A 141,218-nucleotide genomic window follows, 5' to 3' on the forward strand; every position below is an offset into this window, starting at 1 on the left:
CACTTTGGTTAATGTCTGCAGTGTTTAAATGTGCTATAGAAATAAAGTGACTGGACCAAATTTGATCTATTTGGGCTTTTTGAAGTTTTTAGGGGAGAATAACTGACCGATGCTTCTGAAAATGAAAGTGTACAGTTGAGTTGAACAGCTACAGCTCAACAATAAGATGAATGGTCATTTTTCTATTTTAAAGTCCAACATTCATAACTATGAAACTCCAAGAACTAAATAAAAATATCATTTAGGTTTAAGTTTACAGATCACACTTTCATCTGAGTAGCAAAATGAGATGGTTTTGACACGTGCAGAGGAGGGAGAGCGGACATGCTGGATAAGAGATGCTGAACATGGAGCTGCCAAGCAGGAGGAAAAGAGGAAGATCACAGAGAAGATACACAGATGTAGTGAAGGAGGACACGCAGAGGGTTGGTGTGCCTGAGGAGGATGCTAGGGATAGGGTGAGCTGGAGGCAGTGACGCGACCCTTAAAGGAAGCAGCCAGAAGAAGAAGCAGAAGACATTCAGCGGACTGTAATGAAATTACATGCTTGTAATTTATATGGTCAGAAATGAAGGATTCACACATTAATGCTGTTTAAAACCCTCTTATAAAATGTTTCACAGGTTTAAAAAAACATGTAGATACTTGTTGTTATATAATAACATCTTCTTAGTCTTAAGATAACAAAGGTCATTTTTGTGAACTCAGATGTGGCTACCCACTCTCATAAGTCATACTTATACAACACTCCCCTACTTCCTCTTAACTCTTATCTCTCTAATCTTTACCATCTTTTTTCTTTTTCTAACCCTACATTTACATTCAGTCTTGCTTCTGTCTATCTCCGTCTCCCCTGCAGGCTGCGGTCTGTGTTGGAAACCCTCCTTTGTGTGCTTCACTTGTAACCCTCGATGCTGTCGTGGGCTCGGCTGTAGCAGTGCAAAGCTCAAGGTGGCTCACTGACATTTAGCTCAATCTCCCCCAGGGATCAGATTACTGCGCCTCGATCTAAACACTGTGCTCTAATACTAATAAAACACAGCAGTGATAATGCTGCACCGCCTGCGGAGAGGCACACACACGCTCTTGTGTGATCTTGAACAATGAGAATGGGATTTCTAGAAGACACTTTTAAGATCATTACGTGGAAAGAATGATTAGGCGTGTATCATGCGTGTAAAATCATTTGAGCCGGCTGTGTTTGTGATGAGATTTTAATTAGAAAGAACACTTTTACTGCAGAGACAGATTACGCAATTTGTCGAGCTATTTTTGGATAACGACTCAACTTGATTACACAAGCGCAGCTCAGTGGTGTAAATGTAAAATACAAGCTTTTCTTCCTATTATTCTTTTTAAATATAAATAATCTGCATTTTCTTTCCAGCGCTGAACAATAAGATTTACTTTGGTTGACTTCACACTTTCAAGGTGCAAGCACTCACGGGGTTGAGTGTCACGACTGTTGACTTAAGGAAATTTAAGTCCCGCAGCATCACGGACAAACAGGAGGGGCACAGTTCTTCTAAAACAGGATGTCCTTCACTGTCGACCCCTCGGTGCTCCATAGTCTTTTAAAAATCTCACCCCGAGACCTCTGCTGTTATCACATTTAGCTAAAACAACATTTTAAATATGAAGGTAGTCAAAATGTAAGAGTATAATGATAAAATGCACATTATATTAATTTAGTAAAAGTCTGCAAATCATGTTACGAGTATCTGTGATAAAGAAATATAATCAAATCCTCATGTTTGATGCGTTAGACGCAGCATATTTGATTTGAGTGCTGTACACCCTGGTGCTAAAGTCATTGTTCAGTGATTTGCAGTTCATACAATATCACGAATATACTGCATTAACACACACTTTGATGCAGAAAACTTCAGAGTGGCTCAAATACCAATTGGTGGGTTGATGGTTCACTCCCCATCTCCTCTGGTCAGTATGTTAAAGTATCCTTGGGCAATATACAATTTCCCCTGATTGTGTGTGTGTGTGAATGTTAGATAAGATGTATGAAAGTGTGTGTGATTGAGTTTTTGAGAGCTGTGATAAAAAGTGCTTTGAATTCTTTTAAAAAAATTTCATTTTCTCATTTTTCTCTCTTAAACGTCTGTTTTATTAGCTTGTTTGTTTGTCCTTTCACCTGAAACAGTTACGTGCTTAATGATTTGTAGCTGGGACAGGGTACAGTTTAAGTCGTGATGTAACAAGTGTGTGTGAGAGCTCGTTGGCAGGCGGCTCGGTGTGGGAGATGGGCACGTCAGGGCTGCCTGCCTGCATGTGGCTGCTCATCACCATGATAGATCCAGGAAGCACCAGGAAGGGAGGATGATGAGGGCCAAAAGTAGCAGCAGCAGCAGAGTGTTGTGCGTTTGTGTGTGTAGGTACTGCATCATATTATTAGCTGAGGAAGGGCAGCTGTGGTTTGAAGTGCCTCACTGTAACTGTACCTATAGCAGCAGTTGTGCTGGTCGGGTATAAATAGTGCAGTGGGCATGTGGGCAGGCGGCTGTGACACAATGGCAGAAATTCGGTGTTCTTTCGGGGAGATTTGAGAATGTGACACCCTGCAAGCAAAGATCCCCCGCTCTAGATGCTACACTGGAGCTTGAAGGTTGAATCAAGGTGAAGATGAGCATGAAGCACTTTTTCATGCATTATGTTATTAAATTATTCTGGTAATATTCACTCTTACACCTGTGTAGAAATGGAGATGATGAAAGAAACGAAGCAAAACAAACATAGCAGTGCTGCCTAAAGAACACAAAACGTAACACCTTTTATAGCACAGTAATTGGGGATTTTAATAGTTTTTCTTTATGTGTTACACACATAACAAGTCGTTCTCACACAGCTATGGAAGCTTTTTTCCACCACTGAAAAAAACATCACATCCAATTTTGGGTTATTACCTCAAAATTTGAAATTGCAAACAAAAACCTCCAACAAAGAACCCAAATCTGAAACAATAACTTGAAATTGTGAGACACTGAGGAGAAATTTTAATTTTGATGTATGAACAAAAGGCCTGAAAGTGACAGACATCTTAAAAAACATCAGATATCTTGAAAAGTGTTTGATGTATGAAGCTATAATAACCGAAACCAGCCCACTGAAGGAACAATGGGCTGTGAGGTCAGTTCCTTGATCATTAATATGCAAATTCTCATGACCATTGAGCATGCATCAAGACACATGAAGCTAAAATTCCACAGCATTCATGATATATGTCTAAACTTTATCATTTTGGACCAAATTCTTATGTAAATTGGAAATGTTTGAGCAGGTACTTCATGCTGATTCGATTTTTTCTCCAGTGGCAGAAACAAGCATCCATACACAGGATTTTAGGACTTTAACCCCACTTTCCCAGGTGAATCCCTCTGTAATTCATTGCACTACTCCAAGTCTCAATTTTTGTATCTTCACCAGTGTTGGTCAAGTTACTTGAAAAAAGTAATCAGTAACTAATTACTGATTACTTCCCCAAAAAGTAATCCCGTTACTTTTCTAATTACTTATTTTCAAAAGTAATTAATTACTTAGTTACTTAGTTACTTTTTAAAAACACGATTTACAACCTGAATAGGTAATAAAGCGATAGATCTTTCAGCCCAATTCTACTTTTTCTGCATAATCCATCATACAAAATGTGATCAAATGGAAAAGTCTCTTTTTAAAACTTGTTTTATTAGTTTTAATCTTTTAACTTCATGCATCAAGCAAAAATTTAATTATATGCAACATTCTCTGACTGGAAGAAATTTGTTTAACATTTAAACCTATTTCCTGCACATTCCAGCACAGCAGAAAATAAATAAAATCAAAGACTCAGCGGTCCTGTTGCTCTATTTTCACCTGTATAGCAGGCGGATGTTTGCCCTGGTGCAGGTGTGCCGCAGCGGTCAGTGGAAGAATCCGCGAGTTTGTGAATTTCCCATTTCCCATTCCGTGGAAGCGCACTCGGTGCTTGCTTGGAAGTTAAGGGGGGTTTTTTCGCAGTGAACAGCGGACGCTAATGTTTTTGTCACTTTTTACGGAATCAAACTCAAAGTAAGGTCAGTACTTCCACGCTTTAAACGCTCTCCGCACTCGATATATTATCCATTGTTGATGTGCACACAGCTGTTGCCACGAACGTCGCACTCGCTTACGTCATTGTCATGAGACACTTGCAAAAAAATCACGGTTTTAGTTACGCAGTAACGCAGCGTGCTTACGGGAAAGTAACAGTAATCTAATTACCCTTTTTGCAGTAGTAATCCCTTACCCTACTCGTTACTTGAAAAAAGTAATCGGATTACAGTAACGCGTTACTGCCCATTCCTGATCTTCACTCATTTTACTTTTTTCTGCATGTGGAGTGAGGTGACCTGTTAGTTCGGGAGCCCTGTTTGCTGTATGATAAGAGTTACACTTCACGATCTTTGGACTGAGGCACAAAACTAGAGACATATTAATGCTATTGGTACTTTGGTAAAATTAAAATAAAGACAACAACAGACACAATGTTGATCTATTTTTTTAAGCTACTTCAGCTAAATAAACCAATAACTTGCCCCTCCAAGGCATCGCTAATTTGGCCTAAAATGATACTTCTTTAATTTTTCTTTTGGGCCAAACAGTAATCCCGGAGCAGCTGGTCAACGCTTTGTCCAAATTCAAACCAAACATGGATATTATTTATAAGACCGACTGCTGTATCCCAGTTCATGAGTGTGAATTTGCTTCGAACTCCTGCCATCTCAATAATCTCTCGCCTGAAACCTCTGTGTTCTCTGTTTCACCAGTCTGTGATTCCTCCCCTCTCCTGCATCCACTGCCTAACTCCTCTGCCACGTGCCCCGAAACCTGTCCCTGGAAGTAAATCAGCATCAGGCGCTCTCTTAACTGAGTGTGTCGCCGAGAACATAAAGTGTGGACGCCCTCCAGGCTCTCGTGTTGCTCTCTTATGTCACCAGATCTCTGAGTGAGCCCCTCGTCCTCCCTCCTCTTTGGTCCAAGGAGAGAAAGAGCCACTTCCTCCTCAGAAGATCTGTTTGGACTTTGCAGTGAAGCCACATAAACACACTCACACACAACCAAGATCTGGTTGTGATTTGTTTACAGAGGCGACTCCACTCTTGCATTAGATTTATGGCATCAATTAATAGCTCAGTAGCAGCTACTGCTCTGCTTGTATTACACTTTCAAATCTCCATGACTTATGATTTGATGCATCTTCTTAGGGAGCGTGTCAGCTTGTTTACAACAAATGTAAATTTGATTAAGTCAGAACGGGCAGTGATGCTCTCAGATAACTACAGGATAGTCCATCAGCTCCTCAATCACACAGGGGGACGCCTTCACTTCGAAGAGAAGCGCTGTTCACACTTACAGTCTTATTTTAAAATGTAATCAAGATGCCTGGGATTTTCAGCATAACGGGGCTGTAACACTGAGGTGGCATTTTTATTAAGCAGTTTTCCCTGTGAAAGTAAGAAAGTGCACTTTCCCTCATGAAGATGACCTCCTCTGTGATTTTAGTGGCGATTTTTGACGACTTTTAGCTGATTTAACCACCATTTGAATAGTTTCTGGGTTTTCCTAAGGGTGGCTGCATAGGCAGAGGACACCCTCACTAACTGATGGAAACCCAGTCATCCTGTTCAATAAGCAGGCCTGAAATAAGACAAAAAACAATAAGAAAAGAGCTTAAAGGGTTATCCCAGACTGATCAATAGTTTCTGAACAGTGCATAATCAATTAATTACATCATGATTTTGCCTTCATGTTAAAAAAACAAAGGAAGATATTATAATGAAAAAGTGTAGTGAAGCAAAAAAGTGGGGAAAAATAAATAAATAAATAAATAACCTATAGAACTGCTTTCTAATTCCCAGTTAATAACAAAGAAATGTTTATCAAATTACTGCTGTTATCATTTTCTTTAATGAGTATGAAGACTTTAAATATTATATCTTAATTTGTGTTTTTTCTACCAGAAGAAGAGAAGAATTTTCTGAATGGACCTCGGAGCTGTGACTTCAGCTCACGCTGCAACAAACAGAAAATGCTTATGCTAATGAGACAATGAGCACATGTGCCCATTGTGTGCCCCCGTGCTCAGCGGTGCATCACCCCGTTGGAGCAGTTTGACATTCTTGGAGCTTGGGAGTATATTTAACCCTGTGGCTCCCCTGCCAGGATGGCCCCTCCATATACGGCCCTGAGCGCGGGCAGGCCGAGAATGTCTGTGTGCAAAGGGTTGGAGGAACGGCGGCGATGACAGGGTGATGGATGAGATTTGAGCAAAGATGGAGGGAGCCTGCTGTGAAGGAGCCGAGAAGGAGAGTGAGGACAACAGAGCACGGCGATGTACAGAGTTTAACACTCTCTGCTCATTTTTTATTGAATACCTGTGGCAGACTCATTGTTTCTGCAGAAACAGAGAGAAAGCCAATACACTGAAGAGTCCTGCTATATTTTTATTTAATAAAAAATAATAGAATGCACAGACCGCACATTACATGCACTCCCTTAACTATTAAACAAAGACAATCCTGAAAAATGTGTGAAAGAAGCTGTTTGAAGGATGGATGCACACTGTGATACACAAAATACCCCCCAAATGTAACAACAGCCGTGTGAGAGAAGGTATAAATGTGACCTTGCAGACACAAGTGTCAACTTTTCTGAGCATGTCACAGTATGTTCAAGTGTGAGTGTGAGGCAGGCAGACAGACAGACGGACAGACAGAGTGTATGGTATGCACTGGACAAGTGTGCGCACCAAGATGCAATTGCGAGTGCACAAACAAGCGTGTGTGTATTTGTGTGTGTGTGACAGGTGTTTAGCTGGAATGGTGCTAAGCTTTAAGTACTCTCCCAACCCAAGCCCTATTCCTGGTGTACACAGACACACAGCCACAAAGACACAGACACAGGCACACACACTCTATTAAACTATTCATCAGTTGCACATTATTTTAACTATCCCTGGAAAACAGTCCAGTATGTATAGTATTTTTGCTGAGCTTTGTCTTGTAATATTTAACGATAATAAGCTGTTTATAATCCAACTAATAAGATGAAGCTTCTCTCTCTCAATCATCCAAGTCAGCTAATACAAATGGGACAATTTAAGTTTACAATTACTCTCTGATTTTTTATTACCGCACACTGGCGACCATTTTTATGGACCAATATTTCTTGAATGTCTCACAGAAATTCTTCAAATTTGGCATAAAGGATGAACTTCTTAAGTCACCATCGCCTTATCAATCAGGTTTCGGAGACAACTCAATAATTCATACAGTAGTTATGAAAAAAGATCAGAGATGTGAAAAACTAAGCGCACCCTTACTGTTTCCATGGGAATTAAGAGGGTCAGGGACAGCCAGGTGCTGCTAATCAAATGCACCTGATTAACTGATCATCAGGAAAAGCAGCAGTTTTGGAGAATTCAGGTGTGTTTTAACAAAATTTCAAGGAGGAAAAACATCAGCAATGATCTTGAGAACAGCAGATTTGGCTGCACATTAATCTGGGATGGATTATAAAGCCACTTGTAAATAAACTGAACAACAGTACAATTAGAAAAACACTGAACAAGTATGGCTTGTTAGGAAGCGTTGACAGAAGAAAGCCTCTTCTCTCTAAAGAGAACATAGGGGCTCAGTTTAGGTTAGGATTTGGGTTTGTTATTTAGCTACAGGATCTTGCAGTCATTGAGTCAACCGTGAACTTCTCTGTATCCCAAAGTATTCTAGAATCAAATGTGAGGATATCTGTCCGACAGCTAAACTTACTTGTTTATGCCTCACACCCCTCTTGGGATATAAGCAGTCGACAGAAGTCCTCCAAAGTGCTCGGTCTTGAGCCATGACCTTAATCTGAGGCCAAGTGTATCCCAATTTCTCGGTATCCTTTTGGTGGTCTCTCCACTGTGTATGCTTTGGCCTGCCTCCATGGCCCGTTTCCATGTCAGGGTTTGTCTGGTAATGTTGTTGCCTGGTTCCTCAGCTTATGTCCTATCCTTTGCCATCTACTTCTGTTTATCTCTTCCACCACAGGTTGTTTTGGTTTTCCCAGAGGTTGTGATTGCAAATCTTGTACATTTTTCTTAGGCAGATATCAATGATCTTAGAGATTCTGCACCACAGAGCAACACTGAGTTCACATTGGAGCTGAAGATTTTCCTCTTGGTGTGTTGCCGACAGCTAAAGCTTGACTAAAATTGTGCTGTGCATCAGGCTAATGACCCAAAGCACAGCAGCAAATTTATGGCAGAATGGCTGAAAAATAAAAGAATCAGGCTGTTGCAACTGCCCGTCAACCTGACTGAAATGCTGTGGTACGACAATTAGAACCATTGCCTGCAAACCTCACTGATATGAAGTAATGCTGGGAAGCAGAGTGGACCAACATTCCTCCACAATGATGTGAGAATTTATGCATGGGTTGGTACTTTTCCACTTTTCTTTACTCTATTTGAGCTCTCAAAGCACTTCCTTGCTACAAGCTTCATTCACCCACACATTTATACAAGAGCCTTTTTCTATGCCTAAGCACTTTTAACATAAAATTCACATACTCCACTCTGTGCTTTGGTAACTCGGGGTTCTGTATCTTGTCCAAGGAGAGGAGCCAGACACGAGTGAACTTAGGATTGGTAGACGACCTGCTCTACCTCCTGAGCTACATCCACATAGAAATGATTACCTTGAGGCAGTGCTTTTCTGTGCAGTTTCAGGAGGATACAGCGTCAAACATTAAAAGAGATCTGGACAAGTCTATCTGCATGTCACTTGTCTACTACTTTCATACAGCTCAAAGAAATTAAAAGACAGCCAACAAATTAAATCAGAACTTTCTCACACGTGGTTTGTTGTCAGCGGTGAACTGCAGCTTATTTACTGTACATGCAGTCAGCATCGGGGAATAGCTGACTGCGGGATCACTGTATGTCGATGCCGAGGCCTCTAAATCACCTGCAGTATGCGTGGAGCTCAATTACTGCACTGGTGATCGAACCAAAAGAGCCCGGTGATGAAAGATGAGCCAAGTAAATAATATGAGCTCTGGAACAGCTTACTGAGGGAGCTCATGATGAACAAAATAATAATAATAATAATAACACACATGCCATATTTAAGCATTTTGCAAAATAACTTTTGTTTTTAAAAAGTGAAACAGGTTATAGGGTCGTTAATAATCTGCATTATTAACGATGTAATTGACAGTGCAAGGGGTCACCACTACAAAGGACTGCAAAAATAGTTAGCTGAACAGCAGATCCCATTTCTCCAGAGCCAGTTGACAACACTTCCTATTAATAGTGAGGATTGTCCTTGGGTATTTTTATAAAAGGAGTGTGAGTGTGCGTGCATGAGGAAAGTAAGGCAGAAGGGGATGAGGCTTTCTCGGAGAAGACAGATAGGAAAAAGCTCGTATTACAGCAGCCTTACGCACTGCTCTGCTAATGCGTCAGACTTCGCTCATCCCAAAACGTCCTCCTCCTCCTCCATCTTCCTCCACACAGCTAATGTCACTTATTCCATGTAGCTTAGATTTTATCTGTAATTTTCTCCACTGTACTCTCTCTTAAACACACACTAAATCCTAGTCTATTTTTAGTGCGCTGTGGGGTTTGAAGGTAGGGTTGTGTTGACCCCTTGTCTCACCCCAGCTCCAGGCCTTACAAGGACCCTCTGGAGGACACGGTTGTCTAGCAACCAGCCTGTGTTTGCACCTAAGCTGTGAAGGTCCACCGCTCAACCCACACCTGCCCTTCATCATCTTAATTATCGCTACCCCCCATTCGTCTTCATATCATCGTCGTTATCTTTATCGCAGTGTGCTAATACAGGAAGAGCGGCGTAAAAGATGTGCTATTATTTCTCCGGTTGTTGTGCGGAAATCGGAGAGTTTACAGTTGGCAGCTGGTTTGTAATGATCGCCCGAGGCGCTTAAACATTTTACGCGCCTGCTGTAAAGATGCATGTAGTGCTCTCTGGTGAAATTAAAATGTGCATCTGGCTGTGAAAAAGGCAGCATCACGAGAAGAGGGTAAATTCTCCCGAACACACTGCCCAGCTCAAAGTACTGCACAAGTACTGCACAATAAACCTCCATGCTCACATCACACGTAAGATGCTGCAAATTTTCGTATTAACAAATATTGTCGATACCAACCGATACTTTTAACCTGTGCTAATGTAAAGTAGAGCAGTGTGTCATGATTTATGAGATGAATCATCGTCACTTTGCAAATTCTGAACACATTTAATTAACCACTAAGTCACTGTGCTTTTTATTTTCCGTAATAATTTATTAACACAATAAAACACACCTCTCAGCTTTTTTTGGAGGGATTTGTGAACTTTGGGTCTGCTTCTGTTGTTTAAATGTCCTGTACACTATAAATAAAATAGACCTGACAGTCAACACAAAAAGCTTCAGACATTTTCTAGTGCATGTCTGAAGTATATTTTTTTCCATTTCCACAAAAAAACCCCATAATTAACACAATTGTGCGATTGTAGCTCAAGAGTTGGGAATTTGCCTTGTAATTGGGAGGTTGCCGGTTCGAGCCCCGGCTTGGACAGTCTCGGTTGTTGTGTCCTTGGGCAAGACACTTCACCCGTTGCCTACTGGTGGTGGTCAGAGGGCCCGGTGACGCCAGTGTCCAGCAGCCTCGCCTCTGTCAGTGCGCCCCAGGGTGGCTGTGGCTACAATGTAGCTTACCATCACCAGTGTGTGAATGTGTGGATGACTGAATGTGTAAAGCGCTTTGGGGTCCTTAGGGACTAGTAAAGCGCTATACAAATACAGGCCATTTACGACTCACTGGGAAACACACTGAACTATGGGGACAGAAAAAAGTATCAATCCTGTTGCACAAGTACTGATCTGATACCAGACTTGATATCAATGCTATTGATATTTGGATCTATCCTCCCACCTTTAATGCATGCACTAACCTCAAGACAACATGAGCACCAACAGTTTACGCAGCCTCCAGGTGCTGGATGGTAAAATATAAAACATGGATTATAGGAGTGCGGCACACTCAGTTCTTCTTTCCTAGTCCTTGGACTCAATCAGAAGTAACAAAAGACAAGTTATTTATCCGACTCTGTGCTATTTAGGAACTGAGTGTCTGTGTTTCAGTGCTTCTGCTGCATCTTTGGACAGAGGTGGCAAAAGTACACACGGGTGTCAATTAGGTACAAGTACAGATACTCTAGAAAGGCTGTCTGTACATGGATTCAGTACTCTATCAAATAAAGGTGAAATTCCTTTAAACAATTACCGCAGCAAAAGTTGAAGTAGAGATTTGACTTTCTTACTCAAGTAAAAATGAAAAAGTAAAACCTCTGAAATGTACTCAAAGTAAAAAAGTAGCCCTTTGGAGGAGATTCTTACCAACTATTTTGTACAAAGCTCACTAAAACTCACTGTTAATGTAAATATAAAACGAGACTAAAAGAATAGAAACTATTTCAACTTCCATTCTGATTCTAATGAATACACTCAGCTTCCAACATGGTTATATAGAATACCAGCAGAGGAAAACAAAGGCAGCTAAAAAACAACAACACAAAATAAAAACAGCTCAATTTGCTGTTGCATAAGTTATAGATGGGTGAATTAAAGAGGGTTTTTTTCAGGTGGGGGTCCCACAGCAGCATTAACAGTCCTGAATGTTCATTTTGACTACAGCAGAAAGCTTCTGGTGCCAAAAATCAGTTTTATAACTATTATAAACTTAGTACAGTTTAGCATTAGTAAGAAAAATCCACTGTTTTTGTTGAGAGTGCTATAAAAGATTTGTTTTAACATAAACGTTAAGACTAGAAACTGCTTACACGTGTAACTGCTTACCATTTAATATATTATCCTTTGTTTGTTTAATTGACACATACACCAGTCTATGTGCTAATGCTAAGTTAAGCACCTGCTGGCTGCAGTTTCATACAGCGCTATAACTGTCCTCCACTCTCAACACTCACAAATAAAGCGCTCTCTTATTACGATTAGTGTAAACTTTAGCATCAGAGTGGATATCAGATGTCCTTAAATTTAAATTCCTAGTTTTTGTTTTGCACAATAAAGCTATTTAGTTGCCCCCAAAGGTTAAAGAGTTCTTTAATAAAAAGTTTCACAGACATTATGTGGTTACTCAAAGTATTTCTAGTTTATACGAGCAGAATTCATACTGTTGCTGTAACAATCACCCTGCTGTTTAATCTTAATAGGCAATTATAACAAACATCATTATTATTATTATGTATCCTTACCGAGTCATCATTTTACCTAATTTCACCCTCCATCAGTGTCATGAAGTCCAATTAGGTTAATTGAACCCTAGAGACAGAAAGTGTACAGCTCGGGGTGTGACAGTGAGATGTGATAATGATGGTGGGGTTATAAAGGAAGAGCAGAAAGGTCGAGGCCATTAGTAAGAGACAGCTGCTGGAGACACGGTGACATGATGGAGGATAGACGAGTGGCTCGGACACCACTCTGCTGTCCTGACTTGTAGGCTATAATACTTAAATTGACAGTTGGAGAGCAAAAGGTAGTAACCGATGAGCAAAACATGGCATCAAAAATCTCAGAAAACTTTATCTGAGGAAATGAGGACACTGAAAGCATCACGCTTATATTTAAAATTGTGTTTTATTTTATTTATGTATTTTTAAAATATGAGTCTTTCTGATTAAACGCCAAGGTTTGTTTATTCACATTGTACACATGCAATTTTATCTCTACCAGAGTGTACATTTTTATGCAGATGACACTATTTTATATGCTGCTAAACTCTTCCATTGATCTGGCTGCTGGGGTTTAAGTATTATATAAACTGTTTACAAGTTATAGATATTTTACACACAATTTTACAAACACTCTGGTTCCTAGAGTATTTAAAAGTAGAATGGGAGGGAGAGCCTTCAGTTTTCAGGCCCCTCTTCTGTGGAACCAGCTTCCAGTTTGGATTCAGGAGACAGACACTATCTCTACTTTCAAGATTAGGCTTAAAACTTTCCTTTTTGCTAAAGCATATAGTTAGGGCTGGACCAGGTGACCCTGAACCCTACCTTAGTAATGCTGCAATAGGTGCAGGCTGTTGGGGGATTCCCATGATGCATTGAGTTTTTTCTTCTTCAGTCACCTTTCTCACTCACTATGTGTTAATAGACCTCTCTGCACTGAATCATACTTGTTATTAAACTCTGGCTCTCTTCCACAGCATGTCTGTTGTCCTGTTTTCCTTCTCTCACCCCAACTGGTTGCGGCAGATGGCCCCGCCCCTCCCTGAGCCTGGTTCTGCTGGAAGTTTCTTCCTGTTAAAAGGGAGTTTTTCCTTCTCACCATCGCCAAAGTGCTTGCTCATAGAGGGTCATATGATTATAGGGTCTACCTTACAATATAAAGTGCCTTGAGGCGAGTGTTGTTGTTCAACGCTCCTACTTTTTAATAAGAGCTCATCATTAGACTGAAAAAAAAAAACCCAAAATAAAATGAACACTTAAATTGAGAAGGGAGAAAATTCTTTCAGCAAATGAAAACGAAACCAAGACGATCTTTTACCAGATGATGTGGAGGGGAAAGTAGAAGAGAAACGGCTGATTTAAAGTATATGAACATGGTGGAGGCAACGTTGTGGCTGACACACACACACACACACACACACACACACACACACACACACACACACACACAGTGTATAGTACTTTTATTTATTCTCAAAGACCAGGATAACGCTGCGATGATCGACGCATTACAGAATAGAAATCTCTTACTGCTTACACAAACTACAAAAACTCTTCATATAATTCAGTCATTAAAATGATAGCCTTTATCAATACTGGACAAATGCATATAGTCTAAAAGACACGCAGCCACTCCCTCTTATGAACATCATCCAAACCCTACACAATTATAGCTCTTAACACAGAAATAAGTAAAAAAAAAAAAAAAAAAAAAAAAACAACTCACAATTTCTAATTTCCAATAAAAATATTCAGTATGCTAAAAATGTGAACTGTGTGAGCAGTCATTCACAGTAACAATAATGGTTATAAGGGTGGTATAAGTTACACTAATAATATGCTGGAGTTCACATTTTATAAAAGAGAACGCAGGTATGGTCGAGTGGCAGGACGACACTGTTGCAACAAAGGGTTAAAGTTGAGACCACGTTCGTTACAGTGCGGGATTTAAGTCATATGCGTAAAAAATATACATGATATATGATATATGTACATATATTATAATAGAACACACTTTAAAATACAGCAATTTCCAGTTTTAAAAGGCATCAGTAAGCATTTCCCAAAATGTAAGAAATAATTAGAGAAGACAGAGCTCTATGGTGATATCCGATAAAAGAAAAGAAATCCAGTGAAATTAAGGACATGAAAAGCAGTTTAACTCGGTCTACTGCCAGAGGTTTGCTCCCAAAAACAGAGAGAAATGTATTGATTGTCGCGCTGTTTTATCAGAAGACACTTCAGTGTTTTAAACATTAGTATAAACTTTTAAAAGGCCGATAAGGAATCTTAGCCCCCCTCCTTGGATCCACACAAGCTCAAATAACCCACACCCGCATACACACATGGCCATGGTCGCACACATGCAGTTCTCTCTCATTGGCATATGCACTTTTCTTTTTAGTAGGACATTTTATAGCATAATATCTGGGTTATAATAGCATGAAGAGCATAATAAAAGGAATAATTTACCCAAAGGCTGGAACTTTTCTTTAAGATAATAATAATTATTAAAAAAAATCTGTCTGATTGCTTTGTGTGTGTGTGTGTGTGTGTGTCTCAGGTGAGGTGATGTGCCCTATAGGTTGCTGAAGAGTTCGTTTTTCTTGGTCCAGTCCATGGGCGGGGCTCTCTTGTTGGAGCGTTTCCGGTGGGCGAGCTCTTTGACCTGCTGCAGCGTCAGGTTGAGAGCCGGGATGGCGTCTGTGATTGTTCCCTGTTGAAAGAAAAGCAAGCGAGTAAGAAAACCAGGGAAACTCTAACAAGAGTGAGTGCTGCACTCTGTGCTGTCCTGTGTGGCATTACCTCAGGCGGGGTGTTTGCGGGCGGGGTTGTGAGCGAGGCGTTAGACGAGGCGTTGGACGGGGAGGGGCTGACGGACACCTTCGAGTCCCTCGTCGCTTCTTTTGCCACGCTGCCGTTCACCTGCAAACACAAACGCCAGTGAGCATCACTGATGAAGATTTGTAAAATTCCAACTTTTACCCAACATTCCTGTCAATACCAAACCTCACCACTAGGAGGCAGCATTGGATTAGAGTTATTTCTTCCCTTATTAAGAAAAAAGGTACTTTCCGCCTATGAATGACAAACAGGTTGCAGCTTTTTCAAGAAGATTTTCACACATTAAAAATACATTTAGTAAAAACAACTAAATACACTTCACAGCTCTGAGGTCAATTCTTACTGTTAAATGTGTTCGATTTAGTGACACATGAGATGCTTTTAATACTTCTGGAAATATCTGAGGGCAAAAAATGTTATCTAATCAGTAAAATCTCAAAGTGAATCTTTGTTTTGATAAGAGTGGTGACAGGTGAAACCTGAGAAATTCTTCCTGGTTAAAACTTTCAACATTCCCTCATTTTTCCAGCAGCGTGCATGAGTTTTAAACCCTAACCCTTGCTGCAGCATAACAGGAAGAATCAGCACTAAGCCTGTAAATCCTGACTGCATTTTTGCTCTACAGGCCACTAAAAATACCCTTCACCTCCGTGACGATTTCTCTCTGACCTCTTGCTCCCACCACCCCCCTCCCTCTCAGCTCTTCGACCTTTTGTTACGCAACAATACGTGGAACATGCAACTTCACCGCAGCACATGTAGATCCTGACTGGAAGTCCAGGGTCGGGCTTCACTTTGAACGTTTTTGGAAAAAGGCCCAAAGTGAAAGGCTGCTGCTTTTAAACACAGTAGCTTCTTTCAGTTTGTGCTCTTCATCCGAGCCCGGCTATTATCTCAAGTCATCGCCTGATTTACATAAAAGTCTAAGGTATTCACACGGGAACGAAAGACTCGGTTACTTGAGAGGCCCTCAGAAAGCATTCCTGTGACGCAGCTACACACACGCGCACACACACATGCACACACACACACACACACACACACACACACACACACACACACACACACAGTGGAATTTCAAAGGAATAGTTTGATATTTTCCTAAATTTACTGGAATACTGAAACCACTCATTACACAGCGCCAAATGGCAGCAGCAGTCACCTCAAGGTGCTTTTCTCTGTATTATTGTAGGATCTTTACCTTACAATGAAAAGCCCAACAATCAGACAACCGTTTTGAGCAAACACCTGGCAACAGTAGGAAGGAAGAACTCCCTTTTTAAAAAGGAGGAAGCCAGAACCAGGCTCAGTGAGGGGCAGCCATCTTCACGACCAGTTGGGGCAGATGGGATGTTGACAGGACAAAAGAAATGATGTGAAAAGGAGCCAGAGATAGTAGTTCAGTAAAGCAAGTCACTGATTAGCTTAGCTTAGCATAAAGACTGAAATCGGGGAAAAAACAGCTATCCCGATCTACAGCTGGCAGATCTGGTTTCCTTTAGCGAGAGTTGGGTTAAATGTCTCAACCTAGCAGCAAATAAAGCTAATGCCAGAGGTGAAGCTGGTGGCACCACCCGCTGCAGCGTTTACCCAGAGAGGTTGTCTATGAAGTGAGTGTAGTTGGTCTGTTGAGCTTAAAACCAGTTTTCAGTGGCTGTAGCAGAAAGACTGGCTCCAAAGAGAATGTTGATAACCCGGCATCTCCAGCAGGGTTTTTTAAGATTTTGTCGAGCTGGCTTGCAAAACCAGGCTTCATAGCGCACGCTCACTCAGATGACACAATGCCCAGTTATCTATGTTTAATAATGTCTTTAATTTCTGACCTTTTAAATATATATAAATATCTGTATAAAATATATAATATAACATATATACGTATATGTACACACACACACACACACACACACACTATAAAATGGTATTTAAGGTGTGTTGATTGCTCCTCATAACATGAAATACCACAATCCACCTTAAAAACAGTTGGTACCTGCTAGCTACGTTCAATGGCACCGTGACTTCAAATTTCCTTTATTACTCCTCATCTTAACCAGTAAAGATAAAAGCAGTCACAAGAGGATTTGAAATTTTTAAACAATAAAAGTTAAAAGACTAAGAACAATGTTCGTGTTTCCTACTTCCCATTTCTTATTCCTTGTGGTGGCGCTTAATTACTTTTGATCCGAGGCCACTCTGTTAAAGATACCATTTATAAAAGACTCAACATTTCCTGTTTCCACTTCAAACTAAAAGCTCTCCAGTATTTCAGTTAACAGAAACTGTGCGCCTGTGTGGAGTTTCAAAGTTCTTCCTCCGCCTGTGTCATGTGTGGGTGGTGTAGATGTTAGAGAGACGTAAGCAGGTACAACAAAGCTGTGTGAGTAAGCAAACGTGGCTTTCGGTGTAAAGCACAGCGTTTTTTCTGCAGTAACAAAGGGAATAACGGATTTCTTGTCTAACTGGGAGTGTGTTGACTGTTGCCTCTCAGCGGCATTACACCCAATCCTCCGGCGGGATTTACAGGAAGCTTAAACATTCTCCACGCCTCAACCCAAAGCGCGTGGGGAAAAAAAATCCTATTGGAGGATTTTTATTTTGTACATTACTCTGTCAAACTTTTGCAAGTAATTTGAAGTTAATGGTGGCTGACTGGGTGGAGTTTTCTACAGGAATTACACACACAATTACAGGAAAGTGCGATTAATAACTCATTTCACCAGCCTATCGGTTCTCGTGTGGCGCAGCACTCCGAAACAAAAGCTGAATGCTGCTTTCCTCGCCTGGCCTTGGCCCGCTGGGTTAAGCAGCACATGAAGAGCAACAGAGCATTTAAAGCAGGAGCACTTCTTGTTCTTGAATCTAAAAAAAGACCTTTCCCTGCTAAAGCAAACCTCTAAGTGTTTCTGGTGGGTCTTACCTTCTCCTCCATCCCTCCGTTAACGATGGGCTCCGGCAGCGGACCTGTCAAAAACAAAATAAAGCAACTATTAATCATCAGCATCAGCTCTCAGGCTCCCTGCCTGCTGGCCTGCCACTGTCATGATACCTTCTGTCCTCCACTTTCCTAGATCAAGAGTTCCTCTTAAGCTCAACTTTCATCTCGCCAGCACCTGCTCTAGATCATCTATAATTCACCAGTGGGCCATCTCTTCTATGTGATGGTCCTCCTCTGATCAGCTATCTTTCAAAAAGCTGAAGTCAAACATTTTCCCCATGTTTATTCATTTTCCCCACAAACAAGATTCAAACCACATTCCCATCTCTCACCCTTACCTTCGATCCCTCTGTTTCTCTGCACAGCCAAGAATTGCCTTTTTGTTATTGTAGCTTCTATCAGCTGCTCCTTCAGAGCTAATCTGAGATTTGAGCCCTCAGGTCTTTGCTGTGTGTGAGCGTGTTTGCACCCCTGACTCTGAAAGGAGCCTCTCCAAGTCCTAATACAGATCCAGCCCCAGGCTGAGAGGCCACTTGGAGCCGGCACCTTGGAAACCAAACAAAAGGTGCTGGCCAGCGGGGCTACATTGTGTGTGTGTGTGTGTGTGTGTGTGTGTGTGTGTGTGTGTGTGTGTGTGTGTGTGTGTGTGTGTTTGAGTGAGTGTGTGAGTGTGAGAGAGTGTGTGTGCGCTGACACGAAGAGTCTGTGTAGGCAGGTGCCCTCTGAGTGGGCAGCATGTGAAGTGAAGTGCAGGCAGTTACCTGGGAAACACCTCAGTGGAATCTTTCTCCTGTAGAGCGCTATTATTTTAATCCTGCACTAGGTCTGACCACAAAGGTGGAATAAACCAACTATGATTATTTAAGCACTGTGGTTAAATTTCACCTATCTTCCATTTTAATGCCACTTTATGCTTTTACTCAAGTTCATTTTACAAAGAAACTCAAATAATCATGAGACGTTTAATACAAACATCAGGTGCAAAAGAGATTTAAGTAATGAAATAATAATTTAAGTCATTTGTAACATAAATATCAAAGAGTTGATGGTTTCTCCCTCTTAAATTAAAGTTTTCCTTTTTTGCTGTGATGCTCTAAAGTAATCTGAGTATCTTTTGGGTTTTGGACTTTTAGTCAGACTAAACACAATCTGAATTGTACTAAACTAGGCGATGCATATTAATCTCTAGCAGGTTTGTCATATATACCAGCAACAAGATTTGGCAACTCAGGACCTTGGCCCTGACAGCTGACCCCCTCCCCACTGAGCGTGCCCAGGCTTTTGCCATGCCAACAGCCAGTGGCATCATGTTAATATGTGGGATCTCCTGTGGCAGAGTGGCACTCAGACAGACAGCCACAGCCAGCCACAGCCAGCCACAGGACCAGCTGTTGCACCGGGGAGGGACCCCGGGTCACAGGCTATGCTAGGGCTCCCCCTGGGGGCTTGGGTGGGTACACCCAGTCCTGAGGAAAGAAAGTCTTCGAGCAATGCCTTAAGGAATTAGAGGCATCTCTCATGCCTGTAATTACATTTAAATATTATTGCTATTACTCCTCTGATGAAGGAAAAAATGTGCTGACTTTTTTTTTTGGGTGGGGAGGGTCAAACGATCCACTTGTGGTTTATTTAAGTTGCCGTGTAATAGTAAACTTTAGAAGAGAGACTTTAGCATTAAAGCCTTCAGTCTTGTTAGCTTAGGCTGATGTTTTTAGATCGAAAACATGGGAGGAGATATCAGGAAGTGGCTCAGCATCTCTGTCTCTCTGTGATCCTTGGCAAAAGAATAAAGACAAAAAAACGAGCGAAGAGGGAGGAAAAAAAAAAGCGGGGTTTTAATGTGCTGCTGGTTTGGGAAGACAGAACATGTCTGATAAAGCAGCTATTGCACTCATTTGCTCCGCCCCTTCTGTACTGTAAAGCCTCACAATGAGGATGAAATCGTCTTCTCACCAGTCAGGTGCTCAGAGGTGGGGGTGACCCGGCACCTCTTGAAGAAGGCGTCCGTTTCGGGGTCCACCACCAGCAGCTGGGCCTCGTGCCCGCCGGCTTTAATGGCAGCGACGACATCTGAATGCGTCTTACCCTCCACCGACATACTGTTCACCTGAAGAAGACAAAAAGACAAAAATAAAAGAGAGATGAATGAGATATTTAAACTTTGCAGCTCGACTGCAAACCCTTCAAAACACGACAAAAAAAAAAGTCCCCATTGTTGCTTTTCATGGTTGTCCATCTTTATTCCCACACAGAAGTGAACAAACTTCATCACTGTCAGGAATTTTTTTTTTTTCTGAATATTATCGCTTTGTTTCCAAAAGGCTCCAGAACAGGAAATCCTGTGTGTCCACACACAATTGCACACGCACAAACTTTCAGCAGCTTACAAAAGAATCTTCAAACTTTCCATTATCTCTCATATATATGTCCGTATATATTTATAAATCCTATTTACTACGTCACTGTGACAGTTGCCCTTTAAGTCTGGTATAAGTGTCACGTGTCTCCCAGAAGACCAGCTGAGTCCTCTGGTGTAAAATCTCTATGGGAAAGCATGTGAACTATGAAGGGTGTGTGTGTGTGTGTGTGTGTGCGTTTAGGTCACAGGGTGGACCTGCACGTCAAAGCCAGTCCTACAGAGGAAGCCGGACAATAGCTGCTCGGCCAATAACAGCAGTAACAATGGCTGTCGGCTCCTCACAAAGCCCCGGACCTCAGTGGGTGGTGTGGCTGTCTGGGGCACCTCTCAGGGACTGCAAGCCCCTCTAAAGACTCCCATGCAGACCCTGTAGTCCTTTTAATCCTTCTCTACTTTACTGTGTTATAAATTCTATTCACTTTCAAAGGGAGAGAGAGGAGGCGTGCGTCCTTCACATCAGAAGACGATACTTTGCTCTGATAGTGTTTTTAAGTACTGCCCAGAAAGAGTCCGTTCACTCGGACCTTATGTTTTTTCTTGCTTCTCATCAAACTGTATATATATTTTTTTTGCATTTATACTATGCAGATCATACAAAGAGGCCCGTGTCTTCACTAATGAGGCAGACCGACATCAGGCCTCGTTAAAAGCCGATTATTTCAGTGTGAGGCCGTTACAGTCGAGCCCTCTGAAGGACCAAAGACCTCACACGGCGGCTGTTAGTTCACATCATATTCCCCTAAACACACAGTAAACATTTGGAAACGATAACACCGCTTCAGTTTTGAGTGCAGTGTTCACAACACCTCATTTATAGGAATACCGTGCGGTGAGAATGTGGGTACCTCGTGCATAATTCCCAAGCGACATTGTGAATAATTTAGTGTGCACTTATTTTGTCAGGCTATTATTATTTTTGCCTAGGCAGTGCATAAAGGTCTGCTTTTGCCGATCTGATCATTTCTTTTATGCCTTTGCCTGGCTCCTTTACTCCGATTGTTTACAGCTGATAAGATTTTTACATTTCATAAAAATGAATGCAAACAGAATTTCATATGCAGATGATAAATAAGGGTGTGACATCATTCTAATGAGTGGGAAACAGGCTCATGCATGGGTATGCAAATAAAGGTGAGAAAAAAATGATCTGCATGCACTTTTTTGGATTCGTTTTCTGCAGGGTATGGTAGGTTTGGTCAGGGAGAAACCTTAAAAAAATGATGCATGTTAGTATCACGCAAAGTCTGCATGACACTAAAATACACTGATGTGAAAATAATACAGGTAACAGTGCAGTGAATTCACAGCGAGTGAATGCTCTGTGTCCTGCCACCTTCATGATCTGTTCAGGCTCCCTGTCCTAAAAACAAACCAAGTTTTTCCAGCAGTGAGAAAGAAATGACCTCATGCAATCCTGCACACAGGAGAAAGACTGCTTCAGGCCGTGTTTGATGGCCGTGTTCTCCTGACATTTTTGGGATTTTGGGAGTTCACGTGTGAAGGCAGCTTTAGTTTTTTTTTTAGTTAACCAGTCTGTTTATGTAATTGGTTATTTTCCATTCTTGAAACATAGATTCATTTTTGCATACGCTGTAGGCAGTTCGTTTGTGAAATTTCTTCCCTCCTAGATATTTCACGACAAGCTTTAAGTGGTATTACTGCATAGTGGATGTGTTTAGAAACCACAGCAGCTCAGCCTCAAAGTGGCAGACCATGCACAGTTACACTGATAGTGTGTAAAAGGTCAGACATTAACATCAGCACAAAAAACTGTACTGGGAGCTTCACGGCAAGGGTTTCCACGGCTGAGCAGGCAAAGAGGAAAATGATACTTACAAAGATTGCAACACATATGACAAACATTTAAAATACAAATGAGGTAAAAAACTTGAATTATTGAACGTGAACAAAGGACTCCATCTCCAACCAGGCTTTAGGTGAGGCCTGATTACACGCTGCACAATTATTCTCTATTTTTATCCAACTACAAAGAAAAACAGTGGAGGCTGTATGGAGCGGAAGTATGGCAGACTAATCAGGATACAATGCAGGGATATTTTTAGGGAGCTTGAAAGGCTCATAATAAGCTGTTTCTCATGAATAACAAAACACTTTGTAACTATTTGGCACCTCTTTATAAAAATTTTCAGACTTTTTTCAGACTAAAAAAACTAGTCGGATAATATTTTTTGTTCCTAGCAGATAAAAATGTTTCATGTTACTGAGATACAGCCCGCACGCTCTCACTTTACCTCTACTATCCTGTCTTTGGGCAGCAGGCCTGCCCTTTCTGCTGGAGAGTCTTCATCCACAGCTCTGATGTACTGTCCCGGTCGCGCCCGCTCACTGTGCAGGTTGAAGCCATATCCGCTGGTGCCTCGCTGGATCACGCAGAGACGTGGCCGCAGTTCAGCGCGCACCTCTTGCTCCTGGAGGGAGAGACATCGGATGTAAACAACATGCATGTGACATGCACAGGGTATACCAACATGTTTATGAAAATACCTCCACCATGGGTGTCTGTTCAGCAAGAACAAGAGGCACAAAGATCACAGAGAGCTCCAGTGAGTCATTAACCATGAATATAGAGCCCAGGTTGAACATGCAGCTGCCTGCTGCATGCTGGTTTGTTGTCCGCTGTGATTTTGATAATCGAGAGTAAACTACAGCCGCTGTTTGAGCCCACGTGACTCTGTTTGCTCAACAGGAAGGAAAGGGGTCTCGGAGGCATGTGATTGGAGGTCTGCTGGGAAGGTTTTTCGAGAAAAACCGAGAGAGGCAGGGGGGTGGCTCTAAGGAAGGGACCGGTTCCGGTCCACAACCTAACTCATTTCGGGGTCTGCAGGACAATGGAAGCTGGGTGTTGACCTCTGACCGCCTCCCCTCTCTCCCATGTCCTGTCCTGTTTCTGGGATGGCAGGAAGAGTTAGAGCCATATTGTCATTCAGAAAAAAAAAACAAAACTGGAGCTCGGTCCCAGAACCTCCCTTCCGCTGCATGGATGAAGCAGTTTCTTTATTTAGCAAAAGGAGAACTTTAAAGGCTTTGTCATCAAAGAGGTCAAACCAGCGACATACAGGAGCACTGGTCAGGGTAATCTTTGTCACCGTGACCAAATCTGACCCGACACTCCCTCCACATCACAGCGGCTGTGCTGTGCTCCCCCGCCCTAGATCAACTGTACGCTGGAAGACAATGAGCCAGCTCTATAAATAAAAATCAGGTATGAATGACTCGCTTTTCTGCAGGAAGTTCTTGCAGAAGCCTTATTGATTAAAATCCCTTTTAAACATCGCTGAACAGTGGACATGATAATAACCGAGGCAGTCTGACTCAACAGTTCCTCTCATAATAAAACTCCACAGCAGCACCGAATGACTTCACTGCATTATGTAAACCAATTATTCTGAGCCAGCATGCATCCCACCTCCGCCACCCCTACATAAAGCACCTGAAAAAAGATAACATCGATTTTCCAGGTGGGAAACATGTTTCATGTCAAGAGACACATATTTCCTATTAAAACCTAAAGGACAAAAAAAACAGGAACTGAATTCATGTAAATTATATACAAAATAGAGGAATTAAAAAGGAAACTATGAACACTGGTGGCTCCAAAACAAGGAACTTCCACGTCCTAGAAATCATGTGATCTGACAACAGTGCACCGCACAGTGTTCATCAGCACAGGAACTTTGCCCACTTCAGGGAAACAGGCGACGACTCCAACAAAGAGTTAATGCATCCTGTGACAAATGAGTTTTCATTTCAGCACACAAACAGCTGCCTCCTGCGAGCTGTTTGTGTGCTGAAGCAGAAAAAGGTTCATTTCTGCAGAATTATACCATTTATATTACAACATCGCGTCTGCTTTGAAAGCACAGTTTAAACTATTAGGGGAAAATGTTCCCTTTTTATTTCCATCATAACATTAGATGAGAAGATTAAGAGAATCGTGTATGCCTGTGAGCTGTAAGAGTTTATGATCATAAATAGAAACAATTGTAGCTCAAACTCAATATTTACCACCGTCATTCCACGTTAAACTAATAGTGTAAAATCTGTCGACTGGCAGTCAGCCCCAAACACACATATTTATCATTTCCTTTCCACTCCATTAGTAATCGTTTTGTATACACGTTAAAGGATAATGTTCACTTGAATAATGCAAGAAACTGTCCTCCACAGGATGTGTCTACACTAAGCAACCAAGATACAAGATAGCGCAACAAAACAGGATACGTCACACCACACAGAGTAGCAGATACAGAACGACGTCTGAAATGTGAAGGCACTTCTGTAAACTGCACTGCCTGTTCTCATCAGTGATGCAGACTGGCCATCTTTGTCTCTTTCGAGAGCCCCATCGTGCAGCAGAACGTGCACGCTACCGATCAAATGTGCTCCCGATAAGAGCAACAGTTTCATCACGCTGCGAACCACTTACACAAAAAAAATTTCGCGCATTGCGTAACCTTTATCTTCTAGAGTTACACCCAAGCTAAAAGGAAGAGTGAGCCCTCCCTTACAAGTCCTATAAATCTAACAGAGGCATTTAAAAGTAGCGACTAAAGGGAAAATTGGAGACCGTGTCTGAATTGGTGGCTCGGCGTTTCTTATTACTGACCTTCCCTCATTCTGAAATCCTGAATAAGAGAGCTCCATGCACTGTGCTTCTGTGCGGTGGCACAGAGAGGCTTTATCTGTATAAAAAGGCTGACTCTCACCACAAATGTGATTACAAGTTATCATCTACTGGATGTAAGAGCTCTGAGTCTGTGTGATCCACAGTCACTCAGTTCACCATGTGCCATTTAAAAGAAAAAAACCCAAAAGTGGGTGAAAATATCGAGTGTCATTCAGACACATCGAAGCGTCAGATGGGCCTGAATCTCATCATCTGGTGCTCTGGCTGACATTAGCAGTTCCTGCTTAGGGAAGAGAGGGCGAGAGAGTCTCTGGCAGGAACAACAAGGGAGGATTTGTATCAGAGAGGAGTGGAGGGCCGAGGAATCTCCACGCGGGTCTGAAATCTGTGGAATCTGCTGAACACACACAAGCCAGGAGGACAACTGAAGATGCCAAATGTGCATGTGTGCGTGTGTGTGTGTGATTATGCTGCTGCTACGCTTCACTCATATTACTTGTTATCAGTTCCACTACTGATAACACCTGATGATCGGTTACAAAATGAGGTTCAGATACGCTGGACCCACAGGACTTAACATTCATGGCATGTTGTGTAAACTCCCTCACTCTCTCATACCGCTGCTCTTCCCAGTATAACCAGCTGACCCCCGTGGTTAAATCAGAGCGATATGCTGAACTGTGAAGCTGTGTCTTCCCTTTCAGGCAGACTCGCTCTTGGCCTGAGCTCAGCTTAGATTAGGAACATCTGTGTAAAACTTTACTTGGATTAGGGCACTTCCCAGTCCAAGCACATAATATGTGGTAGGAAAAATAAATTAATCCAAGCAAAGGTGTCAAACATTAAGTCTGCTGGCCAGAATTGGCCCTGTAAAGACTCCAATCTGGCCCACGGCTTTAGAAAAATGTGAAAGCTGGGATTAATTGAGGACTTTTAACTGCATTTTCATAACTTTAACAGCTTTGCCTACTGATACAGACCTCCACCATGACCATTCATACTAAACCAAAGTAAATAAGTAATCGATAAATAATTAAATGACAGAGAAATTACTGTTTTCTTTTTCACCATCTACTAGAAAAAGCTTCCAGTAGATGGTGGCATTTCTGTGAATTAACAAACAATTTCTGTGTTATAATTACAGGACAGTCTAGCTTTCAAATCTTTCTCTTCAATTTTAAATTTGTTTCTTATAACTGAGCCCAAAGTGCTGTAAATGATAGTAGTAAGAGATTACTTTCAGTATCTCTTTATGATGAAGTAGTTTCAAAGGTACTGAGATGTACTGTTGAAATTGCACTTCTTCCTTATATCAAGATAAATCAGGTTCAAGTTCTTTACACTAAAGGAATGGGGAGTTTCACTATTACAGCCCATTTAAGCAACCTCCAGGACAGGAAAATAATGCCTAAGTAAAACAATCGCTCTAAAATCAAGACAATCCCAATATACTGGAATGTTAAAACACACAGTTTCACAGAAAAATCCTCATTTTCAGCTCAATTGAATAAAAAAACAAAAGTACTCAGGCTCCTAGTTTTCACAGCTGATGTCCCTGTCATGACATTTAAACCTGTTTACACTGAAGTATTAATGGGGGCGTGACAGCTTTGAGTGACAGGTTCATGTCCAGAGTGGACCTTGCCTCTCTCATCCTGTGAGGGCAGGTTGCCGTCACATCAGGGTTAAGAAAAAGAAAAAAGGATTAGAGGGCATGATGGCAGCCGTCTATCATATACAGTCTTTGATTACATCTTCTTCACGTGTTGCTTCCTCAGATTTTGCCTGGTTACAGTAAAGCCAAAGAATTTTCTAACCTTTCCTAATGTGAAACACATGACATCATCACACCCCTGAAAAAGGTCCTTTTCTCTAACTACCAATATTTTCATTTATGACTTTGTCATGTTGTTTTGCCATCATGAAGATGACTGTCACTGTCACTTTACAGTCAACGACACGCAAGTTTTTCTGTTGTGTAAACAACTTCTCTTTGGATCAAAAAAAAAAAAAAAAAAAAAGTGTGTCTCAAGATGAACACACACTCTCCAAGTGACACACACTTTCCCTTTAAGGAGAGAAGTGCCGAACAGGAAATGGTGACACATCTTTCCTCAGTATGCTTCCCCCTGTGCTGCCTTTACTTCTCAGCATGAAACAGAAATGCCACCAGGATGTGCCGCCGTATGTTAATAAATGAAACCACTTTCATTAAAATGCCAAGAAGAGCCAATCTGACCTCCTGCTATCTGTGCAGAAGCAACCGGCTGCAGATTCGAACTCCTTTCAGTCTGCAGTCACGTGTTCCTATGTTCATGTATGTTGGCTATGTGGCAATGCAGGCAACTGTGCTTATCCACTGCATCAGTTTGTCACTTGTAGTGTGCACACAGCATAGAAATCAGGAATGATGGAATAGCTGCACACATATAGGAAGGCTGTGGAAACCATTTCCATAAAAGCCTAATTTTTCTTGCTTGTTTGTTTTTTTCTTTTATACTTTTATACTTTACCTGTGCTGAAAAAAAGAAGGAAGAAAGGAGGGCAAATAGGAAAACCTGACAAACATGCTAAGTTTATACAACACAGGGGTGGGACTGATACATCCCATGATACCAGGGTTATTCACAGCGGGTATGACGTCATATTGTGATTTCCAGCAATAAAACACTGACATAATTTCTGATAAGCGATCGAACTGACCATGAGCTGACTTTTAAACGTGATAAAATAACAAGTTACTTCACATAATCTAGTAGTTATTAAACCACTTGTAGCCGCTGATACTGAAACAGCACCAATACTCAGTTAAGTAACAGTGGGCAGTCCACACAAAGCCAAACCATTTTTTGTCAGTAGGAAGGTAGTTGCGTAATATTTGTTTGCATCTAGAGAAATCTCTATTGAAAAAAAAGAAAGAAAAAAAAAAACTGCTTCCCAGCTGCTGCCGGCTGGTTTTCACTCTCACACACCTTCTTCCAGGCGACTCGTGTGTGAGAGTGTGCGAGAGAGCAGCTTCTATCTTGCTTTGAATACCAATAACTCCGAGACAATACGAGGTCCCATTTTAATATTCCAAATCCACACTTCTGAGTCACACGGCTGCTTCACAACACAGCAGCTTTTAGAGGTTTCTTATGGAGCTTTTTTAACAGATCCCCCCACCCAGATTTGCGTGGCCCTCTTTAAGACTTGTTTCTGGCTTTCCTCAGGAAGCTGTGATAACCAGGAGATAAGACATGATGGCAAAGTTCAACTCACAGGCCTCTGAGTGAACAAAAGGCAGCACTTAAAAATCACACGGGGAGGAGATGATGCTGAAAATGAAGCTCTCTTATCTATAAGTTTTATTTAGATATGAAAGAAACTTAAACAGGCACACGAGACAAGGGACGAAACTGCAAACTACCGCAGTAAACTTATGGTTTTGTGCTCATACTTCTGTAGAAGCAAACGTTAAATTAGATGTTAGCTGATGTTAAGTAGGCAATAGTTACTCAAGCAACTTAAAAACAAAACGGCACAAACTGCAGTTCCTTTAATGGCCACTTGAGTCCGGATCTAAAAAGAGTCAATTCCCATACATTTACATGTTAAAACCCCAAAGAAATAAAAAAGTTTATAGCCACTGTTTTGCTATCTGAAAGTAATTTTTCACTGTAATAAAAAAAACTATATGAAAAGCGCACTTCACTTACATAGAATTAACTCTTTAAAGGTCACTCGCTGGAGCAGTGTGTTATTGGAGGACATTATAAGACTTTTTTGTTGGTTTTGTACAAACTCATTGTTATGATTCAAATCAAGCCCTATAATGGGTTTAGGTAAGGGTGATCTACTCACAGGATGACATGTACAGTATCACTCTTTGCTGTAATTCTTGTCAGTGTGACAGTAGTGCCTTTAGAGCCCTTTCAATGCTATTATCTTACAAACATTATTGCTTGTTGTGATGTTAATAGTACTAACAGTTCACACGAGAAGTGTGTGTGTTTTTATGAAGGAGGTTTTCGTGTTATATTATGCCCCCCAGGCCAGCTAGTTACCGCCTGGTAACCTTCAATCACTAGGGAAAAAGTTAGTATTCCCTGTCTGGTGTTTGCTAGAGTTTGGGTGAAACTGGATGGAAAGAGGGTGCTGCAACAAAAGATGATGATTGTTTATGGTCACCTGTAGCTTGAATGTAAGTTGCTGACACTCGTCAGCTAACCACTGAGCGGTAATCAAACTTGAAAAAGTGTAATGGAAACAGAACTTTTTCAAGCTAAGTCAGTATCTTCCATGGAAACTACGGGTGACCGCAGCATCCTGCTACTGATCAAGCCAATCATGCTTACCAAGAGGCACTTTATACCTCTTCGCAACCAATTTCATGCCATGACTGCCAGCAACTTTCAGCAGCCACTCAACTGGTCAGGAAATAAATATTACTCCTTAGCCACCATTCGTTGCCAAGTAGTTGCCAATCAGTTTCTAGGACTGTCTAAGCAATGCACTCCTACAGTTTGTGGATCTTCCTTGCTAACCAAGCTTCTTAGCATTAGCTGACACCATAGCATTCCACCTTCCAGTCCAAATATGGTCAACCTCTTGCTTCAAAACAACAAACAAAACAAACAAATAAAAGAAGCCTGTGAAGCTATAAATCTGTGGTTTCACAGGGGCTATGTCCATTTTTTAAGTACAGTCTATGTAAGCCTCTGCTACGGTCACCATATTGTAAAGATGAGTGCGATGGGAACGGCATTAGTTTTACAGTGTGTAGCCATAAAAACAAAGTACTGGACAAACAGGAATGTTTACCTGATGATGACATTGGAATAAAAGTCAGGGGATCATCAGAGTCATTACGATTCAACTTGGAGGGGAGGGGGTGGGGGGGATGGGTGGGGTGTATGGAAATCTATCCAATAGTGGCCAAGATATTTCTGTCTGGCAAAAAGCAGCAGGCACACACTGGCATCTACAGAGCCCTGGAGTTTCTATAATAACTAAAATTGATTAAATATCAGGAGGCACTCAGTCTTCATTTTTACCTTAGAGGTAACAACAGCTGAGTGACAAGCCAGACTGAGTGATTTGGATCTTTTGAGAGACCTCGGTGACACCCATACATCATGTTTATCGCCTTCTTACTCGGCCCAGAGAGTTCAGATGCTGTTTGACAGAGGAGAGCTGCTGGAAAGAGCGATCAGTCTCTATGTGTGTGTTTGTGTGAGAATAAGAAAGCTTTGCCACTCAGTTACTTCATATTTTCCCTGCACTTAGCCAGTGTTTGATGTCTAACTACAGGCCTCAATAAAGAAGCACACATGCCGGACCATCTATTACTGTAGGCTTGTGTCATTCCTGCGCAACTCAACTACTCTTTTTTTTTGTTTCGCATACTCAGAAAAAAAGGCTGCATGTTGAAATTTCCTATTACATAAACTGTTCTCCAACCCAAGCAGCTGCTGTCGACTGCTGATGACATCCAATAAAACTCAAGTCCTGCAAATCATCAACTGCAACCTGTCACACTCAGCTGGGCTCTGAATGCAGATGTCATCTAAAGCAGTCACTCTTTCATCTTTTTGCTGATTACTTCATACCCCCTGTCGTTTTACTAAGAGTGGGGCAGCTCTTCCAGTTTGGCCTCTTTGATCAGCATAACTAATAAGCACTAAAACGACACGCTGCCAGGCATCGTGGTTACACAGTGACGCGACAAACTGCTGACCTCCCGGTTCCTTGTGATTGTCATGTGTAGTTTCTGACGGAGATCAACAGCCTCAAGGGCAGACTTAATTAATGTTTGATGCAAACCTGGTTCCTTTTTAACCACGGCACAAGTTTTGTCCTCTTGAGTGTATGGAGCGCACCACTCTCTCAGGCAGGATAGGGGCGTTTGGTTTCAAGCTGGATCATTAAACCAGCTGGGAGGCAAGCGGAGAGCTGAACAAAGCACCCTACTGTCCCCCACACTTCCATCTGAGGATGGGACAAACTAGCTGTACAAAAGATAGCAAAGAAAGGTTTTACAGAGGGTTCCCGTTACAATGAACTCTTTAGGGGGAAGTCCTGAAAACAGAACGGTAATGTCAGTCAACACAGCAGGGGTACACGCACTGATAAGATACCAGAGGGGCCTAGACTTCACTTCAGCATCTTTGAAAATGTTAAAGTGAAGGTTCTGGCTTTGCTCGAGAGGTTTTTGTTGTTCATCCACCCATCAGTCCTCAGTTTTAAACTCACAGTTGCATCAGATCAGCCAGATGGTTTGTTCCATCGCAAATCAACACGGTTTTTATCTCCTCAGCCAGTCTTCCTGTCCTTGACCCTCCACCCCTGCGGACCTGAGCGCCGCACGAGCCCAACAAACCAAGTCTGACCTCTCACGTACAAATATGCATCCATACACAGCAGTTGATGTGGTTATAAGAAAATGCACCAAGAGGAAGGGAGGAGTAAATATAGAACATAAAAAAGGTGTCAGAAGGCTTTACTTTTAAATTTGGCTCTAACAAAGCAGAACATGCAGATTTGAGTGGAAGCCACATGACGATGACATCACCTTATATAGTACATATTGAGGACAGGCTGCTAGGGACAATATTTTGAACTACATTGTCTCATCTCATGTATTCAGTGTGTTGTATTTTTCCACATGAGACTGTATAGTACTGTGCAAAAGTCTCAAGCCACCACTAATCTTTTTATTTTGCTGTAGGAAAATGGGAAATAGGTCCAGTGATTTATTGAAACATGCGCAAACACAACGAGTTTGAAGGTCAACATTTGGTATCACCACCTCTGTTCTTCAACACAAACTCTCTCGTGCAGCTTTGTCATTTTTTTTTAACAGTCGTCAGAAATATTTCTCCAGGCTTTTTGAAGAACAGGACATTTTTCCTTTTTCTTAAGGACATGACTTTTAGATGCTGTTCTAGGCCTGCCAGTTCTTTCTTCTGTTTTGTTTTGTCCCTCTCCAGTGTGTCCACTTTCCTCAAATTTTTCAAGCACACATTGCACACCCTGCTGAGATATGCCAGGTTTGCAGCTAGGAGCTCTTTTGGAATCAGCTCATTGGTGCTAAAATGCTATTTTAAGCCTATGAAAGTGTGTTATCTTTGATATACATATCAATCGTAGACTGAGCTAAAGAAATGGAAACAAATGATGTGTTTTTCTTGGTAGTAACAAAGTGGCCAGAATGTCACTTAGGTTGGTGTTAAGTGGCTTAATGAATAAATAAATAAATAAAACAACAACAAAAATATATATACACATTAGTCTGAACATGGTCAGGTACAAGGACTGGACTGAAAATGAGTGAAAGAGCATCCAATGTTTTTTAAAAAAAACAAAACCTTTGAAAGACCTTCAGAAAGCCTGGAGGCTACTGCTCAAGGCCTCATAAAAAAAGAAATTCCAGCTCATTGTTATCACTCAAAACATGCCAAGGGGCTACGTCACATTATTAAAGCCACACTTAGTTAAGAAAAGCAATCTTCTAAATTCATTTCTCTCCCCTCCTCCTCGTGTCACAAGTTAATGTAAGCAAACTTTAAAATTAGCCCAGGAAGGGCTGTCTCTCGTCAGCGCTGCACAGGAAAGGTCTATTGTATGTTTGTCATGTGTGCTAGCCACAGAAACGGGGTCAAAGGAGCTTGCAAAGAAAAGCGTCTGGACTTCTTTAAGTTGCTTGAAGACGTTTCACCTCTCATCCGAGAAGCTTCTTCAGTTCTTCTTCTTCAGAAGAAGCTTCTCAGATGAGAGGTGAAACGTCTTCAAGCAACTTAAAGAAGTCCAGACGCTTTTCTTTGCAAGCTCCTTTGACTACGATGACCTGGATGACTTAGAACCTTCACAGACATAGCCACAGAAACACTATCACCATCATCATCATCACGAGTAACCAAAATTGTGGATAGAGGTCTCAGTGCATTAGAAACTGCTGATTTTAACCACCTGATGTTTCAATATTACTTAAATGGACTTTCAAGTTTGACTTTGAGCCTAAAATGTGAAAAACGGTTCTGAAAATTGGAGCCAACCTCTTAAGATAACCTCGCCAACACGATATATTTAGGATTTTATTTATAAAAAAACAGCGTGAGATTGTTTAAATGGATATTTGTGCTACTTAAGTGTATTAACTCTCTCTGGGGGTGGCGGGGGTGGAGAGGACCTTGTGCTTGGGAAGGGGGGTTATTTCAGGGTGCACAACGAGTCATTTCCCCCTCCGCCCCCGGCAGGGCGCGGCGCCTCAGCTCATTGTCCGGCCGGGGTGGTGAACCTTCAGCAGAATGGAGAGCGAAATGGAATGTGACATTGTAGAGTCTCCATCCAATATCCCACGGGACCCAATTGCCAGGCAGCGACCACACCACCCACACACCCACGCAGTAAGGGTTCAGGTTCCACCCCTGACCTGGGCCACAGTGGCCTTGGCTGTCGGGGACAGTGGCGTCGTTGTTTGGCTGTTGTCACAAAGGTTTCAGTGAAACAGAGCGCCGTTAATTGCATGATACACTGACGCCATTGATTATTTATTACCTCCACGATCAATACAACAGTGTGCTGCTGATCCAGCTTTACTGCAGACGCTTACACCGGAGTGCTCCCTGACAGTTTTTTCTTTTCCCAGTTCATGATTGTCTGACATTTAAACAACGGGGTATATGAACATGTGCTGGCATTAAGAAACTAAAGCTCATTTACTCTGATGGCCTGCGGGTTAAAAAACGAAACCGTGGCAATTTCCCGGGTTGAAGAGTACTGACGGGGCCTTTGTTGCACGCCTCTCATCGCTGCTCTACCTTCATTTCCTTTCCTCGGGCTCCTGTTTGCTTTCCTCGATATTGCAACAAACTGCAATGTGACTGCCTTGCAAAACATTCCTGATACTCTCGTCATCTTGGGCAGCATTATGTGATAAAATACTTTCGAGTTTCATGCAATTCCCACCCTTAAGTTACACAAAAACAGCGTCTCAAATGAAAGCTGGCTGATAATAGATGAGTGAGTAAAGTGTGCTCAGTGGTAGCGCCCAGCAGCGGTTACTAAAACACTAAATGGATCCATATTGCCATTTTTGGTTATTCACTTTAACATTTTTACTTGACATTATAGAGGCAATTAACCAAGATATTAATACTAGGGTGCAGAAAACCGCAGTTCCTTGAATGGCCACTTGAGCTCCGCTCCAAAATAAGAGTCAGAAAACATAGAAAATATGTTTTTTGCTGTCCGTCTTAAATAAAAAGCTTAAAACGATCAGTTACTCAACTCCCTTAGTTATGCTGCAATACGCTTAAACTGCTGTGGGCTTTCTTCTTAACTCACTGTGTGTTTATACAGAACTCTGCATTTAATCATTAGTTATTTCTATTAATTATTTATTATTATTGGCCACAGTGTGGCTTTTTTCCTTTCTTCCTCCCATCACCCCAGATGGCCTCAACTCCCTGAGCCTGGTTCTGCTGGAGGGTTCTTCCTGTTAAAAGGGAGTTTTTCCTTCCCACGGTCGCCAAAGTGCTTGCTCACATGAGTTTATTGTTGGTGTTTTCTCTGTATTATTCCAAGGTCTTTACCTTACAATATAAAGCAATGTGGGGGGACTGTTGTTATGATTTGGAGCTATATAAATAAAACTGAAGTGAACTGGATTGACTAGATCTGACTCAATGGCTCCTTGGCAACTGCCTGATACAATTCTGTGGCGTGCGGGTCATTTATCTTTACGTAGCTGCTACAGAAGACCATAACAGGTCATGAATGTTTCTGCTGCTGTGTCCACATTATTAATGATTTGTTGATATTGCACTTCTAGTTTCGCATAAACAAACACGCAGCGGGAAAGTCGTTAAGCTCACAAATACAGATCTCCGAGATGAAACATGATGAAGCACATGACATCCTCCGCCCCACATATCTAACAAACAAAAGGGCAGAGAAGGGTGACTCCTGAACTTTCTCACACAGGGGCGTAAAAAACCAGCTTGCGCACACACATGAAAGCGCCCACACAGAACAAATAGAAACGCAAAGACATGCCCGAGCGCATGAGCAAACGTCAGTCGGTCAGAATGAATCATGGAGAATATCTGATCCTGTCAGACAAACACAATGACGCGCAATTCATTGGCCAAACACAGCCTTGAACAATACCTGGCTTTGTCACAATGATAACCAGACTGACTAACATACAACTTATCAGCTGGACGTACTGTTTACTTAGAACCATAACTCAGAGTCCACCCCTGGGAGATCCCTATTCATCTGGCCAGCATTAGCACTCGTAATGTATGTGTGTGCCCTTTTCACTGCCAAGCAATGGTGAGATTGCTTCCCCAGCGTTTAGACCACAGTTGACTCTGCACTAAACTGCTGAGAGTCTTCTTGCTGCCCACGAGGAGGGGGGGGTTTGGGTGGACGGAGGATCACGATGACGAGGTGGTAGAATCTTTCACCAACAACAATGACAGGAAACCAGCACAAACTTCCCAGGAACTGAGCACAGGCCAAGACTCCCCTAGACGCCCGCAAGCAGCCAGAATCACAGCCCTAACTATGCTGGCTCAAAGAGTCAGTGTAGGTGTGGCCGCTTCAGCCTCAACTGCATGACAAACGTTCACAGCGAGATGACTACTGGTCTATTAAGAGAAAGTTAAATTTACCCAGCATCTGCCTCTGAAGGCGTTACATCAGATGTCAGGGAATGAAAGACAAATCACGTCTTTCAAATTAGTAGATACAAATCACAAAACCTTTAGTGGAAGTTCTGCTGCTGGGGGCGGAAGCGAGAGTTTAGTGTCTTTGCTGAAAAAACAATTAAAAAGAGCTATGTAAATCCAGCACTGCAGGCCACACAGTGGAGAACATACAAATATAGATTAAGTCCACCCACACAACAGTTTGAGTACAGTTTGTTTAGGGAAAACATGTAATCCTGAGAATTGTGCTTTCTATGTACGGACTGTATTAAAAAAAAAAAAAAAAGGCACGTATGTTCAGGAGAGGTCTTTAATAAGCAGGTTTTATATGAAAGTCCAGATTAGAGGAGAGAGGAGTGACAAACAGCCAGCACATCAATAGACGAGTCCCTTTCTCGGCTCAATTTAGGCTTCTGCAGTCTGTGTGGTTTCTGTCGGCTGTACTTACACACACACACACACACACACACACACACACACTTTCCTCTGTATACAATCTCAACTAGATTCAGTCAATTACATCCGACACTAGCGGTCCTGCCTCTCCCTCTAATTAGTGTTTAAAGTCGGGCTTAAGCAAGCAGCAAGAAGTCAAGTCCTCAAAATTTCCCACTCTCACGCTCTCTCTGAAGTCCACGTTAGAGAAACCTCTTAAAACACATTAAAAAAGAAAATCTCATTTTCCCACAGCTCAAGGTTGTATTCCAGTTAGCAGGAAAATGACTAAGAACATCAAATTGTCAAAAATACAGCAGGTGCTAATAAATCTTTGTGTTGACTGAGCAAATAACTGGCTGATTGTTTCAGCTCCAGCATTGATGGGATGTTATACAACCACCTCAATCGCTCAAACGCCGCCAGAAAAAAATAGACTCTCATCGCCACAAGTCTTGCAGCAAGAGCTCAGAGAAGAGCGTATTGGGCACACTTCACTGACCTCCACAATAGCAGGGTAAAAATTTTACTGCCTGGTAAACAAAACGACGACCTTTGGAACGGCTGATGCGTTTTGCTTTTTTTTTTTTTTTTTGCTTTTTTTTCCTGTGTGTTTTGTTCGCCGCTGACGACAGCGGCCGAGCTGATCACTTCGACCTTCGTCTCTGCTCATCCAGTTTTTCACACCTCGCTTTCTCACTCTCGCCTACCTCCATCCTCGCACATATATATACACGCACCAACTTCACACAAACTGCACACAAGCGCCATCAGTGTAACCATGGAAACCGGGGCTCCTCAGCTTCCGGGGAGGGCGTTGTTCTTCGAACCCTCTTTTGTGTCGCTTCAAAGATGAAGCCAGACAGGCGGAGTGTCCGTGTGGCCGCTAAACCAACACTGTGTTTTTCAAGGCTGTGTGTGTGTGTGTTATTGGCTTGGCAACGGGACTCGGGACAGGAATGCCGGACAGGATGTAGGAAGAAAATTCCAGAAACAGTAAAGTCAATGCCAAAAACACCCTGAGGGTGCCTGTGAATGCAACGTAGAAGCAAGCAGACTTTAAACAGCATCCCTTGAGTCCAATTTACACTCTTATACACTCTACTGTGTCCCCAAGTTACTTCCTCAGCCTGTGGTTTGTGCCTTTACACAAAAACAGAAATTCCCAGCTAGGCTCCCTACTCACTCCAGATCCTCCGTATGTTAAACTCTGGGAGACAGCTGGAATAAAAGATCCGAGTGGTGAGAATGAATTTGTTAGGAGTGCTGTCGTTTGTTTCCCGCTGGTTTGCGTGCCAGCGTGCACCACACTGCCACAGCTCCATTAGGCCATCTGTGGAGACTATCGAGAGTAAACACAGGAACAATCGCTGTATATTCCTAGGACAAACAACATAACTGAGCAGTGCTCAAGTGCTGTGCACAAGCGTAGGCTGTTGCTATTTTCATGTGAGGGGAAAAAAAGAATCTTAAATAAATACCAGAAACATGTTTCCAGAAAAGTCCTGCATGCTCTGGGCATGTGAATGCTGTCATTATACTGCAAGTGAGGGAAAATATATAAACATATATATACACACACATGCAATATGACACTGTGTCAGTTGAGCATGAGTGTCAGATTTTTGAGAACAGATGAATAATTTCATTTATTTCATCTAGACAACCGATCGCTTTATGCTCCACTTGGTTTTGTTGCTGCATCTCTTCGGGTTTACTAAGCAGCGTAACTGGACTGCTCTTCTGGTGAAGGCATTTTTACTCATTTACAGCAAAACATTAGCCATCTATAATCAAAATAACATGGTTAACAGATCTGGTTGCATATTTTTCCTCTGGTTTTGGAGTGCTGTTAATCAGTAAAACAGGTTATTTTTTTAGCATGTAAAAGAATAAATCTGGCCTTGACGCATTAGATTGCAAAAACTACAAGATTCAAAGTTATCTTTTATAGCAAAACCTTTCCCGAAGACTATTTATTACTGCTAACAGTGCTCCGTTCTCGTAGCGCTTGAATTAAGTGCGGCATTTGATATAGCAGGCCATAAAGTTTTGTTTGTGAGGCTGCAGCACTGGGATGCAGTGATTTAGCTCATAACTGAATTGTTTTTTTGTTTACATTGGTGACTCTGGAGTCCTTATGGGTCTATTATGGGGCCCATCCTTCTTTCATCCCTTCATTACGTCGACGACAAACCGCTCTATCAACCAATCAAGTCCACAGACTCAACAAACCTCTCTGAACTTAACAACTGCCTAATCAACACCAAGAAATGGAAGTGAATGCAAATATTATTGACTTTAAACTCAGATAACAGAAATTCTTACTGTTGGTCCAGACAAGCTGTATCCAAGCATCAACTCCTCTCTTGGTCTTTTATCCTTTCATGTGAAATCAGCTGTCGGAAACTCGGGTGTGGTATTTTATTCTAATCTAATTTTTGAAAAAGCATAAACAAGGTCACCAAGTTCTGCTTTTGTTTGACAATCAGGCGATCACTCATGTTTTATTTCTTCTCTTCTGGATTATTGTAAACATTTAAACAGTTATCAGAAATCAATAAATACTTCAGATTGTTCAAGACTTCTAACAACATACGACACCAGGTTTAATGGCTCCACTTTAATTTTTGCATTTTAAGTTTATTTCAATTTATTCTTTACTCGAGTTTCTTTATGAAATCTATTGTTTGTTCATTATGTGTTTTTCAGAAGCCCTGTTAATCACTGGTTCTGATACAAATAAAGTTTATTATCATCATAATCTACCAACAAAAGACGGGTGGAGTTAGCTAAACATGCAGTCCACATGGAGTTGGCATCTTCTCACACTGTCACAGCTTCGTCCCTCTCTGCATGGCAATATGGTTGGCAAGTGAAGTTTGTTAGCAAGAAACTAGTTCCTACATGAAACTGCTGACAGCAGGGTCTGGGTTTTTTGTTTTTGAGTAACCAGGTCATGATTCCTGAAAACAAGCATTTCTGGTTAGTTTCTGAATTTATTTTTGGTTCCATTAGATGGAAAAAGAGGCAGACATCGGTACAGCTGTGGCCAACTCACAGCAAAATAACCTCATTTCAATTTGCAGCGTCATCGCCTGTTTGTTTTATCTTTTAACACCTGTGAAGGAAAAAGAAAGAAGTTGGCTCGCAATTAAGTGTTAATGGAAACATCTTCCAATTAATCAGCACTTAACGCTTCACTTCACCTGCAGAAGATGATTATTATATTAAAGAAAACGTTAAAGCTTAGCCGGTCCCTCTCTGTCTCTTTGCGATGGCTGCTGGCTGTGTATATTATGACCCTTCTTTCCACCCACAGTTAAGTACGGAGGATGAGCACCGCACACAGACACAAACAGCCTCGGGGATAAACATCCGAGACGCTGCAGCGAGGGACACAGATGTTCCAGACTGCAGGGACCCTCGTCCTCTTGAGTGCTTACACTCGGGAAACAACAAGTGGCTGACGCAGATTGAGAATGTGTCCCTAATTTTTAAAGAGAAAAAGATCAAAGGGTGAAAAAAAAGGCACTTAGTGGGCTTCATTTTGTTTCAGATATATTTTTTTAAAAGGGGAGGGGGGGGGACCAAACTATTTCCTGGTGATTGTTGTGGATGGCTCACAAATGTAAGTCATTTGTTTTTTGTTGTTTTCTACACTGAGGGTACATTTTTTCTCTTTTTCTTTTTCTTTTTTTTTTTTTAAACTGCTCAACTTCAATGTGTCACTGTCCTCACATTTTCAAGTAAGTTCTCTTTAATGCCAGAAAACTAAAGATGAGCAGATTGGTACGAATATCGATCGCTGGTATCATAGCATAGCTGAAAGGTTCGTTTTTTTGTGTTAGATAACACAACAAAATGAATTGTAGAAAGTAAACATCACAGTGATTTAGTGGTCATGAAATGTGTTCAGACTGATGATGATTCATCTCATGACACACTGCTCTCCCCTACATAAGCTGCCTTTATAGCTTAAAAATATTGGCATTGGCAATATAAGCCCTGTATCTCACAGCACTGTGAAAAACATTAGGAAATCAGTTATTTGGGAGAAGAAAGGCACAGTCTGAGGCCCTGTTTTTGTGATCCCAAGCCTTTCACCCACAGCAAATGCCCTGCCAGCAAACCCTGCCCACAACCTGGCAACATGTGGATGCAGCTGACACAGAGCACCTATTATCTGCAAGAAACAGTACCTGGGTAAGAGCAGGGAGGTTTGATGCAGTTATCAGCACTTATATCTAAGTGCCATCATTGGCATAGATTCTGGGTGGGGATGATTGGAATAAAACCACAGAAAGAGGGGGCTTTTATTTTGAAAAGTTATGGGGGGAAAGTTTTGATCTGTGGGAAACCTGGTGCCTGATTTTATAGTGAAACATTTTCACAACGCAGAAACTGCAAAACTTGGTGCACGAAAATTCTCGTGAAATGCGGGAATTTACCACTTTCATGTGTCTCACCTTCTCAGAGCTGATGCTCAGCTTCTTCTCCACGTGTCCGTGGATTTGCCCGTTAGTCGCTGGGATCGGCGTGGACTCTCTGGGCGTCTCTTCAGGTGTCTCCTCTGGTGTCGTCTCCTCGGGTGTCTCCTCAGGTGTCGTCTCCTCAGGTGTCTCCTCTGGTGTCGTCTCCTCTGGTGTCTCCTCCTGCTTCACCTCCTCCACCACCTCTTCTTCTCGCGGCTCATCTCCGTTTTCTGTCCCGTTCACTTCTCCATCCTCCTGCTTCTCCTCCACCACTACCTCGCCCTCCTCCTTCTTCTTCTCCTCCTCCTCCTCTTTTTCCACCACTACCACCTCCTCCTCTTCTTCCTCCTCGAAGGGTAGGGGGACCCCGTCGGTGACAAAAGCTTTCAGGCACTTCAAGTTGTGCTTCTTCAGCAGCTGCTCCGTGTCCGGATCCACCACTATGAGCTCCAGCCGACCCACGGTGGCTCGTATCCGGGACACGACCTGCTGGTGGCTCTCGTTCTCCACGTCCTCCCCGTTCACGTACACCAGCCGGTCGCCGGCACGGAGCCCGGAGGTCTCTGCCGGGCTGTCGGGCTCCACTAACCGGATGAACTGGCCCGTCTTGCCTTTCTCCCCGTGGAGGTGAAAGCCGTAGCCGTTGTCCCCCTTCTCCAGCGTGCACAGCCGGGGGCGCAGATACTGGCTTTTGCTCGGCATGTTCGGCTTCACTCGCATTCACGCTGCTGCTGCTGCTGCTCAACCTGTTGCTGGTTCACTGTGGAAATGACTAGAAAGCCTCCTCAGGATGCTGCTGAGGAAGATTATGTGTGAATGAGAGGAACCCTCTTTAAAAACAAAACAAAAAAAAAAACACCCACCCCCCGCCCTGCTGAGGAGACCAGCCCGTGAGAAACGCTGCTGCTGCTGCTGCTTTGCTTCTTCCTAATGTGCTCTTTGCAGCTGAGGTGGTCTAAATCCTGAGCGAAGCTCCTGCTCCTGTGCGCACTGAAGGTCCTGACCCGGGGACTGGGCTGAGGCCGATTAAACTCAATCAGCAGACGCTCCCTTTCAGTGTTGCTGCACAAAACAAGTGGAAAAGCCACTCAGGAAGAGGGAGGTGCGTTCACTGAACGGCCCAGCTGGCAGCTTCATGCAAACTAGGGGCCAGTGGAGGAGCAAATACAAATCGAGGAGCGATGATTTCCAAAAAATAATAATAATAATAATAAGAAAAAACAGCATTTGATGAAAACAATACATATAAAAATACACACAGAGTAATCCTGGGGATTTTAAAATCTTAATCAGTTAATTCTTAGTTTTATTTTTAGCTTTCTGAAGTCATAGGTAAAACATCATTAGCATATTCACTCCACACACTGCTGTATAAACAGTTATTCCACTCAGGTAGGGGTGGAGCCCATAAATTATGAACTTTTAACTGTATTTTCTTCAGTTTTACAGTTTTTGCTAAATTCATACTACATCAAAGTAATTAAGTAATAGAGAAACAATTAAATGACTGAAAAGTTCCTGTTTTTTTTTTATATTTATTTACCAGACTACCTTAGAAATTTGTTTGGGCATTGAGCTACTAAATTAATTTTTTCAACTTATTTTCTTTATTTTTTCCAAAGAATCATGCTGACAGATTTAATTATTTTTTAATTTTCTTTTAATTATTTCTATTTTTTTTATTATTTCTTTATTGTGTAGACAAATCAATACATACTGTTGAAATTAGTTTTTTCTTATATTAAGATATTTCAGGTATTAAATGTTCAGTTAAACTTCTTACACTGATGTAGAGGGAGTTTTACTGGTCTGACCCACTTAACATCAAAGTGGGCTGTGTGTGGCCCACACTGAGATGAGTTTGATGTCCCTGCAGGATACTGTATACTGTTTTTAATGAGAGTGTTTGGGGGTTGATAAAGACTTGCAGCCTCAAATTAGTAACCAGACAAGACCTAGTTATGACTTTCTGACTCACCAGATCGGACTTAAGGGGACTTTCCTTTGGCAGACTCAAATAATGAAGTCTGCATATGTGCAGATAGTCCTAGAGAGCAAAGATTGCTCTAAATGCTCAGCTTCAAATATTTTGTTTCCTGCTTTTGTCTCTGTATGACGTCAAAGAGAGTGAATGTACTCCATATGGTCATCTCATGCACACTGCTCTGGCTGTGAGCACAGATGCCCCACCCACCTGCTGTTTGCGAGGGGCGACCAATCAAAAGAAAGTTAAGTCGTGCTAAAGTACCCGAGTGGAGTCCAGTAAAAACAGGTGAAGCTGGAGATAACCAGGATTTAAATGATCGATGTGAACAAACTGGGCGTTTTAGGAGCCCTGCATCGACTTTCAGTACTCCTAAACTCCAACAAAAGATTCACTTCTGGCTATGCGATTGTCTGTCAACGATAATCAGCATCAGTTTTCAACTCCACTGTCACCCCAAACTCATCTCAGAGATATGAGTGACATGGCAGTGAAAATAGATCCTGACAGGAAGCTGCTCGGCTAAAACCTCGGGCAGGATTTGACTTCTCAGCTGAGAATGCTGCCAGCCCTGATAAGAGAACAGACGCTGAAGCTCTCAGCAGTATGCTGACCACGTGCAGCAGTGGGTTCAAGTTGGTGATGGAAAGTCGCTCAAATAATGCACTTTTTTTTCCCCACAGGAAAGGACAGAAAGCCTCAGCGGGTCTGCTAAGTGAGTCATACTTTAGATGGATGTGAGCCAAAGAGGAGGCGAGCTGCCTTCAGGTGTACAGTGAATCACGACTGTGTTCTTAAGTATTTCACGTCTTCTCACATCACCCCAGTGCACTAGTCCATCTAACCTGTGCAACCACACAGATCCTGAGCATCCTTTCGCAAAAAGCTTGCCTACATACAGTAACATCATAAAACACACTCACAAATCCACAGTTATTAACATGTGTACAGTTTTCTGATTGATAAAGCACTTTATTTTCTCTAGCTGTGCATGTTGGAGAATAAACAGGGCAGCTGCTGCCACACAGTGGCTCATTAACTGCAGCACATCTTGCCGTTCGTCAGCGACTCCCACCCAAACACACACACACGCACACACACACACACACACACACACAGAAACGCAGACAAGACAGCCTTCAATAAAGCAGCAGCACGTACATTACAAAATATATATATATTTTTATAGATTGTATGACAACAAAGCACTTTTTCATGGCACTTTGTGATCACCGTGACAACCTCTCAAGAGAGGACAAATGTGACACAGAGCAAGTCTGACGAGCAAACGTTCATAATGAGCAAAGAACAGCGTACAAAGAAAAGTGATGCACAAATACAGCTTGGCTACAGGCTACACACACCGACATCCACCACCGAAGGGGACACGACAACGTTTGTGTGAGGGGGAGTGCTGTGCTGCTGCTGTGTGTGAGTGGTGCATGTGGAGGGAACAGTGGAAATAATCCCACTGTGTATAGTTACACATACAGTACTCGGGATGGCGTTTCACTGGCCCTGAATTGAATGTACAGACAGACACAGAGTGGGTAAACGCCCTCCAAATGTTGGCTTTATTCTATCTAACAGCAGTACAGATGTAAACAGATGGGATCATTTTAGCTACAATCTCATCGTGAGACTCAGACTCACTTAAAGATTTAAAAGACTGTAAGGCCAAAAAAGGATTCTGTTCACAGCCTGATATAACTGGGATTAAACAAACTCAGAGTTTCGCAGCAATGAAATGCTATATCCACGCTGGCAATCGCCGGCACCAGCGGTTGTTTAACCTGTTCATTCTTCCCATCCCTGCAGATGGATATAGCATTTCAGTCTGCAACTCCTGACTGGTAGCTTTGATACAACTGTCACCACAAAAAACCCCACAAATATCTCTACACGTGACATAAAAGGTAGAAATTCACATTTCAAATAGGGGATGGCAGCCAATCCAGATTCACTTTCATTCAGCCGTAAGCTCGGTGGAGCGAAGACGAGGACGTCTGCTTCTCAGGTTTTGGTGCAGGGATTGGCTTTCATAAGAGAGACCAGCTTTTTTTTTCTTTTTTTTTGTAAACTTTCCCTCCCTCCACATTTCTTTATCTGTATGTGTCTCTCTCTGCCAGATTATCAGCATCAGCTACGGGCCACAGCAGCCAGTCTTGTGCTTCTGAGACTCGATGTAGTCGTGTATCTGGAACTTGGGCTCATTTGGCTGCTGCGTCGCTCTGTGCTTCAGCTCCCTGATAGAGAAAGAGAGAGATGCAGGAAGTTAGATGCAGAGGTGGCAGATGTGTGGGATGGAGCACAGACAGGCTGAGCAAATAAAGAATATGAGAAACGAAGAGAAACATATCAGGATCTCCGTGTTCTGAGATTTTATCAGAATGCCTCAGGCGTGCTATCATTTAATCTGACATCCACTTAAGACTGCCATCACATTACCATTACAAATCACCTGCATTAGTCTCATTTGCAGGTCTGGAAGCACACGTTATATGCAGTCATTGCAGACTTCATGTGAACCTTTTGTAGATTTGCTTCCATTCAGTAACTCATTAAAATACAGCAATCACACACTTATTATTTAGAGTCCAGAGAAAGCCTGACATGCAAACAGTCCCATACTAATAATAATTATAGACAACAGGAACAAACAACAAACTAAACAAAAACCAGTGGTTTGCAGTAGTTGAAGAGGAAGGCTTGATTGCATCAATTTAAAGTCTGAGACAGAGAAGAAAAAAAACAACCACATAACCGAGAGGAGAACATCAGAGTAAACAACAGAGGTCAGGCGTATGCATGAAGCGGATAACAACCCTCATGTGAAAGCTCAGCGTTCATTATTCCACAAGCATGACCCGAGCTGAAGAGAATTCATTAGTTTGTTACCTTTGTCGACCGAGCACAAAAACATGCACAATTTAGTGCAATTTATATTCAGTTCGTACTGCAAAGGGTTCTGTCTTTAAAAGGAGAATAGCTTTTGAAGTCTAAGATACGAGATATCATCAGCGATGATTTTCCCTGCACCCCGCAACTTCATTTTTTATTTAGAAAAGAGAAGAAAGCCAAATGTTGATTGTGTGAATGATTGTGTTTACAAGGCCAGCATTGGTCGTCCAGCTTTCTTGGCCACTAATGATCCTCAACATCAAATCCGGGGCTTTTTTCTTTGTTTTCTTTTCTTTTCTTAATTTTCTTTGCACAAGTTTGAGGTCCGTGGTGAAATTGACAAATAGGCTACTTCCAGGCAAGTGGTGGAAGTGGTGCAGAGGCACACAAGAAGGGGAAAAGTCGCAAAATTTAAACGTATATTGTGTAAAATCTCACCACTAGATTTCAGTAAGTTCCAGATTGCAGTCAACTGAAGTGTGTTTTCTCACCCCTTCTAATTCAAGTGCATATTCCAAGCTGTGGTGGCCCCTGTGGGACAAACACCTCTGGCTGCTGTTTATCTGTAGTGAGTGTAGGGCTGTCAAGCTGCTGTTTACCTCAGGTGTCAATATGCTGGGTGTCCACATGCATTTACTCTGTTAGCTGTAAAACTTTGTGAAAGGAGTCTGATGCAAGTAAGTGAGTCTCTAAAGCTCACTGCTGTCTGATGACAGCAATACCGAGGTGAGTTTTTGAGGATATCCTGAACTTTCCTGTCAGTGGGCGTTTCTGTTAGCTGCTGTTAGTGAAACAGTCTTTGAAGTGGATCTAACATTGTCGGCTTTGGACACTCTGACAGAAGTTACACATTAATCAGTGTATATTTATGAATACAACATTCTTTTTGTTCCATTAAATAAGCTAAAAAATGACTCATTTTTTTTATTTAGGTATAGGAATAATCAAAAGTGTGATCTACAGACTCTCCACGTGGCAAAAATGAATGAAAAAGCTATGAGACCCAGAAATAAAATCTATGACTGATAAACTATAGCTACAAAAGAAAAACACTTTACACTAACTAGATCGGTTTGTTTGTTTTTTTGCTGATATATATATTCTGTGCAGTCTTTTTAGTTTACTTTTAGACTGAGTACCAGGTCATTTTTTAAATAAACCTTTAGTCCATTCTGAGATCAGGCACTACGCTACAAGGCTAAAAGTGTATTGACCCTTCAATACACTTTTTGGGTGATATCCTACCCATATGTGACCATTAAAGATGTTATTCTAAAATTATGCACATTAATAAGCTATTACATAAGCCTAGAGACTTCTGGGAATAAATCCCATTAGAGTTTATAAACTGGCTCCAAGGATGTGCCCAAATTCAGCCACAAATACCACTGTAGTCTATGATCCAGTTTATCCCAAAGCTACCGGATGAGGTTATGGTTAAACTCACCCCACAATGCTGGCAGCATATTGTTTAAAAAATTAAATGTTGTGGGATTTCTTTTTCCCATATTGCAACCACCCTGTTCCAAAAAAGACAAACAGCAGCAGACCAAAAGTATTCAAAACATGCACCTCGTGCTCATAACTGCAACAGAACTCTGACTTGGTCTGTCCAAAACCTTAATTATTTTTTTGCCCCATCACCCATTTAATTTATTTGTTGGTTTTGCATTATTTTCTTCTTGGATCACTCAGTACCTCTTAAGATTCAGGCCATGCACTGCTGTATGACACTCCTGCCTGACAGGAAATCAAGAGAGGGGAAGACATGCAGCAAACGGCTCCTGGTTGGAGCTGAACCCAGACCACTGCAGCATGTGGTTGTCTGCTAATGCACCAAGCCAACAAGATGTCCCAGTCCCAGTTTAGCCAAGCTGGCACAAATCATGACACTACCTCCACTGTGCTTCAAAGGTAGAATGAGCTGCATTATATATATATATACTTTTACTAATTTCTATTGGGAACCAAGCTTTGTATGCCCTTATTTATAAATAAGAGCACCTCTACAACGTACAGTTCAAAAGCCATCTCTTAATAGATGTGACTCTAAGTAACTTTTGGATATTTGTCACTAGTACAGAAGTTCAAACAATTTTTCCACCATCAGTGATTAGCCAGTATGAGTTTGTTTTATTATTTGAGTCAGATTATGTTTTTCTTAATTAGAGGGGAAAATAAAATGCAATTATAATATTAATATTAGCATTTGATCATACATCTCTTAAACCTGCATTATTTGCTCTTTGTAAGACTTGAGGAAAAATGTAAAAAAGCCTGAAAAATTAAAAAAAAAGAATAACATAATATTACCCTATTATGCTACCATGGCAACAAAACTGCCTACTGTCACATTAGGCAGACATATTGGTGCTTTACCTGGTAAAATGATGCTATGTGCATGCTGAAAGCCAACTAAATCTTCAAAGCCACATTCTGTAAAACCAAAAATTATCAGCTGACCTACACCAAAGTGGGTTCCTCGCTCCGGTCAACTAATTTCCATTACATAATGTAATCTCATCCATTGTCTAAACATAGGTATTGATTACAGGAGGTTTAAAACTTACTTTCCTATAGCGTGAAAAGCCAGGTCCACATTGACTCCAGTCTTGGCACTGGTCTCCATAAACGGTACTCCATATTCCTGAGATGGAAAAAACATTAGAAGAGTAAAGACTCTCCTCTGCTGTGGAGAACATAACCACTTGAAAATGTCACGCATTACCTTGGCCAGCTTCTCTCCGTCCTCCGTCTTCACGACCCTCTCTGCAGCCATGTCTGACTGTAAGACAGCAAACGGAAAAACAAGTCATCACAGTGTAGGTGACGGGTCACAGATTCACCATGCCATCCGCTACATCTCGTCAGCCGGCACATCCTGTCTCTTATCTGGCAGCCGGGCCGCCAGCTGGTGAGCCAGATCTCCTTCAGACTGGTGAAATGTCAGAATCTCCACCTCCAGCAGAAGACCGATGCCACCAGTCCTGCTGCTTTCACAGCTAACAATCTGAGCTGCTGCTACGTGACATCTAAGACCCTTGAGACGAGTGAGTTTTCTCTGAGCCACCAGAGGGAGCTTTTAGATATATTAGCAATGACTACTGTTGCAGTGAGACAGGAAAATGTCTCTTTTCATCACCAGAAGCGCTGTGCAGGAAATATTCAATGCATCGGCCGCTTGAAGCAAATCAACAGCAGTTTAGTGAGGCACTGTTTTTGGATGAATGTATCCTTAATAGTCATGATGATGGAATAACACCGGATGATGGATGAAAGCAACAAATTTAAAAACAGGCCGTCTCTGTGTGCACAAGTGTGCACATTAAAAGCACACAAATCAGAGGAGACACGCAGCAACACGATCAGGACATCAATTTGTGCGCTTGTGAACGTTATATTAAGAGATTAAGAGTTTGCATTCGTGCATGTGTGACAAAGTGTGACAACGGTGTGTTAAAATTGTGCGAAGGACTTGTTATGCTCCTAATCTTTTATGTAACACTAAACGGAAGCTATGCTCACCTTGTTGCCGAGCAACATGATGACCACATCCTTCTGGGCATGCTCGTGTATTTCAGTCAGCCAAGCCTTCAAAAGTAGAAAAGATAGACAGTCAAAGGAGGAGAGGTTGGGGGGTATTGGTCAATTGAATAAAAAAAAAAAAGAAGCAAACACCACCAGATGAAGCAAGCGCTCTGCTGTTCCTCCTGAGCAGTGCGTTATTACCACCCTCCAATCAATCATGGTGTCACTGAGTCACTCTTGTCCTTGAATGCTTTTATTGCTTTTCATTATTGAAACTGTGTAACCAAGCAAATGATAACATCTTGTCATTCTAAAGAGAGAAGATGCTACGGGCCCCCGCAGTACTTTGCATGTAAATAGAGTTTAACGTTCAGCTTGAGGGGGCTTGGGAGCAGGAAGTGAAAATAAACACAGAGCAGAGAGGAGCAATGAGAGGCAGAGGCAGCAAAAGCACAAGGGGGAAAGTAATCTGAGAAAGTCTTACCCTGATGTTGTCAAATGATGGCTTGCTGGTGATATCATAAAGCAGGAGTAACGCTGTGAGAAAGGAAACATTTAAAAAAGGGCTACACACTGCTTTGCTTCATTACCTACTCTAGACCTTCCCCCACACGGAGAGCATCAGGAAGTAAAATATATAAAAATGCAAAGGTTACCTTGGGCATCTCTGTAGTAGGCGTGCGTTACACTGCGGAATCTCTCTTGGCCGGCTGTATCCCAGATCTGGGTAACAAAGCACACAGTTACATGGTATGCAAACACTGGTGTGCATCCTGATCCACCCTCACGAAATACAAGACAGCCTGTTGTCAGCAGCACGCACTGCGAGCGATAATACCTCTCCACAAAGCTCTAACGCAGTAATGAGTGAAGATTTGATTCAAATCCAGAATCTGAGTAGTTGAAGTTAGAAGTTAAAGCTTGCAGATAAAGCTAAACTTTGTGTTTTTGTAGCTTTTTGCTCACTGGTCACTTCATTAAGTACACCTTGCTAGAACCGGATTGGACCCTCAGATCTGCCTCAATTCATGAAGATGCTGCAAATATTCCTTAGAAATTTTGGTTCATGTCAGCTGCACGTCATTGATGTGAATCTCCCCTTCCACCACATCCCAAAAGTGCTCTGTGGGATTGAGATCTGGTGACTGTGGAGGCCGCTGCACTACAGTAAACTCATTGTCATGTTCAAGAATCCAGTTTGAGATGATTTGGTGACCATGTAGCCTCGATTTCCTGTTTCCTTAGCCCATGTTACACCCTCAGAGATGCTCTTCTGCACATTATGTTCAGAACAAGTGGTTGTTTGAGTTACTGCTGCCTTCCTGTCAGCTCAAAGCATTCTCCTCTCACCTCTGGCATGGAGATGCCCAGAGATGAGAGGCAGTTCTCCCAGAGAACTGCCGCTCACTGGATATTTCCTCTTTTTTCAGCCAAGTCAAGAAATGTTGTTCTGGAAAATCTCAGCAGATCAGCAATTTCTGAAATACTCAGACCAGCCCATCTGGCACCAACAAACATACCACGTTCAAAGTCGCTTTTAATCATCTTTCTTCCTCATTCTGATGCTCGATTTGAGCATTTCGCCCTAACCATCTCTACATGCCTAAATGTTGCTGCCATGTGATTGGGTGATTAGATATTTGCGTTGCAACAGCAGCTGAACAGGTGTACCTAATGAAGCGGCCCGGGAGTATAATTATAATAAATGACCAGCTTGCCCGTTTAGCTCATTGTCTTGCAAAATTACTGGCTCTAGTAGAGCAACTGCTAAATTAGTTGGCCTAGTGTAGCAGCTGTTTCACATCCTTAAATAAATCCTGCATTTTTACTATATTCTAGGCATTTCTCAGCATTTATTTTACACTATTATATGTATAACAAACACAAACCAAACTTTAAGTGCATGAAAGCTAAATTAATTAAAAGCTGGCTGCCAAAAAAACACCTGTAGTTCAAAATCAAATGAAATTAATCTAGTTGTTTGTATATAGACATGTGGTGTTTCTGTTAATTCAGCATGTTGGCAGGTTGTGGAGCTGCTTCTGAACTTCCTGAACCACTATGTAGGTTAACATACAATATTAAGCTATATGCTTTTAAAAAAAACAAAAACCTAGTGTTTCCAAAACACAAATCAAAGAGCGAAGCTAGTCACACTAAACAAATGTTATGATTTGTAATGTAAAATAAATGGTATGAGGAAATGCTGAATACATCCTATCCACCTGCTGCAATTCATCCAGCCCCTTTGAAGTCTCTGAACCGTTTTGAGACTTTAGATTTTCTGCTGTTACTCATTACGTCTAGTTTGGGATTAATCACAGGATTTTTTTTTCTAATGTATAATGCTTGCAGAAAAAGAGAAGCTAAGATAGCAGAGGAGTCTAAATCTGTTGCCACCCACTCAGTGTTGAATGAACAGGTCATGATGATAGACTGCCATGTTTTGGGGGACTGTGTGCCAACAACATGCTGCCGGAATAAAACCCCAAATTCCTTTTTACTATCACAATATCTTTAACTGGATATATTTAACAGTAGTTAAAATCGCAGATTTCATTTAAAGGGAGAAATCACTTTTTCTTTTCCAGGTAATTTTGGATTCTCTATAATCTCCCACCCTGGATGAACTGAGGTGAACCTAAAGCTGAGGCCATTAAAGCTGCTTGAGGGATGAAAGAGGAGCTGTCATGCGATGAGGTGAACTGCAGGCAGACATCGACAAGGTGCAACGCTCTCACCTGTAGCTTGACTTTCAGGTTGTCGACATCCACCACTTTATTCTAGGAAAACAAGGAGAGTCTGCGTGAGACAAGTCACCATATGCCTTAGAAACTGGAGTGCTGCGGAAATGGCACAGAAATGAATGACGAACATCACAGCGGACCAAAAAAGCTCATGGACTCAGTGTGTGACAAAAAGAAACAAGGCGACTAAAAGTGGCTTTGAATGCTGGCAGGGAAAGTAATTTGCAACACCCACACAACAGCGAGGTCTTTGGGATAAGAGACTTAATTACACAACAGTGAGAAAGAGGACTGGCAGCAGAACAACGGACTCCCCCGTTAATTTCCTGCTGCCCTGTAGGGGTGCCCTCTGATTTCCTGTTTTAAAAAAAGAAAAGAAAAGATTGGTCTAAAATAGTTTAGGCGACCAGGCTAAAAAATAGTGCTGTGATTAAGATGCTGCAAATTTTGGTACTGATCCGATAACGAGTAAATACAGGGCCATTATTGCAGATACCAATCCCAGTATCGATACTTTTAACCCATAAAGGCAGCAGGTGAGAGCAGTGTGTCATGATTTATGACATCAGTCTGGGAACACATTTTAATGAAGGCTAATGAGTATTGTTTTCCACAATAATAGATTGACACAACAAAACACAGATTTTACACTTTCATCTATGTGAAATCTGTGAATATAGTGCATGCTTGAAGTTGGAGGTTTATATATATATAAATTACTTAAACAAAATTCAGAGGTTTACATACTGAACTGAGGATAGAAACAAAATATCAATCCTGTTGCACTAGTATCGATCCAATACCAGTACCAACATTCCTATCGATACTATCGATGTTTGGATAAACTGCCCACCTCTGCTAAAACAAACAAACAACAACAACAAAAGACTAAATGCTGTGGCTGAAATGAGAAAACAGATTTTTGGGAAGGGTGCAAAAGAGGAGCAAACAACACGAGTTCTCCCGTGCGTCGCATCATGGGGGTGAAGGGAGAGTTTGAGGGGGGGTTTCATGCCACCGTGACCTGCAGGACGAAACCAGGTCACATGTATATTTCAAGCATGTACTGCAAAAACCACCACGACACGAAGGAAGTATGACTCGCAAGTGCACTTCCTTAATCAGTCTGAAACTTCATATCAGTGACAGGTCGTCTCAAACGCTCCCTGCCTTTCCTGCAAAGCACGGAAGCACGCACGTCAAAAAGAAAAAAGACAGAAAAACAACATAAAAGCCGCACAGAAACACAAATAACGAAACCTCTATGACGTGTGCAAGGCTGTCACTGGCAGCAACGAGCTGCCACCTGCTGAATCGTCTGCTTTTGGCGGAATGGACATGGTTCAACCCCTGCATTAGTTGCCATGGGTTTCCATTTTCTCCCCCCCACAAAATTATGACGTGAGAGGAGCCCGCATGCTGAGTAACTGCTACAAGGAAGCATGCCGAAAATAGACCGGCCATGTTACAAGCTGCAACAACACGCTGCCTGTCTGCCTGTGCATGCGTAGAAGACAACCTCTTCACCTTTCTCCCAAAGGTGACAGCGAAAAGTGACTCTCTGCCCTCAGTCTGACACTACAAACGAATGCAAGTGTTGATTGGTGTTGATGCATTTTATGAACTGGCTGCAGCACTTGTTGCTGAGCGAGGGGAGGCAGAGTGAGAGACGCTGATGCTTCATGTACCTGTCAGACATCCATTACGCTCCTTCGTGTCTGCACCTCCATCCAGAGAAGACAATACATCACTTTGGCTAATGCAGCACAATTTCCTCCTCGAACCACCCCCACCCACCTACCTACCCCCTACTTGACTTGCCATTAGTGAGAGTGCTTTGCTCTGATTGGAGGAAAACGGGGAGGCTGAGGATGAGCCTGTCCACTCGGTCCGAGCAGCACATTTGCCCGTTTGCATCAAATTCAGCACTGTGTGGGTTGTGTGTGTGTGCGCGCACATGAGGTGTGTGTGAATAAGAGCTCGTCTGTCAGCATGGTGACTCCTCCAGGACTGAGCTGAGCTGCAGCCAATCTTTCCAGGAGACAGGGACGTGGGCAGGCATCTGCCAAGACATTTATGAAGCAGTCCGCAGCCTAACAGCACAAGTGGTCTGTGAACTCCACTGATTTTTTTTTTTCTCGTTTGTACATTTGGTGCTATCATCGCAGAATGACGAAGTGTTCCTCGCGGAAACTGCAGAGTGATAATTGGGTCGATGTCGCTCGTTAACAGACAGATTATTGTTGCTTTTGTTGTTTTTAGCATTAGGTTGTTTTTGCACACGTAAGTTATTGCTTCATATGATTAACAAGAATAATAACCCGCACACGCACACACACACACGCACGCACACACACACACACACACACACACACACACACACACACACACACACACACACACACACACACACACACGCACACGCACGCACACACACACACACACACACACACACGGAAAGGCTCATAGAGAAATTGAGCATCATTATGACTCATTGGGTGAGTTCTATAGAATCTCTCTCTCACCCTAAAGTCAATTCCAACGGTGGCTATAAAGTTGCCTCCCAGAAATGCCCCATCTTTGAAGCGCACCAGGAGGCATGTCTTCCCCACGGCCGAATCTCCCAGCAACATCACCTAGAGCAAACCCACCACCAAAGAAGAAGAAGAGGGGACAACAGGTTACAGCTGATCAAAACAGACAAACAAAACAAAACAAAACAAAAACCCACTGACACAAAAATAAACCGACAGATGTGCGTTGCATTAAACACACTGCATGAACATTTCACAGCTGGAATCATACAGTTTGACACCCACGACCACGCTGTGCAGTATATCATGTCAGTAAGCTTTTATAATGTAGGCAAATACAGCCACAGTACACTACAGTGTTGACTTAGCTGCCACCAGGATGTGACACTTTGCAAGTGGGGGGGGGTTAAGATGTGATCAGCCAACTCTGTAATTTTACTCTCATCATTTTTTTTATTTTATTTTCAGCAGGCACCCCTTTCCAATCAATATAATTACAACAACGGGGGTGCGTAATTATACAATCAATCCAGCAGCGAGAAGGTGAAAATATTACACGTTGCTCACACACAGAGTCATGTCTGCTTCAACAAAAGAAAAAAACACACCGTGCAAATGCACACGGGCTAACACAGTTGCGCTTTAATGCAAGTTTTGCTGCCGTCTCTGTGAGTTGATGGAACAGTGTGAAAAACCTGGGCGGCTCTCATTCAGCAGAAGCTGTGAGGAGCAACAAGTACACCCTCTGCAAACATCTGGGCGGACAAGGATTTAGAGCCTCCTCAAAGAGAGGCTTATTCAGCACCAAACCGGGTGGATGACTTGTCTGCTCTGCTGTCATTGTGCAAACTGTAAAAAAAAAAAAAAAATAATGGCCTGCTAAAAGGCAGAGCCTTCAGATTGCATTTCTTTTTCTCTCTCTCGCTTGTGATCACCAGTGAGCGCTGCACATGTGAAAAGTCAATAATCGTGTTGCTGCTACTGCAGGTACACCCAGCTGCTGTCACAGTGCAATAAATGTACACACCTGTTCCAACAGTAGCACCACGAAAAAAGGCAAAAACAAGCCCCCCGAACACAGACACAACAAGACGGAAATACACACCTTGAAGGCAATATCGTAATACTCGTTAATAGAAGCGCATCTCTCCAAGACATATTTTGATGTGCCGTTTTTTGCCTGCTTCTCCGTCAACGATGCCTTTCTCGTGGACATCGCAGTGCCAAGGGAAAGAGCGCAGGCTAAAGAGCCTCCCCCCCTTCCAAAATTAAAAATTAAAAACCCCAAACAGTTCCGATCTCCGAAGGTGTCCAAGAAAACAAAAAAAGGAAGAGAGACGCGCACCGAGCCTCCAGCGAGATCTCCGCCAACTCAGTCCCAGTGTCCGCCAGCCTCCACCTCTGCTCGCATACTGCGTGTGGCCACGAAAGGATCACCTTCCCAAGTAAAGAAAGGAGGAGAAAAAAATCACACCTCAACTCGCGCACTGTGAGAAGACGCGGAAGAAGACGGTCAAAACTTAAACATCAGCTGCAGCGGCGCCATCCAGCAGTCAAAAAGAAGGCAGCGATGACAAGCAGGCGGAAACATTAGTGTGATTGTTCAGAGGGTAGCGGTGCATCGTGGCGTGGGCAGATCATTAAGTGAACAGCTATGCGAGGACGTCGACGGCGGCTCCGCGGACGGTGGTGTGTCTTTCACGCTGACATTGGAGCCGCGGGGGTCAGACGCGCTGACGGCTGTGTCATCTGCCACAGGTGGTGGTGCTCGATCGCGAGGATCAACCCCCCAATACACACAGGTGACAGGTGGACGGACGGACCGCTAGTTTACAGACCCACAAATCATACTTGGCTGTTCATTTACACCATCATCAACATCGCTGCGCACACACAAAAACCTCAGCCATAATATGTGCCCCATTTAAAAAAAACATTTATTTTGTTATCCTGGGACATTCTATCCAGTCTTGATGAACTGGTTCGAGTCTTTTGTTATTCTTGCGTTTCTTGATCGACCAGTTTTCTTCCCAGTTTCCAGCTACAGCAGCAGACAGTGTTTGTCTCCACCTGCCGTTCGGAGAGGAGACTCTCCGCGCTCAGATGGGACTAAGGGCGGCACGGTCACAGATCATTAATGTTACGTAACTGACATGCGATCTGCCGCTCAGATATATGAGCTCATGAGTCCCCGTCAGCGGCAGCAGCGTCTCCCCCTCTGGCATTAACATAATGAGAAAACAAGGAGCTGGGAATGTCGTTGTTTTGTGGTTTCCTAGCCGTCTGTGTCCACATTTGTTTTCTGTTTTACTCCTGAGTTTCTTTTTAAAATGGAGATTTCATTCATTATGGAGGGAAAAAGCGACCCCAATCTACGTGGCTCTGTGTGATCCTTTGTTAAATCATGAGTTAACTGTGATTAACCACATTCTTTTTTCCTGGAGAGCTGAAAGCCACACCCAGGCCTCATTACTGCCAGACATGTTGGATAAAGAAATCAATGAAACGGAAGCTGTCTGACAAACTGAAGCAGGCTAAAAGATTTCAAAATGCAATATGTCTGTCTGGTTTGTCAGTCATCCAGGTCACAGGACTCTAAGGAGCCTGGAAAGAAAAGCGAAAAGTCCAGTCACTTTTCTTTCCAGGCTCCTTAGATGATTTCAAAATGCAACAGATTTCTAAAAGAAACAGCTGAAAAAAGGCGACTGGAATCTATGGAGAAAACCACTGCTGACCAAAAAACACAAAGGCTCACATTTGCCAAAAAAAAACATCTTGATGATCTCCAAAATGTCCTGGGAAATATTCTGTGAACTGATGAGACCAAAGTTGAACTTTTTAGAAGGTTTCAGTCCATCTGCGTAAAACTGACAGAGCATTTACAGAGAACATCACTACCACCACAGTCAGACATGGTGGTGGTAGTGTGATGGTCTAGGGCTGCTTTGCTGCTTCAGGACTTAAACAACTTGTTGCAAATGTTGGAACAATGAATTCTGCTCTCTACTAGAAAATCCTGAAGGATGATTTCTGACCATGAGTTTGTCCCCTGAAGCTGAAAGGCCCCTGGGTTCTGCAGCAAGACAATTATCTGAAACACACCAGCAAGTTGGCCTCTGAATGTCTAAAAAACATCAAAACTAAGCTTTTGGACTGGTCGAGTCAAAGTGTGGACCTAATTCAGATTGAGATGCTGTGGCATGACCTTAAATAGGCCATTCATGCTTGAAAACCCTCCAGCGTGGCTTAATTAAAACAAATCTGCAAAGAAGAGTGGGCCAAAATTCCTCCTATGATGTGAAAGATTCACTGCCAGTTATCACAAACACTTGATTGCAGTTCTTGCTACTAAGGGTGGCACAGCCAGTTATTAGGTTTAGAGGCCAATTACTTTTTCACACAGGGCCAGGTAAGTTTGGATAACTTTTTCCCCCTCCATCAATTAAATCACCATTAAAAACTGTGTTTTGTATCGACTCGGGTTTTCTTTGTCTGATACTGAAACTTGTTTGATGATCTGAAACATTTAAGTTCGACAAATGTGCAAAAAAGCTAAGAATTCAGGAAGGCGGCAAATACTTTCACAGCTCTGTGTAAGTCTTTTGTTTTTTTACCTTCTGCCACTTTTGTCGTGTTGCTTTATTTGCTCAGTTATAGTAATTTAAATCAAACCTGCACAGTTCTCATTAAAGAACTCGCGTCTCTCACTCTCAGCAAATTACTCCACATGGAAAAACACTCACTAACCGACATGACAGAGCCGTGTCAGAGCAGCACGTTGGAGGTGCAGCTGAGGAAAATGAGTCAATTTAACATTTCAGATCGTATCAGATAAACTGTCAGTTACGCGTTCCTGCGTGCCCATTTTCCCCCCCGATTCACTGCTTTACGGCTTATGAAGAGAAGACATGTCTAAAATATCTGAACGCAGAGACTGAAAAAGCTTTAAATCTCAATTTGTTCCAGCCAGCTCAGCACAACTGCCTGAATTTCCACCTTGCTGATCATCTCAGCCAGGTCCTTTCAAAGTGTCGCCTGCAGACACCCAATGAAAGGCGCTTTTTGCACACCCTGTCTCACCCCTGACTTTAATCCAGCACACTTACGCTTCCAGAAGATTTATTTATTTATCTATTTATTTTTGTAGTGCATCTTTCTGCAGGGCTTTTGAACCTTGAATCATACATTTATGCAAACTTATGCAAATGTGCAATGCCAAAGCCAGTTTTCTACTTTCCCGCAGATTTTTTCCCCCTCCTTTGCGCTGCACTAATGGCAATGACACAAAGCCAAAGTTATCATCAGTGTGGCAACAAGGGGAAAAAATGCACCAGACTAAGCCATGCATGCCTCCTGTTTGTCTCCTTTGGCCTTCACTTGTCACCCAGCCTAACCCTCAGCCACACACACACAAAAAAAAAATGTCACAAAGCATCAAATCAGTCTTGTTGGAAGCATCTTTGCAACAAACATCCAGCAGCAAACAGCCTGCACGCCTCAGCATCCATCACTTGTGCTCTCCTGATAGTAATTTCAATTGTAGCATTGGCATCATTGACTATAATCCTTAACCCCTGCAGTGTGTTAAGGATTATAATGAATGCAGTGATAAAATGCAACATTGGCGCAGTGGAGAAGCGCCGCTGATTCACGCCGCACTTCACTGACACATACCGAAGGAGTCAAACACTCCCCAGCACCCAAACAGAGAAGATTTGCTTCGCAGCAAATGTCACGACTTTAGTGCAAACAGCCCATCACGGTGACATGTCCCTCAACACTCGGGTGAAGTCAGCGGCTTAATGAGGTGGGAGGAGGAGGGAGAGAAAGCATACACATATATATACTCACACACACACAGACACACGGGCGAGCAAGGCAGAAGTATGAGTGAGCCAGAACAAATACAGAGTGGGTGGGGTGAGCGGTGGACATGAAAAGTGGACTCACCGTGAAGCCGATGCCCACGGTGGAGGTGAAGGACCCTGCGATGAACTTGCCCTGGTCAAACTGAACCAGCAGGGAGGTCTTGCCCACTCCGCTGTCCCCCACCAGGATGGTCTGCAGACAGATTTACAGAGAGACAGAGGCAACATCATGCAGGCTTCAGTGCTGCAGCTTCTACTTGTCGCCCGAGGCCCTGCGCTGTGTGGGCACAGGCGGTGTAGGACAATGCGTGTGTTCATAGGCTGCTCAGTGTGGAGCTCTGTGCTCCATGATGCTGTGTGACAGCCGGAGCTGGGAGTCAATAACAGCAAAAAGGGGGAAGCACAATGGGCACCGGTGAAGCGGGAATGTAATCGGGTTATGTGTGCGAGATCCGTGCTCACGTCTCAGACTGATGCCTCACATCTGCTCCTGTACCCTCAAGGTGCCACCATCTCTCTGTTACTCCCATTTTTCTCTTAGACATCACAGATTCACCTTCAGTTCTAACTGTTAACCTAAGTACAGCTCATCAAAGTAAAGAGCTTTGCATACAGAGGTATTAACTAACAGGTAACATGTTATAATACAGCCTGTGACTAAAGGTGTAATTACCCTGTAATTACATGGAATTTTAGTGTACTTTATTTAAACTACAATATAAATATATTTACCTACAAATACTTACAGGTAGCTACACTAGAATAAAGGGGTAAGAAGTCAGAGTTTACATGAAACAAAGAAATTACTATGTTGTGAGTACATTTAAGTTGTGTATAACTCATTTTAAGTAGTGTGCAATGTGCCAAAATAATTTGATTAACTTTAAGTATCGCATACCTATGGAAATTTCACAGGAAACAAACTATTCTTTCAGTAAAGTGTTGAATAATATATGAATTCTGTGGAAAAATAAAGTGTATTTCCCCATCTTACATCCATATTATGGAGTGGCTTAACTTTGGCTCTATAATAGGTCACACACATTTATTTTCACTTTAAGCTGGTCAGGGAGAACAGTCTTCGTCACATGTATATTTGTAATATACATAAAAGGACTGTTGAATAATAAAACATCCATCACGTACATTAACCTAACGAATATTCAGGTGAGTTGAATGCACTTCATAATACAGCCCGTGCACTGAAAAGTACAACATATTTTGGATGTAAGTCTGGGAAATATTGTTGGATGCAAAATTACTATGAAATTGCACTTAAATGTTCTCACAGCAGGGTAATATCTTTTTGTCTAAAAGCCAGACTTGCTACCCCCTTATTCTAGTTCATCTACCTTTAAGGATTTGTAGGTAAATATAATTACATTGTAATTTCATATAAAATATGTTGAAATTTCTTATAGTCATGCACCACTTTATAAAGTGTCACCAACTAATTTTAGTTCAGGCTAGTTACAGTTTAGTAAAACAACTTCTTAGCATCAGGTTAGGATATCTTAAAAATAAGCAAGTGCAATCTATTTATTTTCTTCTGCTTGTCCAAATTAGAGTTTGGAGTCTATCCCAGCTAACCTGTCCATCACAGGGTTTACACAAACAGACAACCATCCATTCAAATTCCATACAGAAAGGCTCCAGGCTGGATTTGAACCCAGGACTTTCTTGCTATGAGGTGACAGAGTTAACACTGATCCACTACCACGCTATGCATGAGGAAGAATTATTGATCCTCCTGCTGAATTTGTAAGTTTGCTCACTTTAAAAGATCAGTGGTAGTCAGATTTCTGACCGGGTTCTTTGGAAGTGAGCAAACTTACAAACTAAATTCAGCAGGAGATCAATAATTATCCCCCCCCCCCCACTGCATCATGTCACATATACATTACAGATCACAGTGGATCAATAGAAAGAGCACAAAAACGTCACATGTGGAGGTTTTAAATCTAAATATATGGTTCTGGGCAGCAGAGTCATTATAGTTTTGTATTTTCTCATAGGTTTGAACTTTTATTTCATACTGACATTCATACTGTTGGTTTTAGTTCGGTTTAGTTTCAGTTATTTTTTGATTGTTTGTTTTAGTTCATTTGTTCAAAATCTTTAGTTTTAGTTTAGTTTTTATTACCTTCAGTGTGAGTTTTAGTCTTTTTAGGTGTTGTTGTATATTGTAAGTCATACTAGAGGGAAGATTTAGGAAAATCAGTGCAGGTATTACAATAAAAACACACATTTTAAAAGCAGTGGACTCACAGTCGTGTAGACGACCAAAGCCTCATCAGGCAAGCTGTAATATAAATGTGTTTTTATTTATAAAATCTTGTTTCCCATTTAGTTTCAGTTTAGTTTTAGTTAACTATAACAACCGTGCTGTGCAGTAACACTACCATCATCTCACCTGGAAGATACAGCAGGTAAAATAAGAACTGAACACGTCAGCAGTTTTCTAAGTAAATCTATTTCTAAAGGTGCCGTTGAAATGAAATTCTCACCAGATGTCTTAACAACCCATCCAATCCACGCATGCAAAGAAATCAAACCATAGATGTCCATAAATTATGTGTAATAATTTGGTCTTTTAAATTTTATTATTTATTTGCAACATAATGTTGATTTAAGAAAATGCTTCGGCAGCAGTTTCACCAGAAGCTCACGTGGGGCCATAACTCGTTAACACAGTGATTCCCAAAGAGAGAGCCAGGGCCCCCTGATGGCCTTCAAAGGTACTGCAGGTGAGCCAAAGTACTTTCTCTTGTAATTTGATTAGAGTGAAGATTTAATATTTGGGTGGAACCCCTGGGATTTTCAGGGTGTTGACTTTGAGAATAGCTATATTACCACATTAGGGTCCTACAGGGGACACGTTTCTTTGGAACAAAAACATTTTGGTGGTAATACTGCAGTTTTACTTGATTTGTTATTTTACTGCCAGCTTAATTTAACTGAAAAGATCTCACACAAACATGTTTTAAGACTTCATGCAGGTGTGAAATGTTCTTGTACACGTTTCAGACTGAGAATCTGACGCACGCACAAAAGCAACACGCAGCGCCACAGAAACAGCCGCTGGCTCTGTTTGCTGAGGGTCATCCATCACCCCAGCTGCCATCTGCTGATTTGCCACCGCAGCTCTGGCAACAACTGGCCTTGTCGCCATGGTTATTGTCTCCCTGGCTTCTAGAGTACCCAGCCTTGAGGTCCTTGGCAGCAGATGCTTGCCTTCTTTATTGACATTATTCACCCCACCGCCTCCCCACACACAGAAGTCCTCCTCACCCTCCTCCTCCTCCTCCAGCAGGCCAGACTCCACCGCCTGCTTCTTATCTGCAGTGTCAAGGAGCTCAGATAGAGTGCAGCGTGACAGCAGGCAGCCTCTGTACGCCTCACTTTAATCACCGATATTCATGTTCTGCACATTCAATTTGCTCCCCACATTAAAAATCTAACAAGGTGACATGCAGACCGAACATCTGAGGCTATGTGGCTTGCTCCTTCGCTCTCCAGCGTGCTTCCTTTTGATGGAAACTCCGGAGCAGGGTGCTTTTAGTTTTCAATAGCAGATATAACATAAAGTGTTTGCTTGCATCCCTTTCACAGAGGGAGCAGGTATGAGCACCTGAAGTAGAAACAATGCAGACCAGGTTAGATGTAGCGTGTGGCCCCCTCTGAAACCATCAGATTACTATTTCATACCACCTACATGAAATTTTGATGTCAGCATGCTGGCAACGTTTTCAGGACTGACGCTGGAGACGAGAGCAGCCAGGAAACAGAAGTCGAAGCACAGGAGATTGGTGGTGTGTATGTTATGAAGCGGGAGGTGGGGGGGTAACTACAGCTTTTTCAGAGACCTGTCTGAACCCTGACACTGAGGAGACCCAGAACAGCTTTAGAAGCCAGCAGCATCTCACAAACACGGTGTTTCGGCATATTTGGTGCTTTTGCTGGAGCCCAATTTTACATTTTGTCAAACTAGTTGTGACAGCGTTGCTACACTGCAGAGGTCTTTACATGATGAGATTAAAATTCTAGCTCAAACTGAACATCCAAAAGAAAGAGCACATCACCCCACGTCCCTTCTGGTAAAATGCTGAAAAGACTGCAGGTTTTTGCTTTTACAGTGCATATTTTATTTTCTACTTTCTCGCCGAAGCAGTTTCTTGTCACACGTTTTCATGTAGGACTTCAACATTTACTGGATATTTAAAGAGTTGAGAGCCAACTGGCTCAGTGCAGCCTGCAAACAAAATTGGAACCATCAGTATGTAGTATGTGCTGGGGCTGCTGGCAGGCTAGAACTCGGCAAAACAACAAATGCATCCATGAATTCAATTAGTGAGGAAGCAGGAGCTTGTTCTTGGCTTACCATAATAGAATACTTGTTTCACACATATCCACTAATGGAATTACGGAGCATTCAGAGTGATTAAACCATTAGACTATCTGCAAGAAATGCCCACAATCGGAGACAATAAACAGGATTTCACTTGCTTTGTCTTTAGTTAAAACTGTGCAGCTCCTGTGATTGTGACAAAGTCCAGAAGTTATCCTGCTGACCGATGACTAACGCGAAATCGGTGAACATTAAGTGATGTGCTCTTTCCAGCAAAGCACTGCAGTGTTGTGGTGATAACAGCAGTAAAGCTGATGATTTGAATGTTTTTCTCAGACCCAAACACACCAAATAAAAGGGGAATAAAAGGGGTTCTTAGACAGCACTTTTAGTTTTTTAGTTTTATCCAACATGTCTCATTCATCCATTCACACTCATAAATCATGACACACCGCACTCCCCTAACCCTGAGCTGTGTTCATAGGTTAAAAGTATCAGTATCAGCAATACTGGTCCTATATTCATTTGGTATTGATCGAAACCAAAATTTGCACTAGTACTACAGGGAGGTTATATTGGGTGGCATTAGATCACAGAGCGATTAGGAGATTATTGTTGGTTACAGATGTTTCCAGAAAATGACACAGAAAAGGAGTCACTGTGGAAAGAATAGTTAATTATTTAAAAAAGCACATCCTTTAGAAAGTTAATTTAAAAGTAAATTAAGAATTTTATGATTTTTTTTTCTGTGGTACTCTGTAATTTCAGTTTGTATATTGTTAGTTTCCCCCCATCATTTTTAATATAGTTACATAGATACCTTGTGTGTTAGTTCTTCATTATAAGGGTAGGTGATGGGCGTGGGCGTCTGTCCGTCCTCTGTGGATGACATGTACGCGCTGTCCGAGGAAACCATCTTCCCCTCCTCATCCATCCTGTGTGTATCCCAGCTGTCGTCCATCCTCTTTCTATTAAATACTATTTATCAGCTCCTAACCAAAAAGCAGGTGAAGTCCTAGAATTGAACTAACCGTTTATGCTTCCTCTCCATCCTTTTTATCACCCCGTCTTAATTCCTCCACCCCACCTTCTCTGCATGTCTCTTTCACCCCTGGATGGTTTATATCCCCATGCTACGATGTATAATTATGTTGAAACTAAATATTTAAAAGAAGGAGTTTTGGTCAGAGATGATAACGGAAGTGTAGCTTATACAGTATTTATGATGCAAGTCATGTTGAGCTTTTTAACAAGGAAGGGAAAAGGAAGTGTTCGGCGCCCCGGAGAGAGAGCCTCATAAATATCTCCCATCATGTTCTTGTAAGAGGGAAAACCCCTCAAAATGTAGCGGAAAGGTTAATTTAAGACTTTAAAATAAGAAGCATTTCCTCTCTATTTCCACTTGATTCAAAGGCATGTTAAGAATGAAAATAAGGAAACAGCTTAATGTTTTTTCGTTTTTATTGAGTCATCAGTCAGATCTGTCCTATGAGCTTTTTCCAGAGGCATTCAGTGAGAGGCTGAAGTTCCCCACTCAGATAAGAGCTCTGGATGACTCACCAGCCGGGCTGCTGCTTATCACAGCGGCACGGAGGGAGACCTCAACTTCCCACCCACCAAAAACAATAAAGGTCTGTATCAAATGACGCTGAACAGCTGGACCATCAAATGTAACACGATTGGAGAGCAGCTCTCATGGTTTAGAGTGCTGAGAGATAAACAGACAACAAACATAATTCCTCCCAAACAGGATAGAAAAATAACATCTGTCACACCCATTCATCTGCTCCCTTATCCCAATAAAACTGGGGCTTCACTGAAGCAACTGTACTGATCGAGGTAAACAAGGTCACTTAAAACTCACACGGTGGCCAACTATTACTTAACAAACACGTAACGTTGTAGTAAAAAAGAAATCAAACAAACCAAAGCACAGACATGGGTTTCACTATCATCTGAAAAGGCATTGATTGCACATCTGTGGAAGCTTTCATCCCGTAGTAAACAATTCAGCTTTGTGACATAAAGGCATCTTAGTCTCGATCACACTGAAACAAATGGACGATACACTCGTGACCACTCTGGGTCGGTGGACTCAAAAAGAATAAAAAAAAACAAAACAAAAAAAAAAGAAAACATACAAAATTCAAAAAGTTGAAATTAAATTCACCTTAACAAATTAAATGTGAACGTGTCGTGACAATACTGCAAACAGATACCCGGGAGGTGTGTGATCTAAAAACCTTGCATTTAAGAGAACTTTGAGATTTTGGAGAACTGTGTAAGCTTGCTTATTCTGCAGAAAGAGGACTGACAACAAGTGACAGTCGTTAGTGTTATGGTGGGGTTATATGTCCTATACCTTGGTTGACACCTGGCACGGAGTAGCCAGGGTACAGACACGAGGGCCTTACAGGTCCCGACAGGTAAAACAATATGAATTCTCTTCCACTGACATTGTTGTTTAAAAAAAAAAACATATATATATATATATATATATATATATATATATATATATATATATATATATATATATATATATATATATATATATATATATATATATATATATATATATATATATATATATATATATATATATATATATATATATATATATATATATATATATATATATATATATATATATATATATATATATATATATATATATATATATATATATATATATATATATATATATATATATATATATATATATATATATATATATAAACAGCTGCGTTTCAGACGTAGAGTGTCTTGGCTTTTGCCTGCTTCTTCCCATTTCCAGCCTACATGCTGAGCTAACATAAACAGAGTGGTTTCAATCTTCCCAGTGGGCCGAGAGTAATCTGAATAAACGTTATTTTTACCCACATTTCCTTCAGCTCGGTAGAGTCGCTTTAGCAGAGTAGATAAGAAATCCTGACAGGTCAAACAGCGGAACTAAAAGTCTCGACTTAAGGTCCACCGTCTGTTGTTCTGGAGCGTTCATGCACACTGCACATCCCTCCTTCTCAGTTAATGACGTTTTACAAAGATGACCTCAGAGAAACTGAATGCATCCTCGCTATCTGCACCAGCGGTCTAGGCACTTCCTTAGACCAGACGTTTAGCTCATAGCCTTTTTTTTTTTTTTTGCAACAACACAAAATGTAACTCCATTTAGCAGCCAGTTCTGCGAATTAACAAACAAAATGTGAAAAAAATGACACAAATAATATTTTTTTAAAAAGCATAAGACTCCTAAGGATACACAAGAACCCCACTCTCTTTACTACTCTTCCTTCTCTGTGTTACAGTCCAAGTATTTTATGATGTGTCTGTGCAACAGGGAGTGGCAGCGCAAGTTTGTTCCTATTGTAAAAAAGAAAGAAAGAAATGACCTTAACCGTTACCTTCTAATCTTCACATTGTAACCTAGTGACCTCTGCGTAAAACCAAAGTCTTACAGTAAAGTGCACTTCATCTATCTGTTCCTTAATGCTTACATAATAATGCTTCAAAATAAGCACAATAACATGATTCACAGGTTTGATTCTCCCTTGAAAAGAAGACGGAGCACGGAGCCTGTTGATTCTTCCGAAATGCAGGAAAACTGTGCGCCTGAACACTTCTTTAAGAAACTCCAGCACAGACGGATCATGACTGCAAACCTGTGCAACAGCTTAAACAACACGTTACACCCGGCATTCGTGTAACCATTCAGTAAGCGGTGCTACAAGTCTGTGCGCTTGCAGTTTCCTATGTGCAAATTTCCAGCAGTCATGCTCTTGTCTTTCAAGCCTGTATTACTGCGTCGCTGAGAAAGACACGGCTCCTCGGTGGAGGAAGATTCCTTATCGTTGCTTATGTGCCCTTGAGCTCTTAGCCGACCTCGGAGACGTCCTGGTTCACACAGGTCTCCTAGCAGTCTCCGATTTTCTTGGAGTCTTCCTGTGTGTGCAAGTCTGCAGTCTCTCTTCTCTGAGGGCTACCTGATCCGCCCATCGCTTTTCACTGGGCCCATTTCAGATTTAGGGTCTGGGGACAAGGAGCTCCAGGCAGTCTTTGAACAAGATCCCAAAGCTGGGCATGAGGAACTCTGTGTTGCACACAAGTCGCCGATAACCCAGAAGGACTCAACAGAAGTGTCCACCCATGCATCAAGGGCCTGGCCCACCAACTGGGAATTACGCTGGGCCACCTGCATTGCAGGTTCTTGGGGAGGCAGCTTAAGCACTGAGCTCAGCTGCTGGAAGCTCTGCTCCAGGTACAAGTTCCCTGGAGGTCCTGCATGAAGCCAGCTGTCCTCTTCTAGAACAGAAGGAAAAAAAAATCAGAAGAAGATGACATGAGTTTCTGAAAAATCCACCAAAATTTTCAGATTTTAATGATCAAGCACCACGCACTAATGTACGGCCGGGAACATTCTACATGTTTTTATTCCCAATAAATCCAATGCAAAGATTAAGACTAACAATGAACACCATCAAATGTGCAGCTCAGGTAGGAATGGTAGGAATGATCATTCATTAGCTCATTCATTAGTCATGAATGAGCTAATGAATGATTGAATGGATGCAGATATTTGTTGGTAGTCAACGATTTGACTAAAGCCACAAAGGGACACACCAGCATTGTAGTTTATTTACTGTAGCTGATGAAGCTTGTAGGCAACACCAAACTTCTGTGTGTGTGTGTGTGTGTGTGTGTGTGTGTGTGTGTGTGTGTGTGTGTGTGTGTGAGTGAGTGAGTGAGTGAGTGAGTGAGTGAGTGAGTGAGAGAGAGAGAGAGAGTGTAGTTTTGGGTACTTTAAGGGGTGCGTCTACTTCTTAAAACCTTTATATTGCCATTTTTTTCAAATAAAGTATGCTGGAAACAGAAATCAAAGGGGCAAATCATACTTTTTAAGTTGATGTAATAATATTGGTTCAAAATAGTGGAAAGTAGAGAATCAGAAAATTTATTATTAATTTATTTATTTGTTAATAGCCAACATTAGTTTCTTGCCGATATATCAGCATGGACTGGTATGATAAATGAGCATTAAAAAATAAATTAAATAAATAAAGGGGCTGGAAAACACCCAATAAATAACGTTATTAGTGCTGACATCGCTTTACCTAAAAACACATATTTGAATATTAGGAAATGAGTTTTAATAATGTGAAAACAAAACAAAAATATAATGTCCTGAGTTTAAAAAAAATACTTTCAGCACAGCATGCTTTTTTGGTGACTGACTTTATTCACCAATAGCAATCAGTATTAGAAAAGCTTCTGTCATTAAACCTGCATGCTCTCTTTTCCATAGAGTATTGATTGGGACAGCTATTTAAAAGTGGTAGTATAAAACTAGCAAGGCCTCCTTCTTCTCTATCATCTTCCATCTGGGCCTCAGGTATTCTTAAGATGTTTGTGGACACAAACAAAAACTTGCTGTTACTGTTAACCATTTGCATTCATAAAAATTGACCTGAAAGGGTCAGACAAACTATAAAAAAGTAAAAATAAATGCATTCACCTGATACCCATCCACTTACATTTACCAATTACAGCTGACTGAACAAATGTAAAACAGTATGGCTTTAACTTCTGTGTGAACCAAATGTGTGAAAGCTTGAAATGGTGTGTCACAAAATGTTGAAAAGATTTGAAGTTCAAGACTTTTTAAGGGCACGGAGACACCCTGTGATCGCGACAGACAGGACTGAACAAGTATTTAGAAAAAATGTAGTGCATGACTGATTTGGTGTTTCATCATGTGATTCTGTCACAGAAAGTGAAATAAAGAAGAACACCAGCCTTATCTTTTCAAATTAAAAATGAAAATAAAGAGCTATAAATACATGTCTCACCTTTGCGTAGCGGCTCCTTGTTATTAAAAGTTAATGGCATGACAAGAAAGTGAACTTCTGCCACGCGCTCCCATTGTTTTAACACCCGCACCGTCCAGGTGCCCGGCCGCAGGGGGTGCTGCAGTGGCGGTTTGTAGTGTGTGTACTCTGCATCCAAATCCACTGTAATGTCATAAGATGCCGCCACCACCAGAGCCGGGTCGACCCACACAATAGTGGCGGTGAGATTCGGACCACGTGCCCACTTCTGGACTGCCAGAGGTTCATCCAAAGGGCCGATCACCCCACCGAAGTTACGGAAGATCCTTTCTTTGGGATCCCACTCTGTACCGATCTTAGGATAACAAAAAAAGTCATTTTTAAAAAATATTTTTAAAAATTTATGTGACATAATACAACAACACTGACAACACTACAAAAGAGACCCACTCCTTTCTGTTTGAAGAAGGTGAGTGAATATTCATTTCTTCCAGTATTAACATACTTTTTTGTTAAACTAATTAAACTTCAGTCTAGCTTTTGTCAGATCACGCCTGATACAGCCACCCTAATTTTTAGATATCAGCTAGAAAAATCTTCCTCATGTTGCAGTTGTCTTGATCTTGAAAGTTTGTACAAAAAAACCTAAAGAGTGCTTACTTCCAGATTCTTGAGCCTTTCAAATTCTTTAAGGTTCTTCTCAAGGACGAGTGTAGCCTGAGGCACTGCCCACATCTCCAAAGTCTCCCTGGCCTTTGACTCCACTGCCTGGACTTCTTGGCGAACCAGGTACCCTTGGAAACGGTCATCATAAAAGTATACATGCACAGATAGAGGGAAGCCTACTGGTTCAAACCTGAGAAAAAAAATAGATAAATTAACATGACAAAGAAAACAGCTTATGTGCTGTGTTAGTGACAATAACAAAGCAAAGCAGAACAGATTCTCCACCTGCAGGCCTCCACGTTGCTCTGAGCAGTCACCAAACTCTTCAGGCCCAGGCGAAAGAATGACAAGTACGCTGTGAGAGCCACGTCACTGAGAGAGCCCACGCCGTCCAGCTGCTCAAACAAGCTCTCCCAATATGCCTTGATAGCAACAGTTCCTGGAGCATACTGGCCATACAGGTGAGTGTCCAGGATGTCTATGGCCTCCTGGTTCACTGAGGACTCAAACTTGCGGGCAAAGAATGTTGGACGGGTCAGTTGCTGTGGATGAGGAAGAGAAAATAGCATAAACATGTTTGATAAAGAATTAGAATTTAGTTAAAGTCAAGTTTGATTTAGCATTAAATAAAGCCCTTCTTCTGTAAAGTATCTGCAGCTCTGCCCTTGTGCTTTTTCAAAACCACCGAACTCTATTGATAAAAACAGTGATTTCCCATCTTAGAGAAACAGGGCTCATTAGTCTACTTTGTGTGCCTTTCCTTGCTTGCAGTCAGAACTAACCCCAAAAACTCCAGGAGCCAGACAGTAATATAAACTAATTGATTGAGAGAACAATTTCCAGTTCAGTTTTTGCCATTAGAATCATTTCCTTGTTTGACATAGCTTTACCTGTTGGCAGATAAAGCAGAGAAAATCATCTAAACACACCATCACTCATATGCAATTCTTTTAGGTGGCTAAAATGTGTTTTGCCATCGACTGAAGATAATATACTGACTGTGAATCAGAACCTCACATATCCCCACTTCAAAGACAAGAAACTATCACTGAATGAAAACATTTTACCAAGTGAAACGATTCATCAGAAAGAAATACTTAAAATGTTTTTACATATAACCTAGTACTAGCAAAGTGTACCTAACAAAGTGGCCACTGAGTGTATATGGCTTCTGTCTATATCACCCAGCTCTGTTTTTTGTTTTAAAGTGGCATCCTCTGTTGAACTCACCTGGATTCGAATGAGGTCTTGTGGTTTAAAATCGTTGGGAGAGCAGCCACACCAGTCAACAATGTGCTTGTACTGACATTTACAGCCCAGCTTACGGTTCCAGTTGGTGACGCGCAGGTTATTGTCCACCAGGGTGTCACACATGAGACTGTTCCCGAGCACTGTGTGGAAGAAAGACTGGGAAGAAAGGGTAGGAGTAGGTACATTATTTCTTCACTGTGTGAGAAAACAGAGTGTGGCCAAGTGTTGTGTCCAAATTAAGCTCGTGTAAACCATCAAATATAAGTATAAACTGTTTCTAACCACAGTCTAAATTACAAAAAGGTCACAGCTCTATAGTGGTGAACAGACAGCAGCTCCTCTGAGAGCAAACTACACAGATAAAATATAGCGAAGCCTCCTCTCATCTGGCACTTCTGCTGCACGCTGTGCCAGAAAGCTTAAAGTATTACATTATCTCTGCTGCTAGGCTCTTCTGACTTGGCAGGGGACGACGAGCCTGAGACAGGCTTGTATATGAAACTGTCTCAACAACGGGAGATAAACAGACTGCCTACAGCTCGCTTACCTCAGCAGGAAGCAGAGCGTACGAATAGAACTGCTTCAGCCCCGACACAAGCTCGTCCTGGGAGTTGATGACGTACTCCACAAAACGGTGGGTGAGTGCAAACCAATCGGAGCCGCCTGAGACCTCCAGGCCTTCGGGGATGTTGCGTTCGCCTAGACGCCACATGTGGTTGTCACACTCGTGGAAGAGACGGTCAAGGCCCTGCTTCTTAATAAACCTGGAACACAGGACACAGCTGAAAATGATGGGTGGAAGAGACATGGGTGAAGGCATTTGTACCATTCATCACAGTAAATGATAAAGAACTGTAACACTGCATTAAATAATGGATCTGACAGAGCTCTTTATATGCTGCTCACCTGTATCTGCAGCAATATTTCAATACACTTCTATTTGCTGAGAATTTATAGAGCAACTTTTTGTGATTTCATTCATTAACACTGTTCAGTTACAGTTTTTCTGTAGTATTAAAAGGTGTGTCAAATTTAATTTATGATAAGTAAAAATGCCATCCCGATGTCAGTATTTGCAGACTGTGCTGCCTTTATGTAGCAAACTCACCGGGCATTCTCTCTCCCATGGGACTTGAGAAAGTTCTTATCTCTGTGCAGCGACAGGAAAGCCACCAGTTCATCATTGGTCCTGCAGGAGGGCATTATGGTGAGAATTGAAAGGAGGAAGGGTTATGTTGAAGCAGGAGACCAAAATTTTAAAAAAAAAGGACATCTACAGGGTTCTTTGGACTGTGTTATGAGTATTGTGCTAGCTGAAATAAGCTACTCTGGACACAGTATAGAAAACATTGTCTTTCTGTGTGTATCCAAGCAAGCCTTTTCCCCTTGAGATGGTTCAGGTGGACTAACAGCTGCTTTGTTAGGGGTTCAAAGCTGCCCCAGAAACAAGCCAGCCAAAACTGATTCATGCCCAAAATAATTCATTTGAAGCTGCCACTAGATTCTCTTATCTACCAACTGTTAAGTTTCTTTGTAATGTTGCTGTAAAAAGCGCCGTAATTGTAGGTGCAATTTTGCGAAAGTGAAAGAGGCATTCAAAAATAATGAAAAATGGCTCAAGATACAAACTTTGAGGGAATACAACAAACACAAAGTAGGTTAAAGAGGTAGTGCACACTAAAATGCATTTTTTTTAGCTCTAAAATAAACTTCACTGTGACAAATAGAGTGATAGAGTGAAAATAGCTCAAGACACCCTCTTCTTGTTTGGGATTATGAAAGATAAGTGGTGTAACCAACTGTTAAGTTTCTTTTGTTTTAACATGGTGGTTCAATGATTTTGACAGGAGCAGAAGCAACGCCATGCTGCAATGTTTCACTACACACCCACACATGTCTCAGCACTGCTTTTGATGGCAGGACACTGAACTGATAGCAAGAGGGCGAGAGACATTACTAGGGCTTCAGGTAAAAGTTTGAATTTATACAGTTTATGATCATCCTGATCTCCCATGACCCTCTATGGCAGAGGTTAATTGACAATCTGTGTAATCCTCTTTTTTTTCACTTGGCCTGAGATTCACTGAGCAACTCTTGCCTCACATATCTATGTCCCCTCTTCAGTAACCCATCTAAACTCAAAGCATCTTTTTTTAATCTTGCACTGCATGGATTTAGGCTCAAATGTGGGAGTGAATTTACACCTTGGGTAAAGTGCAACAAACATATTTAACATTTTCTGCCATGATCTAACAGCAAAGATTAGCTGTTGAGTTTATTTCTGTGTATATGTGTGACCAACCTAGTTGGAAAGTCTGTGGCACTGAGATTGATGAAAAAATCCCACTTCCAGTCCAGCATGGAGAGCAGATCCTGCATGCTGTGTAGGTAGGCTTTGAGAAGGCTGGCTCCTCCCCAGATGGTGACCATGCGCCACGGCGTGGCTCTCACATTTGGGTACTGCTGGGCTATCTGCAGGACCTCCCGATGCATGTAGCCAGACCGCTGTCAGAGTTTTAAAGCCAAAAGGCAGTTATAGAGTTAAATGAGGAGAGACTGCTTCTGAAACAAAAGCATAATCTACTTTTAGCTTTGTTCTCACAGAGCTGCAGCTGCCACTGTGCCAAGACCATCACACAAAACTGGCTCGTGTTGAAAGAGAATTTGATCTGAGAAGAACAACAGCCACATGGTGCTCTGTGCTATGGGTCATAATGACGATAGAGGAAGTAGAATCTAAATTGGTTTCTGTTGCTGGCTGTTCCTCCTTTAGGTGACTGCAGGTGAGACAAAAATAAATGAACTGAGCTTAAAAGATAGTCTGGAACAAACCACAGTGCGGGGATTAAAGAAAGAAATAGAGGCTGCTGAGCTGCCAAGCTTTATGCAGCGGTATTAAAATTGAGTGAGTGAACATGTGACCACTGCAAGTGTCTGAAATATGCAAGAAGCCAACAACTGAAGGTTCAAAACATCTTTTTTTTATTTCTACTTGGAGCTTAATTTGATTAATTATAACCTAATTAACAAGGGGCCTGTTCACAAATGAGGAGAGCTAATAAACGTTGTGAAGCAATAAATGGGCAGTTTAGGGAGACACAGACACTTCGAAAGTGACTGTTTGGGGACACAAAGTCCAATTGTGTTTAGCAAAGCATGAATAAAGGGTATTGATTCTGTCTTGTATATTTAAAAGAAGACAAAAAGATTGTATAGTATGAAAAGGGTATACTGTTTTTTGCAGAAATTAGAAAATAGGAGAGAGAATGGTAAAAGAGTAGTCTGAACTCAGTGCTCACCTTTAAACAGGAGAAGAAGAAGACAGGATAAGAGGGTGCAGAGCAGTTGGCAGACAGTTTCTAGGACAAACCTGACCTGTTTTACAGCCTCATCTCTCAAACAGGCTTTTGCCTCTGAGATAGATGAGGTTAGGCAAGCAAAGTATCTAAGACTGTGTCTGTGGTGTGATTGTCCTACTGACGTCTTATCCATCATTGCCTCCGGTGAGCTGCTCTGCCGTCCCTTGGCAGCAGAACAGAGCAACACCCTATGTCTCCACAACCTTTCCGGCAACACAGGTGCACTGAGAACAGGCACCTGTTTCTCTGCTGTCTCTGCTCAACACACCTGAGGTCTCTGCCTCAGTACCAGCCGTGCATTTGTCTTTTGCCTTCCGGCTGCACATGACAGCAGACATTTCCTCCACTAAATCCAGCCCCTAAGAATAACCACACTTTGCTCTATCCAGGCTAATCCCCTTTACTACACTGTGAGACCCATGGGATAAATTTAACCTTCATAATGCAAGAAGATCTAACTGGGAAAAGCATCTGTGAGTGCACCAAACCCATACTGTTTAATATAATATTTAAGCACCAAAAATAATACTATCTGAAGAGACTGGATGGCAGTTGAAGCTCTGTAATTACCTTATCCACATGGATGTAGTAATAGTGGTCACGGTGATAAATGGCTTTGATGAGACGTTTGAGCTGCCGTACGGCACGGCCATGGACCATCAGAACGAAAGCCACCCTGACGGGGTTCTCCACCTCGGATAGGCTGTCTTCCAGTTCACCAACAGCCTGAAGTGGATGTGACATACCTGACCCAACAGGAGAGACAAATATAACTGACTCAGTAGGCTTGGGGGCACCTCTAAGCTAGCTGTTTAACAGGCACTATTAATGGGTTGAAAAAGATTTAATTTTACCATGTTACATTTCTGAAGTATTCAAAACCTAAAAGGGTTTTCTTTTACTTTCCTTTTTGACAAAGTGTCCAACTCAGCAACGCTGCAAGCTGAAGCTGAATTTACAGTAATGGCACAACTGAGCCAGAGGCGTGGGTTGAGTCTTTTGGCCCAGTGCAACCCCTGCATTATACTGCAGTTGCAAACAAGTTCCCTAAATGTGTCTATATAATCAGAGACATTTGATGATCTATAATGTATAACCCTAAAACAAAGCATAGCAATGGGCAAAAGATGGAAAAATTCTTCTGAGTTAAGGTCATGAAACAGTTATTTGTTGCTGTTTATCATAGTGGGTCAAATCTTTTTGTTTTTAGTATTTGATTACATTTTTAATCATGTACCAAAGAAAACTGTAACGGCTACAACATTGTTAGACTGAAAAATAACAAAATCTATAAAATAAAATTATCCTATAACTGTCAAGGAAATTTGGCAACGAAGAATGTTTTGACTGAAAATGCAGTGGTAAGTAAAAATTACAGTAAATGTTTTGTTCATTTTTTACATTCATCTCCTTTCACGTTGAAGTTTGTAGACTACAAGCGATTACAAATACTCATGCAAACTTTAGCGGGTTCTCACCAAGCTGAGGGCAGAACTGAGGGAGTGACTCTGGCATGAGCTGACCGGCCTGATGCTGGCACACAATGTTGGCAATCTCCTGTCTGCACTGCTGTGATGCCGCGCGGTGCAGAGCAGACAGCGCATCCTTTCCTATGATATCACATTTAGGCACAAAGTCACTGTTGGGGGCTTGGTGCGCCCCATCCACACTGCCTGGCTCTCCTGGTATGGCAGCAGCAGGTAACTTGCCTGCCCCGTCTGGGCCGCTGCGGATCTCGCTGAGGTTACGGCTGCTGGAGAGATCGTGGGGGACTACACCATCTACTCCAACCCCTGTCATTCCCCGTTCCTGGGGGGTCTTCAGCCTGATGTTGGGCTTCCCTCCACGGCGGCTGCTCCCTCTTCTCAGTGCACTGGCACCATTGCTTCCTTTGTTTCTCCCCGACAATGAATTCTGTGCGTTGTCTTTCTTGGGGTCCTGGTTGTCGTGGTCAGGCAGCTTAGACTGTCTTAGTTTTCTCTGAGGAAAGAGAGAGCAGAGACGTGAGGCATATTTTAAATCCTGCTCTGTTGCCAGTCATTCCATAAGAATATCTTGGACAACCACTACTGAGAGGAGGCGTTATTTCTTTGGAGTCATAATGAATCATAATGAATCCACAGAAATGACACATAAGGTAAACAAAGACCTCGAATAGGGCAGCAGCAGACAGAGCCCCAGAGGGAAGGATGTGTTTACTTGCTTTTGCTTTTTTTCATTCTGCTGATCTGGGTTATTTTTAGCTGAGCCTCTGCCTTTTTATGGAGCTAATCTGCAAAAAGTGGACAGTCACACATGATTCCAGTGATTCACTGTACCGACCTGAGTTTCCTCCCTCTGGCCAAAATCGGAGGCAGGAAAAATGCACACACATCTAAGTAGGTCACATGTTTACAGCCCCTTCATACACACATGAAGAAGTGACAATGTGGCAAATTTACTTGCACTTTAGTGCTAAAATTATCTCACAGAGCTCAGGGGGATTTTGTGACAAATTAACAACAATATTCTAAAAATCTGTAAAGCACTAACTTTGATAGTGTTTGACTGTAACCTCTTAAAAATCAAACCAAGGCTTGAGAGCTGCCTTAAAATGTCAAGATAAGACCTTCTTATAAATGCTTTGACATAATAAAATCAGTGAAGTGTCCCACTGCTGCAGTCTCTGGCCGTAACATCTCTAAATGTTAAGTCCACCCAGTGTTTGTCATATAGTTATACTTTTGTGAAAATGTCAACATAAAAGGGAAAGATCAGCTTGGGGGCAGGTGCAGAGCTGCCCGTTTTCCCCAACAGGAAAATTATGTAAACACTAATGAAAGCTAGAAAGGTCTCTTTTCTCAAGTGTAAAAAAACAAAAGAATGCATCAGAGAGAATAGTGTGTTATCATCTAAACTGATCTTGTACCAAAATGAATGAGGACCCAGTTTAAGTTTTACGTCTAAGGCTCGGTTTCAAACTGAAAGCGTGGAGTGAATCAGTCTCACTGAAGTAGAAATCACACCTCAAAAAATAAAGGCAGAGGACTTTTTTGGAGGGGAAAAAAAAACACACACACACACACACACACACACACACACACACACACACACACACACACACACACACACACACACACACACACACACACACACACACACACACACACACACACACACACACACACACACACACACACACACACACACACAGAGTTTAAGCCATTTTAAGTCTTCTAGCCAAATAACATCATAGTTTTGGCACACTAAATTACTGGTTCATATAAAAAGCCCCTTCAAAATATTCATTTGGAGAAGAGAAAGAAGAAGAGCGAGTGGGCTGAGAGTGTTCTGCCTCTGTCAGAAGTTATGGTAAAACGTGGGCCGGCTCATTCGCCTTACACCGCTGGCACCCCGACAGACCAGAGATTGTGGGAACAGAAGATGGACCGGGCCTGCGCGGTGGGACAAGGAGCCAGATAATACATGGCCAATACACCAGCTGCCAACCAATAAAGCAAAGTCAGCTACTGACTGCCAACTGCAGTCTCAAATCCAATACAGTAAGAGGCATTGTGAAGTAAACTTACACAGCAGTCAGTGCAGTGCAAACTTATTGGAAGATGCTTATATGCATTTAAGGAACCTTGCCATCTTTCTGAGAAATTATGACACCATACATGTCAACTCATCAAGAAAGCTTTGCTTCCTTTAATCGGTGTAAGAGTGGGTGCTTTAGTAACGTCTTTATGTCAATTTCACAATACTCAAAGTCCAAACTAAACACAACCTCAGCTTCTATGGAAGTGCTGGGAGGAAACCTGTGGTCTGACCAGCTGCACGACACTAACTCAGAATAGGCCTTAGAGAGTGACTACATATATTAAGCAAGGATGGTTGCATACGTTTGAGACAATAAGTCCATGTTGCCTTACTTAACAAAGATTTATCCTTTTTTGCCATTTCTGGCCTTTTGATAAACCAAATTGTATTTGATGCAAAATGCCTCAGCTGCAAAATGTGGCATTAGTACTATGTAAAAATGTCGACAAAAACTTTTTGTTCTTAAAATCAAATTCCTGTAAAATTCAATTTTTAAAAAAAGAATAATAAAAACTTTAGTGGGATGATAACAACAAGCATGTTTTCCAGCAAACATTCATAAGAAAGCTCCTTAGTTTTCAGCTGCCAGCTGACATGTTTTTGTGCAGAAAGCCAAGCACGCAGCACGGGCTAACATTTCAATTTTCCTTATCACTTGTGTTCACAGCTTTTAATTAACGCCATCATGTCAAAAAAAAATGTATTGATTCAAAGGCAAGCCAGGCAGCCTCTTTACTTTCCAATTAAAGTCGAGTGAAACCATATCAGCGTTGCCATCTGCTGAAGCGTGAAGCTGCAGCAGCAGCAGCGAGCACTCAGCTCTGCAGGAGAACCCGGGCGAGCAGAGGGTGATACAAGGATGACAAGCGTCATGTCTTCTTCTGTCCTTCCAATCCTTTCGCTCTTCTGCTCAAGGGATTTAATATAACGCATGTGACCGTGTTCACACATGCACTGCCAGACGCTGATTAGAGCAGATGCAAGATAAGGCAGAGATCGCTGAGCACGGGGAGACCGTTCAGAGGTGAAGTGATGATTAATGTGCATGCTCAAGTCAGAAATTTGATTCTGCATCTGCGAGAGTGCAAACATGCAGAGACCAAATGCTGACATTTGCATAGATGTCTGCCAACATAGCTGCATATAGAGCTGACATTTGTGCTGAGTGGTAGTGCCACAACTTCAGGGCCCAAGGATTAAAAACAGTCAATAAATAAATCTGATTAACAGTGAAGCAAACAACCAGTGCAGCTCTTTTCCCATCCACCTGCACACCTTTTAACTTTAAGACCATTATGCCTTCACCTGAGACACTCAACAGCAACCCCAAGGTGCAGCTGAGCTTCTGAAAAGTAGTGTGCACTTCTGCTCATTTAGAAACACAGAAGAGCTGCATTTAAACACAGAAACCACAGCCCTGCAGACATTTCTCTTATCTTTGCTGAGGCATGTTTAAGCATGAATGCACCTGATGAAACAGCAGAAGGCCTGGGAGCTTTAACAGAAACAGGTGATGAAAGCCGGAGCCTCTCTCAAAATCACTTCAGCAAAAAAAGTTGACTCACTTGCTGCATTTAAAGGAAATGATTTATTCATTTAGTCTAGCATCACTAACTGGCTTTGAACTGACCGATTAGCTCATGGTTTAAACTGAAGTGATCAGCAGCAAATCATTTCCTTGGCAAACAGAGGCTACTGTCCACAGAGTAATGACCCATCTTTTTCCCTTTCTCTGAAGGAACAGCCAAACATCTTTCCCTCCCGCTCAGCCGCTGTTACATCTGTTGCCTGCCTTAAACCTTGCCAAGAGCAGAACTTCAATCTATCCATATTGGAAGAAATATTACACAACCCCATTGCTTGATATATCACAATGGTGAGCTGGCAGGGCTCCCACCTCAGGTTTCAGTGTGCATTCCTGTGGCTCCATCATCACTGGTGTGCCTCAAAAAATTAGTCCTGTACACGCAAGGTTCCCCTATCTATATTAACAGCTCAGGTTACCTGACTTAGAGGGAGAACTGGAACAGACACTGCCTCAAGGTAGCGCACTCCAGGTGTGCCAGGGAGACCCAGGGAGAAAATTCCCACACAAGACTTGGCTACTGTTGAAGAAACGGTTTCAGTGGTATGTAGGAGAGGCAGCTCTCTGCTGAACTTTTCTCTAGCATATATACTTCCCAGTATGTTTTGGTATGACTCAAAGCTAATTGAAAGTCACAGAACAGCCACGAGCACATCAGAATCCACAGTTTGATATAAATAAGTAGGAAACATAAAACAAAAGAGATCCAAGTCATCCTGGAACTACTACATGAAGGCGGTCCAGCTCAAAGTGATGAAGTGTTTGGGATCAATGAATCACCAGTCTGTTCTCATGCTCCCTCAAACTTACATTACTTCATAGCATACTATTCGTCTTAGATATTCCCCTCCGTCTGTTTTTCATCACATTTTAACAACGCCATGGTTTCCAAAAGAAATAAACACGAACGATGGTACCCAAGATCACCGCTGTTCCTTAAACAAGTTAACTACCACTTAACTACTCCTCTGGTTTCATGGCTGTGACAGTCTAGCAACGAATACTTTCCTACCAGGTAGTGTGGTCAATGACAGACTGGCAGACAGGCAGGTAGGTAGGTAGGTAGGAGGGCTGGACAGGGCTGGTCCGTTGTGCTGAAATGTTTGGGAGCAGCGCTCTTCCCCAACTGCTAACAGCTAACATCAGCTATAACTCACAGGGGGCTAAGCTAAGCGCTAACGGCTAGCACTACAATTAAACCAAACCGAATCACTGTCACGCCAAAAACACCCGGAGAGTCGGTTCCTCACCTCTGCCTCGCCTTCTTCCAGACTTCTCAGACTCCATACCACAAGCCCTTGAATCAGGAGGATAGTTAATGCGGCGGCAATCGCTAGTTTATATCGTCGGAGCAGCTTCTGCACTCGAACGCTGGCCACCATTTTTCCGACTCCGGTTGACTGGGAGCGCGTGCAGGGCTCATTCTGAGCGGCGCGCCCACGCGGGGTCGCTCAACATCCCGGTTTGCTGGAAAAGTTATAAAGACGATAAGAACTGCTGATAATAATAATTATTATTTATTTATTTGACTGTATTTTATAGCGTTCACTCACATTAGTTTCATATTTCCAATGGCCTGAAATAAAAATAAATAAGTAAACGTTTTTTTATTCATTTTATTTTTTTTAAATTTCTTCAACATTAGTGTAATGGTATCAGAAACAAAATAAAAGAATAAATAAAAATAGGTATTATATTTTCCTACAACTTCCAGGTACAGACATAACATGACACTGACAGGTGACATATTAAAGGAAAATCTAACATACACTACACATCAAATCCTCTTCAGGGATTAATTCTTCAAGTTTCAGGAGGTCAGCCTTTACATTGGAGCTCAGTTTTCCCCAAAACATATTCCCTCACTTGGTGCTTTGATTCAGAACTGAATCCATCCATAGGTGTTCATTTGGGTTGAGTTACTGGAAAAACCATAAGACAGACATTTAGATCCCCAACAGGTCCCAGAGGTCATGTAACCTCCCCCCCCCCTTCTTTTTTAATTTTCTTACATAAGTGCGTTGTAAAATTTTATATTTAATGAAATCTGCCAAATCTGATGAGATGCACGGTGATATTTTCTTGAAAGTGTGATATAAACAACATTTTAATTTACTTTACTTTTATTCAAGTCACTCAGGATGGGGGCATTGTTCTCCTGAAAGAGAGACCTCTCCCTTAAGGATAGCAGTGTTTCATCATAGGACAAAGGTAATTACACAGAAAAGCTGTGTATTGATTTGCAGTCAGCCTTCCCTCCAAGGTGGCGAGGAGACGCGCAGCATAACAAAGCCATCAGATCACCTTCAGCGTCATAGGTCAGGATTTTACTTTAATTAGGCATTTTTAATTTTCTGTTCTGATTAGGCCTGCCTATCAACACCAAGTTAACTTGGTTCTTCTTCTTCAAATACTTAAATATTCCTTCCCTTGTATTTTGAATTTTCTCTTTATGAAAAGTTTACATGGACTTGACCTGAACCGGCAATGTTCTGAGACTGCACCTTGCAACATTGCAACATCATACTGTTTACAAAATTTTTCCAGAAACACCACCCAAAGTGTGTGAAACTGGCAGGACTGACACACACTGACACACAAGATCGAAACAGTTCTCGCTAGCAGCAGACGAAGCATGCAGTTCTTTAATAGTTGTGTTTCCGATCTCCTGTGCGTCAAAAGAAGTGGAAAAATAAATATGTCTTATTTATTGTTTCTTACATGCAGAAAACCCCTGTTTATTTTACCTTAAAGCCTTGTTACGGTGTCTTACATTTTACAGTACAGACACACACACACACACACACACATATATATATAGGTTTCTACACTTTGAAAGAGCCTATAAAAATAAAAAACGGAAAATCCCCATTGCCCATTCATGTGCATTTACATGAATAGTAAAATTCAAAACGTGGTATAAAAGACCCCACCCAAAAAAACAACAACAAAAAAAATCCCAGAAAATATCAGTTAAAAAAACCGATTTCGGAAAATTACTTCATTATAAAATGATACACTGAACTGTATTTTTACGGATTTGTTATTTATGTATTTATTACTGTGTAAAATACGCTGACTCCAATGAATACTTATTACTTAAAAAGCTTGCTGGAGTTTGGCTTTTCCAAGTTTTAGTTACTTCCCTCTCCCTGTAAGGATGGCCAGTATGCAAAACTAATTTCTCCTTGCTGTCTCGAGGGCAAAGTATAATATACTGATTCAATTCAGCAAGCTTGGGCCACAGCCAGATATGTGAAGTGCATATTAAGAGATCTGTTTTATCCTGTCTGCAGGATGTCAGTGCCTCTCTCCACCTTTAAGATATAAAATAATGAAAGTATCTGGGGTGACATACTTTATGAAGTTTATCTAGTAAAAAAGAGAAAAAGGGCGGGGGCGCATGTTTTCATAGTTTCCATCTATGAATACTAATGCTACATTTTGGGTCTTTGTTTGTGTAGAAAGCTCGGATGGGACCCCCACGGTTGCCAGGGTAACGGGACTCCAGCTCAGGAATCCGGGGTGTTAACTAACTTACGGATTTGGATGCCATTAGTTAAACAGCGGAGGAAGCAGCAATAGCAACCTGCTGTAATATTTATTCAGCAGCACAGACGCTGCTGTTTTCCGTGTCCGTGGCCTGGTGTCCTCCGCATATAGAGAGGGGTCCAGCTTAAAAATGCCAATTAGCCTAAGTAATGAGTCTGTATGCCCGTGCGCTGCTGGTGCTTCCAGTCAGTGTCAGTCAGTCCATAAACAAAACCAATGCTGCTGTCCGGCTCCAAGCCACAGCGACGTCACGCGCGCTTCGGGGAGGGCGGCAGTGCGCCGTCACGGGCTCTTAAACGCTGTGTGGCGTGTTTGACCGAGTGGAGAGAGTCTGAGATCCCCACTTTGCAGAGCGCATGTGGACTGCCAGCCTGTCCGGGACTGAGCGCACGATGAAGAGGAGCGACAGAGCCGGATTCCTTTTCTGATCTGTAAGATGAGAGCCCCGGCGCTGAGGCCGAAGAGTTCAGGAGGATTTGTAAAGGGAAGATTAACAGTTCACGAAGGAGAAATGTCCACAACTGCAACTCCAACCATCCCCTCCTTCCAGCTGACATCTGATCAACTCACAGTGGTCGCTGCGTCCTGTAAGTAAAGCTTTAAGGGTGTAATTCAAGTAGAAATCGTGTATTTAGAGGGAGACATTTGGATACAGTATTTGGATTTAATCTAGCCACACATGCAGATAGCTATATATATATCTAGATATATCTAGATATATATATATCTCTCTATATATATCTATATCTATATATCTATATCTATATCTATATCTATATAGATATATATATATAGGCTTTTAATGTCTCAGCTTTGGCTCTTATGTTTCCCAAAAACTTATGCTCGAAACCATTAAAAACAAGCTTAGAAACTTGGGTTTGTAATTTTAAACACACCGGAGAAACTTTGACTGTAGAAATGGACTGACATTTAAAAACAGCGAATAAGCACATTCCATTAAAAAACTCATCACAGGCTTCAAATGTGCAAAGTGAGTGGAAAAATAAACACGCACAGTGCCTGACTCAGTGTGATTAAGTGACTTCTTATTCTCTCCGGCTTCAAGCAGTTTCCTCTCTGGTGTTCTTTGTGGTTATCGTGGTGCTGCTGTCCATCATCTACCGCAAGGATCCTCAGTGCTGCAGACTCTTCTCCTATCAGGGGCCACATGCAGATATGGTGAGGAAAAACAAACCACATGGCAGAGAGTGTATGTGTGTGTGGGGTGTGGGTGTGGGTGGGGGTGGGGGTGAGGGGGGGACCAAAAAAAAAAAACACCCTGATGCTGAGTTTTGTGTTTTCTTTTTTCTTTGTAAGGTGATCTGTATGTTCAGTTTCTCAGCACAAACTGTTGAGATTACACTCAAAGACAGGCCGGGCACGCAGACATTAAGGGGTGTCAGATTGAATTTGCATAGCGGCACAAACATGGCCTACAATAAACTTGATATGATCAGTGTCAGTCAGTGAATTTGCTCCGGTGGAAATAGCGCGCTGCCAGAAATATCTCTTGAGTGCTGCAGTATCTCTCCAATAGAATTGGACAGAATTAGCACTGATGCTACTTCAGCACCATAGTGGCCTAATTAAATCACTGCAAATCAAATTTATGTTTTTTTCTGTCCCAGCATTGGCAGGGTGAAGCAAACCAACTCAATTCCTTGGGTATTTTTTAGCTTGTGTGTAACATTTTGTTAAAAATCACTTCACACCTACAAAATAACATAACTGTTTGCTCACTAAAGAGAAACACTTGACTATCCTCAGTGCTGCAGGCGCTGGTGCAGGATGAACTAAAGAGGAAATGCAAACACTCCCAAAGAATTATACTGTTTATTAGTTGTCTGTTTCCTTTTCCTGACCCGTTTCTCCCCTCCATTAGTCCCCAGGAGTGAGGTTTGAGTGTTATCTTTAGATTGCAGAGACACAACTCATGCCTCCCTCCTTCAACTGACAGGAAGCTGTCTGTTCAGCTGTGCCTTTAATGAAGAGGCTCCGTTGTGCCTGAGTTTAAGGAACAGACTGTTTCACTTGTACAAAGTGGCCATGCTGACCTCTGCTTACAGCTGTACCGTGTTGCTGATAAGAGAAGCACATGATGGTTTCTATTTACCCTCAGGTCACGTACAGTGAACTGCACGTGACAGATTAGAGAGTGATGAGTGTCGTTACAATTCCTGCGATTAATTGTGGTGAAAAAGAGGCTTTTACTCTTTTGACCACAAGTGAGAGAAAGTGAAGATTGAGAAACACACACACACAGGCGCTCTTTCATTGTGTTTCATGTCTTCGACTTCATAGTCACATACCTTTCCCTGCTTCAGTTTGCTCCGTGAATAGTGGACCGACCCCACGGTGGGTGTTGGAGGTGGGGGGGGGGGACAAGAGGGACAATGGGAGCTCCTTTAGGCTGCGGCGGAGGAGAAAAAAAGCACACTGCTGCTGGGGTCCTCCCCCGACTTCGACACTGATTTTACACGGTTGTGCTTTTTTTTCCACGCTGGCTGATTCAATGGCAGGCGACAAAAGCTCCTCTTCTTTTTTTCCTTTTCTCTTCAACGTGGTGACGTTTCTTTCTTTTTTTTATCCTCCCTCTCAAAAGTACAAACCAGTGAGGGGAAAATGACCTTTGACATCACCTTTTTTTGGTGCCATCTCTGTGTGTCTGTGAAACGTAATGAGGGTTATGGCAAAGGTCGACAGATCGCGTCACTCTGATGGTGAGTGATGTCGTGTTTAAAAAGGCCTGGGAAAATAATAAATCTGATAAACCGATGATATGTTGATGTGACCCCGTGTTAGTGCAATCTGAGCTGCCTTTGTTGCCTCTGTGTGAGAAGAAATCTCTATAGTATTCGCAGCAACTGCTGTTTAGCTCATATCTCTTGTCCTCATGCTGGATCTAAATCTCAGTCAGGCAACAAATTGACTTTGTGGTAAAGGCGGCTCAAATGACATAAAAAGGCCATAATGTGTATTGGAGTGTGCTCCTTAACAGGTACCCGCCGGAGCTACACGGGGAATAGAGGGACGCTGAAAAGACCACACGGTGTGGTTTGTTGCCTAGGGACCTTGATGACACAGTAGGACATCACATTGTTCTCCACACAAAGGAGACTCATTTAGACGCAAAGCAATTACCTCGTTTTACTGGCGGCCTTTTTTCAGGATTTCTGCACCTCATACAGTGAGACACTGACGGGTCTTGTTTTATAGTGGGGCGGGAGTGGGAGGAGGCACGGAAATCTGAGGGTGGTCGTCTTATTGATTAGATAATTTATGGTACTGCTGAACCAGCCGGCGCACCAAAGTGACTAAACAAGGCATGAAAATTGGTCAATTGGGCTGAAGTTAGTGGTTCTCAGCAACAAGAACCAGAAAAATGCTTCACTTAGTTAAACTGTAAAGGTGAAATTCCAGTCCTGTGTTTAATTAATAACTAAGGGGTTTTTTTTCCTGTCCCGCGACTTCTTGAATTTATTACTGTTTGTTTTACAGGGTGCTCCCTCTCAGTACTACAGCAGCAGGCAGACGCTGGTGCCATCTCCTTGTCTCGAGCAGACACAGATCACTGATGACAGCAGCACTCAGGTGAGAGAGCCCATCATCTGCTATTAAGCCAAACAAAGCATCACTCTTCCCCTCTGTGTATGCTAATGGTTAAGGCAGGGCCTACATTCACATGCACACACTCTACAATACACACAGGCTGGAAAGTCCTTGTCTCTGAAGTGAATATTCCTGATGAGATTTATCCTTTAAAGTGGGTATCTGGGATGGGGTTTATGATGGGGGAAATAATGATTTGATACCTGCTGAATTTGTAACTTTGCACACTTACAAAGAAATGAGCAGTCTAATTATAATAGAGAGAGACAGAATATCCATCAGAAATCCAGAATTTAACACATTACATAAAAGTAATAAACTGATTTGCATGTCACTGAGTGAGATAAATATTTGATCCACAAGCAAAACATGACGTAGTACTTGGTCGAATAACACTTGTTGGCAAGCACAGCAGCAAAAATGTTTTTTGTAGTTGGTTTTTGCCCACTCCTCTTTACAGAAGCTCAATGTGCTGAAGCCATCCTGCACCCTTAGCAGAAAAACAGCCCCAAAGCATAATCTTCCCACCTCCTTGCTTAACTGTGGGGATGGTGTTTTCTGGGTCATACTCAGTGTTTGTCTTCCTCCAAACATGGCGGGTCAAGTTGATGGCAAAAAGCTTTTGGTGTCATTTGACCACAGCCTTCTATGAATTATTTAACGTACTGGTGACTTAGGATGTGTCTTCTTGTGCAGGGGATCCGTGTTGGCGCAGCAAGATTTCAATCCACTAGTGTAGTGTGTTACCAAAGGTGCTCTTGGTGACTGTGGTCCCAGCTGCCTTCAGATCATTTAAAGAATCCTCCAGTATAGTTTTGGGATGATCCACCACCTTTCGAACAAGAATGAGGGTAATTGTTGGTCATTTTATAATTCTTGCTTCTTGCTGACGGTGTTGTAGCTCATTCCAGCCTTGTGCTGGTCTACAGTCTTGTTCCTAATGTCCTCTGACAACTCTTTGGTCATGCCCGTAGTGGTGGAGAGGTTAAAATGGAAGAAAGTGATTCTGTGGACAGGTTTGCTTTATACACATAGAGAGCTGAGATCATGAATGTCTGTAAATGACTGACTGATTGTAATTTGTATGTCACATGGCCACACAGAATCCTGGCTGGTTCAAAGCCTATTTCACTCAGTGATATGCAAATCTGTTTATATTTTATGTCATGTGTTTGGTTTTTTTTGTCTGGATTTTTGGTTGGTATTCTGTCTTTCTCCATTAAAATGAAACTACCATAAAAATCTGTTTCATTTCTTTTCTTTCATTTCTTTTTAAGTGAGCAAATCTATAAATTTAGCAGGGCTCAAACACTTATTTCCCCCACTAAACTTCAGACCACTTTCCACTAATAACATAAAGACGTCTGCTTCTTGTCCCATTGTGGTCTGTTTACGTCTCAGCAGGCAGGTCAGCTGTTCTACGTCGGCCTGCCCTCTAGCTACAGCCTGCCTGTGCTGGAAGGCCCCCTGCCGAGGCTCCCCTCCTATGAGAGCGTCCGAAAGAAGGACCGCCAGAGGCAGATCCATATGATGATCGCAGACCGTTTTGGTCTCAATGGACCCATTGTGACTGAGGTGGGGTACACTAGAGACTAAAACTGCATTACACAGTTTGGTAGTGTTGCAAAGCCTTTGGAAATGTAGCCCTTCAGGTGGTTTTGTTAAGCTTGGGATTGTGGGAGATCATTAAAGCTAAAAAAAAAAAAAAAAGTCTGCTTTTTATTGAAAGCCATCATTTGTATTGACACAGTGGGTGGAGATAATCAGAAAGAGACTCTCTTTACTATTGTTAATAGAAAGATGTTGGCACACAATATTGTAACAAGAGCTTGTTCAAAGATTAGACTGCATTCAGAGCGCAGTAAACAGGATGCAGTATCAGCTCATCTAATGCCTGCTGCCGAATTGTGCTGGCAGCTGCGTTTCGAGGTTTTACCGTGTTGATCTTTCGCTTAGCTTCTAGTTCGCACAACGCTTGAGCAAACAAGGTAATGAGAAAAAGGCACATCAAACATAATTAAGGCCTGCATCCTGAGTGCAAACAGTGCCCAAGAATGCAGCTTTGTGCTCCCATCTTCCACCGTTTTTTTCTACTTTGACCTCCCCTCCGTTTCTTTAATTAAACACCCCCTAGCATGACTGCTCATCACCAAAGCACATTCACACACAATACTCTTCTGTCATCCCATCACCAGTCACTGACAAACATTCCTCTACACAATCTGAACTCTATCTTCCAAGAGTTCAGATGATGGACCCCTTTATTTCCCCGTCTGCCCTGCGTGGCCCGAGGCGGGACGGCAGTAAAACTTTGCAGCCTGGTATGCGTGCGCGTGTGGTGCGGGTATCAAACGGAGGGCAGGGTTGTGGGGTTGCACTTGTCGCCTGAGGGTCCCCAAGCAATTAAAAGATAAGAGGACTCAGTCAGGGAGCGTGAATCTGCTAGATGTGATGAGAAAGATAATACATTTGAAAAAAAAAAGAGAACATGTTGCAGACAGCCAGGGTGGGGACGGATTAATTGGTAATGTAAATACAAACACGTTCTGCTTCGCCACAGGGTCAGATTTCAGTTATTTCAGGCCTGTGGATGCTCTCAGAGTAACTCAGTCCTCCTGGTTTGTTTGAGGACTTTTAATTTCCCTGAAGAATTTTGTGGTCTGCAACCTCGGTGGCATTACTGTGCGCTCTCAGACAGCTATGGAGAACAGTGCCCTTTGGCAACTTAGGAAATGTTTCCCAAAAGTCTTCAGAAGTCTCATCACTGCATACAAAGGCAGCGGTATGACAGTAACATGTCTTTCTTTAAATCTGTATTAAGAAAGCAGCTGTAAACATAATATTACCATTTGATTAATGCTATATTATAATGACCATGGAGTTTGCATGTTCTCCCTGTGCCCATGTGGGTTTCTTCTGGGTTTTCAAGCTTCCCATTCCACAGTCCAAAGACATGCAAATTGGGTTAACTGGTTATTAGGACATAGATGTGAATGTGAGTGCAAATGGTGGTCAGTCTCTCTGCGTTGTATTTAATTCATGCTACTGCAGTTGTATTTGTTTGTGAAAGTATTTGCCTACAGAAAGCTGACAAAGCAGGGTTTTCAACCACTGCAAACTTTTCTCTGAGCAGTCGTCCAAACTATCAACTATGTGGTTGACAAGTGGGCCAGAACAGGGAAGGAGTGACAGCAGAGTTAACCAGGAGTGAGAGAAGTGTGATCAAAAAATACAGCAAGAAAAGTACCAAAAGTGGCCATTTCAGCTCCCTGTGTGTTATAATGATGCATTCTAGTTGAAGTCTGAATTTCCGAGTTACGACGCATTATTTTCAGCTGAAATCAAGTCCAATTTTAAAATCTGAAAGTCAGAGCATCCACATCATCCCCAACTTAACAATGTAAGATGGCAGCAGTGAACAGTGAATGCGTCTGCAGAGCACTGACCAAACAAATCCTGTATTTCCTTGCTTTTCCATCTTTACCACTAAAACAGCTCAAATTGGGAGTGACGTCACTCCCGGCTCTGACATCCAACTTCTGCAGTAAAGAGAACGAAGCAAAACGATGAATTCCCGAAGTCCCGAATGAGTCAGAAATCCGAATTTCTGAGTTCCCAGTCAGAATTTGAATCTAGAATGTTCCTTCAACTTGGATTTCTTACTTGGAAAGTCAGAATAAAAAACAAAAACAAAAAAAAGTATTATGCTGTATTGTCAGTGATACCAGAGTTGCTTTATCTAGCTAACAATTCCTGTTTTTCCTTGCTTTTGTTCCGATATCTGAGTTCGAAGGTATCTAGAACACGGTGGAACACCAACAACAGCACAATCAAGAGTAGGGCACAGATTAGTTGTACCACATGTTTCTGACATTGCCACCATCTGACTGCAGGTAGCTGGGCAGTCAAAGCTGCCCTAAGCTGCCCAACGACTCCCAATATGCCACAGGTGTCGAACTCCAGGCCTCAAGGGCCGGTGTCCTGCAGGTTTTAGATGTGTCCTTGATCCATCACAGCTGATTTAAATGGCTAAATTACCTCTTCAACATGTCTTGAAGTTCTCCAGAAGCCTGGTAATGAACTAATCATTTGATTCAGGCTTGTTGACCCAGGGTGATATCTAAAACCTGCAGGACACTGGCCCTCGAGGCCTGGAGTTCGACACCCCTGCAATATGCTCTCACCATTGAACTGTCATTTTCCCATTAGGCCTATGACAGACTCATGATCTGTCCAATCACAGCTAAAATAGGGTCCAGCTCCACCCTACACATCCCACAACCCTGAATTGGATAAGCAGAAATAATGAGTAGATGTCAGCAGCCTATTTATTCACTCTGCAGAGATGATGCTACATTAGCATTTTGAGTCTGACCAGCTGATTAAGTTTATTTTTCCTTTAATGCTTATCTTGGTCCACCTGCTGGCTGCTAACTTTATCTGAATCAGAGCAGTTAACCTGTGGATCTGAACACTCCACAGACCCTTCAGTTACTTGCTAATTTTAAACAATTAGCTATTCTGACCGAGCTTACAATGTGACAGTTCAGCTCATAGATGTTCATGTAATATTTAGTGTAAAATCTCTTCTATCTTTTTTTTGCCATCTCCTACAGCCTCCTCCAACTTATGAAGAGAGCATCCGTCAGTCGGTGGAGCTGCCGTACAACATCCTCTCATCCAGCCTGGACGTCCCCTCTGCTCAGAGTTTCTACACCAACACTAGAGCCGTCGTTCAGACTAACACAGCTCCTCCTGCTAACTTAGAAGCCGCCGACAACACCGTCCTACCCGTGTGACGCCGATCAAGCCATCAAGCTCTCTGGTGAATGTGAAGCAGAATTGCGATCTTTAACGTAACGCAGATGCAGTTACTAAATCGACTGGACCCTTAACAGTTGCGTACAAGATGATTCTGATACCTCAAAACTGACAGAGCTAATGTTGATCATGAGCTGAAAGGCAACCATACAAGGAGCAGGGAAGGACACGTTTGAATGTTAAAAATACTTTGTGACATTTACTGTGCTCTACCGTGCCAGTGAGTTTGAAAACAGAAACACTGAATACTCATAAAACTAAGGTGGCTGGCACATCTCGAACAGAAAAGGGAAGAGGGGATCTCTGGACTATAGAACTGAAACATACCAAAAAAAGGGAACGACTATTTACTTTGTTGATTACAGTGACGCATATTAAATTCCGTTAATGTTTTCACAGTTAGCTCTTCTCATTTATTCTAATGTCCACGAACTGGAAACCTCATTGTGTGGTTTTTAAAGAGGTCTGTTTGTTTAGTAGCTGCCGTAAAGTGGGCTTCTTTACCCCGCTGAGGCGATGCAACGCTGCTCTAGCTTGAGGCCTGCAAGAGGGAGAATAAAAAAGGTGCTAATGATTCATGGAATCGAAACTAGACATTCATTACAAAACTTTTGTCATTACCCCATCTTTTGATTTTTTCTATTTACACACCAGATTTTATGTCTTAATGTTCTGTGCGTTATTTTCTCTTACTTTCCATGTACACGTGTCGTATGTTTGCCCTGCATATGTCTCGTACTGTATTTATTGAAGAAAGATAATTGACATCTTGTTATTTCTCTGTGGAAACAAATGTAATAAATACTTTTATTGCTTTGTTCGTGAACGGTTTTTATTACACAGCCACAGTTTATGTATGTGGACCACATCCAAACCACTCACAGTGAGGCATGATTTTATATGCGTGTTTCTGAGTGCATGTTATTTGGAAAACAAAGTCAGAAAAAGTCAGTGAGAGACTTTTGTCTAATTAGTTTCCAATTAGTCCCCAAACTAATCTGCCTGAATTTTACTGAATTCTGGAGTTCAATAAAAAACTGGAATATTTTCAGTTTTTAAGCCCTAATATTCAAAAACATTAAAAAAAAAAAACTTCCTATGAGGGATGGGGATGGGCAAACATCCCCATTATGGAAAAACACTGAACAGTCTATTGTTTTTATTGTAGTTTCACAGAGTGGAAAATCCAGAAAAAAACATTACATAAAAGTTATAAACTGACTTTTTGTCATTGATTTCAATAAGGATTTGATACTCTATGACCCAGACAGTGTTCTGGCTCCAACAGATTAATCAATCAAATACAGATACTACTGATCTTAACTTATTATATGTGTAAAGTCCACCTGTTCCATTCTAACCTCATCACCACCATGGGCAAGACCAAATAGCTGTAAGAGGACATCAGGGACAAGACTGTAGGACTGCAGAAGGCTGGAATGAGCTACAACTATCAGCAAGAAGCTTGGTGAGAAGGTGACAACTGTTGGTGTCATTATTCAGAAATGGAAGGAATATAAAATGATCTCAGGCTCCATGCCAGCAAGATATTGCCTCAATGGTAGTGAATCAGCCCAAAAAGTAAACAGGTGGAGCTTGTTAATGATCTGAAGGCAGTTGGACCAAAGTACAGCACTAGTAAAACACTACGCTTTATTAAATTGAAATTTTGCTGTGCCACAAGGTCTACCTGCTCAACAAGACACGTGTACAGGCCTGTCTTAACTTTGCCAGTGAACATCTAAATAATTCAGAGAAGGCTTGGGAGAAAGTGCTGTGGTCAGAAAATCGAGCTCTTTGGTATCAACCTGACCCTCCACGTTTGGTGGAAGAGAAATCCTGAGTGTGACCCAGAAAACACCATTTTTCCAAACCTGGTGACCAACTACGAGAAACGTCTTACCGCTGTCTTTGCCCACAATGATTTATCCACCAAGTACTAAGTCATGTTTTGCTTGGGAATCCAATTCTTATTTCACTCAGTGACATGAAAATCAATCTATAACTTTTATGTAATGTCTTTTTTTTCTAGATTTCTGGTTGATATTCTGTCTCCATTAAAATAAAACTGCCAGAAAAATCAGAGGCTGTTCATTTCTTTGTAAAATGAGCAAACTTACCGATTCAGCAGGGAGTCAAATAATTATTTCCCTCAGTGTAGCTTAAATAAAAGTGACATGTTGAAGTGTTCGGGGTATTACCCTGAAATAAATGTCCCTGAATTTTTTTAGGTGACTAATATAATAAATTGATATATAAAGAGGGCACGGAAAGTAACCACCTTTACATTTTTCTATAAAAGAACCCACCCATTTACCATTTACATTGGAAATCTTCAGTACTCTCATGTACAATATGAACCGCTATTGGTTCCACCATATCAGTGAATTACTGTTTTCTTTATATCACTTGTTTTCACCTTTGGCAATATAAAACTCCTTTCTGCTGCTGATCGTGTTCGATGATCATGTCGACTCAACTGAGAAAACAGCTTTTCATTTCATATAATACATGCAGTAATCTTGTCTCTAGGATATTTAATTTACATCTCACTGACATTAGTTCTGTAAAAGCACTGCAATACAAAACCAGCAGCTTTATTTTGAGCTACCTGTAAGGTGTTATTTCTATTGCTGAAGCACTTGAGCAGCTCACACAAGAATAATAAAGCTGAGGCAGAACTAACGCAACCAAAGCATCAAGTCTGAAACTCACTGACAGAGCTTTAGCAGTTTACTTGAAATATCTCCTGCACTTTACCTGGAGAACTATTAACACTCAGTCTATGCACCTGTGACTTAGCAACATCTAACACCTGTTTATTATCCTTTTACAACCCTCAACTTCTTAGTTAGCATTTCATTTAATTTATCAATTGATGGTTCAGCTGCATTGTGGAGTCATCAGGAAACACAGCAATCTGAGCCATTGTTAATACAAATGGAAGGTCTTAGTAAAGACTGAAAATGACACAAAACATCTAGCTTGAGGTACTCCATACCTTACATTCATTATATTGACAAAAGTATTCAGTCACCCATCCAAATCACTGAATTCAGGCGTTCGAATCACTGCTGTGCCCACAGGTGTAAAAAATCAAGCATCCAGACATGCAGACTGCTTCTACAAACATTTATTAAAGGATCGGTCGCTTTCAGGGGCTCAGTGAGCTTTAGAGTGGTACTGTCATAGGATGTCACCTGTGCAACAAATCGACTCATGAATTTTCCTCACTATTAATTATTCCACAGTCACCTGTTAGCAGTATTATAACAAAGTGGAAAATGGAAAGTGGAAATGTTAAACCACAGAGTGGGGTCAGCAGATGCTGAGGAACATAGTATGTTGAGGTCGCCAACTTTCTACAGAGTCATTACAGACCTCCAAACTTCATGTGGCCTTCAGATTAGCTCAAGATCGGTGTGTAGAGAGCTTCATTGAATGGGTTTCCATGGCTGAGCAGCTACAACCAAGCCTTACTGTTATGTATGAACCAAGAGTTATTGTGTGCTATGCAAGCCATCGCCAGTAGGGGACACCACGCCCAGTTATGTGTGTGTGTTACTTCTGTGTTATCCAAATAAAGAAGAAGTCAACTTGTAAACAAACTATCCTATGTGCAGTCTGACTCGGCATAAGCTCTAATAGTGTACTGACACTACAGTGGGAATATTACCAAATGCTACCAAACACAATGCAAAGTGTCAGATGCAGTGGTGTAAAGCATGCCGTGGTCACTGGACTCTAGAGCGGTGGAGGTGTGTTCTCTGGAGTTGACGACTCACGCTTCCCCATTTAGCATTCTGATGGACAAGCCTGGGTTTGAAAGGACAACACTATTTGTCCAACTGCATTGTACTAAATATAAAGAATCAATCAATCAACTTCACTTGCAGACTTCAAAAGACATACAAATGTTTTTGTGAAATCATGACTGGGAACTTGTTGTTGTATTTGATATGACTGTGTGAATTAGACAAATTATTATTTCTTCTATTGTTGTAATTTTAATATGTTTGTCTGGAACAGAGCTGTGTTCTGGGATTGTTTTTCAGCAGTTGGGCTTCAGGCCCTTAGTTCCAGTGAAATGAACTTTGGAACTAAAAGGAATGCTTCAACATACCAAGACAGTTTTGGCAATTTCGTGCTCCCAACTTTGCAGGAAAAGTTTGGGGATGCCCCCTACCTGTTCCAACATGACTGCACACCAGTGCACAAAGTAACATCCATAAAGACATGGATGAGCAAATTTGGTGTGGAAGAACTTAACTGGTCTGCACAGAGTCCTGACCTCAACCCCAGAGAACACCTTTGGGAGAAATTAGAGTGGAGACTGCGAGGCAGGCCCTTCTCGTCCAACATCAGTGTCTTACCTCACAAATGTTCTTCTGGAAGAATGCTCAAAAATTCCCATAAACACTCATAAACCTTGTGGAACGTCTTCCCAGAAGAGTTGAGGCTGTAAATCCATATTAAACTTTATGGATTAGGAACGGGATGTCACTCAAGTTCATTTGCGTGTGAGAGCAGACGAGGCAATACTTTTGACAATATAATGTCCCTTTTTAACAAAGACAGCCGTTACACAGTAAATCAAATGTTACAGTGATAAATGTAGAATCAGAGGCAGCAGTTTAAGCTGAGATGACAGTGAACTTCCAGTATGCAAGGATTAAATCTGATATATCTGCGCTTCAAGTCTTGCAGGTGTGCCCTTAATAGCAGAAATGATATCAGGTTTATCAGACTGAGGTAAAGTAGTCTGTGTGCGCTGAATGAACCTATGCATGTAAAATAAATCCAGTGGAGTAAATGAACATCGGCCTCTGATTTGCTGCAGTGCAAGCCATATAGAAGAAAATGTAAATACACAAGTGAAACAGTCGCATTTTTAAAACTTGAATCCAAACCACAGATTTGCCTCTTTAAGACAGCATAAAATACTGTTACCTTACCAAGATGGTCGCGAGCTCTGCCCACTAATAAGCCGCTTTCGTCACTCACGGAAAAAACCGAAACTGCACGAGCAGCCGACTGTCAGTCTGGTATGTAAACAAGGTCAGACACAGACTGCAGAACAGAGACCAAACACTTTTAGACCCGGCAGCTTGTCGCTTGAGGAAAGAGGCAAGAGGAAAACCGAAGAGCTTCAACAAAACTCCGTGGATCAAGGTAAGCTGCAGGTCAGCTGGCGCCTTATTACTAACCGCGCTGTTTCGCAGGACGCACTGCAGGGGACGAATTATAGAACAACAACGCTATAAATGCATGAACCTGTCATTTTGTTGTGTGGACACTGGTGCTAAAAATCAGTCTGCAACGTCTGCAAGGAGGTATCTTTGCACATGTGATGCAAATCTGCCGCAAAGTCACTCTGCAGATTTGTGTTTACCTCCTGCGCAGTCATCAGCTGCCCGCGAACTGGGTCGCTCTCACACTGCAAAAGCTGCATGGTCATGCTTTCCCACAGCATGAATACAAAGCGAGCACTTCCCCATCGTTAGACGGGTAGATTAAAAAAAAACAGTCTTTCATTTGATTTTATGCGTTGTTATTGCTGTTGTTGTTTTCCTGTGTGGCGCAGCATTGACGTGTATTTACAGGTGCGTGTTGTTGGTAGATTCCTGAGTGGTGCAGCTTAGTTTTGTATATGGAAGTGGGCCTATAACCAGCGCTATTTCGAGCCGTGTTCAAGCTGCAGGGAAACACAGTTTATTCACATGAAACAAAGGGTGATATTGCATGCAAATGCAAGCTTTATTAATTGCATTGTGTTGTGTTTTGTTGTGGGGGGTTTTTTTGTTGGGTTTTTTTGTACGTCCTGTTCAGCCTGAGAACCAGTTTTGTCTGGTCATGATAATTGATGCAGTGCCAACCAGACACAGACTGAGCTCAGACTGTACTCTTCTGCAGATGATGAGGGGGAGAAAAAGGCAGAGTGAGTGACATACAGAGTAAATAAAGCAGGGAGACAGAAAATCTGGGCCTTTCCTGCCTCAGACTGCTTGTTTTTATTGCTTTACTGGCGCTCAAGTTAATAATCATTGCTTCTGCTCGATGACCTTCTTAAAGACTTTGTGCTGTGCGTGCGTGTGCGTGTGGCATCTATGACTTCATTAACTTTGTTGATCATTTATATAACTTGCCAAAACACCACCGCTGCATCCCTCACCTTTTACTGTTATTGTTATGTTCTGATCTCCGAAGGGCCATGTGATGTTTCCATCATCGTCATGTATTTACTGATTTACTTGACCTCCCAGTGTTTTGGAACTAATCATTGCCCATTTTCCACTTCAGCATTCACCTCCTAGAAGACACCAAGGACAATAACAAGTCCTTAAGGGTTTGAGGAGCAGCAGTGAGATAACTCACTGCTGTTTTTACCGCCAGGGAGTTGCCATCAGATTTGAGATGTAGCAGATTGTGCTTAAATGCTTCATTACCGCGTAATGCCGCTTGTCAGGATGACACATGGTCTGGACAGGAATGAATGAATGGGTAGTTTGCTAAAGCTACATTTTTTGTGTTTTGTGTGTCATGTTAGGACAAGCCAGCCAAAATGATGCAGTGTTTTCACTTCATGGTGGAGCCGGCCAAAAACCTGACGGCCAAGATCAAGGTAACCCATTTCTGTACACTCTAATAAAAACATTGTGTGTTTAATGTTCAAACGTGGCCACTGGCAGGAGGTCACCTTTATACTCAGGTAGACAGCTGACATAATACATTTTTTATAATCTTACCTGTTTGGTGTGGCTGTTTAGCTTAATGTATAAAAAAGGGGGGGTTCTCCATGCAGGGAGTTGATGAGATGAGACAGAGGCTGGGTTTTTCTGCTGACAGGATCAGAGCCTCAATGTGCATTTTGATTAGGCTATGTGACCGCCCCCTTTCCCAGTTGGCCTTATTACTTCCTAAAGCCCTTGTGAACCAGCACTAATGCTGTCTAAATGTCTTTCTTTGTGGCTGGAACACTCCTCTTTACTCCAGCAGTTTCTCACGGAAAATCCTTTACTTGTATTTTCCTCACAGGATTCGCACAAGAGGGCAAAGAAGGAGAAGAGGGAGCCCCTGGATGAGGACCAGTTGTTCATTGTGGAGCTGGCTAGAGACATCAGCCGAGTGTGTCAGGTAAAAACTTCTTGTGAACCTGAAGTGATGCTTGCATTCCCTCACTGTCTTAGTGTGCTCTTTCAGGATGAATGGGATTGTATCGTTGTAACAGTTTTCTCTTAATGCCAAAAGTGACACTGATCATCACTGTTGTTTACAGCCTAATGAAGGAATTATTAAACTCTGAAATGATTAGCAGTCTTCATCAATCCAGTGTTTTTCTCTCTATTTTACCCTTGCAGAGATCAGCAATGCTGGAGCACATCTGGAACCAAAATGACATCTGGCCAACTCCTCTCTGCAGGGCCTTCATCCTACAGTGGGCCTCCATGCTGGAGAGCAAGGTGTTTAACTGAAAAGTACCAAAGCATCAGTGGTGTGGGAAGTGATATATTATTTTTTTTGCCATTGATTGGCTGTATTGCACAAGCCAATGAGAATTCAAATACGCTGTGGAATCAAGGAGGCTCGCAAATAGTCATATGCAGGACAAATTATTCTAGTTCAACCACAGACAGTAAAGATGAATGTAGCTTCTGAAAAAATAAAGTCAATGTGGAAGTGCCTTAAACTTGCATTCTAAGTAAAGGCCACCAGATGGCGATAGCTGTGTTTGCAAAAACACTGAGTCCTATTGAAGTTTCCCACTTGACATCATGTGCATATTGTGTGAGACCTGTCCACCATATTGGACCTGATACAGTCATGCAAAGAAGAGACTGACCCAAAACCTTGCAGTGATTGCTTGAGCTAGCGGACTAGAGTTGCCTGCAGTTTTTCATGCTTGTCTACAAATATTTGCTAACCACTAGCTTAGTGGTAGTAAAACTGACACTTCTGGTTTGTGTCACACTTTTACAGTTTCCCTACAGCCTTACTTAAGTCCCTTACTTTCATTCAAACTACCACTGCAGCAGTCAGAAGGAGGTTTTGCCAACCAGTTGAGGAATACACATTTTTCTCTAAGTAACACGTGGTTGCTAGGGGGTCACTGATTGGTCTGTAAGACTTTGTTAATGGGGCTTTAGCTGTCATTTTCATATAATAATTTTCCCCTCATGACCAGGTCTCTAGTGCTGTGTTACTGGGACTTTAGTGGTCCTACATTGTCACCATGATTTTTGCACATCCAGAATTGTTGCAAAACCTCAATAGAAGTCTATGGGAAAATTTCTGTCTTGAAAGTCTTGGTTAAATCATGTTTTAGAAAGCAGGATTATCTGCAGTATTATCAGTTCATTCACTGGCAGCAAGTTGTCAGTCGCAAGCAATTAGCCAGCAAGCAAGTGGTGTCACAGGTTGATCCGTCTTTACATTCAGTTTTTTGCAACCAAGACGGTGCCGGTGAAATCGCTCACCACTTCAGAAACCAGTCGGAGATGTCGCCGTAGCTATGACCACCTTTTGTACTTTCTACAAGTTCTCTACAAACAGCAAATGAGAAATTTGAGCTCAGAAGTATCATGACTACACAACCAGCAGTAATTATTGCCATAAAAAGCTTGAAAATATATTTACATGTCAGTATGTCATAGCATTGACCATACTGCTGATGTTAGCCTCAACTATGCCTTTCTAATAGGTCTGGACAGGAATGAATGGGTAGTTGAATGGCCAGCTAATAGGATGATCAGTAAGATCATGGTCATTACAATCTAAAAAGATACAACGTGTGACAGAGCGATATTTCAAGCTGTCACATGATTTGGCATTCCAGGAAGTTCTCACTTTATTATTGTATGCATGCACTGGGAACCTTGTGTCAATGACATTGCTGAAAGGGTTGAATTGAATACTGGTGAGAGTGTAAGTAGTGTGCATGAAGGTTATGCTGAGAAAATGGAAATGTGCCCATAAATTGACAAGTGTTACCTTGAGCAGACTTTGGAAGAAGACACATTAGGTGATCATTGCGAGTAAGCTGAATTAAAACCTGGCCAAATCTGATCAAATCTTATGAATTGTGAACATATGGACAGTCAGATGACCTAAAAGGAAACATCAGATTCCTACAGAAAAGTATTAGTCACAGTAGAACTACACGTCTTTAAGGTATAGAGGTATATTTAATAAATGTGTGTTTTTCTCTGTGCAGATGAGACCCATGCAGACTGATGGCTGGCCAGAGATGAATGAGGGCAAACAGCCCGATGTGACGAGTGAGAAGGACCTGCAGCAGGCCAAAGCTGTTATTCTCGAATGGATTAAGGATATAAGAGCCCAGCCTGAGGTGGGAGGTTCAGACATACAACTAATATTTCCTTCAAAACAAAAAATAAGTTTGCTCATTGTTTTTTATTGACATTGATCATTCTGCAGCAAAGTGTGTGGCCCGGAGAACCAGTGGTGAAGAATCTGGAGGACGTGCAGTCCGCCTGGCGCTGGGGCCGTGCTCCCAATCTGCTGACCGCCATGGAGCTGCTTATGTGGACTTTAATGTTACAGCGGCCTGACAAGGTAGAAGTGCTTTCTGTAATCCACAGGTCAAACTTTACAGCTTGTATGACCCACTGCAGTTCATCAATGAGGCCTTTTTGTTGTTTGTTCCTACAGGACACCATCCCACAGCAGTGGCTTCTGTGGAAACAGAAGACTCAGAAGATCGGTTTGTAAATCGTAAATCAAGCTGACTTTGGTTGTTTCTTTGGAAATATTTACCCTCTTATGAGTTTATCATTCTCTTTTTCCAGGTGCCATATCCTACATCCCTCAACCAGGTGAGATATGTACTATAGACCACGAATCACACATTATCATCCCCATGCTGGTGCATTTACATTATTAGATCCACTTACTTTTATTTTCCCTTTTTTGGCAGTGTGGGATTGGATTGCAGATGCTGCAGGTACAAAATTAAATATTTAATCAGCTTTTTAGTCCATATAATCTTTGCTCAACCTGTTTTGTAATTTAAACCTCTTCACATTTCCCCTGTAGTGGAGGTGACCCTGGATCTGGACACAGCCAACCCTGATCTGCTCATCTCTACTGATGAGAAGAGGATGCGCTGTGGCTTTGAGAGAAAAGATATTCCCAACTACCACCAGCGTTTTGACGGTTGGTGGTGTGCCGTCGGAACGGAGGGCTTCGGCACTGGTCGCCGCTACTGGGAGGTGGAAGTGGGAGAGCGCGACTGGCGGCTGGGCGTGGCCAAAGAGTCGGCCCTGAGGAAAGGTTTCAAGTCGCTGAACACAGATACGGGGTACCTGACCTTGCGGCTGGAGAGGGGCACTGAGCTTAAGGCGCTGACGGTGCCGTTCACCGCGCTGCCGCCCGGCCTCATCCCCCGCAAGGTGGGTGTCTACCTCGACTATGACAACAACCAGCTGTCCTTCTATGACGTGGACAAACATTTCCACATTTACACCTACAACGAGAGCTTCGATGAGAAGCTTTTCCCACTGTTTGGCACAGTGGAGATCATCAAGGATCTGGTTATCAGGTCTCCAGCAGCCAAAACCCAGTGTCTGTGCTCCACATCTTGCATGTGGGGTTGAGTTTCCCTCCGTGAGCATTTCCTTTAAAAAAAAAATCAGTAGACATCATAGTGAAGTATAACAAGCCCAAATCACAGGGAGGTTGCAAAAGACCTTAAATGTGCTACTGAATAGCTTCACTTTGTGACCACTCTCTATGCTGCTGCTTTAATGTGATTGTTGCTTCCATTTTCTCACTACAGAGTTATAGTGCAATCCTTTTACTCACATACGTGATGAAATGCCATCTAATGAAATGCCATCATCTTCTTTCAAAAGAAACCTATAGTGTTAATGTGATGTGTTGTGCATTATTAATCCAGCAATAAAATGCACTCGTGTGAATAATAAATAAACCAAATCTATGTCTTGATGCTTGATGTCTTTATTGATACTGCTGATATTCTGTTTGGTAATGTCTTTAAAATATATCCAGTTATATACAATTTATACACTCATCATTGGCATGAATGTCGTGGTAATTTTGGATTTCTTATTATTTCTTTGAACTGTCTTTTTTCCAGAGTGCAATGATTGTACAGCATATGTTTTGAATGACTGTAAAAAACAAGAATTGGGTGCACAAGTTTGAATTTATTACCCTTTCTTTTGTTTGACAGGCGTGAAATAGTATTTTTTCACTGACAAGGAGGTTCCCAAAAAGCTATTAGCAGAAAACTTAGCACATCTAAGCTGAGGGAAAAGGCTGAGCTATTCCAAATTACAGAAGAACTGGATTGAAAATCTGTGACAACAGGTCTTATAGCGTGATGAATGTATGTATGGGAGAGTTCAGGAGAGAAGTACAATAGTGAGTGTCTACAGCCATCTGCAAAACATGGTGGGGGGCCTGTCATGGTTTGGGGCTCTATTAGGCCAGCAGTGTTGGGGATCTAATCAAGAAATAAAAAGCAAAAAAATTAAAGAACAAAAAAAGAACTAGATTAGATTATAATCTATGATGCAACAAAACCTTGAAAACATTTGATTGGTAGTGGCTTCATTTTTCAGCATGACGGTGATCCTAAACAATGTAAATGTATGGAAGAGGATTAGGGCCACCGGAAAAAAAGTGGGCACGTCTTTTTTCCTCTTTTCCAGAATTCTGAGAAAAAAAGTCAGAATTCTGATTTTAATCTCAGAACTCTGACTTTTTCCTCAGAATTATTTTCAGATTTCTGACTTTAATCTCACAATTCTGAGATTAAAGTCAGAATTCTGAAAATAATAATTTCTCAGAATTCTGACTTTTTCCTCAGAATTATTTTCAGAATTCTGACTTTAATTTCAGAATTCAGACTTTTTTCTCAGAATTCTGGAAGAGAAGAAAAAAAACCACTTGCCCACTTTTTCCCCCCAGTGGCCCTAATCCTCTTCAGTACAACTACAGAATTCTTTCATAACTTGCATGTAAACCATGTAGGACACATCTAAAAGTATGTAAGCAGCTTCGTATAAACGTATTAGCCCCAGTGCATCCTGCAGTGGAAATATTTAATATCATTGAAGTTTGTATGGTTTAAAGGTCGGGGTTTTGTTTTTTTTTTTTAGGAAATTCAGGACTTATTTGTAATGGATAGATGGAAGTTGAAAGGCGTATCAGCGGGACCAATCACAGAACTCTAACTCTTTCACCATGACAAAAACAGACTGCATATACAAAATAAAACATAACATTTTAATTAAATGATTATATATATATAATATATTCAAATTGATTATAAAGCCGTTAAAAGAAGCAAAGAAGCAAACAAACGAATACAAATTTTTATTTACATTTTTTGTGTTTTACGCGCCAGTGATGACGCAATCACTGCGCGACGATGCCTAAGGTTTATATGAGTTCCCAGCAGGTAGTCAAACGATGACAACAAATTTAAAACAGGCCTTAAAAACCCACTTTGGGTTCGACAGCTTCAGGTCTAAACTGCAGGAAGATGTTGTTAAAGCAGTCCACAGAGGTAAGTCGGCTCATTGTTCCCTGTCTGCCTCTCTGATGAACGTTAGCTAGCTAACTTTGTTAGCTAGCTATCTCTGTTTTATTATTGGAAAGCACTTTGGTCAACTTTGTTGTTTTTAAAAGTGCCATATAAATAAAGTTGGATTGGATTGGATAACTTAACTGCCGTTTGTCTTAACTTTTGAATATGAGGTTCAGTTGGTTTTCACAGGCAGTGAGAGACAGAATAATGTGTAACATGGTGGTCTCTGTGGTCTCCCTGCAGGTGACAGGGATGTGTTTGTGTGCATGCCTACTGGAGCAGGAAAGTCGCTCTGCTACCAGCTGCCTGCAGTGCTGGCCGAGGGCATTACTCTGGTTATATCCCCGTTAATCGCTCTCATTCAGGTTAGCTTCTGTCTCTGGCTCTTGAGCTCCAATCCAAAACCTTCAAATAGGTTTTGCAGTATCAGGTGTGCTTTAACCCCTGTTCGTGTTTCTATCCAGGACCAAGTGGATCACCTGAAAGAGTTAAACATCCCTGCCTGCTCCATCAACTCTAAGCTCCTAGCGAATGAGCGCCGTTTGATCCTGGCCGACCTGGGGAGCAGTAACCCGAAGCTAAAGCTCCTCTACATCACTCCAGAGATGGTTGCCTCGCCCTCGTTCCAGCCCTGCCTGATGGACCTGTGCTCCCGTGGCTTGCTGTCTTACCTGGCTGTGGATGAGGCTCATTGCGTCTCGCAGTGGGGCCATGATTTCAGACCAGACTACCTCAAGCTGGGTGAACTGCGGGCTCGACTGCAAGGAGTTCCCTGTTTGGCCTTAACAGCAACAGCACCCAAGAATGTACAGGAGGACATCATTCAGTCCCTGAAGCTGTCCTCGCCGCTTTCTTTTCTTACACCCGTCTTCCGGAGTAACTTGCACTACGATGTGATTTTCAGGGAGCTGCTGCCAAACCCCTACGTCCACCTTCATGCCTTCATTAAGAAAACATTATCACTTGGAGCTGGATCTAATGGACAGGTTTGTAGACTGTAGGCTGTCATGTGTTATCCTTTTTACAAACAGAAATATTCAGATAGAGTAGCGACAGTTTGCCTAAGGGGTTTACATTTGTGGCCACAAGTTTAAAAATACTGATCATGGGCATGAATGTCATGCAAATTCTGGGGTTTTAATTATTTTTTTGAACTGTTCTTTTTGCATTGGGGAATGATTGTATGTGACTTTAAAAAACAAGAATTGGGTGCAAAATAATTGACTTGGGATTTTCTCTGATCCACACAAGGTCAAAAGTGTAGATACAGGCTCCATAAATGGATACAACCCCTATAATTAAATGATTAAATGTCCCTTAGCAAGTTGCATGTTGACCAGATGCTTTTGGTACCCAACAGTTAGCTTCTGGCATAATTCTGGATGGATATTTGAATACTTATTGTGGCAGAATTGGTAGAGTTCATTTAAAGTGGTTGATTTCCTGACAAAGAGCCGGCTTTTAAGCAAAGTGCAAACATTTTCAATAGGGTTGAGGTCAAGACTTTGGGAAGGCCATTCCAGAAGCGCCAACATGCACAAACATTTCACCGCACAGCATGCAGTGAAATTGTAGAAATGTAATGTCTTTGATATGTTGCTTGGAAGTGGTGGTGACTCTAAAGCAGAGCCAATGAGAACCGATAAGAGAATAGAAAAGTAATTTGTAATCAGAATTGCTAAATTCTTATCAATTCCTATCCTTAAGCACCACTTATAAAGAGGTTTAAACGACTGAAATGTATGAACTTACATCTGATTTAAAAAAAATAATAATAATGATGATAATAAAATAAAACAAACAAACCAAAAAAACCAGAACAAGTTTTTAATTATTTTTTGAAGCATTTTATCACCTATATGTTTTACTTCTAGAATGACCTTTTGTTAAATGTAATTTCAGGATTGTTTGTGTGCCTTGTCTCTGTTTTATAATGTTTCTGTTGTTATTAATGGCTTAATTGAGCTCACACAGTATTTTCTTGTGTGAATAAAACAGATTTTTTTGCCTGGAGTGGAGGAATAACACTCGGTGCCATTTTTTTCATGTAAACTCAGGCTTAATCAAACTGTCTGGTGTTTGTAAACAGGGCTGTGGGATTGTGTACTGTCGGACCAGGGAAGGCTGTGAGACGGTAGCTCACCAGCTGACGAAGCTTGGAGTCGTAGCTAAGCCGTATCACGCAGGTAAGATTATTTTATTTTTTTTACCTTTAAAAAAAATAAAATAAAAAATCTTCATAAACTGAATAGGCATAAGATTATGAGCACAGACAGGTGAAGGGAATAACACTCATTAATCCTTCATTGTGGCACCTCATAGTGGATGGGAAATATTAGAGCATTTTGTCCTCAAAGTTCATGTGTTAGCAGAAAAAACGGGCAAACATAAGGATTTGACAAACTGTCATGCATAGACGACTGGATCAGAGCATCACCAAAACCGCAGCTCTTGTGGGGTGTTCCTGGACAGCAGTCGTCAGTATCTATCAAAAGTGGTCCAAGAAAGGAGCAGTGGTGAACCAGCAACTTGGTCATGGATGTCCAAGGCTCAATGATGCACGGGGGGAATGAAGGCTGGCTATCCAAGAGATGAGCTACTGGAGCTCAAATTGCTGGACCAGAGAGCAAGGGAAGAAGGTGGCCTGGTCCGATGAATCACATTTTTTGTGGATGGTCAGATGCTTAGTTACCTGGGGAACACCTGGCACCAGGATGACCTATGGGAAGAAGGTGAGCTGGTAGAGGCAGTGTCGTGCTTTGTTAACCCCTTCGTGGGACTTGTATTCTCTGATGGCTGTGGCCTCTTTCAGCAGGATAATGTGGCATCCCAAAAAGAAAAACTGGTTGAGGAATGGTTTAAGAAGCACAACAACAAGTTTGAGGTGTTGACTTGACCTTCAAATTCCCCAGCTCTAACTCCAGTTGAGCATCTGTGGGATGTGCTGGACAAACAAGTCCGATCCATGGAGGCCCAACCTCGCAACTTACGGGACTTAAAATATCTCCTGCTAACATCTTGGTGCCCGACACCACAGCACACCTTTCTAGGTCTAGTGAAGTCCATACCTCGATGGGCCAGGACTGTTTTCGGCAGCAAAAACAGGACGAGCACAATATTAGGCAGCTGGTCATAATATTATGCCTGATCTGTGTGTATAGGATGCGTAAAATTTAGTGTTTGACCTCTGCTTTTGTAGGTTTGAAGGCAACAGATCGGACAGGGGTGCAGAATGAGTGGATGCAGGGGAAAGTGCTGGTTATAGTGGCTACCATCAGCTTTGGCATGGGAGTAGATAAGGCCAATGTCAGGTGAGGCTGCAAATCCACAGTTATCACTCGCATTCTTCTTGTATCTAGTTTTTTGTTGTTTTTTTTTTCCATTATGCATTCAAATGTTTGTGCAGATTTGTAGCTCACTGGAACCTCGCTAAGTCTCTGGCCAGCTACTACCAAGAGTCTGGGCGAGCGGGGAGAGATGGCCTGCCCTCCGCCTGTCGCACATACTACTCCCCGAGAGATAAGGAGCAAATTAATTTCCTCATTCGCCAGGAAGTGGCAAGAAAGCAGGTCAGATTAGCAGCAGAGCAGGGTAGAAAGCTCTTTGTTGCACAGTTTTTAAATGCATTTAAATGTGTCTGCAGGAAAAACGGGGCTTTGCAAAGGACAGTGACAAAACAGCAATGACTGACTTTGAAGCCATGGTGTCTTTTTGTGAACAAGAAGGGTAAGTAAAGTATTCACACATGCGGTGACAGGTTATTATTATTATTTTTATTATTATTTACATACAGATCAAAGCATAACAGACAATAAGTGCAGGCTTAAAGCATTACATCATAACATAACACCTTCACCTGTTCCACAGTATGTAATGTGCAGTTTTAGATAAAGAGTGCATTTCTGTTTCTGGACAGCAGAGGGCAGACATCCTCTCTTACCATCCTTTGAAAGCTGCTTCCTGCTTGAGGCTCTTGCCTAACTCAGAAGTCTGACTGCCAGTTCTCATTCCTTTAGAGTGACACATCATCATGTTTAGAAAGCTCTGAGGGAAAAAAAAAATCCAATCGGGCTTTCCCAGTCATTTCTCACTGTTTGCCTAAAGTTAGTTTTATACACATGTTCAGTCTTGTATGGTCCAAGACGTTTCTGCCTGATTCACACACAGCTGGAGTTGCCCCTGCCCTGTCCTCAGGGATCGTTGTTGCCCCGTCGAGTGCAGTGATGCTCCAAGGAATGTAGACTCTCCTGAAAGCCTGTTGACTTAAACTGGTGTGTTTGGCAGCGTTGCAGGACATCCTTCACTGTGTTTGGCAAGTGTTTTGTTGTCCAAGGGCTGAGGTTCTTTAGTGCTGCACAGCACAGCATGCACCCTGTAGAGTGTGTGTGTGTTTCTAAAACACGATCAGGACTCGCCGTGTGGAGAGCTTGCAGTTGTGTCTGTTTTTGCTCAAAGGTCGGAACCCTTTAGTTTTCTCTTGCGACAGCAGCAGCTGCAGCAACCGCAGCAGAAGCTTGCACAGGTCACCACTGTGATGAGCAGGACTACAACTGCGGGAGAGCAGCAAATAAACAATGTCATGACCAGCTTATTGATGAACAAGCAATGTGGGGAAAAAAAACATATCAACAAAAAACTCACGAATAAAAGTTAGCAGGACGAAGAAAGCTCCCAGCTCTATGGGGTTGGCGTTGGGCAGACCTTGAAGCTTGACCCAGATTCTGCCGAGGAGGTTCAGCGCCTGTTCTCTGGCATCCATCCTAGTGAAGACAGGTATACAGCACCTCTTTTATTTCCCTGGATTTACTGCAATCTGTGTATGTCTCCTGTTGCTCACTGGTGACACTCTGAGTGGGGCGAGGTAGAATTGCTATTTACATGTCAGAGCTAAGCAGTTTTTCAGCCTGTGGTTTAGTGGGTGGGTTGTCATGAGAAGGCAGCAATCTCATTGCCCAAGAAGAAACGTGTGTCTGATAGAAAGTTGTAAATGCACTGGTGCTTTTTCTGTGCCTGAACAATTTTAATCCAACCGGGTTTAAAAGTGTTCTGGAGGAAACTCGGGTTTCAGTATCCTGCTCTGTCGTGCAGGCTGTGGGCGGTGGGGATCGAACCGCCGACCTTCCGATTAATAGAGAAGCTGCTCTGTTTATGAGAGTATCGTAAACAGACTGGCTGATTCACATATGGGTTGAGTTAACAGGAGGAACAGAACGAGGCCCTTCTCTGTGATAAATGTGTTAATCAGACGGCTCTGCAGACACTTCAGTGTGTGCAATGGGCGGTGGTAGGGTGGCAAGTCATTGAGCTGGTGCTGAATTGCTGGAATGGGTGTGACAGCGTGTGGCATTTCTAGTTTTGAGAGTTCTTTGTAACTAACACTTGCAGTACGAAGCATAAAAGGATAAAAACTATTGAAAATAACTACAATAAGAGTTATTACACTGACACTGAGGACAAAGCCTGGAAATTTGGAGGTCAACATGACGTCTTGATAATTCAGAGGAGTTACGGCAGCGTGTCCTCCTTCTAATCACATGCTTTTGAGTATTATAGATGTAAACATCCTGGTTCCAGAAGTGTGGATAAGGTGGTAATACTATCCAAAGTACACTGTTAGAAACCAGGATACTGTGGCATACCTCAGCCAGGTTTCACAGCTTTCTTTGTTGGTTATGTTTTCAGTGGCCGAGCTGGTGACAGATCAGATCAGGGATCAACTCCACCCACAGGATCTGTAAACCTGCACTGTGTAATTTATGCAAGTGTATGTGTCTCGTGTTCCTTGTCAAAAACCTGTATCACATACACGCAAACCCAGGATGAGATCGGGGGAAGATTTGCATGAACACAAGCAAACTTGTCCTACCTGGCTTTGAAAATGTAAATGTGGGGAAAGGTTGTGCTGCATTGCTTTAACTGTGTACAAGTGTAATGTGTTGTTTCCAGTAAAATCCAGTAATACATATCAGCTATGCTCACTGGAAAAAGGCCACAGAGCTAACTCAGTACTTTTATAAAACAGTTTAAATGGGCCACATGTATTGCAGTGTATTACAGCTATACTACACACAGTGGTGTGGGAAATTAATTCTACAAAATATTTTCATGCTATTCTTTTAAAATCCTACTGTGGAAGTCGAAGTCATGAGAAAAGAAAGGAGAACTTTATGATTTTCCAACCATGCGAGCTGTTCCTACCTGAGACCGTGAGCTGGTGTGGAACGTGATGCTGATTAATAACAGAGCTTTACTGTGGAGCTGACTATGTTCGTTAAAACGATGAACAGTATTTACAGATCACATGCATGTGACTCTGAGAAATTCTCTATTGTTAAACACAATTTACACATTCTTCATTGCTTTTCTCACGCTGCGCTCGCACAGAAACATTTAAAAGCACTTACCTGCTGATCGGAAACTTCTTGTCGTTTCTTTGTTTAGTTTAGTTTAGTTTTTTTTTTTTGTCAAACTTGGCCGAGCCTAAACTGTCAGAAATCGCAAAACCAGTTGGCAATTAGGAGTCTGTTGGGGAACGTGTCATCCTCTTGTTTCCCCTGATGGTGCTGCCAGCTGAGTGCCTCTGCTTTAGGCTGCGTGCTAATTTGCTTATGGGGACGTCATCCGGAGGAGGAGTGGTGCTCGGGCGAGCCTGAGATTAGCAGTGGAGGTTGAGATTATAGTTGAGAGGGATAATTCCACTGTCACTGATGACAAACTGCACGTGAGGGGGGAGGAACGTAGACAATAACAAATTTCATTCGCCGCTCTTCTGCCCTCTTTCACGCTGCTCTTACTCCTCAGTCGCTTTGAGTCTTCTCATCTCTTCCCCTCTTCCAGGCTTCTTGTTGCTCCCTTTGTTTGTTTGTTTTTTTATTTGTGGCTGTCTCACACACGCACACACAGAGTAGTTACTGCTGTCTTACTTTTCTTTGTCTGCCTCAAAGGCTGTTTTCTCTTTGATAGTCCTGCTTCGCAGAGCTTTGTTTGCCTCTCTGTCGTTCCCCACCTCTCCTAGTGCTTCTCTTTGTTTCATGAAAGGGAAGGTGGCAGCATTTCCACTTCTAGCAAGGTAGCTGGTATGTTGCTGAAATGACTCGTCTAATGGTCTGTTTCCCAAATAGAGGCTTGTGTGTGTGTGGATGTGTGAATATTGGCCGTTGCGTAATACTGGATGTGATACAGTGATACAAGACCTTTTTTATGAAAAGAAAATCCCATCCAAAGCAGGGATTGTGAACAGAAATGTACTGCAGAGGAAGCGGGTGATCTGCTGTCAGACATTAATAGTTTTTTTTTTTTGTTGTTGTTGTTGTTGTTTTTTTCAAAAACCTCAAAATTGTAAGAAAACAACGCTGAACGACTGTTTCCAAATCCAGACTTTATGGCTCCGCATCCATTCTTCATATCCGTAGATAAGGGTTAGTTAGGGTTAGTGTTGATGCAACTGTGTTGTGTTTTTCATGGGACAAAGAGTGGCGCTTGACCTATTTCATAACAAAAGTATTGATTATGGGGATTGATGTGGTTACACAACAGCTAAAAGATCAATATTGTGTTTCTAAAACACGATCAGAAAGATGATGAGATTGCAGAGTGTGTTTTCTTTAACTCGTCTGTTCAATGGTAGCTCTTTTCTCGTCCTCCCACCAGTTGCCGCCATGCCACCATCTCAAAGTTTTTTGGCAACACGGCGCCGAACTGCGCGGGGGCCTGCGACTACTGCCGTAACCCCAAGTTGGTGCGAGCCCAGCTGGAGAGAGCGGCCGCGCTCAGCACCAAGATCGGAGCGGCTCAGAGCAGCGAGCCCAAGGGAGCGTTCGGCTTCCAGCCGGACACTTATGGAGGAGGAAAGAAGGGTTACGGCTTTGAAAGGCAGGACGATTTTTAGTGATGTTGCGTGAAATGTCCCGCTTGCATTTATGACTTGATGGTTGATCCTGTAGATTAACACCGATGTCTTGCTTTGCAGGTATGATGAAGGGGAAGGCTATAGTGAAGATGATCCTTTAAAGAGGAAGAAGGAGTTTTCTGAGCTTTTCAAGAAGCAGATGAGCATGCGGAAGGTGATTACCAAAAAAAAAGAGAAAATCAGGTCATACTCTTTGGGCAAAATGTATACATTATTTCTAAATGTAAGGACAGCATCTCCACAGAGTGTTTGTGTTGTGCCTCTGCACATCTGTATGCCATCTGGGGCTGCTCAGGCCCTCTAACTGCTGCTTTTGCTAAATGGCTCCCACATGTTCAGTGGAATTTTTACAACATTCGAACTAAAGTATTCCTCATCAGGTCCAAGTGGAGGTTGGCCAAAGTGTTTATAACATAGCATAAAAAGCAGGAATGCCGTGATTATTAAAAAGAAAAAGTAGAAACTGAGCAGAAACAACAAACAAGTCATTATAGTGTGTGGAGAGTTATGGAGGTTATTGATGCCTCAGGGCTTCATTGCTCAGAGCTTCATTTAAATGGTACTAGCTTAAAACCATGATTCTTTTATCTTTCTTTGTTTACACAGCAAAGAGAGATTGCACTTCAACTACAGATGCATAGGTTTTTGGACGATGATAAAATGTTGTTTATTGTGGTGGATATTAAATCAGGCCATCATGATGCGATTGAAGTGCCAACCTTCAGCTTTAACTCTGAAAGTTTTTACAAAACTGTTGCATTAACTGTCTGGAAGCTACAGACATTTGTACACACAGTCCCTGTGTTCAGAGGCTCTGAAGTTAGATGGCCAGGTGAGACCTGTCTTTGTGTTATTTTCATGAAACATTAAGCAGAAAAAATATCAGAGGTGGATTCCAAGTGTTCACTGGAACTGTCAATGTGAGCCCCAAAGACACGCTGGAGTAAGTGAGGGAGGCATCATTAGACTGAAAAAACAAAGTAACTATCAGAGAGAGAGAGAGAGGCCAATCACACAGTCATGTTCTTTCTTAAAAATGATGAATGCACTGACCAGCTCAGCAACATCAAAACGCCTGAAAAACGTGGATGATGACAGAATTATTTCCATGGTTATTAAAAACATCCTTACAACATCTAACCAAGTCATTAACAAGGTATACAATGGAGATGGCTTGATGAATGGAAACAGAAAGGCTAGAGCACAAAACATCCAAAAGAGCCTGAAAATAATTCAGCCCAGAGAGAGAAACGGCTCGTGATAAGAAGCATACCACATCACCTGTCAAACATGGTGGAGGCAGTGAAATACATGGGCATGTGTGGCTGCCAGTGGATATAGATCACTAGCCTTTATTGATGATGTGATTGCTGATGGATGCATCAGGATGAATTGTGAAGTGTACAGGCCTATACTCTCTGCTCAGATTCGGAAAAATGCTGCAAAACTGATCAGAGCTTCACAGCGCAAATGGATAATGACACAAAGCAACCCAAGAGTTTCTGAAGGAGAAGAAATGGAATATTCTTCAATTGCCAAGCCAGTCAGCTGATCTCTGACCAACAGAGCATGCTTTAAAGGTATTAAATACAAAGCTAAATGCAAAGAGACCCACAAACAAGAAGCAACTGAAGGTGGATGATGTCTAGGCCAAGCAGCTTAAGGGGGGAAAACATCAGTCTAGACTTCATCCAAGTATTAAAAACAATCTATATTAGTTTCTCCAGTCCGTTTTGATAAACAGTTAATGCAGAATTATTTGATAAACCCCTTGAATTAAATGAGAAAGTCTGCACTTTTAGTGATTTTAAAATCCACTGTGATGTGTACAGAGGCAAAACAACAAAAAATGGCATTTTGGTTCCAAAGCTGCATATAAATAAATGCTCAATGTTGTCTTCTGTGTTCTGGCTTTAATACACGTGTGAATACTGAAGGATTCCCTTCTGCCTGTGCTCGTGTTTATTTAGGGTAACGACAGCAGTCAGAGGGAAGAGTTTGTTCCTCCAGGTAATGTGTAGCATGAACAGTAAAAATGATTGTGAGTGACTCTCTCTGTACTGTTTTGTAACCGGTGTTATTCTGCCGTGTAGATATTGACTGCCCGCTCAGAGAGGCCAGCAGCCAGAGGATTCCCAAGCTCAGTGTAAAGGTACAAGACAAAACTTGAACACTACGCACACATTCCTCATACCTGCTGCATTTATGAACATGTCTGCAGGAACTCAGCGACTCAGGTCATGTGATGAGAAAAGCAGCGTAAAAACAAAAACGCAGCAGCTTGAAAGGCTGTGGCTCATCGGTGTTTGACATTTTGTACAGTAAAAGTAGAAAGTGAGCACTTTCCAAGCTGTTAATAAGATTTATATTGTATTTCAGGCCAGAGAGCACTGCCTGTACCTCCTGCAGGAGACACTTCAAGGCCAGCAGGGGGCAGAAGATGCACTCAAGTACTCCTCTAGATTCATTCGGATTTTTTTTTTTTTTTTTTTTTTTTTTAAACAACATTTTTCCTCAAACATAAAAATACTGCCAAAAAATATACATATAACTAACTTTTCTCAAAGCGTCTGCATTTGTCTCTCAGCTCTGACAGTCTGTCCTTGGCGGTGGATATTGAACACGAGGTCTTCAGAAACAGCAAGTCCTCTAACTTGTACAAAGCTGCGGTGCTAAAGAAGGTAAGTGCAGGCTTTTTGTTAATGTCTCATTGCCATATAGAGGGAAATGTTTATGCTTAGCTCTATTATTCTGTCAAGGTAACAGAGATGAAGAAAGCGGCACCTGCTTCAGCAGGCCGAGATAAAGGAGAAGGTGCTAGGAGCAGCAGCGGCAGCGATTCCAGAGAAACGGAACTCAAAGAGGCTGGATCCTCCTCTTCATCCTCATTTTCTGATGAGCCGCAGGGGTTCACGCTGGCATCTGAGGTGTACTCGGTAACATTGCTTTTCTACTTTCCCAGATTTTTTTTTTAACAAGGAAAACTGGAGGTTTTTGTGGCTGCAGAGTATTCAGAGGAAAACATGTTTTCTTTTCCCCCCCCCAGCTGAAGCGTAAGAGGGTAGGGGCAGGCCAACGGGGCTCTTCTAACCCCTTCATAACTGCTAAGGATTTAATAAACCCCTCCATGTTGAACACGGGGGCTAACAAAGGGAGGACAAGCGGCGGATTTTTCAATGGCTGCTCAGGAGAAACCATTACGCAGGGAAAAGAAGCCAACATAGATGCATCATCGTCCATCAAAGCCAAAGCAAATGCCGTCACGACCTCCCTGAGCAGCCCGACTAAAGGAGGCAGAGCCATGAGCAAGAAGCAGCAGAAACTGGCGGAAGCAGCAAAGAGTTCACACAACATTTCTAATTTTTTCATGAAGAAACAAACTCCAGAGAAAAGCCAGGATGAGGAGGTGATGCCGAGGGAGCCCGAAGTCGCTTTATCTCCCGCTCCAGCTTCAAACTCCCAGGAAAACATCAACCAGGAACCACACTCACCTGCTGCATCGGAAGGAGGAGAGAACAGTGCTGCACAGTCAGAGACTGAGGATGTGATCCTCGTAGAAAGCAAATCTGAGATAATCGTTATACCTGATGATGACGAGGAGGATGGAGCTGAGATTGCAGAACCAGTTCAAGAGACAGCTGAGCAGGGCCTGACGTCCATCACAGAGTATTTGATTCTTAATTTGATCAGAAATAGCGGAAAAATATTGACTTTATTGACTTTTAACTGCTTTTTCTTCCCCCTGTTCTCCCACAGACAAAACAAAGATGAAGAAGAACTTAAACCAAGTGAAGAAGAGGTTAACTCAAGTGAAATTCCCGGGGTAGGTGTCTGTCACCTGACAAACTTTATACACCCACAAAAGTCCTTAAAACAAGTCTTTCCGCTCAGCAGTTTGAAGCTCCAATCCAGATTAAGTCCTCCAAAGGCTTTATAAGTTTGTCCAAAAATCTTATTTTTGGACAAATGTATAAAGACAAAATAAGACAAAGTAAAGTTTTAAGAGATTATAGTTTGAGGATGATAATCTGTTTTACACTCAAATTAGGGTTTTTCCACAGGAAGTCAGTCGACATACAATTTTAGCATACACTGTATGGACAAAAGAACTGGGCCACCTACACATTCAGTAACTGCTCGTGCATGGAAACTCATGACATCAAGCTCCTGGCACACAGTTTCTGTGCTGATGTTAATGCCAGAGGTTTTGAGCTTGGCAGTTATTCAGTCAGCGGAGCTTTAGCAACTTTTATAAAATACCAAATAGCGTGTTTGACAAAGCACCTGAAGTACGCAGGAGTGGGTCGAAATCTGTCACTCTTCGGTTCTCCTTTTAATTTCCTGCATTCCTGCATAACTTCAGACGACATTGAGGTGAAATTATCAGTATAGAAAAACACATTTAGACTCTTTCCACAATCCACACAATATAAATCCAAAGTCTCATTTTTGTTCAGCATGATTTTTCTTTTCTATAACAGACTTTGAGCATCAGCATCATGGGGGTAGATATTAGCTTTAATAGGAAACTCCTCATTAAAGTCCATGATGTAAAGCAGGGATGTCAAACTCATTTTACATCGTGGGCCACATACAGATCACTTTGATCTTAAGTGGGCCGGCCCAGTGAAACTCCTCTTTTGGATAATGTAAAGATGTTTAGCCACACATTTAAATATATCTGTACTGTGAGCCATCTGTAAAAATTATACATTTCTCTAGTATGTTGTGAAGGAACGGTAACGTTCTGTTATTTAATGGTTTATCTGTTACTTATATACTGGTGTAGTCTGAAGGACCATGGGGGAGGTCTTTATCAGTGGGAAAAGCCATTAAACGTATGAAAATACAGTTAAAATTCTAAAATGTATCCCATCCTTTACATTTTCTAAAGATGTCCAGATTGCCAGGGCAGATTGGAGTCTTTAGCAGGCCAATCCCCCCATGGATCGCCTCATTATGGATAGTAGTAGTAAAGTAGGTACTTTACTATCAAAATGAGTAGATATTTCTGCACGCAGTGGAAATTGTGATAGACTTTAGCTATTTACAGCAGTTTCAGAGGTCTACCATAGATTTCAGTTCTGCCTGGAGTCCTAAGTCTGACTTTATGCTGCTTGTGAACGATCATGACATGTGCGTCCAGGTGACAGATGACATGAAAACGATGACGGAGTCTCCCCCTCCTGCGAAACGCAGCCGGCCTGCGAATGGGAGCAGCAGGAGAGTAACCTTCAACCCCAACGTGCAGGAGAGAGCCCTGCACCCGGTCACTGACTTGCCCAAGCCTGTAACGCTGAAGGAAGCAGCTGATATCGTGGTCCGCTACCTGGACCCTTTTTATACTCAGGGAAAGTTTGCCACAAAGGTGAGCGAGTGCTGTGTTTGTAAAAAAAAAAAAAAAAAAAAAAGTAGGGTTGCGATTAAAAGCGGAATGTTTAAAATTCTTTCTTTATTTCGCAGGAGCTGTTTAAGTCTTTCGCTCGCTACTTGTCTCACCTTCTTACAGAGGGAAGGAGCAGGGGGAAAGGCCAAGGTAAAGAGTGCATGGGAAATTTCTAACTTGCAGTTTGCTTTGTGTGCTGGTCCTCTCTAACTCCAGCCTCTGGGTCCACAGTGAAAGCAGAGGCCAAGGCTCTCATCAAGAAGTTCTTCAGCACCATCCAGCGCTGTGAGAGCGAGGCAGACTGGAAGCACCTCAAAAGACCGCACAGCTGTAAAACCACAGCGAACAGTGAATGAATGGGGGCGGATGTGTGTAGCCCTTCCTCTTTAACAGTGCCTAAACTTCTCCGGTTACGATGACCTCAGGCTTTGTCACAGATGCCTGCTGACGAGGTTTACGGTCCACTTGCTGCTATTTAGTTCTTCTTTTTAAATTTTTTCCAAGCTGGTTGCTGATACTGTAACTTAGGTTAATAATTAGTAAGCAATAAAACAGGGACAGTTTACAGCCTTAGAGATCAGACATAGAAGCATGTGTGAAACTTTTTTTTTTTTCCCCACTGCAAACTGCGTGTAATTCACATGGTCTTATTGCATCACAGTGCAGAGTTATGCAGACCCAGTGGTGCTTGGAGCAGGAAGCCAGCTGAGGTTTTTCACAGGCTTCTCATAGCAGGAAAAGCAGAGGTGTAATTATTGGCATTCAAACAACTGCGTGCGATTTTAGGCGAGCTGGTTTGGGGATCTTCCGTTGTTGCCATACTGGAACACTTAATCCCTTCTCTTTTTGTCTGCGTTTTTGTGTGACAAGTAAAGGTGTGTGTCAGAAAGCAAAAATACTGGTATTGTTGTACAGTGTCTGCAGCTGTCTGTTCAGGAAATATTAAAAATGCCATCACAGCTATTCTCTGATATCTGTCTGTCACGTTTCGAGATGACCTTTGTGGTTGGATGGTGTGTATAAAGATGGGGTCATGAAGGGCAAACAGACTTTGAAGCTGTTATTATTTTTTTTAATAAATGTATATGTTAAGCCATGATTTCCCTGTTGGTGTTTCTCTGACACAAAATGATTAGAAAGTTCAAAGTAAGTTACTGAGATTTATCCTCTGGGGACCGTGTGTGTGTGTGTGTGTGTGTGTGTGTGTGTGTGTGTGTGTGTGTTTTGAGTCAATGGGGGAATAAAATGTACAAAAACACGTTTTAATGCTTATATTTCTGGCAGACTATTTTACTTGCAATTACATTTTATGTTAGTTTTTTTTGTCTTAAATACTGGAATCTTTTTTTTTTTTTTTTTTTTTTTTTTGGGATTCATGCCATCTACTGTGAAACTGTCCAGCTTGAATTTTCCTGTATTTAAAAATATTCTTTCTCTCAGCAGGGGGAGAATCTGTGATGCAGGGCATTTTATTTTTCTTTTCCTTTCCTAAAACATGGTTTCTAATGATGAAAGCATATAAAAGGGGACAGTATCAGTCCCCACAGTCGGGAAGAAACCCAAAGCAAAGATGGCCACTGAGGCCCGGCTGTGGAGAGTCCCGGTGGCCACAGTGGAGCCACTCTGTGCTGTAGATTGTTCACAATAAAGTCTGTGTCGAATACAAAGGCCAAAACACAGTGTGAGACGTCTCTTATTATTGTTGTTATTATTAACTGTACAGGAGACGTCCCTGCCGGGGACGCTGTCAAGTAAACTATGATGTCATCTTTAGTAGTGCTGCTTTCAGGAACTCCTGCTAACGTAGGACTCAAGAGCCCCCCACACTTTTATGAGTAACATCTTTGCTTATGTTTGTAAATAGACTTTAGTCAATATGATTTATGAAGAGGGTGTGTATAAAATAAAGAAATGAATTGTTTTTAATCTTTGTGATTATGTGTTAATTTACCTACATTATAAAGAATCCAGTCTTTTTTGGCCACTTAAAATATGTTTATAGCACCATTATATTATACTTGTTTCAATTTCTGCTGCCCTTTTGGCCAGATCTCTCTTTTTTAAGATAGTGGCCGGATCGATTCAAATATCAATAGTATTGATACTAACGCTGATATTGGTATCGGCTCGATATCAATATTTGCAGTATTACACAGCTAAAATGGTCTGTTAAAACTTCTATTAGTCTTATTGATAGGTAAAAACAGCACTGAATTCTTTAACCCTTTAAGACCTACCATAGAACCAAGTCCGCCAGAGCTTATATTATATTTTTACATGCTGTAGTGCCAATTTTGGGAGCATTTCAAGTTGATATACATCAATACAACCATTATAGCCCAAATTTTAATAATATGTATGCATTAATAGCATAGTAATTACATAAATTGCAAAAAAGTGCAATAAACTACAAAAAAATTGAAAATCGTTTTTGTTTTTTTAACATATATTTCTAGTTAGAGAAATTTAAGAGGCTTATCCCTCAAAACTGTAAATACAAAAAAGTTGCACAAAATAGTTTCCCACCACAGGAAATTTATTTTGAGTGTCTTCATAGTTTTATTTTTGAAATACACCAATTTTTATATACTGCAGGAAAAACAAAAATAAATATTATAGTGCAAATTTGCAAAAAAGCAGCATATGCATCAAAATAAACTATTTCCAGCAGTGCAATATGAATCCTAAGCATCCCAGAAACGACACAGAAAGTCATAAAGTCAAACATAACTTTTAAAAACACCAGTATAGGCTCTGAGGCCCTGATAGTAAAAAAAACCTACATTTCCGCGAAAATGACGTCACTTCCGGTTTTGGCAGGTAATGGCGGACATGCGAAAGTTCGCGCTGACGTCTATTCCAAGTAGGAAGTGTTATGAACAGCTGATCGGATCGGCAAAACGTGTTTCTGGAATATTATGTTTTTGTTGCTGCAAGCGCTTTTTATGCAGTTTTTGCAAAGCTATATGTGGAAGAAAACCGTGACCTAGGACAAGCTGATGGCATAAGATGTAAGTACAACTCCTCCGGTTTCATATGCAAAAAAAATTATTGCGCTAGCTTATGTGGTTGCAGAGCTACCGGGATTTAAAAATAGTTACGCAAAACGGAGCGTGCCCGCTCCGACCGGTTTTAAAGGGTTAAGGGAACAGTAGAAGAAGAATCTCTAAAACTAACGTTGCAAACAGCACTTTTCTCCCACAGCACCTAAACGCAGCACCAGCAGCGTTTGGCTACCCGGCTGCAGCCAGGCTGCCAGTCTGCGTCTGCTGCTGCTGCTGCACATCAAAGCCTGATGAGACACCGAGGAGACGCTGTCAGCCTCCTCCAGCCTGCTTCACGTCGAGGCCGCACGGACTGCTCGGATGCTGGGTGCTTCATATCTGTGGACGCTTCAAGAAGAAAAAGGAGAAGGAGCAGGTGCACCGAAGTCCCCGCCGCCGAGGTTTCCTCTCTCTGAGTGATTTTGGGGGAGCTGTTGTTCGTTGTCACTTCCGGGCGAGCAGTCGGTACCACCGGCAGCTCACATCGCCGGCGGAGGAGGAGAAGAAGAGGAAGTTCGGCAGCATCGATGCTTCGCGCGGGGAGGATGGAGGAGTTTGTCACGGAGGAAGAGGAGCCGTGGTACGACCAGCGGGACCTGGAGCAAGGTGAGCCCACTCCTCCCAACCCCACCCCTCCTCCATTGGCAACCGCTGGCCCCCGGGTGTTCATGCATTTAGAGGTGGGTGGAAATCTGGGAGGAGGCTGCACTCCTTAAAGACAACTCATGTACGAGTTGGAGCTGCCTGCCCTTCATCTCATCAATTACTCCGATCCTGTCAGCGGTGGTTCGGACAGCAGTCCTCCTGTCAGACTGAGTGAATGTCTCCTCTCCTCTCCTCTCCCTCTGTATTTCTCTCTCATATCCATCAGCCCACTTGCTGTGGAGCTGCATGACGTTATTTTGGGTGTGTGTTCCTAACAAAAAGGTCAGCACAGTGTGAGGAGCAGTGCAGAAAATCCCCAGAACTTTGTAGATTTTTGAATAAAATGAAAGAAATAAAGAGCAGCAAGAACCGCAGCTCAGACTGTTTATTGTTGCTCCTCCTCGCTGCTGTGTGACCAGCCCTGCCAGTAAATGGCTTTAAAAGGCTGCAGTTTCACTGAGAGTGTGTCTGAGGAGAGCTAAGTGCTCTGGAGAGCCTGCGTCCTCCTGCAGCAGCATCAGCCCATCTCCTGATTACCTGCTGACCCAGAGAGCTAAAGCAGCTTTGTAGTGTCATCGTGCAGCATGCATGGAGAGGCAGGTGGATTTGACTCCCTGTGTGCGTGTGTGTGTGTGTGTGTGTCCATCATCAGAATTTCATCTCAGCATTATTCAGCATCCAGACTAAAGTCATTAGCCCCCCCAACCCCACTCTATCCCCATCCCGCAGGCTGATCTGATTAGGGAGCCCCAGACGAGGCCTCCTTAGTGGGGATCAGAGATTTGAGGCTTTTCAGGGTCAGACTGGAAGCGTAATTACCGTCGAGCTCTCACTGTGCCACACAAATACACTGCATGCACTTTAGAGCCTGGCATCATTTTGCCCCAGAAATGATGCTGCGTTATGCAACTTTTCTGCTGCCGGACCTGCTATTTGGTGACACCACCCCCCCCTCTCCCACCCACCCCCTACCTCTGTGTGGTTATTAGAATCAGGCAAACATGGAAAATGAGTCCTGGCAGATGGTGTGGTTAGTCCTGCAGCTTCATCTGACCTGTGAGGGGGGGTCTGTCGCATGAGGAGTTAGAGTTCGGTCCCTGTGATGAGGATGACTTTCTCAGCACGGCCTCCTGCACAGAACCCAGAAGTTATATAACAGAAGACTCTCGGCACGTGCCTGCCACAGGGACAGAAGCGGCGCCGTGACTGTGAGGTGCCGTGCGAACTCTCCTCCAACGCCTCTTCCTCAGCTCATTAGCGCTCTCCGGTTCAGGCTGAGTTTTGCTGTCTCTTCTGTCTTGTTGAAGCAGGAAATTACAGCATGTCCTTGCCTCCCCTCGCTGCGTTTGAGGCGACAGAGAGGATGCACAACGCGCACAAATGGAGCTTGTTAAATGTATTAGATAAGGCAGAGGTGATACATGCAAATGAGCCCAGTCGCATCTAATCTTTTGGGTTTTACACCTGCAGTACTGCATGCATGCAGGCTTGTGTTTTTATCCTCTGCGTTGGGTTGATAAAACGCTCCATTCACTGCTCAGTAATGGATGTCAGTGCCTCTCTGTCTCCTCCTGTCCCTCCACTCCCCCATGTTTGTTATGGGCTCCAAGTATGCAGAGCCAGCAGGATTCCCCTCCTCCTCCTCCTCTTCAGTCCAGCTTGTTTTTATCCACCAGAGGAGGATGAATAATGGATGCTTCACACTGTGTCAGAAAATATCAGCAACTGTTAAGGTGTTGTCAGAGCTCGGGCTCCTGCTGTGCGCACGACTGCAGGCTTTTATCAGCATGATGTGAGGAGAAACCAATCTGCAAGAGAACTGTTGTAAATAAATGCACGGTAATATTTGGTGCCTGTTCTCTTTATCTTGGTTTTCATTAAGTCATCCAAAAACAAGCCTGAACAACTGGTTTTAACCATAAAGCCCTGAGAGTGAACTCTGCTGTCTGTCCTTCTCTGTCATCTCTCATCAGACCTGCATTTGGCAGCGGAGCTCGGCAAGACCCTCCTGGAACGCAACAAAGAGCTGGAGGACTCCCTGCAGCAGATGTACATCAACAACGAGGAGCAAGTGCAAGAGATCGAGGTGTGCTACTCCCGGGCTGCTGCCTGTCTGTGTTCATTTCCTACTCAGTTATGGTGTAAAGTGAAGGGAAGAAATGGCAGAAAACAGCACGAGTGTGCGAGAAGAGAAAAACACGTGCAGAATGCGTCAGCCTCTTCACAGCTCAAAATCTGCACGTGTTCTTAGCGACGAGGCTCGCTGAGGGTAAAGTAAACACCTGATGAGAGCCTCTGAAAATTTATTCTCAGTCTTAGAGATAGACGCACAAAGATTTACACAAAGTCAACGTATCGAATTTTGGCAAAGCCTGTATATAAACTTGTTGGCCACTATATTAGGAACACCTTACCAGTACTGAGTTGGACAACATTTTCCTTCAGAGCTGTCCTACTTTTTTGTGGTACAAATTTCAAGTCAAGTCAAGTCAAGTGGCTCTATTGTCATTCCAACCATGTGCAGTGATACAGTACACAGTGCTACATATGACATATAACAGACCACCTACACAGCACTACATAAAGTGCAATGTGCAAAAATTGCAAAAAAACAAAACAAAGACAGTGCAACACCAGACAGAACAGAACGAAACAGACACAAGACGGTGCATGCACAACAGTGCAATAGAAATGTGCAAAAGACTGAGCATTGTGCAAAAAGTCACTTGGTATATGAAGGTGTGTGTGTGTGTTAGTCCAGTCACTGAGTGTTCGGGAGTCTGACAGCTCGGGGGAAGAAACTGTTTCGCAGTCTAGCAGTGAGGGCCTGAACGCTCCGGTACCTCTTGCCAGAAGGCAGCAGGGTGAAGAGTGCGTGTGTGAGGGGTGTGTGGGGTCCTCCACCCAAGCTGGTGGCTTTGCAGATGTACCAAAGTGAGGTGACTGTGGAGGCCATTTAAGTACAGTAAACTCAGTGTCATGTTCAAGAAACCAGTTTGAAATTATTAGTTTTGTGACATGGTGTGTTGTCCTGCAGAAGGCGGGTACACTGTGATCATAAAGGGATAGACATGGTCAGCAACAATACTGAGGTAGACTGTGGTGTTTAAATTACACTCAGTGGGAACTTATTGGTGCAAAGTGTGCAATTTTGTGACCTTGTGTAATTTGTAGCCTCAATTTCTTGTTCTTAGTTGGCAGGAGTGACAGCTGGTGTGGTCTTCTGCTGCTGCAGTGTTCAGAGATGCTCTTCTGCATACCTTGGTTGTAATAAGTTGAAGTGGCCTTTCTATTAGTTTGAAGCTCTCTAGCCATTCTCCTATGACCTCGGACATCAACAAGGCATTTTCTCCCAGAGAACTGCCGCTCTTTGTTCAGACCATTCTGTGTAAACCTTTAAATTATTAGATGTAGATTTTCCAGTGTTCTAGCTTAGATGTCTCTAACCTTATACTGCAGAATTATTTCTCACAGTTTTGACTGACATTAATCATGAGATGAACTTTTAACCCATATGAACCTGTGTGAACTGTAATTGTATAAACGTGTGTATTTTTACGACACATTTGTAATTTGGTTTAGTTTGCATTCTTTAAAGTACTTCTACCCTGTGCTCCCAGGACCAGTCTGTTCTCCAGATGTAAACCATTAACAGCTAATCCTCTCATTTTAATAGCAAGCATGCGTCTCTTGCAGTACCTGTCCAAGCAGCTGGAAATGTTGCGGGAGATGAACGAGCAGCACGCAAAGGTGTACGAACAGCTGGATGTGACGGCCAGAGAGCTGGAAATCACCAATGAGAAGCTGGTGCTGGAGAGCAAGGCGTCGCAGCAGAAAATAGACAGGTGACCCACAGCTGCTTTGAGCCCACACTTTCACTATACAAGGTTGGCCTCTGTGGGAAAAGCAGTGAGCCTGATGTAACAGTCACTTCGTAATCAGCTGAAGAATGTGAGCTTTGCTGCGCTGACAGACCACTCCCTCCACCTGAGCAGCTGATTTTAAAATAATCGGATGTGAATAATCAGGGATTAAATTATGTTATGTTCCAGGGCTAAAGGTTAAAAATACTTCTCAGTGCTTCTTTCTAAATATTCATTTTCTTTGGTTTGTAATGCTGAGTCATTCCAGCTTTAAGATAAAAGTATGACGTAATCAAAATGGAAAAAATTAGTGATCTGTGTGTGTGTGCATGCCTGCAGGTTAACCAGCACCATGGAGACCCTACAGAGCCAGGTGGACAGTCTCACAGCTCGGGTTGAGGAGCTGCGAACTTTGGAGGAGCTGAGAGTCCGCAGGGAGAAGAAGGAGCGTCGTAAGACCATCCACTCTTTCCCCTGCCTCAAAGAGCTCTGCACCGCTCCAAGGTCACTGAGTGTCAGGAAATTAATGCTGTAATTGTATGCTGGAGCTAACAGTAACTGTAACATGTCCTGTGTATGTAAAAAAGTATTGGATTTCTTAGTTTTTTGCGTATTTGTTGCACTTTTTTCCAGATCATCAAACAAATACTAGACAAAGATAACCTGAGTAAATACAAAACATAGTGTTTAAATCAGGATTGGCCTGATTTAAACACACATGGCCCTGTGTGAAAAAGTAATTGTCCCCTAAAGCAAATAACTGCAATCAATTATTGTCAATGAGTCTTTCACATCTTTGTGAAGGAATTTGGATCCACTTTTCTTTTTTTTAATTCAGCTACATTAGAGGTGTTTTAGCATGAGCGGCTTGTTTAAGCATATAAATCTGATTGAAGTCAGCTTGGACCCTCCAAAACCTTCACTTCTTGTTTCTTAGCCATTCAGAAGTGGACTTGTTGGTGTGCTTCAGGTCATCGTCCTGCTAGATAACCAACCCAGTGAGGCCTTGGTGTGGCGAGTGAAACCCAACTTCTTTTCTTTCTAAAAAATGTTGTTAATCACAGTTAATTCCTGACTTAACAAGAGAGGCGGTTTCTTTTTCACACAGTGCCAGATAGGTTTCAGTAGCTGTTTCCTTATAAATGATGAAGTCATCATCTAGAAACTGAATTCTGTATTTGTTTGGGTTATCTTGGTCTAATATTAAAATTAGTTTGATGTAAAACAAAAAAAACAGAAGGACTTGAGTGCTTTATCACTGGACTGTATTTATAGTGTGACTGTGCAGTGTTTGTACATGAAATTTGAATGAGATTGGCCACAAACGCAGCTCATTGAGTGTTTTTTCCTGTAAGGTATGAGGATGGTTTCCTGCTGGCCAATCCAGGTAGCGTGGACCTGGCCGAGCGACAGCCGCTGGATGAGGAGAACGACCGCCTGAGAGACATCGTCTCGTCGCTGCACTCGGCCATGGCTGCAGAGCGGTCCAAGCGGGAGGGTGCAGAGAGGGAGTGTGCTGCTGTGCTGCAGGAGTTTGAGCGCCTGGAGCAGCGTCTCCTAGGAGCAGAAGGATGCCAGCTGCGGGTTCAGGAGTTGGAAGCTGAGCTCCAGGAGATGCAGCAGCTCAGGAAGTCCAGGGTGTGTCTGATTGGTGACATGGAAGACGGCCTAGAGAATCTGCTCAATAACGGCCCTGAGACTGACACTCCAGAGGAGAGCCCGGGGCAGGAGGACGGAGGCGAGGGAGGTGCTGGAGAGGCTGGGGGAGTGGGGCAGCAAGGAGGACCGGTGAGAAAAAGCTGCAGCGACACAGCCCTGAACGCCATCTCAGCTCGTGACGCAACCGGTAGACGGCAGGGGAGCTACGCCTTCCACGCCAACGGCGTGCGCAAACGGGGCATGTCCATCCTGCGGGAGGTGGACGAGCAGTACCACGCGCTGCTGGAGAAGTACGAGGAGCTGCTGGGGAAGTGCAGGCGTCACGAGGAGAGCCTGTGCCACGCAGGGGTGCAGACCTCGCGCCCTGTTTCCAGGGATCCCTCCATGAAGGAGTACAACATGGCCACCGCGGGGCCTTCCACCTCCGGAGATGTCGTCGTCGCCGCCGCCCCTCCTACACCCCCTCAGACTCCCTCCACCCCTGAAGCCCTGGAGGGGATCAGCAGGCAGGTGGAGCAGGTGGACAAACGGCTGAGCCAGAACACGCCAGAGTACAAGGCGCTGTTCAAGGAGATCTTCTCCCGACTGCAGAAGACAAAGAGCGACATGAACACGAGGAAGAGCAGAAAGACTAACAAGTGAGGCACAGATGAGATATTACAAACATCTCAGTTTACCTCACTGTTTAAAGGCTTCTCATTTAACCGTCTGGCCACCCTTCACTGCTGTATCCTGTTTCACATGAAACTGCCAAAGGGATGAAATGCTTCTCTTGACTGTAACTGACAAACTATCTGAATGGAGGGTTTTGTCGTGACGTCGTTTGTAACTGATGCAGAAGTGACTCCGTTTATTTTGCATTTATGATAAACACTGAAGCCAAATAACAGGCCAACTTTCAGAGGCTTTAAAACTTGCAGCATTTACAGCATGCATCTGGCTGATAACACACAAAAAAGCTAAATCTCTCTTTCAAGAAAAAGAGGAATCGCAAGCTTTTGAATGGCTCAATGAGCTTAAAGAAGCTTTTTGAACTCACCGGATGGCACAAAATCGGTGTACCTCCTGAACAGGCGGCGATGCTTCTGCATCTTTTTCAGGGATTTATTTCATCATTTCCACACTGTGCTGCCACATAATCCAACTTGTTCCTGTAATAGGCCGTTTTAATGTTTCCTGTTGATTAAAATAACTACTGCATCAACCATGTTCTCCTTTTTTTTGGTTTAAACCTCTGCCAAGGTGGTTATGTTTTTGTTAGTGCTTGCATGTATGCGCGCCATTCTGTCTGTAAATGCAACAGCTCGGAAAGTTTTGAATGAATTCTGAGAAAACAGATCCACTGAGGTCAACTTTATGATTTATTAAAAATCCACAAAAAGCCTTGTAACGTAGAAACTACGATTCTTAAATGTGTGTATTGACAACATGTAGAAAGTAGCCTGTAAAGATTTCAAACGTGTCACATTTGACCTCTGACCTCTTCTTCAAGGGCAGTAGATTGATCGGAAAGTCAAAGTGATAATAATACTATAAGCTGATTTTTTTCTTACTGCCATTATTCGCATTGACAACATATCCCCAATGATATATGGGGATTTTAAATATCATGGTACTTTGGACCTCTGACCTCTTCTTCGAGGTCAAATAAGGTCAGACTTTAAAAAATAAGACATGTTAAGAAATTCTGCTGCCTTTGTTTGTACTGCTAACATTTAGGAATGATACTGGTAAACGGGGAGTCTAAATAACACAATTTGTATACAAATATGTCGCATTTGACCTCTGACCTCACTTTGGCATTTTACATCTGCCTCTCTTTCAGCTTAAGCCCAAAATCTGTTAGATTTTTAAAGAAAGAACTGTCAAGAGAAATAATGAATCCACATAAACACGAAGCAATTATACTCAGGATGATGTCAGTAATTACAAAAGCCTGCCCTAGGCACTTGTTTTTACTGCACTACAAACCTCTTAAAGTACATTTAAAAAGAACAAAGAAAACAAAGTGGATATATACAAAATGCAGCACTATTACCTTTAAAGTAAATACTGCCCAGAGAGTGAAGTTTCTTGGCAGAGGTTTGAGCTCTGAGTGCTTCTTTGTTTTGCTAATAGCTGCAAAAGTGCTCATGAAGAAAGTTTGTTTGGTAATAACCCCAAATAAAACACGACACACACACCCAGTCTGAACACTTTAATGTGAACACAGATCAGTAAACTGTAGGTAATACAAATAGCACACATCGAGTCTCACTCAACCCACAGAGCAAAAACATCAGTCCACGGCACGAGAGCTGAACGAAGCTTGACGGGCTTCACTCGGATACTTATGGAGTGTATTTTTTAAAAAAAACAAAAAGGAAAAACACTTTCATATGGCAGGATGTGTTAACCATCAGTGTCTGGTTAAAGGACTCGCGTCTCTATTCTGGTTCACAAGTCAATTATAGACGATACCGAGCTCTGCCGAGTCAGCAGAGGCGGCGCGTGGCCTGTGGGGAGAGTCTGGAGGCACAGTCAGCAGTGGAAATCTTTAACTTGAGCAATACGAGGTGAGCGGCTTAACAGTTTTCTGCGGTGTTCGGTTCAATAGGGAACTGAGGTAACGCGCTAGAATTGATGTCCTCTGGAACATAAGAGGAGACTGGGTGATATAAAGCCATTAGTACAACCCGGACTCTTAGATTTAGAGTTCATTTATTAGATTTGAAGAAACCTACAAAGTACTGAAATGAAGGTGTTGGTGAATAAAGCTGATATGATTGACACCCTGAAACAAAGAGATTAGCAAGTCCTCAGTCCTGATTCCCTGTCAATGTAATACAAGATCTGTTAAAACAGGCTCACATGATGGTCTGGCAAATATAATATTTAATAGTAAGAAGGCAACTGGCTCAACTAGGCTGTCTATTTTTTATTTACTTGTTAAGGCCACACGGCTGCTAAAAAACAAAACAAAAAAAACCTGCCAAAATACCCTGATCAGGAAAAAAAAGGAAAAAACAGCCACAGCTAAAGCGAGGGAATGCAAGGGGGTTAGAGGTAACTGCTTTCCCTCTTCTCTCAGCAGAATTTGCTGGCTGTTCGACTATTTGGAAAAAAGAAGTGGCCTGAATTCCAAATAATTTAACAAGACCCAAGTACAAATAATCTGCTCAAAGGCTTTAGGCGGGCTATGTCCAAGATTTGTGTCCAGCAATTACTGCTCAGTGACCGTACAGCGACCGTGTGCACGCAGCACTTTAGCTTCCTGTACAATTCTTTCCAAGGCAGATCGTGGTAATTGTACAAAACAATGTGAAAAAGAGAGAAAAGAAAGAGGAAGGAAAAAGTGAGAGAGAAATTTGCTTGTTAACAGATAATGCTTTTTTTTTTTTTTCCTTTTTTATAAACAAACTGTAACCAAAACATATCTGGATAGTGAACATCATTTGCTTTCTCCATTTTTTTTTTTTAAGATGTCATTCTTATAATAAAGGCTGGTGCAAACAAAAATCAATCAGCGTTGCTATGGGAGGAATGATGAAGTGATTGGAATTTAGAAGAAAAAAAATAGATGACACTGCAGGAGAGGAGTGAGCAAGCTGATGGACGGAGAGAGCAAAAGACTGAAACAATCCAATATCCAGGGGGAGGTGGGAATGATGGCAAGAAAAAAAGAAAAGCGGAAACAAAGCAGAGGAAGACGTTGGTGGACCAGCGAGCGAGTGTGGGAGGGAAAAAAAAAAAAAAAATCAGTCCTTCCAATCCTTCTTGATAGCGAGGCTCCATTCCCAAGACAGGTGGTCGTTTTTGTCATCGTCGGTGAACTTGGACTTGATATGGTAGGTGCCGCGGGCCAGCATCCCTTTTGGAGCTTCCTCCATTGTGGTGAGGAACTCGTACTCCTCGCTTGGTCTGGGGCCGTAGCTGCCCACCATGTAATCAGACTTGTCAACTGTGCATCAGAGAGGGAAAGAAAAAGGAGAACTTTAGGATCAAGAGGCAGACTCATTCTAGTTTTTTATTTGCTAATTAGTTTTTATTTTGTTTTTAAGTCAGTTTAGTTCCAGAGTGGATTTTTATCATATGAAAATGTTTATAGTTTTAGTTTCATTGTTTTGTTTTTTTTTAACAATTACTGTATGGCGACCATGTATGAGAGGCAAGGTTTAGGAAAATCAGTACAGAGATATATATATATATATATATATATATATATATATATATATATATATATATATATATAAAAAAAAAAAACCAGCACAGTGAGATGATTTGAGCAGCCTCACCTTTAACTCCTTTCCTGAAAGTTTGCTGCATGTACTTCAGGCCTGACACGATCTCTTTGTTGACCTGCAGAAGGCAACAAGAGTTAAATTCTTCTGAAGAGCCTCTGACGATAATGATAGTGCTCTGCAGACTGCAGTTACATCTCCAGCAGTGATGTAACAACAACACTGTGACGTAAACAGAGCGCAGTGGCGAGTGTGACAAACACCAGACTCTCACCTTGAAGCAGATCTTTATTCTGTACTCAACTCCCTCCTTCAACGGAAACGGGTTCTTCCTGAAGGTATCCAGGTCCCCTGGCAGACAAAAGCAACACAGCAGGGACAGAAGAGTCAGATCAAGTGTCAGTTTGGACCAATGACTTTGTTCCACTTTGACAAAAAAAAAATAAAAAAATAAAAAAATTACACAGCAGGCTCATAAACAAACAGTTCCTGTGGATTTTGGGCTTCAACACCCTGTAGTAAGAATGATGACCACCAGGGGGAACAATGTCACAAGTGAGCCTCTGCTCTGCTGGAGGGGGCTAAAGTGTCAGGAAATGGCTCATTAACCCAAGTACATAGGAATCAAGTCGACACTGATTGGTGAACTAATGACCCAGCAGGCCTATGCCCCCCCCCCCACCCAACAATGAGACATGTATGCCAGCCTCACTTCTTCTCACTTATTTTAGATTTCTAGTTTCTAAACTAAAATCGGCACGGACACATCTGCTCTACTTACCAGTCAGATCGAGGACCAGATTGTTTGGAGCCGTGTCGCACACCAGAACCATCTTGGTCACCTGGACGTTGGGGACCGTGGGATCTAACACAGGAGGAACAAGTCACGGCATTAAAAACATCGTCACAGTGTAGCAGGAGAGAGAAAATCTCATCAGTTTGAATAAAACAACACAAAAAGCTCAGGGGAGGCGTTACGTAAAGATGATAAAGAGCCAGATTTTTCCCCTCCCATGGATGTTTGTGTGTATAACTACTTACTCTACGATGCATTTAATTTCAGTGAAAGTTGTCTAAAAAAAAAAAATTAAACGCTCGTATCTGGCTAAATATAAAAATAATGTGTCATTATACTGTGTGAATTAGAAACGCCATAACAATCTCTGCTTTTCAAGCTCTTGAACCAAAACTGTAATCCGGAAAAGATTTGCTTTACTTTGCACACATGAAGTTGCTCTACTTTCATTAATACTGCGCTAAAATTAGTCATTTAAAGCTTCTGAACTAACAAAGATTTCAGATCATCAGTACCAACATGCTGTATGACAGTAAATCTGTATATTTTTTAAACAGATTTCTTTGCTAAGAATATAACTCAATGACAAAAACACAGGAAAGAGTCTGTCTGAGCCATTAATGACTAGTTTCTGACTCATCAGCCCAGTTTTAAATATTCTAACTGTTTCCACAACAAATTCCTGGCTGTGATACCCCGTGCTATTGGTAGGACAAACAGGTTGAGCAACAACTTTGGCAGGTTTATTAAAGAATGACTTTAACATACTTTTGTCATATCATCACTACACAGGTTTTAATCATGAATTAAAAAAGGCACAAGCTAAATCCACAAGAAAAATCACTGTAACTCTTCTTGAAACCAACACGTATTTAAGCTTATTGACGTATGTTAATTAACATCAACACACCATCGACTACAGCTGCCGCGTTTCCCAGCAGCGCCTCCTTGTACTTGCGCAGGCTCTCGTCATCTTGGTCCAGCTCCTGGATCTCCTTCAAGCTCTTCTGGGCGGGAGGTCTGTAGTTAACAGAAGAGTCGCTCTCATCATTGGCTGCTGCGATCGCTGCCAGCTCCTCTGGTGTGGGCTCGTGCTCTGCCATGGTGTGCTAATCGCAGCAGGAAACATTGACAAAAGTGAGAGGCAGGGTTAGATGACAGGAAAGTAGAGTAATACACTCTGACCGACAAAGGTTCGCACCACGGACCGCTTCTCCTTTTCACTCTTGCTATGAAACGAAGCAGCGACGGGCTGTTTAAGACTTCCAGCTGCTGGGATTCATTATCCTGAGGGATAACAAACTTTGACCTGGGTGCAGCACTCTAAAGCTGCAGGTCATGCAGGAAGAAACAGCCTGTTCTACTGCTTTAATAGTTCACACGCTGAAAGACAAAGTAATCGCATCTGCTCTGCAAAAACTTTCACTTCAGAGCAACTTCTCTGTTCAAACAGAGTGACAAGAGGAACAATCCACAGAGCTCGTGTGCACTTTTTTCTTCATTAACAGGCAGCTGGCAACAGATCAGCTATATTGAAATAAACCAAAGATGAGTCAAGTTTTGTGCCTTGTGGGCAACTTCACGTTATTTTGACAAGAGCCGAGCCACTTCCAAAGCCCCTTTGTTTATTCAACACCTCAACACAGACTTGCACATATGCACACACCCTGGCAGACACGAGCCAAGACACGTGACACTCTAACCCTCGCAGTCTACTTGGCGGACCAGCCAGTTTCCCCGATGCCGCAGCGATGACATACAGCAGAGGTTGGTGGTCTAAGAAGCTGATAGTTATCTGAGCTCCATGATTTTCTAGTCTCTCCGGCTCAACAGCAAGTGAAAAACAGCAGTGCTCGCGTGGCCGTTTACACCCAGCTGTGCTCTCACAACCACTGTTACTGCTAATTGACAGTGATTCTGAGCAGGCAACAGCACAGTAACACAATGAGACCTTGGACAACAAACCTGCTCTAGTTATGCAATTTATAACATCTGGTGCACAAATGCTGGACAAAGCCTACACAGTGCTGTTCAACACATGCAGCTGGGTAACACTTGCGTGAGGTCTGTTCTGCAAGCAGAACAAGATGAGAACAGAACCTGCAGTCCTCAACAAACTGATAGCACTTTTCTAGTCTTATCGACCACTGAAACCTCACATACAGTGCAAACCACAGTCACACAGTGCTTTATCGACTTTAAGCAGTTGATTTATCACACATAGAAAACAAGAGGGCAGAGACCTGCAACGGAAACACAAAGACCAGCTTTCATGCACTTTGCCCTTTGAGGCGAATCTCAAAGCAACTCTAAACTTCTAACGAAATTAGAAGAAGTGACACTACTTACTGTCAAATAATGAGGCAACACAGCAGAAAGCTCTTTCTGCTCAGCGACAATTATTTATTAATGTGGAGGTGTTGCCCTTTCTTGCCACGAACAGAACATTCCTCCTAGCTAGCGAGCAGCTACACCCTCAAATGTCTCATCCTGCGTGTTTGCATGTTGAAAGAACTTCCTGTACTGCGCTGAATTTAACCATGCATCAACACGGGCCACACGTATCACTGTGAGGAAGCAAGCGACATATTTATTTTTTTATTTTTTTTTTATTGTGCAAATATGTGCAGTATTGCATTAAAGTGAAAGAGGAAGATTAGAGCACCAACTTCTTCTCTGTTAAACTCTAAATTACACATGCTACAAAGATGCAGGCAGTGACTAACTCAGCTTCTTTTTCTTTTTTTTACTGTTGCAAATCAGGTTAACCTGGGAGGTAATGACACAACGAACGGGCACAGGCGAGCTAACAAATGCGGATAAAGCAAACGCACAAGAACCCACCAGACAAACAACCCTTAAGTGGCGACAGCTTACAAGGCCAGTTTCACCTGCTCAGTACAGGTTGTTACCCTCAGCAACAGACTACAGCTGACACAACCTCACCCATCGCAGCAAATCACGCTCAGCAAACGGACAGTGTTGAAAAAACAAAACTGGTTTGTTGATCCGCCTAACCCTCTGCTCTGCTCTATTTTGCCTCCATATACAGTTGGGCATTAGCCAAGCAGGAACTGAGAATGCAGCACAGTTTGTTTTTTTTGTTTTCCCCAAATTGGGCCTCTATGCTCCCATAAAAGCACAAATTCCTCTTATCCCAATAGCTTGCTGGTTTGGCCTATCAGCTATGTGAGTGTTTCCTGGTCAAAAAGACAGAAAGAGAGAGACAGAAGAAAATCGCACCAGATATCACAGTGATGTGTCATATCATTCTTCAAGGCACAGGTTGTTTTTCTCGCTTCCTCTTCTCGACTTTCAATGCACTCCTTGTGACGGCTGTGCAGCGAGCAGCATTGTGACTGCAGCATACCAAACCGTCACACAGCAGGAAGTGCTCAGTCACAGAGAACTGGCATGTTTCTCTACTGGAAACTATTCTGAAAATCTCAAGTCAAAACTTCTCTGTCCTAAATCTCAGCTGTTAGTGCTTAAAAATGTAATTTTTTGACTGGATCAGTACTTCACCTCCAAGATGAAATTATGGCTGAATCTAATAACTATATACTATTCAGTTAGCGATGCTAACCTACTAGTTAAGTCACAAAGCAAACCTTGAACTGAGCTTCTACACCGTTGGCATTTTGAAACCGCAAATTTTTACATCACAAGGGAGACGCGCCAAGCTTTACTCTCCTTTTTTGACTCCAATGGGGGCCATAATACAAAACATTAGACTCATATTCTATTCAACCAGAGCTCAAACTAGACTGAGATCATAAAATCATCAAGACAGGTCATAAAATCAGAACATGGTTTAATTGCTTTAATTGTTGTACAGCGCTTTGTGACTCAGTGAAACTCTATATAAATAAACTTTACTAAGATCACATGAAAAGCAGGTTTGCATTATGGCATTGCTGGCCACAAGAAAGCATCCAGGGTTAAGACACTTCCTGCTGGCTTCTGTTTTCATGCTTGGAAAAGGGAAGCCAGTGTGTCCATCTTTTGTATACTGTGTACGATTGGATAACATTTTCCCAGAAAAACATGATTATGGTGCACAAAGAAATAGTTTCCAAATTTGTCTCTAATGATACTAAGCCTGGTAATGACTAGACCGACATGAAATACAACCACCATAATAAATGCAGGCAGCCATTTCTGAACTGCAAAACTGCAGGGCATCTGATCAAGTTATTCCAGTGCAGCAAGCCACATTTACCAACATAAGCACTAAGAAATTATAGATACGGCTGTTCTAAGTGTGGCAGACAGCCACATCACTTCGAGCTACCATCTTAATCAAGTGTGAAATTGTTGATTCAGCATATTTAAATTTAAAAAAAAAAAAAAAAAAAAAAAGGGGGGCATAAAATAGATTAGTTTGAACAATACTGACATCACCACCCTCATAATGATACCCTTTTTTTCCCTCGCTGCATCCATGTGGCTTGTGGCTAAGCAGCTACATACTGAGCTGACAGGAAAAGGCCCCGTCATTGTTCTGCCTGCTGGGAATCAACACAGAGGTCATGAGATCGTGTAAACCCGTGGTGGAATCTGCTGCTGGACTTCTCCTTTTCAGTGTCCTAACCTTCACCTGCGCTACTTTCTCCTTACAGGTGGATAATCTCGCCGCTTGGCTGGACTAAGCAGCACAAATTTACAAACATACCAGGCTTGGCAGGAGTTGAGGCTTGAGATTAGTCTTGCTCCCTAGCAACACTGCTGAGCAATAAGAAAAGGTGGGATTATGGATCACAAGGCATCCGGGGCCAGGAGAGGAAAGTGTTTCTGTGGAAGTGTCGCTGGTGACGCAACAGGAAGCTCTCCCGTTGAAACATTAGTGACTGTGGCAAGTTATTGAGGTTAAGGAGGCACCAGGGAATCCCTGTGGGATGACACAAGATCTACAGGTGTCATTAATATATGTGTGTGGTGAGTGTGTGTGTGTGTATGTGCTCATAGGGGTGAGCCAAAGGTCTATAATGAACTAGATATTATATCACTGAAACAATTATACAATGAAAGCAAACTTGTGGTTTTTGTGTTTGTCCTCATCTTTCAGGTTGCATATTGTCGTTGTTGAATATCTACTATTAATTATTAATGACTTGTGAATAACATTTTTATTTTAATCAAAGTTAAAGTCAACTCTTTATTCTCTACTAAAATACTGCACATTATTTCGATAGTAAATAGAGATTAGAAGTTATGCACTCGGTATTTTCTGGTTTACTTTCATTAAGCACCATGAATGGCACTATTTAAAAATTAAAAATTATGTCACATTTATTATATATTTATGTAATATCTATTATATAAAAAATAATAAAACATTAAAAATAATTAGTAGTTACTAGTAAAAATAGTTATGGAGTTTAATCTACTAAAATTACTTAGATTTAACCTGGGTTTTTAATCATGGAAAGTCAGGGTTCACAAAGCATTTTCTTTAGTTGTTGTTGGCGTTTGTGTTAATTTCCTGTTTGCTCAAGTGGTGTTTGAGCATACTGGCATAATGTAGTTGGTGCTGGCATCACCTAACCAATCATAAATATTGGATTAGAGCCACAGACTTCTAACAACAAACCGTAATGCTGAGAAAATATGAGGAAGTAAAAAGAACAAACAAAAACCCCCCAAATTAATCCCAGCAACTGCAACAACAAAGTCTCAATAGATGTGACTCTAAACACAATCACGTATTCTATTCAATTTAAAGGCTGTGTAGGTGTATCATTGTGATGTCCAAGACAGTTTTAGCCTTATTTAGTCTCAGGAGTGAGCAGTTCAAAGGTGTGCCTACTTTTAATACATATAAAAATGTCAACAAGTAGGCTGCAAGCCTTTGGAGCGTCTGTTTAAAGGACTGTGACTACACAAAGCATATAGAGCAATAAAATTGCTTAGAAATCATTTGCAGAGAGCAGGAACAAAAAAAGAAAAAAGAGGACATAATAGTTTCCTCTGTTGAGAATCAAACATTTACTGATGCTGTTCAATGGAAGCCAAACGGCTTACACACACATTTTAGGGTCCATCTCACTGTCTGCACTCAAAGGTTGATCACTCATTATGATTTATCGCCTCATTTATTATCTGCTTTAAGGTGTCTGAAGATCCAGCATAAACTATCACGACAACAACAGGTTAATGTAGAGGTTTACCCCTGAGGCTACCTGGATAAGCCAGTTACCATGCTTTACAGTCCAGCCCTCTGGCCGTGGAAGATTTGATGTAATCTTATGAGCTCCGTTTAGAGCCACTGGTAATGCAATAGATGCTGCTGTTCAGGTTCTTCACTGCAGGCAAAGGGCAATGGAGCGCAGGTGGGGGACAACAAACAGCACATCACAGGCTGGAGTAAAGGCAAAACAGAGCTGCAAACTGGAAAACCCTGAATGCACCCAAATTCAGCAACAACTCATATTTGTTAGGAATACTTATTATTAGCCAGGTTTTCCAGTGATTAGGCACATACAGCAGCCAGGTGCAGGACAAAGTAAACCAATATGTGAAGCCTGCTTTACTGATTAATCAAGAAGTGGAAGTATTATCGCTGATAACTTACAGCCTGAATTGGTTTCATTGGAATAAAGCACACGTTTAGCTCAGAGACAAGAACAGGACATAAATGGCGCTTTACTAGACCTTTGTGAAGTGACATTTAGCTCCTGGCCTTAACTCTACTCTAGAAAGCGATGCTTTGATCCTCTCAGCTCTCTGTGTTCTCGCTCTTTCATGCAGCTCTCAGTGCGCATAAGACCTTTGCAGTCGTTCCATTTTACCTGTACATGATCTCTCTACAGTTGCACTTTGCTTCAGCGACGACTTCTCTGGTTCGGGTGCACCACAAAAATCCTAATCATCAAATCAGCAGATTGTGATTTGTTTCGAAATTAACTACCCTGCAATGACTGTAATGGAAAGGGGTGCTGCTGTAAGACCACATCCTGTATCCAGTGTCTGTGTAGTTGAACATTTATTTTTTTTCATGCATACAGATCGAGAATATTTCACATGTATCAGATAATGTAAATATTATATCATTCCACTGTTATCTTGCTGTCATTTTAAGCTTTTTTTTTTTTATCTCAGTAGAAAATTGTGCACTTAGCACACTGACTGCAAAGAGCAGCGCTATGGTGGCATGAATTAAGACCTGCAACCACACACCACATGAAAATACCTTTCTGCTGTGCATCTGAGTAATGCAGAGCCCCCATGTTTGATGAAACTGATTAAGGCCGCAGCACATGCTTTTGTCTTCAAATAAGGAAGCCTTGCACGTCAGGCTGCGACTGAACCATTTTGTCTGTCAAGAAACTACTGCAAGCTTCCTTTTTCAGGCGGGCTTGATGATTCATATCCTTTAACGCGCTAACCACAGCACTGCACAACTCATCTTCTTAAAGCTAACCTGGGGGCCTAACTTAATCCAAGCTAAGCATTTTTTTAAATGATAGAAATGCTAAAAGGCCTGCTTCTGAAGCCTCTAAAAAAAAGAAAGAAAAAAAACATGCTAGGTTCAATCAAGTTTTAGGGGCAGTGCTAACATGCCAAATCTTTGAGGAAGTGTTGCAGAGCTGATGCAACGCAGAGGAACCCAACCCTAACAAATATAGACAAGTGGGTAGGATAAAAACAGAAATGCAATGAGATAAGGAGTGGAGGAGTATGCAGGGACACTGGTTAATAGGTTTAACATCTACTAATGAACAAAAGGCTCTAAAATGTCACAGAAATGGTTTAAATCCATGGTCAATAAGCAGCAGAAAGAACAGGAGTGGCTGTGAGAGAACAGAAAAGCAAAACATGCCTGCATCCCCAAGAAGGCCCAGAATAAATAGGAAGCTTTAAAAATAGCCGGTGAGAAATCCCTTCGTACAGCAGCAGGAAACTAAGCGTGAATGGGAGAGACAAGGTGCCAGCCACTCTGAAAGGTCAGGGCCTTACGCTGCTGCTCCACGGGCGTTTTCAGCAATGTGCCCCAGCCTGGATGGGCAACAGGGCGCGGACTACCCGATAAAGTATTGCAACTCTGAAATGATTTCTTTGAGGAGGACAGCCATGACATGATATATATGGTGGATGGTATGAGCGTACTCCCAAAGGTGCTCCCCTGAAGATTTGAATTTAAAGTTGTGGATGCAAAGAAAGGCCTAGTCTCTTGCTCTCACACTCTGTGAAAGGAAAAGGCTAATACAAACTCACTGCATCAATTCCTGTGAGACCGAGCTAAAATAGGAGAGGCCATTGACACGATTCGTCATGACTGGCTTAGAAAGTCCACTAGAAAAGTGTGGCGCATGGAGAAAAACAGTGATTCAGTTAAAATCTCTTTTGTTATGTGTACTGAGAAGGGCAAATGCATCATCAACTTTACTTTATCAGTTCATAGAAATATGCTCCAGCCATTTTTGCAGTTCAGGCCTGTGGTTTTGACCCTTGCACTCTTCACTGAGTTGCTGGAACATGTTTGAAGATTATAGCAGTGACAGGAAAGCACACCAAAAATGTTAAGTACCGACCCTAAATGGGTCTCTCTCTTTTCTTTTCTTTTTTTATAACCTATGCAGGCCTCTCGCCTCACATCAGAGGAAATAAACTGCTGCAAGACACATCCGCCCGCCACTGGAAGCTCGCAACATTTCAAATATGGGGTGAAGCAAGTGAACAATTCAAGGCAGAAGTTGATTAAACAGAAAGTTCTCGACCTTCCATAAGAAAAGAAGGGGCCAAAAAATCCTCTATTTATCATACATACACACATACAGGAAGGAAAGGGAGGCTTCACGGTTTGTGTGATCACTCTGAGAAATCACTTGCCAGCCATTCAGCCAAAAGCACACAGCTTAAGTATCACACCCAAAGTGCTCAAGAGGTGATAATCACTCGATTTTGGCAGATTTGATCGACGTGCTCTGATTGATTGTTTGCAAGTAAAAAACAAAAAACGAAAAAAAAAAAGCCAAAATGGTGGCTGCTTCAAGTGTAAGCTAATTCAAATTAAAAGACAGATGAGTTCCAGGAAGTGGCTGAAAAATGTTCCTCATATAAAGCACATGATCATGGAGAATGTGTTAAAGCAGACTAAACGACTAATTTGAACAAATCCCCTACTTTACTGGTCAGTGCAACCACTTTTTGTGTGTGCTTTTAACAGCAACGGGTGACATTTCGTTACTTAATAGCCCCAACCCTGGCAGCTCAGATCGGGTTCAACACCCGGAAATTCACAACTAA

General features: G+C 42.2%; 9 protein-coding genes and 1 long non-coding RNA gene across 15 annotated transcripts in view; 4 read left to right on the forward strand and 6 right to left on the reverse strand.

Annotated features, from left to right (window-relative positions):
• Positions 1–13,714: 13,714 nt before the first annotated feature.
• Positions 13,715–41,797, reverse strand: slc9a3r1b (SLC9A3 regulator 1b). Its single transcript, XM_031732617.2, has 6 exons — positions 40,711–41,797; positions 22,714–22,890; positions 19,996–20,149; positions 18,025–18,068; positions 15,072–15,191; positions 13,715–14,982 (listed from the first exon to the last, which is right to left on the reverse strand). The coding sequence occupies exons 1-6, from the start codon at positions 41,434–41,436 to the stop codon at positions 14,845–14,847; spliced, it is 1,359 nt and encodes a 452-aa protein (XP_031588477.1). The 5' UTR covers positions 41,437–41,797; the 3' UTR covers positions 13,715–14,844.
• A 1,849-nt stretch (positions 41,798–43,646) lies between these two features.
• Positions 43,647–56,122, reverse strand: zgc:112183 (uncharacterized protein LOC550410 homolog). The gene is made up of 9 exons (XM_031732615.2): positions 55,516–56,122; positions 54,402–54,512; positions 51,871–51,912; positions 49,786–49,852; positions 49,614–49,666; positions 49,127–49,192; positions 48,330–48,386; positions 48,172–48,248; positions 43,647–44,946 (listed from the first exon to the last, which is right to left on the reverse strand). Exons 1-9 carry the CDS (start codon positions 55,624–55,626, stop codon positions 44,844–44,846), a joined length of 687 nt encoding a protein of 228 aa, XP_031588475.1. The 5' UTR covers positions 55,627–56,122; the 3' UTR covers positions 43,647–44,843.
• LOC120440020 lies at positions 56,014–64,763 on the reverse strand. The gene is made up of 3 exons (XM_039611570.1): positions 64,447–64,763; positions 59,361–59,471; positions 56,014–56,235 (listed from the first exon to the last, which is right to left on the reverse strand). Exons 1-3 carry the CDS (start codon positions 64,585–64,587, stop codon positions 56,014–56,016), a joined length of 474 nt encoding a protein of 157 aa, XP_039467504.1. The 5' UTR covers positions 64,588–64,763.
• A 1,603-nt stretch (positions 64,764–66,366) lies between these two features.
• xylt2 (xylosyltransferase II) lies at positions 66,367–81,317 on the reverse strand. Of its 2 annotated transcripts, none has more exons than XM_031732614.2 (11): positions 81,142–81,317; positions 76,203–76,704; positions 75,295–75,470; positions 73,668–73,870; positions 72,474–72,554; positions 71,913–72,129; positions 71,345–71,521; positions 70,400–70,656; positions 70,109–70,304; positions 69,470–69,803; positions 66,367–67,922 (listed from the first exon to the last, which is right to left on the reverse strand). In XM_031732614.2, exons 1-11 carry the CDS (start codon positions 81,271–81,273, stop codon positions 67,603–67,605), a joined length of 2,595 nt encoding a protein of 864 aa, XP_031588474.1. In that variant the 5' UTR covers positions 81,274–81,317; the 3' UTR covers positions 66,367–67,602. The 2 variants fall into 2 exon arrangements, with proteins under 2 accessions (XP_031588474.1, XP_031588473.1); XM_031732613.2 differs by having other exon boundaries at positions 66,367–67,925; positions 81,142–81,316.
• A 2,418-nt stretch (positions 81,318–83,735) lies between these two features.
• Positions 83,736–92,660, forward strand: si:ch73-364h19.1. Of its 3 annotated transcripts, none has more exons than XM_031732699.2 (5): positions 83,736–84,030; positions 84,510–84,622; positions 86,942–87,034; positions 88,454–88,627; positions 91,669–92,660. In XM_031732699.2, the coding sequence occupies exons 1-5, from the start codon at positions 83,880–83,882 to the stop codon at positions 91,849–91,851; spliced, it is 714 nt and encodes a 237-aa protein (XP_031588559.1). In that variant the 5' UTR covers positions 83,736–83,879; the 3' UTR covers positions 91,852–92,660. The 3 variants fall into 3 exon arrangements, with proteins under 3 accessions (XP_031588559.1, XP_031588561.1, XP_031588560.1); XM_031732701.2 differs by having other exon boundaries at positions 83,738–84,030; positions 88,457–88,627; XM_031732700.2 differs by having other exon boundaries at positions 83,739–84,030; positions 84,513–84,622.
• A 4,232-nt stretch (positions 92,661–96,892) lies between these two features.
• Positions 96,893–102,838, forward strand: si:ch211-120g10.1 (butyrophilin subfamily 3 member A3). 2 transcript variants are annotated; one of them, XM_031732612.2, is made up of 10 exons: positions 96,893–97,056; positions 98,421–98,495; positions 98,909–99,007; positions 99,232–99,333; positions 101,085–101,219; positions 101,309–101,446; positions 101,543–101,594; positions 101,680–101,706; positions 101,808–101,834; positions 101,927–102,838. In XM_031732612.2, exons 2-10 carry the CDS (start codon positions 98,436–98,438, stop codon positions 102,484–102,486), a joined length of 1,200 nt encoding a protein of 399 aa, XP_031588472.1. In that variant the 5' UTR covers positions 96,893–97,056; positions 98,421–98,435; the 3' UTR covers positions 102,487–102,838. The 2 variants fall into 2 exon arrangements, with proteins under 2 accessions (XP_031588472.1, XP_031588471.1); XM_031732611.2 differs by having other exon boundaries at positions 96,893–97,045.
• Positions 102,839–104,276: 1,438 nt separating this feature from the next.
• Positions 104,277–118,841, forward strand: recql5 (RecQ helicase-like 5). Its single transcript, XM_031732610.2, has 19 exons — positions 104,277–104,426; positions 104,691–104,812; positions 104,912–105,433; positions 106,537–106,633; positions 107,647–107,758; positions 107,854–108,016; positions 108,091–108,173; positions 112,098–112,319; positions 112,417–112,510; positions 114,327–114,366; positions 114,450–114,508; positions 114,736–114,806; positions 114,944–115,037; positions 115,116–115,292; positions 115,403–116,022; positions 116,113–116,179; positions 117,503–117,724; positions 117,820–117,892; positions 117,974–118,841. Exons 1-19 carry the CDS (start codon positions 104,330–104,332, stop codon positions 118,096–118,098), a joined length of 3,060 nt encoding a protein of 1,019 aa, XP_031588470.1. The 5' UTR covers positions 104,277–104,329; the 3' UTR covers positions 118,099–118,841.
• LOC120439929 lies at positions 108,205–111,250 on the reverse strand. Its single transcript, XR_005612842.1, has 3 exons — positions 110,852–111,250; positions 109,089–109,207; positions 108,205–108,997 (listed from the first exon to the last, which is right to left on the reverse strand). It is a non-coding gene; the product is annotated as an uncharacterized LOC120439929 (long non-coding RNA).
• Positions 118,842–120,831: 1,990 nt separating the features above from the next.
• Positions 120,832–128,157, forward strand: cdr2l (cerebellar degeneration-related protein 2-like). The gene is made up of 5 exons (XM_031732692.2): positions 120,832–121,392; positions 123,405–123,517; positions 125,128–125,276; positions 125,634–125,798; positions 126,650–128,157. The coding sequence occupies exons 1-5, from the start codon at positions 121,314–121,316 to the stop codon at positions 127,593–127,595; spliced, it is 1,452 nt and encodes a 483-aa protein (XP_031588552.1). The 5' UTR covers positions 120,832–121,313; the 3' UTR covers positions 127,596–128,157.
• A 978-nt stretch (positions 128,158–129,135) lies between these two features.
• The window catches only part of arhgdia (Rho GDP dissociation inhibitor (GDI) alpha), a 13,164-nt gene continuing 1,081 nt past the window's right edge, over positions 129,136–141,218 (reverse strand). The window contains exons 1-6 of one of the 2 annotated variants that reach the window (XM_031732609.2): positions 134,319–134,469; positions 132,880–133,078; positions 131,955–132,038; positions 131,448–131,524; positions 131,228–131,291; positions 129,136–130,893 (exon numbers count right to left, since the gene is read on the reverse strand). In XM_031732609.2, the coding sequence (XP_031588469.1) occupies positions 130,691–130,893; positions 131,228–131,291; positions 131,448–131,524; positions 131,955–132,038; positions 132,880–133,072 (621 nt within the window). In that variant the 5' untranslated portion in view covers positions 133,073–133,078; positions 134,319–134,469 and the 3' untranslated portion in view covers positions 129,136–130,690. Of the gene's footprint in view, positions 130,894–131,227; positions 131,292–131,447; positions 131,525–131,954; positions 132,039–132,879; positions 133,079–134,318; positions 134,470–141,218 lie in introns of those variants that run through there. The other variant, XM_031732607.2, reaches the window with a different exon arrangement.

The sequence above is a fragment of the Oreochromis aureus genome, linkage group 4, assembly GCF_013358895.1.
Source record: "Oreochromis aureus strain Israel breed Guangdong linkage group 4, ZZ_aureus, whole genome shotgun sequence".
NCBI classification, from domain to species: domain Eukaryota; kingdom Metazoa; phylum Chordata; class Actinopteri; order Cichliformes; family Cichlidae; genus Oreochromis; species Oreochromis aureus.

Coding starts and splice junctions, on each gene's coding strand:
- slc9a3r1b (XM_031732617.2), bottom strand. CDS start 41,436: ATGCGAGTGAAGCCGAACATGCCGAGCAAAAGCCAGTATCTGCGCCCC. Junction 20,150..22,713: donor CCAAAGACAGGATAGTAGAG/GTAAAGTGAGAG, acceptor TGTCTTCTTCAG/GTGAACAGTATGTCGGTGGA. Junction 18,069..19,995: donor CACCTCTGAGCACCTGACTG/GTGAGAAGACGA, acceptor TGTTTTTGACAG/GTCCGCTGCCGGAGCCCATC.
- zgc:112183 (XM_031732615.2), bottom strand. CDS start 55,626: ATGTCCACGAGAAAGGCATCGTTGACGGAGAAGCAGGCAAAAAACGGC. Junction 48,249..48,329: donor ACGGAGAGAAGCTGGCCAAG/GTAATGCGTGAC, acceptor TTTCCATCTCAG/GAATATGGAGTACCGTTTAT. Junction 44,947..48,171: donor GCTTTTCACGCTATAGGAAA/GTAAGTTTTAAA, acceptor TTTCTCTATCAG/GGAGCTGAAGCACAGAGCGA.
- LOC120440020 (XM_039611570.1), bottom strand. CDS start 64,587: ATGGACGACAGCTGGGATACACACAGGATGGATGAGGAGGGGAAGATG. Junction 59,472..64,446: donor ATGAAGAACTAACACACAAG/GTATCTATGTAA, acceptor ATCTGTCTGCAG/ACCATCCTGGTGGGGGACAG. Junction 56,236..59,360: donor CCGTGGGCATCGGCTTCACG/GTGAGTCCACTT, acceptor TCTGTAAACTAG/CGGTCCGTCCGTCCACCTGT.
- xylt2 (XM_031732613.2), bottom strand. CDS start 81,273: ATGGTGGCCAGCGTTCGAGTGCAGAAGCTGCTCCGACGATATAAACTA. Junction 71,522..71,912: donor ACGCTCTGCTTCCTGCTGAG/GTAAGCGAGCTG, acceptor CTTTCTTCCCAG/TCTTTCTTCCACACAGTGCT. Junction 67,926..69,469: donor CAAGGAGCCGCTACGCAAAG/GTGAGACATGTA, acceptor CTTCTGTTCTAG/AAGAGGACAGCTGGCTTCAT.
- si:ch73-364h19.1 (XM_031732699.2), top strand. CDS start 83,880: ATGAGAGCCCCGGCGCTGAGGCCGAAGAGTTCAGGAGGATTTGTAAAG. Junction 84,031..84,509: donor CACAGTGGTCGCTGCGTCCT/GTAAGTAAAGCT, acceptor TCCGGCTTCAAG/CAGTTTCCTCTCTGGTGTTC. Junction 84,623..86,941: donor AGGGGCCACATGCAGATATG/GTGAGGAAAAAC, acceptor TTTGTTTTACAG/GGTGCTCCCTCTCAGTACTA.
- si:ch211-120g10.1 (XM_031732612.2), top strand. CDS start 98,436: ATGATGCAGTGTTTTCACTTCATGGTGGAGCCGGCCAAAAACCTGACG. Junction 99,008..99,231: donor ACATCAGCCGAGTGTGTCAG/GTAAAAACTTCT, acceptor TTACCCTTGCAG/AGATCAGCAATGCTGGAGCA. Junction 101,447..101,542: donor TGTTACAGCGGCCTGACAAG/GTAGAAGTGCTT, acceptor TTGTTCCTACAG/GACACCATCCCACAGCAGTG.
- recql5 (XM_031732610.2), top strand. CDS start 104,330: ATGACAACAAATTTAAAACAGGCCTTAAAAACCCACTTTGGGTTCGAC. Junction 108,174..112,097: donor TCTTTTTGTGAACAAGAAGG/GTAAGTAAAGTA, acceptor TCCTCCCACCAG/TTGCCGCCATGCCACCATCT. Junction 117,893..117,973: donor GAGCAGGGGGAAAGGCCAAG/GTAAAGAGTGCA, acceptor CTGGGTCCACAG/TGAAAGCAGAGGCCAAGGCT.
- cdr2l (XM_031732692.2), top strand. CDS start 121,314: ATGCTTCGCGCGGGGAGGATGGAGGAGTTTGTCACGGAGGAAGAGGAG. Junction 121,393..123,404: donor CCAGCGGGACCTGGAGCAAG/GTGAGCCCACTC, acceptor ATCTCTCATCAG/ACCTGCATTTGGCAGCGGAG. Junction 123,518..125,127: donor AGCAAGTGCAAGAGATCGAG/GTGTGCTACTCC, acceptor CGTCTCTTGCAG/TACCTGTCCAAGCAGCTGGA.